At 37.6% G+C, this 144179-nt stretch overlaps 1 protein-coding gene across 5 annotated transcripts; it reads left to right on the top strand.

Moving 5' to 3' along the window:
- The first annotated feature begins 31163 nt into the window (after window positions 1–31163).
- PHKA1 (phosphorylase kinase regulatory subunit alpha 1) lies at window positions 31164–142033 on the top strand. Of its 5 annotated transcripts, XM_070605872.1 has the most exons (33): window positions 31214–31387; window positions 31504–31710; window positions 32586–32744; window positions 39492–39539; window positions 41342–41510; window positions 44777–44859; window positions 49753–49833; window positions 57262–57360; window positions 58292–58438; window positions 59447–59500; window positions 60781–60903; window positions 63311–63406; window positions 64577–64684; window positions 66400–66478; window positions 69283–69417; window positions 94092–94201; window positions 95853–95997; window positions 104293–104371; window positions 106095–106261; window positions 108806–108982; window positions 110587–110678; window positions 111249–111388; window positions 116490–116646; window positions 117110–117189; window positions 118363–118441; window positions 118582–118711; window positions 121149–121250; window positions 122157–122272; window positions 122400–122438; window positions 133703–133873; window positions 136238–136291; window positions 138481–138681; window positions 139875–142033. In XM_070605872.1, the coding sequence occupies exons 2-33, from the start codon at window positions 31633–31635 to the stop codon at window positions 140046–140048; spliced, it is 3672 nt and encodes a 1223-aa protein (XP_070461973.1). In that variant the 5' UTR covers window positions 31214–31387; window positions 31504–31632; the 3' UTR covers window positions 140049–142033. The 5 variants fall into 5 exon arrangements, with proteins under 5 accessions (XP_070461975.1, XP_070461976.1, XP_070461973.1 ...); XM_070605876.1 differs by lacking the exon at window positions 108806–108982 and having other exon boundaries at window positions 31221–31387; XM_070605874.1 differs by lacking the exon at window positions 122400–122438 and having other exon boundaries at window positions 31164–31710.
- Window positions 142034–144179: the final 2146 nt, after the last annotated feature.

The raw sequence follows: 144179 nt of genomic DNA, 5'->3' as shown, positions 1-144179 counted from the left end.
TATAAAGTGGAGGAAGATGGGCACAGATGTTAGCTCAGGAACAGTCTGCCTCAGCAAAAAGAGGACTGGCAGTAGTTAGCTCAGGGCTAATCTTCCTCAAAAAAAAGAAAAGTACCTCCTTACCTCCTATATTCCACCATCCTCCAGACTATGAGCTTCTTTAGGACAGTGCCTGTAGGTTCCTTATCTTTTTTCCCCCAGTGCCAGTGCTGGATGTATGTATGATGAATGGCTAAATGGTTGGAAGGATGAATGGATGGATAAGTGTAAAAGAGAGAGAAAAGAAGGAGAAAAGGAAAGGAAGGGGAAAAGAAAGAGGGAGAAAGGGAGAGAGAGAAGGAGAAGCAAATCAGATTTTCCTGCTCTATTCCTTGGCCCAAGCATATACTCGCTTATCTTTACACACTGTCTCATTTCCTACAGGATCCATAGTCACTAGATGTTTGCTAAGGTGATGTTTTATTTTGAAGGTAATCTTGACTTCTATTACTCCAATTTATTACCCTCACTCGTTTTTCTTTCTACTCTTCCCTCCTTGTTTGTCTTATTCACACTCATGGCTTCTCTAATTGCTTTTCAGCAGAAGTCTTCCAATTCCCTTCCTCCAATTCAGCCTCATCCCCAAACTGCAATCCTGCATTTATAGTTGTACCACTTGATACACTCAAGAAGAGGGAACCTTGGGCACTCTTTTTCTATTAAAGTTCTGGTTGGTCTAGTCACATTCTCACTTTTGTCTTCTGCATCTTACTACAGGTCCTTGGTTATGGCCCATTCAGGCTCTTGGTAGCTGTCATGAGTCATGGACCTCAGAGAAGGAGAGGCTTTTGTAAGAGGGTGGAGGAGTCACAATTTGAAAGTAACAATGATAATCATAATACTTGTGGAAGGTGCCTGTCTGGAAGGATCAGTGTTAGGCATTTTATATATCTCACATAAGCTTGATTCTCAATTTTAGAATTAACAATCTTAGGAGAACAGTTTTATGATCCTTATTTATAAATAAGGAAATAGGCTTAAAGAGGTGAATTCACTTGCCCAAGGTCACACTGCTAGTAAGTGGAAACACAAGGATTTAAATGCAAATCTATTACCATAGAGCTGGAGTTCTTAACTACTGTGCTATACCATTTGGGGGAAACTAAGGGAATGATGTCTCTGCCCCCAGATTTATATAGTATGTGAGGTATGACAACAACAGAATTCTCTAATGGAAAATACTGCAGGGCAATGGTGTCTTTAGTTGAACTAGGCAAAAATAGGAAATGATACCTAGTCATCTTTGCCATAGCATTCTGTTGTTACAATTAAGACAAGGAGCTGGAGTTAACATTGAAAAAAAAGTAGAGGATAAGGGAGTCTTTTTTAACCATAAAGCAAAAAAGCCTGGGCGCATTCAAAGAAGAATTAGGCAGAGTCAGATACGGAGAAGAAAAGAGAAAAAAATGACCAGAAATTCCTGCACTTGGAGCAGTGTCTGAAAATGACAGAGGCAATGAGGCTTGATGGCATCTGCTGGCTTCAAGTTACCAAGTAGAGGAAACTCTGGTTAAAATTGGTCTGTGCTGGTGCAGCAATGTTCTGGAAGATGTTGGCAGCCTGATAAATGAAGGTGGATGGCAACAGCAGAGGCCATTGCTCCGGGTTCAAAAGTAAGCTTCAGTGAAAAGTTGTGATAGTGCCGTCTGTCAAAGGGGCAGCCGGGTCATAGGGTAATATTTCACAGAAGTAAGAGCACGAAGTCTAGCTTGTATTCCCATTTTTCTTGATGTACTGTTCCTGATATGACTTAGGAAGTTACCATATACCTAGAGCATTCCTATTTGGGATAGCCCTGGGGAAAAAAAAACAGAGAATTTATCAGAACACTCCATTTAAAATGTTTGCAAGAGCCAATCTGTTATTCTAGCAAGGGAAGAGGGAGGATATAACCTCACAGGGATTATAAAGATTATTTTACATGGTTGGGGAGAGGGTATAGAATACTTATGAGAGAACAAATCAAACCAGATGACTGACTTCTGAGGGGACATGGTTGGCTGGATGTGAGAAGGGAGAGCAGAATGTGAGCATATTTTCTGGGACATATAATTTCTGAGAAGAGGAGCTTCCTTCCATTGCAGTAATTGGAAGCAGAGATGGAAAAGAAAGCACTCTCTCATTCAATGAGGCACTTGGAAACAAAAAAAATAGCGCCCCCAGACAAAGCTGTTTATGTCCCTTAGAGGTCTTTGATTCTTGCACAAGAAATTTCTGGGGAGAAAAGGCCTTGGTGGTGCTAGTACTGGCAGGGCAATGGCTTTGGCACTAGGTTCTCATATTTATTCAGAACAATTGGATACCACCTGAAAAACATGGGAGACCATGAGACTGCAAGGGGCAGAAAGGATAATGGCAATTGGTGAGAACACAAGAATTCTCCACAGCTTCTTCTTCCTTCCTTCCATCTGCCATTCCTACTTCCTTGCCCTTAGACTGGAAGGAGCGTGTGTTAGAGGCTAATTGGCTAATGAAGCTGAAATACACAACTGAAGGCTTATCATCAGCTTGCATCTTGATCGTATTTCCAAGTATTCGAACACATGATGATTTACATTTTGAATTTAATCTCTGGAGTCAAGCTGCCTGGGTTCAAATTTCAGTTCTACTATTTACTATCTGTGTGTGTCCTTGAGCAAGTTACTTAACCTCTACTTACCTCAGTTTCTTCATCTGAAAAATGAGAAAAATAGTAATAGCGCTCTCTTCATGGGGTTATTATATTAAATAAATTAGCAAGCTTACATAGCCCTGGCATACAGAAAGTCCTCAATAAAAGTTAGCTAATACAGTGAGGATGACGATGATAATGATGGTCTAGAGAAATAAACACCTGACACATTGCTATTCAAAGCCCACCATAGTACTGATTAGCACGTGCATATAAGGAAACTACCCCAGATGGGAAAGAACTGCTCAAAAGGATTAGAGGGAACAGTACCTGGTGCTCACACATGGCCAAGAATAGTACCTATTCTCACCAGCCGGACTGGAAAATCTCATAATTCTCTGGACTGAGTATAAAGTACTGAAAAGAGTCTTGCCTAACTAGTGAAAAATAATAAGCCCTAGACTAAACACAGCTTTGTTCTCTCCCAATAAATCTTAAAAGCAAGACCCAAAAGGATCAAACTGTTTGCAAATAACTTAACTGCATCCCAGAACAAAGCTCAAGAAAAATTATGAGACTATAAAAATATCCAACATCCAACAAACTAAACTTCAAATGTCTGGCATCCAATCAAAACTTAGCAGACATAAAAAGAAGCAGGAAAACAACACATAATGAAAAGAAAAATAAATCAATTGAAAGAGACCTGGAACTGACACAGATGTTTGAATTAGAAGAGAACATTAAAAGTTATTATAACTATATTCCAAATGTTCAAAAGTTAAGTCAACACATGAAAGATACATAAAAGATACAAATCAAACTTCTGGAGATGAGCACTACTATGTCTAAGATGGAAAATACACTGGATAGGATTAACAGTAGATTACATATTGCAGAAGAAAATATTAGTAAACTTGAAGATATAGCAATATAAGCTATCCAATGTGAAACACAGAGAGAAAAAAGAAATTAAGAAAAATGAACAACAGGGAAAAATAGGACAAAGTCACACAGCCAAATACATGTGTAATTTGTGCCCATGAAGGAGAGAAAATAAATGGGGGGGGGGGGCGGGGAGTGGACAGAAGAAAATATTTGAAGAAAAGAAATAGTAGCTAAAAACTTTCCGTAGTTAATAAAATTTTTAAGTCCACAGATCCAAGAAGCTCAAAAAACACCAACCATGAGAAACATGAAGAAAGCTACATGAAGGCACACTATAATCAAATTTCACAAAGTCCATCAAAAAGAGAAAATCTTAAAAGAAATCAGGGGAGAGGGAGGGATCTCATGTTACATCCAGAGGAACTAAGGTAAAGATGACAGCAGATTTCTCATCAGAAAAAAAACAAAAGTGATAAGAGAGTGTAACAACAATTTTAAAATACTAAAAGAGAGCCAGCCCTGATGACCTAGTGGTTAAAGTTCCGCACTCACTGCTTCGGCAGCCCAGGTTTGCTTCCCGGTCACAGAACTACACCATCTGCCTTTCAGTTGCCATGCTGTGGTGGTGGCTCACATAGAAGAACTAGAATGACTTACAACTAGGATATACAACTATGTACTGGGGCTTTGGGGAGGAAAAAAAAGAAAGAGCATTTGCCAATGGAGACAGTAAACCCCTAAACCTGTTACAAAAAAAATACTAAAAGAAAAATATTTCCAACCTAGAATGCTATACTCAGTGAAAATATCTTTTAAAAATGAAGGTCAAAACAAGGGAAAAGGGAAGAAAGAAGAAAGAAACCTTCTAGAAGTCAAAGATACCAGAATGTATGTAAAGATTATGATAATTCAAACACCAGTAATAAATGCACAAAAAATGCACAACTGCATGGTCTAATTCTGAGCAAAGGTGCAGAAATCATTTTTGCTGATAATCTTTAAATATTAGAAAAGTCAGTGATGGTCAATAAGACTGCAATATTCCAGATTAATTATTCTGAGATATGTCAATAGATGTCAAAAATTTCTTGTGCCTTTTTGAATTATTCATTTGTAAATAAAATAAAAAACAAAAAGCACAATGATAAACTGAAACCTAACTATGTCAATAATCACATTACATATAAATAGTATAAGTACACCAATGAAGAGGCAAAAACTATCAGACTGGATAAAAAAGCAATACCCAACTACATGTTGCCTGTGAGAAACCCACTTTAAATATAGAGACACAAGTAGGTTAAATGTGTAGAAATGGAGAATAGGATATAGGTTAATACTAATCAAAATAAAGATGGAGTTGTTATTGATATCAGACAAAGTAGATTTCAGAGCAAAGAATATTACCATTGATAAGGTTATATCATTGATTTCATAATGACAATGGAGTCAATTTACTAACAGGATATAACAATCCTAAATGTTTCTGCACCTAAGAACAGAGCTTCAAAATACATGAAGTAAATACTAATAAAACTAAAGGAGAAATAGACACATCAACAATTATCGGCAAATATTTCAATACCCTTCTCTATATAATCAACAGAATGAATAGACAGAAAATTAATTACAATATAGAAGACTTGAGTAACACTATTTGATGCACACTATAACAGAAGAATATTTGTTTTTTTAAGTGCACATGAAACATTTACCAAGATAGACCATACTCTGTGCCATAAAACAAGTTTCAACAAATTTTAAAGGATCTTAATGATACAAAGTTTGTTCTCTGGCTACAATAAAATTAAATTAGGAATTAATAACAAACAGACATTCAGAAAATCTCCAAATATTTGGAAACTAAATAATACACTTCCAATTAACTCATGACTTAAAGAAGAAACCACAAAGGAAATTAGAAAGTATTTTAAGCTGTCTGAAAATAAAAACACAACATATTAAAACTTGTGAGACGCCAATAAAGAAGTACTTACGGGAAATTTTATAGTATTAAGCACCTCTGTGAAAAAAAAGAAAGTTCTCAAATCACTGACCTCAGCAATCAAATGAGAAATGATAAAAAGAAAAGCAAATTACACACAAAGTAAACAGAAAAAGGGAATGGTAAATATCAGAACAGAAATCAGAATAATGGAGAGCCAAAAAAGAGTAAAGAAAATCAATGAAGCCAAAATCTGGCTCTTTCTGAAGAGCAAAAATAAATTGATAAACCTCTATCCAGACTGATCAAGAAAAGAGAAGACACAAATTACTAATGCAAGGAAAAAGAAAGATGATATTCCTACAGATTCTGTGGCTATTAAAAGGGAAAAATTGGGCTGGCCCTGTGGCTTAGTGGTTAAGTTTAGTGCGCTCCACTTCAGCAGCCCAGGTTCAGTTCCCAGGTGTGGACCTACACCACTCATCAGCAGTCATGCTGTGGCAGCAACCTGTGTACAAAATAGAGGGAGATTGGCACAGATGTTAGCTCAGGGACAATCTTCCTCGGCAAAAATAAATGAATAAATAATAAAAGAGAAAAATTTGAACAACTTTATACCAATAAATTCAACAAGTTAAATGGACTAATTGCTTTAAAGTCACGAACTACCAGGGCTCACCCAAGAAGAAAATGGCAACATGAATTAGGATAATTACAAATGAATAGTTCAGAAAATCACCAAGAAATTCTTGACATCTGTTGGCATATCTCAGAATAATTAATTTGGAATATTGCAGTCTTATTGACCATCAGTGATTTTTCTAATGCTCAAAGATTATCAGCAAAAATGATCTCTGCATCTTTGCTCAGAATTAGATCATGCAGTTGTGCATTTTTTGTGCATTTATTACTGGTGTTTGAATTATCATAATCTTTATATACATTATAGTATCTTTGACTTCTAGAAAGTTTCTCCTTAACCTATTCAGCTGGCAAATTCTTATCAGGAAGTGACTTAAGAACACAAAATTTATCATAAACACCATCATGTGACAAAGCAGGAAGAGAAGCTTCAAAAAAGACTTCAGGGTTCCAGTTCAAGATGGCAACACAGGAGGATCCTGAACTCACCTCCTCCGCATGAATGCATTGAATTTACAACTACACATATGGAGTAATTCCCTCTGAAAGAACCCCCAAAACTAGCTGAGTGACTCCTACATGTCAGGCGAATAAAAAAAATCCCACACTGAAATGGGTAGGAGAGGCTGAGACAATCTCGCTATAAACCACGCCCAGCAAGGCAACCGACAATTGAGAGGGAGCTCACAACCCTGAGCTTCTCCCTGAGGAGAGAAGGGTTTGAAACCCACATCTGGCACCCCAACTTTTAAGACCTGCACCTAAGAGACAAACCCCCAAAACTTCTAGCTTTGAAAGACAACAGAGCTTGCCTCTATAAGACACACAAGGCTATAGCGATCTGAGAAATAATTCTTAAAGGGCTGTGCAGACTCAACCATCCCAGGGCCTAGTGCAGAGGAAGCCAACTGAACAACACGGAGGCTTTCAGTAAAAGAGGCCCATTTGCTTAACTTAAAGCTTTGGCCTGAGCGGCAAGCATCTAATTTAACACACATCTAGGGGCCTACCAAAATACCCTCCAAAGACAGAAGATGGAGGGTGCCATCTTTGCGCTCTTCCTCTGTCTCTCTCCAGGTCACCGGTATCTCCCAGAAAGGAGATTGTGAACACTCTGGTGCCCTGGTTTTTGCAGCTGCCACCCAAAGAACACCCTTTGATCACCTGGCTCTGGTGGCCAGTGGTGCTTACATTCATGGGTTCCACAGGATTGTAACGAACTGAGAAACAGTTCTTAACCACTACCCCCATCCACAGCACAGTGCAGAGACAGCAGACTGCAACACACTCTCAGTCTTTCTGTGAAAGATGCCTATTAGCTTATCTTCATAGCTGTGGCCTGAGAGGCAGGTTTCTAATTAAACACACATCTAGGAGCAAACTACAGTTCTCTCCAGAGATCCAGGAGGCTGGGGGGGCACCATCTTCATACTCTCCCTCTGCCCTGTCCCAGGTCGCTGGCGTCTCCAAGAAAAGAGCTTATGTACATGTCTGGTTCCCCAGTGTTTATGCCTGTCACCCAGAAGCCACATCCGTTGATAGCCTGGCTCTGGTGATGAGTGAGTCTTATGTTCATGGTTTCAGTGGATCGGGGAGCAAACAAAGAAAACAGTTCTTAACTGGCTATCACTCCAGGGCTCAGTACAGTGGGAGCAGACAGAAATGCCCATCTCCCTGACTTTCCCTGAAAGAGGTATATTTGCATACTTTAAAAGCTGCTACGTATTATAGGGAGTCCTAGCCAGAGGAATTAGGCAAAAAAAGAAATAAATGGCATCCAAATTGGAAAGAGAGAGGTAAAACTGTCACTATTTGCAGATAACAAGATATTATATACCAAAAACTCTAAAGACTACACCAAAAGAAAAAGTTAGAATTAATAAATGAATTCAGTAAAGTCGCAGGATTCAAAATCAATCTATAAAAAAATGTTGCATTTCTATACACTAATAACAAACTATCAGAAAGAGAAATTAAGAAAACAATCCTGTTTACAATTGCATCAAAAAGAATAAAATGTCTAGGAATAAATTTAACCAAGGAGGTGAAAGATCTGTACACCAAAAACAATAAGGCATTGATGAAAGAAACTGAAGACACAAATAATGAAAAGATATTCATTCTATGCTCATGGATTGAAAGAATTAATATTGTTAAAATGTCCATACTATCCAAAACAATCTACAGATTTGATGCAGTCCGTATCAAAATTCCAATGGTATTTTTCATGGAAATAGAATGAACAATCTTAAAATTTGTATGGAACTGCAAAAGACCAAAGCAATAGCCAAAGCAATGTCAAGAAAGAACAAAGCTGGAGGCATCATGCTTCCTGATTTCAACTATATCCAAAGCTATAGTCAAAACAGTATGGTGTTGGCATACAAACAGACATAAATCAATAAAACAGAACAGACAGCCCAGAAGTAAACCTATGCATTTATGTCATTTAATTTATGACACAGGAGTGTCGATGCAAAATAATCGATAATCATTCTATAGATAAAAGAAATAAGGTGAGTTTTACCCGAGCCAGAGTGAGGATTAAAACCCAGGAAGGCCCTAGAAAGTGTTCCAGAGAAGCATAGTTTTCAGTACAGTCTTGTATCTTTTTAGAACAAAGAACATACATTAAATACACCCAGGATACATTTTCATCAAAATTTCAAAGAGGTATTCAGTCGCAAATTAGCAGGTCAAAATGACCATGATGTCAGGAAAGGGACTAATCTGGGTGTTATCAGTAGGGTACAGGAGGGGAAGCATGCATTCTTATCTTAAGAGAGTGCATTCTTTACTTTAATGGTTAAGCAGATGTACAATGTATGTTTGATAGTCTATAAGTCAGGCTTTTTAATTCAAGCTGAATCAGTTTTGAACCTGAATAGTTACCCCATATACCTCAATATGTGAAAATCTCTTGTCAGGAGCCAAGAATATACAATAGGGAAAGGACAGTCTCTTCAATAAGTGGTGTTGGGAAAACTGAACAGCTACATGCAAAAGAATGAAACTGGACCACTATCTTACACCATATACAAAAATTAACTCAAAATGGATCAAAGCTTTGAATTTAAGACCTGAAACCGTAAAACTCTTAGAAGAAAACATAGTCAGTAAGCTCCTTGACATCGGTCTTGGCAATGATTTTTTGGATTTAACAACAAAAGCAAAGGCAACAAAAGCAAAAACAGACAAGTGGGACTTCATTAAACTAAAAAGCCTCTGCACAGCAAAGAAAATCATCAACAAAATAAAAAGATAACCTACAAAACAGTAGGAAATAGGGGCTGGCCCCGTGGCCGAGTGGTTAAGTTCGCGCGCTCCGCTGCAGGCGGCCCAGTGTTTCGTCGGTTCGAATCCTGGGCGCGGACATGGCACTGCTCATCAGACCACGCTGAGGCAGCGTCCCACATGCCACAACTAGAAGAACCCACAACGAAGAATACACAACTATGTACCGGGGGGCTTTGGGGAGAAAAAGGAAATAATAAAATCTTTAAAAGAAAAAAAAAAAAAAGTTAGCTACTGCTACGAATCGTAATAAAAATGATAATATTTTAAAAAAAAAAAAACAGTAGGAAATATTTGTAACTCATATATCTAATAAGGGGTTAATATTAATAATATATAAAAAACTCATACAACTCAGTAGCAAAAGACAAACAATCCAACTAAAAAATGGGCAGAGGATCTGAATAGACATTTTTACACAGAAGATATATAGATGGCCAACAGGTACATGAAAAGGTGCTCAACATCATTAATCATCAGGGAAATGCAAATCAAAACCACAATGAGATATCACCTCACACCTGTTAGAATGCCTATAATCAAAAAGACAAGAGATAACAAGTGTTGGCCAGGATGTGGAGAAAAGGGAACCCTTGTGCACTGTTGGTGGGAATGTACATTGGTACAGCCATTAGGGAAAACAGTATGAAAGTTCTTCAAAAAAATTAAAAATATAACTGCCATAAGAACCAGCAATTCCTCTTCTGGGCATTTATCCAAAGAAAACGAACACACTAATTTGAAAAAACATATGCAACCCCAAGTTCATTGCAGTATTATTTATAATAGCCAGGATATGGCTATTATCAGTCTATCGATGGATGAATGTATAAAGAAAATGTGGTATATGTATACAATCGAATATTATTCAGCCATTAAAAAGAAAGAAATCCTACCATCTGCAACAACATGGATGGACCTTGAGGCCATTATGCTAAGTGAAATAAGTCAGACAGAGAAAGACAAATACTGTATGATCTCTTATATGTGGAACCTAAAAAAACCAAAAACCAAGCTTGTAGACATAGAAAATAGATTGGTGATTGCCAGAGGCAGGGGGTGTTATAATGTTATAATGTGCTATAATGTTATATGTCAATTATATCTCAATAAAAAAGATATTAAGAAAGAGTAATTCCATTTACAATAGCATCTAAAAGAATAAAATACCTAGGAATAAATTTAATCAAGGAGGTGAAAGACTTGCACACTGAAAACTACAAAACATTGCTGAAAGAAATTAAAGAAAGCCTAAGTAAATGGAAAGATAGTCTTTGTTCATGGATTAGGAAACTTAATATTGTTAAGATGTTGCTACTATGCCAAGCAATCTACAGATTCAACATGATCGCTATCAAAATTCCAACAGCCTTTCTTGCAGAAACGGAAAAACCAATCCTCAAATTCACTGGAATTTCAAGGGGCTTCAAATAGCCAAAATGGTCTTGAAAAAGAACAAAGTCAGAGGATCCACACTTCCCAACTTTAAAACTTACTACTAAGCTACAGTACTCAAAATAGTATGGTACTAGCAAAAGACAGAAATGTAAACCAATGAAATAAAACTGAGTGTCCAAAAATAAACCCATGCATCTATGACAAGTTGATTTTTGACAAGTGTGCCAAGTCCATTCAATAGGGAAAGGATAGTCTCTTCAACAAAATTTATTGGGACAACTGATTTCCACATGCAAAAAAATGAGTTTGAGCCCACTTCACACATGTACAAAAATTACCTCGAAATGGATCAATGACCTAAACATAAGAGCCAATATCTGAAAACTTTCTGAAGAAAACATAGGGATAAATTTTAATAACCTTGGATTTGGCAGTGGATTCTTAAATATGACACAAAAAGCATGAGCAACAAAAGAAAAACTAGATAAATGGGACTTCGTCAAAATTAAAACACTTTTCTGCATAAAGGACAGTATCAAAAAGTGAAAGGACAACCTACAGAATGGTAGAAAATATTTGCAAATCACATATCTGATAAAGTTTAATATCTAGAATACATAAAGAACTTCTGCAACTCAACAAGAAGAAGAACAACCCAACTAATTATAAAAATGGGCAAAGGACTTGAAGAAACATTTCTCCAAAGAAGATATACAAATGCCAATAAGCTCAACGTCATTAGTCATTAGGGAAATGAAAATGAAAGCCACAATTAGATACCAGTCATACCACTTCACATCTACAATTTTTTAAAAAAGAAAAACAAGCGTCGGCAAGGATGTGGAGAAATTGGAACCCTTATACCTTGCTGGTAAGAATGTAAAATGGTGCAGCCACTGTGAAAAACAGTTTGGAGTTCCTCAAAAAGTTAAACATAGAATTACCACATGACCTAGCAATTTATCTCCTACGTATATAGCTGAAACAATTGAAAATAGAATCTGAAACAGGTGTTTTTATGCCAAGGTTCATTACAGCAGTATTCACAATAGAAAAAAGGTAAAAACAACCCATGTCTGTCAATAGATGAATGAATAAACAAAAAGTGATGTGTATACATATGCAATGGAATTTTATTCAGCTGTAGAAAAGAAAGAAGTTCTGACACATGCTACAGTATGGATGAACCTTGAAAACATTATGCTAAGTGAAATCAGCCAGACACAAAAGGACAAATATTGTATGATTCCACTTACTGAAATATCCTGGATAGGCAAATTCATAGAGACATAAAGTAGGTTAGAGTTTACCAGGGGCTGTGGGAGAGGGGAAATGGGGAGTTACTGCCTAATGAGTAGAGAGTTTCTGTCTGGGGTGGTGAAAAAGTTTTGGAAATAGATAGTGGTAATTGTTATAAAACAATGTGAACATAATTAATGCCACTGAATTATACACTTAAAAATGGCTAAAATGGCAAATTCTGTTACATATATTTTGCCACTATAAAAAAATTCTCAGTGGCTGGCCCCGTGGCCGAGTGGTTAAGTTTGCACGCTCCGCTGCAGGCAGCCCAGTGTTTCATTGGTTTGAATCCTGGGCACGGACATGGCACTGCTCATCAAACCACGCTGAGGCAGCATCCTGCATGCCACAACTAGAAGGACCCACAATGAAGAATATACAACTATGTAACGGGGGGCTTTGGGGAGAAAAAGGAGAAAATAAAATCTAAAAATAAAAAAAAAATTCTCAAAAATAAAAAGAAAGAAATCCAGGACTACAGGAGGCACAGCCTGTGCACCACACCCCCTTTACCCCCATCTTTAAGAACATTCCAACTAAACACAGGAGAGTACTGGGAAACCCTAATCCACAATTCATAAACAACACTTGGCAGCAAACTTCTTTCAGTACCATCATAACAGCTGCCTCTGAGGCAACTGCTACCTTTCCTCTCTCCCTCCTCTACTTTTTTGGTTACAACTTCACCCTAGCAACTCTTTCACACTCTGCCAGCATAACTGGATGTTTCTAACCAATAACTTCCTTCCAGTCCACATGCCCCTGTGAAAATCCTCTGCCTATATCTACGCTCCTATCTTACTGATCAATCTACGGTCTAGAATAGGACTCTTAATATTGTCCTACTTTAGGTCATACCTCCCGCCTGACAAGACTGTTTGAATAGTCAGTCTGGAATATGGTAATTGACTCAGGCAAAGATACTTAATATTGAGCCTATATTTTGCCTTTATCCTGCTTCACGTGTGATCATAAGCAAGATACTACTCTGAGCTAAACATTCTCATCTGTAAGACAAGATAGCAGCATCTTCCTCCTAGAGCTTTTTTTTAGGATTAAATAAGATTAACATGTCAGGGGCCGGCCCGGTGGCACAGCGGTTAAGTGCGCACGTTTCGCTTCTCGAGGCCCGGGGTTCGCCAGTTCGCATCCTGGGTGCGGACATGGCACCACTTGGCAAGTCATGCTGTGGTAGGCGTCCCACATATAAAGTAGAGAAAGATGGGCATGGAGGTTAGCTCAGGGCCAGGCTCCCTCAGCAAAAAGAGGAGGACTGGCAGTAGTTAGCTCAGGGCTAATCTTCCTCAAAAAAAAAAAAAAAAGATTAACATGTGGAATGTATCTAGAACATAGTAGAATCTAAGTAAACTTTAGTTACCTTCCCCTTCTCCATAACATGCTATTGAGAAACTTGGATGCTTGGGTGGGTGGCCTGTACTTCTAATGTTGTAAGAATGACATCAGTGGTATAACCTTACCTTCAGACACACTAATATTCATGCCTCTGCCAAGTACCAATCCTGAGCTGAGGAGAGAATGTTTGCCTTATTATGGCAAAACTTCTGTTCTTCTACATGCAAGGCACTTGCTGTTTAGAAAAATTCTCTTGAGCATAATTTTGTAAATTAACTACTTTTAAAGCAAACTGTTGCATCTTTTGAATAAAGCTGAATTTTCACATATTTTATATATTGAGCTTGCTAAGAGTAAGACACAGCTCTATAATAGAGGACTACAGTATCGAGAAAGTGGAATTACCCTTCTTCCAGGCATACATACATGTATCCATTCTACGTATATTACGTGCCTGCCATGAGTCATCCTCTGGGGATAGAGAAATGAATAAACCGTGGTTCCTATCCTCAAGGAGCTCACCGTGTCATGAGGGAGACAGACAAGTAATTAGACAATTACAATACAGTGTACTAAGTGCTATGATTGAGGGAATTGTAACAACAGGTACTTAACCTAGGCTGATAGGAGGTGACACCTAAGTTGTCCTGAAGTTCATGTATGAAATATAAAAACATTCACTATTGCTATTATTAGTAGTAGTATTTCTCTGGGTCTGTATATATATATACATAAATTCATAGGAAAACTTCTGGAAAGATCACACCAAACTAAAAATTTTTCTTCAACAATTATTTACTGAATGCTTACCATGTGCCAGATGCTGTTCGAGGCACTTGAGATAAATCACTGAACGTGACAGACCAAGATCCCTGTGTTAGTAGGGGCTTAGATTTTGTCAAGGGGAGACAAACAATAAAAAATAAACAGGTAAAATGTATATTGTATGTTATAAGGCAATAAGTGCTATGGAAGAAAAAAGAAAAAGTCTGGTAGAGATGGGGAATGCATGGGGAAAGGCAGTTGGGTTGCTGTATTAAATAGTGTGATCATGGTTGACCTCACTGAGGAGGTGCAAGGTGAGTAAAAACTAGAAGAAGAAGCCAAGGAAATTAGCCAAGTGAGTATCCAGGGAAATAGTGTTCCAAGCAGAGGGAAGAATTAGAGAAAGTCTCTAAAGTGGAAATGTGGTTGGCACATTGGAGAAACAGCAAGGTCACGACTGCTGGAGCCCATGAATGAAGGTAGAAGAGGAGGAGGGAGGCTAGAGAGGTGACAGGAGAGGGAAGTCAATTAGGTGGTATCTTGTAAAAAGTTATGATAACTTTGGGTTTTACTCATGACATGGAATGGGGGGTCATGGCAGGATTTTGAGAAGAGAAATGATGTGGTTTTTTTGTATTAATATGATATGATTTAATGTTTTATCACTCTGACTGCTGTGGGGAAAGAGGCTTGGGGAAAGAGGCAAAGGTGGAAGCAGGAACACCAGTTAAGAGGTTTTCGCAGTAATCCAAGTGAGAGATGATGTTGGTTCAAACCAAGGTGATATCAGTTGAGGTGGTGAAAAGTGGTAGGCTTCTGTATATATCTTGAAGGTAGAACCAATTGGATTTCCTAAAACTTTGGGCATAGGTGGGAGGGAAAGAGAGGTACTAAGAATGACTCCAAGGATTTTAGCTTGAGTAACTGGAAGAATGAAGTTGTCATTAACTGAGATGGGAAAACTGTGGATAGAGCAGGTTTGGGATCAGGAATTCAAGTTTGAACATATTAAATTTGAGATTTCTATTTAACATTCAAGTGGAGAACACAAATAGGCAGTTGGATATATGAATCTGGAGTTCAAGAGACACTTCTAGGCTGGAGTTATAAATGTGGAAATCATTGGCATATAGACGGTCTCTAAAGCCTGAAACTGGATGAGAGCACCAAGCAAATGATTGTTTTAGTTAGAGAAGAAAAAAATGATTCAAGTTGTGAGCCCTGGGGCATTTCCATATTAAGAGGTTGGGGAGAAGAGAAGAAAGCAGCAAAGGAAAATAAGAAAGAACAACTGCTGTGTAATAGGAGAAAAGTCGGGAGTGTATGCTATTCTGAAAACTGGGTGAAGAAAATAAATCAAAGAGGGAGTGATTAAGTGTGTCAAATGCTGCTGATAGATCAAGTAAGAGGAGGACTAAGAACTGACCACAAGATTTAGCAAATTTTAAAAAGTGGGTGAAAGGAAGTCTTCCAGACAGAGAGAGTAGCATAATTGTAAGAGAATGCACAGTGATTTCAGGCAACTGCAAATAATTCAAGATAGTTACAGCCTAGGGATATAGCAGACTGAAGAGAAATGCAGCTGGATGGAGACACATCCTAGATCACAATGTCATGCTAAATATTTTGGGTTTATACTAAAGGCTATGAGAATCCATGGGAGAATTTTCAGTTGGGGAGTAATGAAGACAAATTTGCATTTAAAAGATCGATTCGAAAGCAGTATGAAAAATGGGCAACAAATCTGAAGGCAAGGAGACCAATTAAAAGGCTGTTACTATAGTCCAGGGAGAAACTAAGGTAGTGACAGTGGGGGGTCAAGATGAGAGGATGGATCAGACATTTAGGAAGTAGAATCTATAGGACTTGGTGACAATTTCGAAATGCAGGAAGGAGGTATTAGAGAGGAAGGAGTCAAGGATGACTCGGGCTCTATTTTGGGCAAGTGGGTAGGGAGCGGTGCTATTCACAGAGAGAACACTGGAGAAAGAGTAAGTTTGGCAGGAAAAAAATCGTACACTTACAAAGAAGTGCACAAAGCAGCCCAGTATCTCAGACTTATACAATGTATCACATATACTTTCTCATTTAATCCTGTTAGGGAGATGAAAAATAAGCCCATAGAGATTAAGTAATTTACCCAAGGTTGCACAGCCAGGAAGTGAGAATCCAGACTAGAACCCAAGGCCACTGTCTGTTCCACTTCTTCAATACTACTGTGCCAAAAACTTTGAGGCAAGGAGGAAGAGCACTTAAAAAATGAGCGAAGATGGGGGCTGGCCCCGTGGCCGAGTGGTTAAGTTCGCGCGCTCCGCTGCAGGCGGCCCAGTGTTTCGTTAGTTTGAATCCTGGGCGCAGACATGGCACTGCTCACCAGACCACGCTGAGGCAGCGTCCCACATGCCACAACTAGAAGAACCCACAACGAAAAATACACAACTATGTACCGGGGGGCTTTGGGGAGAAAAAGGAAAAAATAAAATCTTTAAAAAAAAAAATGAGTGAAGATGAGAAGGTGGAGAAAAAAGGGGGCTCTCAGCTTTTTAGGGCAGGTTTCCCAAATATCTTTGTCTTTAAATTTGCCTGGATGGAAGACAGAGAGAATAAAAATGTTTACTAGCAACACATTTGGTTTATTAAATTGAATGGTGCGCTATGTAAAGTAGGGAAAACAACAACTTGGTACTTTTTCCAGAACCTCTCACTCTGTCTTCCTGGCTTAATCATCCTATGGTTGTCCCCAATATCTATTGATGAGCACAGGAATAGTGCTGAATGGTCCATGTTCTGGCAGTTCTCATCGTCTAGTGAGGGAGATAAACATATAATTATAATACAGGGTAACCATAAATTCTAGGAGCATAGATTTTTTAAAAATTATTTTGTAATAATTTCAGACTCACAGAAGAGTTGCAAAGGTAGTGCAGAGAACTATCATATTCCCCTCACCCAGTTTCAGTTTCTCCTTATGTTATCATTTTACATCATGGTAGTACATTTATCAAAACTAAGAAACCAACATTGTTACATTATTATTAACTAAATCCCAGACTTTATTTGGATATCACCAGTTTTTCCATTAATGTCCTTTTGTGTTCTGGGATCCAACCCAGTCTTCCCCATTACATTTAGTTGTCACGGCCCATTAGCCTCCTCTGATTTGTAGCAGTTTCTCAGTCTTTCTTAGTTTTTTCTGGAAACATAGAATTTTTAAAATATTACATATAAAATATACAGCATGTTACATATATGTATACGTTACAGATTGAACCCTCTTGATTACCTTCGCCAGGATATGCTAAAGGCACAAATTTATTCAGCGAAAATCAGAGACACGAAACATCTCAGGCAATCCATCAAAGATGCATTGTGTAAGGATTGCTGGATATGCTGCATTAATGCACTGTGTTCATAGCAATTTTGCACAGTTAATTGAACTATGCATTGCCAATGAGGAATAAACATTAAACATATGATGCATTATAATGTAATTATTATGTGTAGTTGCCTATCTTTCTGAATTTTATTGCTACCCTGTATAAAGTAGTAATTTGTAAATTTAATATTATCCTAATAAAAATATCAACAGAGTATATTTTTTAAAATTAGACAAGCTGATTATGAGTTCATATAGAAAAATAAATAAGCAAATATAACCAGGAAATCCTAGAAAAGAAGAATAGTGGTGGGTAGCCCTCTCAAATATTAAAATATTTTAAAGCTTCAATAATTAAAAACCAAGGTTACTAGCACATAAATAGACATACAGACCAATTAAACGGAATAGGAAGTTCATAAGTAGAAACAAATAAATATTGAAATTTACAAAATGATAAAGATGTAATCTTAAATTGGTGGAGGAAAGATGGACTATTCAATAAATAGTTGGGACAACCAAGTAGCCATCTGAAAAAATAAAATACATCCATACCTCACACTGTACACCAGGATAAACTGCAAATGAATCAGTGATTAGAATGTGAAAAACGAAGTAATGAAAGAGCACTAGAAGAAAACATGGGAGAATTCCTTCATAACCTTGGAGTTTCAGGGAAAGCCTTTCTAACTATGATTCAAGATCCAGATGCTATAGAAGATGCCCTAGGATTTGATAAAAGGCCAACAACCCAATTTTTAAAATGGGCAAAACTCACGAACAGACAACTAACAGAAAAGAAAATACAAATTGCCCTCAAAGATTCTTGTCCTCCCTCATAACAAGAAAAATGCAAAACATAACTACTAAGACTTGCAACCACCCCCAAAATTGATAACAAACTTTATTGGCAAGGCTGTGGGAAATTAGACACTCTCATACATTCCCAGTGGGAATGAAAACTAATACTACTCAGAAAAAGGGCAATTTGGCAATATCTATTGAAATAAAAAATACATTTTCCATTGAACCAGCAATCCAGCTTCTGGACATTTACTCTACCGATATACCTGAACACGTATGAAATAAAATATGTACAAGGTTATTAATTTCAACTTTTTTATAATAGCAGAAGATTGGAAACAATCCAAGTATCTATCAACAAGGTACTGATTAGATAAATTAAGGATCAGTCATAAAATGGAATACTATGACATAGAATGAGGAAGCTCTGTTTGTACTAATATGGAAAGATCTCCAAGATGTATTGCTAAGTGAAAAAAAATCAAGATGCCAAACAGAGTGCATAGTATGCTATACACATAAGAAGGAGATAAAATCAAAGTACATGTTCATTGTTACATAGAGAAACCCTGGAAAACGTGCATTTATTGGGATTAACTGATTGGGCGGATAAGATGAATGGGAAAGATGGGAGAGGAATAGGAGCAAGAATTTTCACTATATATCTTTTATAGTTGTTTAGGTTTTGAACCATATTACCTATTTAAGGAAAGGTAAACTAAAATTGAAGATAAATCTAAGAGTCCAGGCAATAATAACAAGATGAGGAAAGAGGGGCTGTTCCAAGAGTCAGTAAAACACGCTACAAACCTTGCTGTGTTTGAAAGAATAGAAATACTAAATTATGTTAGATATGTTGAAACATTTTATACTTGTGTATATATTAAAAATTAAGGGCAACTAGTAAAAGAATAGAAAGGCAAACTATAGTTTTAAGCCAGCATGGGAAACAAAAGGGAATATAGAAAGCTTTATCAGTCCAAGAGAAGGAAAAAAAGGTCAAAAAACGTGGGAAAAAGAAAATACAACACAAAGTGGTGGAATCAACTCTCCAAATATGACAATCATAATACATTTAAACAGATGGAATTCATCAATTAAAAGGCAGATTTTCAGAATGAATAGGAGACATGCACAGGCTATTTGTTGCAGCATTATTTATAATAGCAGAAGACTAGAAAAACAACCCAAATGTCCCATCAGCAGAGGTCTAGTACATCTACAAAATGAGGTGCTCTGCAGCTTTTAAAAGGAATGAAGAATATCTATATATGCTCTGATGGAGTGATCTCCAGGATAAACTGCTCATTAAAAAAAAAGCAAGGTGGAGAAAAGTGTGCATAATATGATACACGTACATAAGAAGGGAAGCTATAGACATGCATATATACATATTTGTTTACATAAAAGGGAAAGGTAAACCATAAAATAAAGAAAAAATTGTTACCTATAGGGAGTAGGAAGGAATAGCATAAAGAGGAAGGGATAGAAAGTAGACTTCTTTGAGTATACTTTGTTCTGTAGATTTGAGTATGAAACCACGTAAATATAATACACAATTGTGAAATCTTTTTTTTTTTTTTAAAGCAATCCTTAAAAATCTAAAGCAAGGGCTGGCCCCATGGCATAGTCGTTAAATTCATGTGCTCTGCTTCGGCGGCTTCAGATCCCGGGGTGGACCTACACATCACTCATCAAGCCACGCTGTGGTGGCATTCCACATACAAAATAGAGGAAGACTGGCACAGACGTTAGCTCAGCGACAATCCTCCTCAAGCAAAAAGAGGAAGATTGGCAACAGATGTTAGCTCAGGGCCAATCTTCCTCACTAAAAAAAAAAAAGCAAAAGCAAAGTGAAACTAATGAATCTGTGTATCCAGATGGCGACATAATAACATAGAAAGTGACTTTAAAACAAAGCAACATTAAGGGCTGGCCTGGTGGTGCAGCAGATAAGTGTGCACCTTCTGCTTCAGTGGCCCGGGGTTCACCAGTTTGGATCCTGGGTGCAGACATGGCACCAATTGGCAAGCCATGCTGTGGTAGGCGTCCCACATATAAAGTAGAGGAAGATGGGCACAGATGTTAGCTCAGGGCCAGTCTTCCTCAGCAAAAAGAGGAGGATTGGTAGCAGATGTTAGCTCAGGGCTGATCTTCTTCAAAAAAACAAAAAATAAACAAACAAAAAAACCAGCAACATTAATGTATATCCTTAACAGGATACATTTTAAGGTAAGGACAAAAATATCTGCAAAAGAATCTTAGACTCTTTGTAGTAATCATGTTTTTGGTGGTATGGTACTGGCATTGTTATTCTGAAATTGTTGTCTGTATATTGTGGGATAAAGCAAATGAGTGATTACGTTCTTGTTTTGAGAATCAGGATTTTTGTCATGGGAGAAAGGAGATATAGATTGTCGAGGTTAAGTAAAACTCAGACTATAGGTCCTGAATTTTAATTGGAAGGATCATGACGCCCAGGATCCAGATTTTGATTTCCAAATACCATTTCACGCTAAAAGGAACCAGGACTCCTGGGAGAAGTGGCTGATTTCTAGCCTGGGGCAGGAAATGTACAAGTAGAGCCTCCAATATCTTGCATTCTCAGAAAGCAAGGAGGCCATCACAGACTACTAGGGTTGTGTCAAAAGGACACAGGGGCCAGTGTGTAGAGGCCAAAGATGGGACAATTTGAGCATCAGTAAGGAGAATAACTGTAATGTACCGAAATATATCAAATGTTTAAATCCATATGTTTATGATAATACTAAAAAAAGGGTCACATTTGAAAGATGATAGGGAACCAACTTATTATTTTGAAAACCAGTAAATACAGGGAAAGAATCAAGCATTTATCCTGCCATTCCTATGCAAACTGCACCACTAGATACCAAATAGTAGATGAGGGGAAGCTTTTCTTTATAAAAGAATTTCAGCTAATAAATGAATATGGAATCATAGAATATCACTATTTTGCAACTCTTAATGAATTAACGAATCTAGCCATTGAAGGACAACCAGACATTACATATGTGCCTCCTGATGGGAGAACTCCATTTGAGCAATCTAGCCAAGAAAATTGAACTGAATCTAACAAAACCTTTCAAGTGAAGCACCAATTTGTAGGAAATACAGAAGACAGAGAATATGTTAAACAATACCAGGGAACAGAATCAGCAAAGTCCAACTGGGGAAAGCCCACAGGACAAACAACTGTTTTTATTGAAAAAATTGCAAGGAAAAAAGGGACGATAAGAGGGGAAATCTATGGCTTAAAAGAGACTTAAAATACTTACGAGACATATCAATCAAACGCAATGCATGGACTATATTTGCATCCTGATTCTCCCTCTCTCTCTCTCTCTCTCTGTCTCACACACAAACACACACATGCACACACACACACAAGCATTTATGAAACAGTTGGGAAATTTGAACAAAGACAGGCTATTTGATGATATTAAGGAATTGTATTTTTAGGTGTAATAATGGTAAGGTGATTATATTTAATAAAACTTTCTTATCTTTTATAGGTATACAATATTTATTGATGAAAGGATATGAAGTCTGAGATTTGCTTCAAAATAATATATAGGGAAGAGAAGATGAGAGTATAAATGACAGAAACAAGATTAGCTACTAGTTGATAATTGTTGAAGGTAGGTGATAGGGTTCATTGTATTATACATTCTATTTTTGTAACAAAATATTTTTAAAATGTATTAGGACACAAAGGAATACAAAAATAAAGATATAATCAATCAATAAAGCTAAGAGCTGGCTCTGGGAAAAGATTAATAAAGCAGACAAACTTCTAGGCATGTTCATCATATAAAAACAAGAGAAGGTACAAATAAAGTAGGTCAGGAATACAAAGGGGGACATGATTCAGATTCAGAGGAGACTTAAAAGTTATAAGCAAAGTTTTGCATAACTTTATACTAATAAATTTTTCTCCCCAAAGGATATTTGGAAGATCTAGAGATTGGTTGTCACAACCTAGGGGGTGGGGGTGCCACTGACATCTAGTTGGTCGAGACCAGGAATGCTGCTAAACATCCTACAATGCACAGGACAGCCCCTGCAACCAAGAATCATCCAGCACAAAATGTCAATAGTGCCAAGATTGAGAAACTCTGACCTGGATTAAATTAGCAAGCTTCCAGGAAAATATTAATTATCAACATTGACCCTAGAAGAAATTGAAAATCTGTATCATGCAATAACCAGAAAAGAAATTGAAATAGTTTTCACAAATCTACCTATTTCCAAAAGACACCAGGTGAGTGAGTTCTACCAGGCGAGTTCTACCAAGACTTCAAGGAAAACATCATTTTCATTTCATATAAACAGTTTTATAGAATAGAAAAAGATGGGAAACTACCAAACTCATTTCACAAGCAAGCATAACCTTGATATTGAAACCAAACAAGGACACCATAAAAATAGAAAATTATAGGCCAATATAATTTAAAAACAAACATGCAAAAATCCTAAATATTAGTAAATTGAATCTAGTGCATATTAAAAGAATAGCTCATCATGACCAAGTGTGGTTTATCTTAGGAATAAATATATGGTTCACCATAAGGAAACCTATCAATGTAATTCACAAATTAACCAAGTAAAGGAATAAACTATATGATTTTTTCACTACATGTAGGAAAAGTATCCATAAAACTCAACATTCATTCATAATAATATTAATGGTAAAGTTTTAGGAAACCAAGGAGAGAAAGAAATTATTTTAAAGTGATAAATGGTATCTTCTGGAAACCTACTGCAGACATATTTAATGGTGAAACATTAGAATCAATCCATTAAAGTCAGAAACAAGAAAGGCTAACCACTATCCCCACTGTAAGAGTTATAAAGATCTGAAAGGTAAGCACTCAGCTGTTACTATTTGCAAATGATATGACTGTCTATCTAGAAAATCCAAAAACATCACCTCTAAACCATTACATCTAGTGAGCTAACATAGAGAGTGGATATAAGATAAATATACAAATTTTTTTTCCTCTGCACAACAATAACCAATTAAAACATAAGAGAAAAAAATGATATTTTTAATAGCAACAAAAACTATAAGGTACCAAGAAATAAACCTAACAAAAAAAATGCAAGTCTTTCATGGAGAAAACTACAAAGTTTACTGAAAGAAATAAAAGAAGGCCTGAATAAATACATATACATTGTATACAACAAAGTTAAATATTGTCAATATGTCCATTCTCCTTGTGGATAGATTTTTGGGACCCCTCTCCCTGGTGTAACAGTCAAATCTAGCTACCAATCTGCATGGGCTTTAAGTCAGTGCAGTAAAAATCCATGCTGTACTGTGATGCAGCCGTGCAGGCCATCTTCAGCTTATGTCAAAATGACCTTGCAACCCCACACCTCATGACTGAAGATGCCAGCTGGACAGATCCACAACAGGAAAAGATAAAGGGAAACCTTGCTCTCACATTCCCCAGCTGCATTTCTTAGAGATTGAGGGAATAATTAATGACCCTGGTCCTTGCCCTCCTCACACATGGATAATTTTAGCATCTCTGAACTTGTTTGATGTATAATGAAGGAATTCTTGTTTACATTACCTTCCATCTATAATCTAGAGAAAAGCCCAGATGTACTCTATCCCCCTTTTTTTGACATATATGAAATCTAGTTGTAAGTTCTTTTTCTTTTCCTCTTCCCTGCACATACACTGTTTCGTGAAAGAGATATACACTGCACTTAAACTCACACACCTCGGAGCAGTTCCATCAGAGCAGTCCATTGAACTGTTTTCCCTGGGTTGGAACTCCTCACACTGATTATTGAATAAACTCCTTCACTAATATCACCTAGACTTTATTTCAGCTGACATCCCCAAATAAATCTATAAATTTAGTGCAATCACAATAAAAATCAAGATTCTCCTTAGAACCTGACCAGATAATTCTACAGTTTGTATGGAAGATTAAAGTTCAAGAATAGCCAAGGCAGGGGCTGGCAGAGTGGTTAAGTTCATGCACTCCGCTTCGGTGGCCCAGGGTTCCCGTGTTCAGATCCCCAGCGCAGACCTAGCATCTCTTGTCAAGCCACACTGTGGCAGCATCCCACATAAAATAGAGGAAGATTGGCACAGATGTTAGCTCAGCAACAATCTTCCTCACACAAAAAAAGGATAACCACGGCAGTGCGATATTGATGCAGGAATAGAAAAGTAGATTAATGGAACAGACTAGTGATCCAGAAACAGACCCATGGGTACAATCAAAGTAGCATTTCAAATCAATGGGAAAAGAATAACTCATTAAGTGGTGTTAGTGCAATTGGCTAACCACTTAAGAAAATATTAAGTTAAATTTCTATTTAAACCCATTTATGAAAATAAATTATAGAGGAATTAAAAGAGCTATGGATAAAAAGCAAAACAATAAAAGTATTATGAAAAATAATATGTTGATGATCTTGCGGGTAGGGAGGCTTTATTAGTTTCTTAGGGCTGCCATAACAAATTACCACAAACTGGGTGGTTTAAAACAATAGACATTTATTCTCTCACAGTCTGGAAGCCAGAAGTCTGACATCAAGGTTTCAGTAGGGTTGGTTCCTTCCAGAGGCTCTGAGGGACAATCTGTCTCATGCTTCTTCCCTAGCTTCCTGTGGCTGCTGGCAAACCTTGGCATTCTTTGGCTTGTTAAATGCATCACTTCCATCTCTGCCTCAGTCTTTACATCACCTTCTCCTCCCTATGTGTCTTCTCCTTTTCTTATAAGGACACTTGTCATTGGATTTAGGGCCAGGTAGGAAAATCCAGCATGATCTCATCTCCAGATCCTTTACTTAATTACATCTGCAAAGGTCCTTTTTCCAAATAAGGTCACATTCACAAGTTCCAGGTGGACATATGTTTTTGGGGGGCCACCATTCAACCTACTATAAAGACTTTCTAAAATAAGATAAAAAGGAAAAGACTCATAAATTTGTCTCCATTAAAAATAAAAGCTATATGGAAAAAACACACCATAAATAATGTTAATAGATAAAGCACTTATAAGAAAACATGTGCAATATCTCTTTTAGATTTCTTTTTGAAAAAAGTTAAAATCCAGATTATGTAATTTTTAAAAATCCCTATAAATCAATAAGAAAAACAGCCCAATAGAGAAATGATTAAGTATATAAAGAGTTATTACTTCCTAACACATTCTATGAAGCCAACATCACCCTGATCCCAAAACCAGACAAGAACAACACAAAGAATGAAAACTACAGGCCAATACCATTGATGAACATAGATGTAAAAATCCTCAACAAAATTCTGGCAAACCGAATATACCAATACATTAAAAAGATCATATACCATGATCAAGTGGGATTTATACCAGGGACACAGGGATGGTTCAACATCCACAAGTCAATCAACGTGACACACTACATTAACAAAATGAGAAACAAAAACCACATGATCATCGCAATAGATGCAGAGAATGCATTCAACAAGATCCAACATCCATTTATGATAAAAACTCTCAATAAAATGGGTATATAAGGAAAGTACCTCAACATAATAAAGGCCATACATGACAAACCCACAGCCAACACCATACTCAATGGGCAAAAACTGAAAGCCATCCCTCTGAGAACAGTAACAAGACAAGGGTGCCCACTCTCACCACTCTTATTCAACATAGTACTGGATGTTTTGGCCAGAGCAATTAGGCAGGAAAAAGAAATAAAAGGGATCCAAATAGGCAAAGAAGAAGTGAAACTCTTGCTGTTTGCAGACAATATGATCTTATACATAGAAAACCCCAAAGAATCCATAGGAAAACTATTAGAAATAATCAACAACTACAGCAAAGCTGCAGGGTATAAAATCAACATACATAAATCCGTAGCATTTCTATGGTCTAGCAATGAACTAACAGAAAAAGAACTCAAGAACACAATCCCATTCACAATCGCAACAAAAAGAATAAAATACCTCAGGGTGAATTTAACCAAGGAAGTGAAAGACCTATACAACGAAAATTACAAGACTTTCCTGAAAGAAATTGATGACGACATAAAGAGATGGAAAGACATTCCATTCACATGGATTGGAAGAATAAACATAGTTAAAATGTCCATACTACCTAAAGCAATCTACAGATTCAACGCTATCCCAATCAGAATCCCAATGACATTCTTTACAGAAATTCAACAAAGAATCCTAAAATTCATATGGGGCAACAAAAGACCCCGAATTTCTAAAGCAATCCTGAGAAAAAAGAACAAAGCTGGAGGCATCACAATCCCTGAGTTCAAAACATACTACAAAGCTACAGTAATCAAAACAGCATGGTACTGGTACAAAAACAGGTGCACAGATCAATGGAACAGAATTGAAAGCCCAGAAATAAAACCACACATCTATGGACAGCTAATCTTCGACAAAGGAGCTGAGGGCATACAATGGAGAAAAGAAAGTCTTTTCAACAAATGGTGCTGGGAAAACTGGATAGCCACATGTAAAAAAATGAAAATTGAGCATTCTTTTTCACCATTCACAAAAATAAACTCAAAATGGATCAAAGACCTGAAGGAAAGACATGAAACCATAAGGCTTCTAGAAGAAAATATAGGCAGTACACTCTTTGACATCAGTATCAAAAGGATCTTTTCGGACACCATGTCTTCTCAGACAAGGGAAACAATAGAAAGAATAAACAAATGGGACCTCATCAGACTAAAGAGCTTCTTCAAGGCAAGGGAAAACAGGATTGAAACAAAAAAACAACCCACCAAATGGGAAAAAAATATTTGCAAGTCATATATCCAACGAAGGGTTAATCTCCATACTATATAAAGAACACGCACAACTCAACAACAAAAAATTGAAGAACCTGATCAAAAAATGGGAAGGGGACATGAACAGACATTTCTCCAAAGAAGATATACAGATGGCCAGTAGGCACATGAAAAGACGCTCATCATCACTGATCATCAGGAAAATGCAAATCAAAACTACACTAAGATATCACCTTACACCTGTTAGAATGGCAAAAATAACTAAAACAAAAAGTAACAAATGTTGGAGATGTTGTAGGGAAAAAGGAACCCTCATACACTGCTAGTGGGACTGCAAACTGGTGCAGCCACTATGGAAAACAGTATGGAGATTTATCAAAAAATTAAAAATAGAAATACCATATGACCCAGCCATCCCACTACTGGGTATCTATCCAAAGAACTTGAAATCAGCAATTCCAAAAGTCCCATGCACCGCTATGTTCATTGCAGCATTATTTACAATAGCCAAGATGCGGAAGCAACCTAAGCACCCATCAACTGATGAGTGGATAAAGAAGATGCGCTATATATATATAATGGAATACTACTCAGCCATAAAAAAGGATAAAATCATCCCATTCACAACAACATGGATGGACCTTGAGGGAATTATGTTAAGTGAAATAAAGAGTTATTAACCAGAAGAAATAAAATTAAATAAATAAACATAATATAAAGAAATATAAATTAAAATAAACATAAAAAGATGCTCAATGACATTAGTATTCAGGTAAATGAAACAAAGTAAGATACCATCTTGCACCCATCAGATCACTCAAAAATTAAAGTTTACTATTATCAAGTATTGGTAAGGATGGGGGAAATGGAGACTTTCATACACGACTTGTTGGTGCAGATAATTTAGATGGCTTTTTGGTTACACGAAACTTTTAAATGCCTATTTCCAAAACACCTGTACACATTCATAAGAAGACATATACGTATGTTTGCTGAAGTACTGTTTCAAGAGTTCTAAACTGAAAACAAACTAAATGCTCATCAATAGAGGAATGTCTACACAAACCGTAGTGTATGAGGTAGATCTCTATGGAATAACATGACTAGATCTCTATGACATAAGTTTGGATGAATAAGGCAATCCGCACAACAATAGGTAGAGTATAATACTGTTTATATTAAAAGAATACACAGAAAACAATAGTATTTTATATGTATTTCTAGATATATATGTAAATCCACAGGAAAAAATCTGGAAGTATACAAACCAATCCTATAACAGTGGTTGCCTTTGGGAAGGGAGACAAAGGGGACTGTGATAGTGGGTGATAGACATAGAGAACTTTAACCTTGTCTGTAATATTTTAATTTTTTTCATGAAAAATGTGTCCATATATTACTTATACAATTTAAAACAATTTTTAAAGCAAGTGAATGGGAAATAATGCAAAGGAGATAGTGTATGGACTATTTTTTCAAGAAATTTAATAAGAGATTTATTATTAATTAATAATGAGAATAGCTAAGCAAACTTTAGGACATCTACTAGAGGGAAGATTAATGCAGACATTAACATAAAATGTAAAACCATGAAAAATATTTATAAAATGTGAAGCTTTAAAACTTTTGGATTTTTGAAAATTAGTATGATTAAAACTTCCAGGTAATATAAGGGAGCAACAATAAAATATGCCCAGGAACTTGGAAATGAAATTTTATTCCAGAGTTAAACTGTAAAATTAATATACAAAGAATGAAATGAAAAACTAGCCTTCAAAAAACATAATAGCTTCCAGATTGGCAAGACTTGACTATAACTTGATTGATAATTTTGACATATTTAAAGAAAGAATGTGTCAGCGAGCCATGGAAGCATAGATAAGGAGAGTCAGTGAGGCCAACAAGGACAAAGCAGACTTGTAGTTATTTAATCTTTGTATGCCTTAGTTTCTCCATCTCTAAAATGGGGTTAATAGTATTTACTTCATAGGGTTATTGTATAAAACAAAATAGCACTTTGTAAGGAATGAGGCTTACACATTTTTAAAGGGAGGGAATGTGGTGGTCAGGCTGATATAAACTGTCACAGTTCTATTTCTCATTATCAACAAGCATTCTGGTTTTCATACATCAGTCTCTCAGGAGGTAATAAGCATGAGTCAGCTTCCTGAGTCTGACCAGTTCTGGGACACTGAGGAGATCAAGTTTCTGAGACTGCAGGACCCAAGGCCCAGCCTGGACTGAGGTTGAAAGCACCAAGGTAATGCCATGCAGCAAGGCCTCTTTGGTAGCCAGCCAGTTACCTTTCTTGGTGACACTCTACCTTTAGCATTCCTAATGTATTCATACTTCTAAATAAGTTGGGGGGGCCTGTGCAGAAGGAATAAAAAGACGGGAAAAACTAAACTAAAATATTAACGGGTGGTTGTGTATGTGAAGGAATTATGGGTAATTTGCTTTACTTTTCTATACTTTCCAAGTTTTCTTTAGCAAGCACATATTACTTTAATTGTTTTAAACATCTTTAAATGATGGTGAGGCGAAGAAAAAGAGAAGGCAGTAGCTTGAAGGGGAGTAGCTTGAAGGGTAGAGAAAGGACTTTTGAGGCGGTAGGCTGAGGGAAAGTTGTTAGGGAGTTAGAGGCAAAGCAGGGACGGTCAGGCGCTCCTTCCTCCAAAATGAAGTCGCTTTCCCTGGAAAGACTTTTTCGCCGACCCCCTCCCCCCCACCACCGCGTGGGCCTTACAGTGTCTTATTTGCTTGTCATGGCATTTGCGTAGCTAGTGACTGCAATGGAAACTATTAGCTGGAGAATTCTAAGTGTATCACTGTATCTAACCGTATCACTGACTGGTTGTTGAACCTGAATGTCTCAGATCTGAGTTTCTGAGCACTCCCTCCTTCTTAATCGTCAATATTACCAAATATTTGCTAGTCACCTCCTACGTGCCTGGCTTTATGCTAATTTGCGCGGGGGTGAGGGTGGGGGTTGGAACGGAGGGAGCTTACGAGGAGAGACTAAATTTAGAAAAATAAAAAGATAAACCAAAATGCAAAATCACTGTGGCCTGGGTGGGGTAGCTAGGGAAGACTTAGAATGCAGATTCTCGGAGTTGGACTTGAAAGGTCAATCGGTCTAATTCTCTTACCCCGCGATTCAGAGAGTAGGTGGTACTTAAGTCAAGTCTTGAAAGACGGGTCGGGTTTGGATAAGCAGAGATCAAGAGGTGGGGGTTGGGAGCAGTAAAGGGAGGGAGCAAAGGCCCTGGGGCCAGGACACCCGCCGGAGTGCGGATCGATTTCCCGGCGGCCAGTGGTCAGCGTTATCTATAGGCTTCTTTTCTAGCCTCCCTTTCTCCCTTTTATTTTCAGCTGAGTCTTTGTTGCCTCAGCCTTGTAACCCAAGTGCGTACGAGGGAGCTTTCCAGGGCAGTTATACAATCTCCTCCAGCGCCTCCGAGGCCAAGGCCGTCCTGAGGCACTGCTCCCTGCCAGCCCTTCCCTTCCTGGGCCACTCGCTTCCTCAAAGCGCACCACAGGCCCCTCCTTCCTAAGCCCGCCGATTCGCCAGTTTCTAAGCAATAAAGTACCTTAGGAAGTTCTTTCTTGTTTGGTTTCGTTCGGAGTGAGGAGTTTAATCAGAGCTTTTAGTCAAACGTATAAAATACAGTAAAGACCCGGAAATTCCAATGCTTTAGACCTTGAACGTAAACGTGCGTCTTTCCTTTTAGGATTGAAGTTACGGTAAGTTCCTAAAACTAGTCCAGCAAAAGAAACAACCTCCTCAACATCCTGTGTGCACAGCAAGTGTGGAAAACTGAAATAGTCATTTGAGGTGTTTCCAAAATAAACGCCTGAAAGCACATTGCCTACGGTGACACATTCTCGGCTGCGGGGGGCGGGGCGGGGCGCGCTGGTGGGCGGGGCGCGGGGGGCTCAGGGAGCGGGGGGGCGGGGCGCGCGGGGGGGCGGGGCGCGCGCCGGGATCCCCAGAGCTCCGCACGCTGCTGCCAGGACCCGTGCCCGCCCCGCCTCCAGCTCTCGTCTCTGTCGAGGTGGAGGCGGCCGGTGACCTGCTGCCGGCTGCCGCCCAGGAGGCTGTGGGCCGCGGCGGTCTTCGAGATTTGAGCGGAGGATGCAAGAGCGTCCCGCGGAGGCCGGACGGGCGTAAGGGTGGCAGAGAGCGGCGCCGGGGGCGCTCCGGCGGGGCCCAGACCGCGGGACGCTCGGGCGCGCCGGCCTGTGGCGGGCTCCAGAGGCCGCCGTTGCCGGGACCGCCGGCCCCAGCCCGAGCCGGTAGAGGGCTCTGCCGGGGCCTGGCGCTCGGGTTGCCGCAGCGTGCGTGGAGCTGTGTTGGAGCCTCCTTCCCTGGAGGAGCGAGGCCCCTGCGGCGCCGGGCCGTTTCTCTGAGGGCGTTGGAAGCGCGCCGCGATGAGGAGCCGGAGTAACTCCGGCGTCCGGCTGGACGGCTACGCTAGGCTGGTGCAGCAGACCATCCTGTGCCATCAGGTACGTGAAGGGGTGTCGCCTGTAATCCCCGAGGAGGTGCAGTGTCTCCTGGACGGAGACCCTGGGTGAACCCCCGTGCGTGTGTGTGTAGCGGGGTCTGCCGCGCCCCGGCTGAGGAGGCCCTACAGGACCCTGACGCCAAGAGGTGTTGGGCCGGGAACAGAAGCGGAGGCAGGCGCCGCTGAGCCCTGAGTCATGGCTTCTGAGTCCCCCGCCCCGCAGGCGACAGCTGGCTTCCAGGGAGGCAGAGCTGACAGATGTGTTGAAGCTTGTTTATTCGCACACACACACAGACACGCACACCCCGCCCGAGGTTAGGGAGTCACCTGCTTCCCCTCCTGTCATGGTAAAGAGCCAGGGGAACATTTAGCCATCTTAAGACTAGATGGTTGTGAAGACCTGAGGTGCTTTGTATGTACTGTTAATTCTATTTCTTTACTCTTTTAATGCAGGTTTTTCGTTGGTTATCATTCTAACAGGAAAGTTAAAACACTACTTTTTTCTTCTTCTTCTCCCCAAATCCCCCCAGTACAGAGTTGTATATCTTAGTTGTGGCATGTGGGACGCCGCCTCCGCGTGGCCTGATGTGCGGTGCCGTGTCCCAGCCCAGGATCCGAACCCGTGGAGCGCGCAACTTAACCGTTCGCCGCCCCCCCCCCGCCTTTCTTTTAACAGTACCCACATTTCAGACTTGTAAGGCTCCCCTTATTCAAGATAGCATTTACTTGCACTTGGTCAGAAGAAGAAGAGGTTATAAAACTCAGGAGTGGGGAATTAGAAGACCAAAGTTGCTAAGTAATGCATTTGATAGATTCTGTCTCCCCATATTAACACCTTAGGGTTACCTGCCTGTCCTCTTTTTCTTGACCCTGCAGAATCCTGTGACTGGCTTGCTTCCAGCCAGCTATGATCAGAAAGATGCCTGGGTCCGGGACAATGTGTACAGCATCTTGGCTGTGTGGGGTTTGGGCCTGGCCTATCGGAAGAACGCAGACCGAGATGAGGATAAGGCAAAGGCCTATGAACTGGAGCAGGTACTCAGAATAAAAATACAACGAGATCTGGGGCTGTGGGGAGTGGGGGCAGGAGAGGAGGGATTGAAGGAAATGTAGCCCACAGGAGCTAAGAGAACTGTATTTTGCCTTGCTCTCTCTTTCTTCACCTTCCCGAAATTATATTCCAAAAACCTTTCCTGTGTTGTAGTAAACTTGTTTTGCGGTGGAAACTTGAAACTTGTTGATTCACAGGGAGAGGGCACAGTCTGTTCTGTTACAGTGGAAAATCCTATCCTGGGATCTTTGCTAAAATGTTTAATCCTCTTTCAAAGTAAACGTGTTTTGCAGTCTCCAGCATATTTATTCTCATTGAGGAGAATGTTTGGGGGCAGGTGTCTACCATATTATTTTGTTTTTGAAAATGGTAGGTGGTGTTTGTATGAGGGTAACTGACACAAATTAGCAGACTTTCCCAACTAGACACAAGTAAAGACTGTTTATTGATTTTTATACCTATGGCTGCTGTTTCAGAGTCTGGTTTTTTTTCCTCTCCGTGAGCGAAATAAGGTCAGAGTCAGCAGATGCCTTTTCGCCAACTATTGAGACCCTTCCCCTCAGTAAAGAAGCATCCTTTATAGAACTGTGTAGACACAGGGTGCTGCATCCTCTTGAATGACCAAGAATACAGTATCCTGGGCCACGGGGGACTATTAATGTTGAGATACTCTGCTGTCAGTTGTAAGGTGTATGTGAATTCTTTTCCATTAGTGAAAAAGATTCTACAACAGACATTTTCTCAAATGGTCTCTCTCAAACTTAATCGATCTGAGCTCCAGTCGTCGTATGTAAATCAGAATATTGAAATTTGGTTGTTTTTAAGGGCACCAACTTATTGCAGGGTTGCAGTCTTTGGCAATAGGGAAGTTTCACTGTGTTGTCTTCTGTAACAGCAGACATTTGTTATTCCTTCAAGCCATTATTGAGAGGTACTTAGATCCACCAGAAAAAATTGTTGGAGTTTTTGTTCTGACCCAGGAAGTACAGATCAATATTTTTATGACTAAGAAATAATAGATAACCATTTAAAGAATTTGGAAAATATAGAGGAGTGTTAAAAAATCACCTGTAATCCTAACCCCCCCCCCCCCAAATCCTCTATCCTACTCTAATGTTTTGTTATTTTGGTCTCAGTTTTTTGTTTGTTTTGCTAGAAATTAATATCAGTGGAACAGTACCCAAGATTCTATCCCTGATACAATTTGACCAATTTTTTTTCAATACTATTAGAAGAAATCTGTTGTCTCCTTGTTGAGCAATCATTCTGCAAAGTTGACATTTTTTCTTATGTGGCCCAGACAGAAAGCATTTAACAGAAGAAGGGGGAAAAAATAGGGAAACATTGAATTGTTCACCGGAAAATTTTAATGTTCCGTTAAGTAATTTTTCACATAGCCCCAAAATATTTTTTCATATCACCTCAATAACAACTTTGGAATGTCTCAACAACATTATGGCAGGAGGAAACATCTTCAAAAAAGGAACATTTCTCTAGGAATTCTAAAATTTCTATGAACTTTCATTATGAATTAAAACAAATTTTATTATTAGGTCTCATTAATTTCTTTCTCAAACCTTACTCAGTTAATTCAGACCAGGGATCAGAAAACTGTCTGCAAAGGTCCAGATAGTAAATATTTTCGGCATTGTGGGTCATGTGTGGTCTCTGCCCAACTACTCAGCTCTTCCATTGTTGCACAAAAGCAGACAGAGACGATACATAAGCGAATGAGCATGGTTATATTTCAGTAAGCTTTATTTACAAAGACAGGTGGTGAGTTGGATTTGTCCCTGATCTACAGGAGTGGTTCTAAACTCTGGCTATACACTGGAATCACTAGGGAAGCTTAAGAAATACCCTCACTGGACCCCACCCTAGAACAATTTAGATAAATCTCTGGAAGTGGAGCCCTGGGGGCATCAATATTTTTAAAAACTACCTAGATGATTCTCAAGTGCAGCCAGGGATACTAACCACTGATCTAAAGCCAATAAAAGAACATAGATTAAATCCAATAAGTCCATAGATTAAATTCCCACCTACTGTCAACTTTCTATAAACTGTGTGGATTTTCCCAACCTTGGATTGTTAATCATTTCCACTCTTCCTTCCAAATCTCACCTTGGTTTCTCTCTGAGAAATAATGTCAGAGGGCTAAAGAGAATTCTGGATGGAAAGGGGACAAGAGTTGAGGTGACTATTCTATCCTTGATTGAGAATAGAATTATGCACAAATGTTCTTTTCTCTTACTCACATAGATATAGGCTCACACCCATGAAAAGAAATAGGCACACAAATAGAGATAGCTCTTTGGCTGCCTTCAGTTCTGTGTCTTCTTCAGTTTTGTTCTCTTTGTGTAGTCTCTCATCTTTTCTCATGAGTTTAACAATTACCTTTATGAGAGTGACTTCCAAAGCTTCATCTTTGACTCTGACCTCACTTCAATTTCAAACCCTGATTTTTATTTGTCTTCTAATATGCACCTGCATATCCTTTTGCTTCTCAAACTCAATATGTCTGAAACTCCACCTTCTCTACTAAAAACAAGCAAAATAGATGACCAAACAGTAGCAACTCACTAAACATCCCTTTTTCTCTTATTGGTGCCCTCATTCGACCAGTCACTTGAGCAACATTACTTCCGGCATTTCCCATAGTGTGTTCCATGGAACACTAGGTCAACTAAGTTTCAGGCTGTGTTAAACAGTGAGTTTCTTTACTCCATAATTTCTCAGAGCCTTTGTGTAATGTGCATTTTGAATCTAAGATGGGAGTGAATTTTACAGCTTTTCCAGAATTTCCTGGGCTAGCATTCTATGAAACTGTTTGAAAAGTGCTGCCCTTAGGGTGATTTTGGACTTGTCCTTTTGCCTTTTGATACATACAGACCAAAGTCTGTTGATTCTTATAATTTTTCTTGAATCCAGCCCCTCCTTTCTATTCCCTCTGACTCAACCCTAGTCTAAACCCTGATCAGTTAACACTGTTGTGAAAAGCCACATTAAATTATATAATTTCCATTCTCAACAATCTTTCCATGGCTCTCATTTCCCTATGAATAAAATCTAAATGTTTTGGATTGAGAGGCAGGGGTCTCTAGGGTTTGGTCCTAGCCTGATTTTTCAATATTATATCATGCTGATGCCTTGCATTATACCCCCAGTTCCAACCAGGTTGCTGTCTTCATTACTCCTCTAACAATCCCTTAATAAAAATACCTGACATTCATGTAAATACTTTTCATTGTACTGCATACTTTGCCATAATTACTAGTATTTTATTCTCATAACATCTTGTGAATTAAATATTATTTTCCCCAATTTACAAGTGAAGGGATTGAAGCAGGAAGATGAAGCTGGGAGTTGGTGGTGCCATGAATACAACTTGGGTCTTATGACTTCAGATTCAGTCTTTTTGAATTTTTCCTCCGTGGAAGCCATGGACATTACCACCTCCAAATCTTTTTATGAGCTGTTTCTTCCGCCTATGATACCTGTTCCTTTCCAAGCTGATCTAATACCCTCCTTTCGAAGCCCTTCACCAGTCCCACTTTTCCTATGATTCCTGTCCTCATTGACTGCTCAATTGTACATTGATCACTTTTCTTCAGTTTTTCATTTATCAGATTTTGCATAATTATCGTGTGCCAGGCCCTGTAAAAGATATAAAAAAGAAAATGGACAAAATGTTTATATTTAACTCTCTACTTTTTATTTTTGAAAATTTTGAATTTACGGACAAGTTATAAGAATAGTAAAATGGGCGGCCGGCTGGGTAGCATAGTGGTTGAGTTCATGGGCTTCGCTTTGGCGGCCCAGGGTTTGTGGGTTTGGATCCCGGGAGTGGACCTACACACCACTCATTAAGCCATGCTGTGGTGGCATCCCACATGCAAAATAGAGGAAGGTTGGCACAGATGTTAGCTCAAGGACAATCTTCCTCAAGCAAAAAGAGAAAGATTGGCAACATGTTAGCTCAGGGCCAATTTTCCTCACCAAAAAAATTAAAATAATAATAAAAACTACCAAACTATTTCCAAAGTGGCTGCACTAATTTTAAAAAGAAAAGAGTAGTAAAATGAACATATTTGCATGTACTCTTTATCTACATTCACTAGTTGTTAACATTTTGTCATATTTGCATACTCCCTCTCTCTAAATGCACATGCACACACGTGATTTTTTTGATAAGCCATTTGAGAGTTATTTGCAGGCATGGAATACATATTTTTTTAAATATAATCTGCTTAGTCCATTGACTTAAAGGTTCATAGTCTGATGGGGGAGACAGATATATAAATAAATAATTACAATACACTAGGACAGATACTGTAGAAACTATATATATATATAGGAAATAAGTACAAAGTTCTGTGAGAACACACAGAGGCAAGAATTTCTAATTTTCCTTGAACAAAGCAAGGAAGGATTCACAGAGGAGTTGGGTTTTAAAGGGTAACTAGAAATTTTTAGGTAGACATGTTTGTAGTTTAGTTTGGTTTTTTTTTTTTTTTTTTGACATATCTGTCCTGTCTCCCCTGTATGTTCCACAAAGCCTGGTAGAGTGCTTTGTATATTTTAGATGCTCAATAAATATCCATTTGTACATATACCTGGAGAGAGAGAGATTAATACTTACATAGATATGATTGTATATAGTTATATATTTTTATATAGTCAATACACAAATACATAGATGCATATCCTCAGAAAGAGTAGGTGAGAGGAGGGTGTTACTTGCTGTGGCTAGAAGCCTGGTGTATGAATAAATATGTATAGTTAATGCCAACTAGTGCATCTGAATCAGAAAACAGCCAGTTTGGGGGAACACAAAGTACAGCTACCTCCCCTCATTCCTACCTCCCCATGCTTCCTATTAAATTTGTCCTGACTTGGAAGTTGGAACTTGAGTACGAAAATGGCTGACAGAGGCCATTCCAGGAGGACAAAAGTGAATGGCAATCAGGAATCCTCCATTGGGTCCATGATCCCCCAGGTTTGCTGTTTAAGTTACAGAAAATGTAGATGAGAGTAGCAGAGCTGGATGGTAAAGAGAGTTGAAAGGTTGTGATAGAAACCTGTATGTGGTGACACATAGAAGATAATTCAGAATTTAATTGTCTCCCCACAGAGTGAGGAGGCTGTGTTAAGTGCTTTCTGTAATAGGGTATATTAAGGATGATCTCTTTCATTACGGTCAGAGTAATGATAGAGATTTGCTTGTAGAGGTTGTGGTCGGTTTCATTACTTTACAATAAATGCTTCATGCTTTAAAAGGTGATAAGATCATGTGCTGCCTGTTCTCTCTCTCTCTCTCTTTTTTAATTACTTTCCTTGATCTGTAAGGAGAGGGGACCATTTATAGACAGAAATTACTTAAGAAAGGGAGCTCTCTCAAGGAAACACTTTTTATTTTTCCTTCAGTAAAAGGTGTTATAACGAGTTGGGGCATAATTTAATAGATGCCTATCCTTATCATGCCTATTTCTTGCAATCCCACTTGAGTGTTTTGAAGGAATAACAGAATGATGTGGCACCCAAGTAGATTAGTTTTCAGAGGTGTCCTGAAGCCACCTCTGAGCCAGCATTCCTTGGAGTAACCTGGTTGTATTTCTTCTGGAGTGTGAAACAGAAAGCCTAGAGAAATGGAGAAGCTGTTTGGTGCTATATTCTTCCAAAACATATTGCCCACCCATGCCAATATTGATGAGCCCTTCTAGTGTCATGTAGTATAACTAGTATAGTACAGTATTACTATACTATATTATAATTAAATATAATTATTATTGCTATATAACATTATACCAACTAGTATAGTATATAGTGAGTAATCAGAATTTTGGAGTATTATGATTGGAAAACTACTTTAGAAATTGCCAAGCCCTAGTAAGAGAAACAGTGATGACTTGAGACTTAAGAAGTTTGTAGCTTTTTTTCCTCACAAAAAAGGGATTAAGTTGCATTAACAGTTCCCCTTTACACTTATTCTGAATTGAAGTTCATTTATTATTTTTTTAAAGATTAGCACCTGAGCTAACATCTGTTGCCAATCTTCTTTTTTTTTCTTCTTCTTCTTCTTCTCCCCACAGCCCCCTAGTATGTAACTGTATATTCTAGTTGTAGGTCCTTCTGGCTCTGCTATGTGGGATGTTGCCTCAGCATGGCTCGATGAGCAGTGCCAGGTCTGTGCCCAGGATCTGATCTGGTGAAACCCTGGGCCACCAAAGCAGAGCACACAAACTTAACCACTCAGCATGTGGCCGGCCCCCAAGTTGATTTATTCTTTAAGGAAAATGTCCAGATAAATATTTCTGTGGACTCTTGAAAATAAGTCTTGGCTAGTTTAGAAAAAATAAAAGTGATGACGTTGGCTTTTCTAGGCCATAAGATGTATTTTTGAATATCTTCATAGCTTTATGATTTTTGAGCTGACTTGCCCCTTTTCTCCAGGTGGAATGTTTTCTAATAGGATGATTGGCTTTGTTTTACATAAACCTGATGTAGCTTGGATTTTTTTTTAACTTGAAGCAGTCACCAACTGCAGCTTTTGATTCCACTTTTAGCTGCAGTCTGCTCTTCTGTGTGCCTATAAAGTAAATGCCATGTAAATAGGAACCCAGGATAGGGTTACTTGTTCTCAAAAGGTCATGTACCAATTGCAGTTGCTGAGTAAGTGTTCCTGCATCTAGGGATGTTTATAACAGTCTTGTTTCCATTTATTTTTGCAGAGTGTAGTGAAGCTGATGAGGGGACTGCTGCACTGCATGATAAGACAGGTATGGTGTTGGTAACAGCTCCCTCTCTAATAAAAGCACATTGTAATAGAATCTCTACCCCTTAGGGAATGTTTGTATTTTTTTCAATTTCACAAATAGTGCACACTAATTTTAGAAAATTTGTAGAACAGAGGGGGAAAATGTCACCCATGATCTCACCACCCAATTACCACTGGAACTTCTAGTCTTTTATCCCCCTCCTCTACAAATGATTTTTTAATATACTTCACTACAGTACATGGAATTATGTATATTGAGTAGAAGATGATACAGGTCTGGAAGCCCTCATCTGAAACCTTTGGGACCAGATAAATTTTAGAATTCGGAATTTTTCAGATTTTAAAAGGTAGTACAGTGTGTGTACCATATATTATGTTATGCTCTCAGTAGGTCCAGAATAGCACTCTACCAGAAACAGTCTCTCTGCAGGGAAACATGCATTTTCACACTAAGTGGAATAAATAAAAACTACAAATAGCCCCATGTCAATTTGAATCAAATGTTGCCACCAAATGAATTTTGGTGTTACACTCAGGGGAAAAAACATTTTGGAAGTGTTTTAGACTTTATGATTGGAGATAAGGGGCCACAGACTTATCTCCTTGCATTAATTTGTATTTTTGTGATCTTCAGTGAAGTTGAGCATCCTTTCATGTGTAGATTAAAAATTTGCATTTCCTCTTCTGTTAATTGCCTTTTGGATCCTTTGCCTATTTTTTTTGGGGCTGTCTCTTTCTTGCCTATTTGAGGAATTCCTGTACATTATGGATTTTAATCCCTTGTCACATATACTGCAAATATTTTTGGCAGTCTGTGGTTTATCTTTTGAGTTTCTTTATGATATTTTTTCCATTCAAAAGTGTTTTACTAAGAAAAAAAGTGTTTTACTTTTATCCTAAGAGATCTTTACACGTTTCACACATTGAATCTTAACTGATTTTCTTGAGACCAAGATTACATTTTATTAGAAGAAGCAATTGAGGCCCAGATTAATAAAGTGACCATCAACAGGCACACAAGTCTAAAGTAAAAAGAAATCAGCCCTAGACTTCTGAACTTCTTTATCAGTGCTCTCTCTTCTGGGCTATCTCACGGCCATTATTTCTTTTTTTTCCTTCTTTGCTACTTTTTTTGGTGTATTTTAGATATTTTCATTTTCTACCCTCCCAAATAGGTTTACAGTCACTAATTTCATGAATCATATTTAAAGGTATAAGAGTTACTGTCTTATATCAGATGCACACATACTCAGATCTAAATTTCAGGAACTAAGTCTTTCAGTTGTCCTTTGCACAATGTTTCCTTTCTGACCTCTGGTTTCAGCTTTCTTTCTATCTTCTCTGTCACTGCATGTCTCTCTCCCCAGGTCGTTTCATTACTCCTTCAAAATATATCCTCATTCTAATTTCCCTCAAAATTCCCATCTCTGTTTCAGGAACAAATGTATCTTTTCTATAACTCAGTTATCTCTTGCTAAGCTATTTTCACTCAACCTCTCTGCATCTCAGTTTATATCTACAATGTGGCAAAACACCCATCTCAAGAGTGAAAGAGAGGTAATGAATAGGAAATCGCTAGTTTTGACTGATATTATTTTCTAATTAAATTTCTTAAATTAAAACACAGCAACAGTAGACTTTCCTAGTTGTATTGGTGTAGGGGAAAAAGATAACAATGCATTTTAAATAATCACAATTGCCTGAAGACCGAATGCAGCGATGTATGTTAAGAGTACTATGGAAGTATGGCGTTTGGGTTGATTTTTCTGCATAGCCTTCTTTTACTGTTTTTGTTTTCTTCAGGTGGATAAGGTAGAATCTTTCAAGTATAGTCAGAGTACCAAGGATAGCCTCCATGCCAAGTATAACACCAGAACCTGTGCCACTGTAGTGGGTGATGATCAGTGGGGACACCTGCAGTTGGATGCTACCTCTGTGTACCTGCTCTTCCTAGCACAAATGACTGCCTCAGGTCAGTACAAGGACAGAAGAACTGGGGGCCACTGCAGTGTGGAGCTTTTGCTCTGGCACGTGTGACTTCACCAAAGGTGTTGGCTAGAAAACAACATAGCTGTTTACATTGCTCAAAGATGCACATTGGAAACAGTATTTTGCAAATTTTATATAGAGTAACAACTCTTTGAGGTTTAGTTAGTATTCTTTTACATTGAGAAACAAATCTGGGGTACTAATTAGTTTTTTTTAATTGAGAACCAGGAAATCTGGGATAGATTTTCTTTAGATGGTATTTTTATCTTTTATTAATCCTCATATACCATGAGATGAGAAAGAAGGGCTAGGGTTCATTGTTTGTTCTCATACTATGCACCGACAAGCCTATAGTTAGTATTAACATAAATTGAATCACCTACTTTATACTGCTCTTTATGAATGTATTATAAACAAGTCATCTGTCTATAGGCATCTAAATTATATTAAGGGAATTGACTTAGGAATCACAATTCGAATGTGTATTTCTTATTATTGAATAATACACCCTTTTCATATAGGTTTGTTATTAGCTTTATATGCTTTAACTGAAAAAGAAAAGTGTAAGGACCAACATAATTCCCTTTTATTTCTCCTAATTAGAGAGGACAAGGAATTTGATTACCTTCAGTTTGTAAATTAAACAGGAACCTTTGTTAGATCTTCCTGAGTAAGTAAATGTACTTCTCAAAATACCGTATTTTTGCCATTTCAATTTATCTTCCTCTTTGGTTACAGGGCTACTTGGCACTAAGGGCATTCAGGTTGAGAATTACCCCATAATACTCTTCTCCTTTTCTTGCATAAATAAATATTTGGTGATAAAGCCTTCCTTTTTTTTACCTTTAGAACACAAGCCCAGAAGCTGAATAACCTATTCTTAAAATTATAATATGACTACCCACATACTCCCTTCTTTTGGAGGGGAGGTTCCTCCCTGAATAAATATATTTTTAGATTTTATTTATTTAAACAGAATGGCAGCTATAACTCCATTTCTAATATTCTTTTAATACCAATTCTGGAATGTTTTTCTACAAAGTAAACAGTATCTAAATATCCCTTGTGGTTTTTCATATTGAGCCAAGAAAGGAAGCAGAAATATACTAAAGAGGCTTATAAGAGACATAGTCATTCATTCACCAAATGTTTGTTGATTTCTGACTTAACATTCAGTTCAATGAGCTAACTTTGATAGGTGCTTGGAATAAGGTGGACATTATTTGATCAGGCCTTTGAGGAATAAGTAGGAATAAGTAGAAATTCACAAATCAGAGAAGGGAAGGGAATAGCATGACTACAGCACATAAATTTGAAAAGTACTGGCCACTAAGGTAAATCTAGGTATCTTCTATGGTTAGAGTGTAAGATGGATCTGAAAAACTGGCAAAAGATGAAGCTAGAAAGTTGGAGCTAGCTGTTTAAGGGCCTGTATACCTTGCTAGGTAAGTTTGGAGTTGAGTCTGTAGTCAATAGAGAGCCACTCAAGGTAAATAATCAAGAAAATTTCAGGTGATTCAGATTCAGGAGGATAGATTGCATAGGGGAGAGAATTAAGATGGAAGACTAGTTAGGAGGTTAGTGAAATACTTTAGGCAAGAAATGATGCAGAACTTATGTAAGGCAGTTGCCTTGAGGATGAAAAAGATAGATGTGAGACATAGTAGGTAGAGTATGAAAGATCTTCATGGAAAATTTAGCAGTTTTCTACATATTTTTGAATTCTTAAAAATCTCAACCTTGGTTAAAGAGAGACTTAGAGAGAAGCTGACTGCAACTTACAGGATGGTGGCATGAGGAGCTCCACAGACTTCTTCCCAGCAAAATAACCATAAATAGTGAAAATTAATTTTAAAAACCAACCATTTAAAGTCACTGGAAATTGTCCTAAGGGCATACAGCAAGTAGAGAAATAAGAGAGTGTGGCATTTGGGCCACAACCTACTTCCTCCTCTGCCCCAAGCTCACCATGACAGAAGTCAAGAATACAAGGCTCCCTCTTCTCCCAGCTCACAGTCTCTCCCTGAGAGAGGTAGATTACCAGCATTTCTCATCCTCCCCAGCTCTGCATTGCAGAAACTCTAGTCTAGCCAATAACTAAGAAGTCCGTAACTCCCTTCCTACCTGCCCCTCCCCATCCCACTCATGGAGTGGAAGCTTAATCCCAGACAGAGCAGACAGAGAATACTAGGCCTGACCCACCTTGCTAGCAGCATGGAGCGAGAGGCAGGCCATAAAAACAGAAAGCTCCATAGCTCTTCCCAAGAGAACTGACTTTATTTGAAACAGAGTCAAGGCTAAGGGCACTCTCAAAAACAATGGAGATTTTGGTTCTAAGAAATTAAGTTCCAAGAAATTAGGTACCAAGAAATGAAGAGGAGGCTGATAGCTCAATAAGAGCAACAAGTTAACCCATAGTTTCTGGTTTCTTCCAGAGAGGAGATTAGGCAGGGTGGGAATGATGTGATTCCCAGTGGGAGGAAGACTTTCAGTGTATACCTGTTGGTATTTCTCTCCACAGAAAGGTGCAGGGAGGGGAGAGGGGAAAGGAGTTAGTTTTTAAACAAAAATGGATCATATTGTGTATATTGGGAAGCAGTATAGTATCTTGGTTAGGAACTCAGTCTCCGAAGTAAAACAGAAGTTGATGGTCAATTGAGTCCTAGTTCCACTATTTATTAGTTACATAACCTAAGGCAAATATTTAACCTAAGCCTCATGGGAAAGATAGAGGTACTCACCTCTTAGGGTTGTTGTAAAAATTAAATGTATAATTCATGTGAAACACTCCATTTGTAAGCTATAACTATCTTTGTATAACTTACATTTAGAATAATTATCATTTTTACTGTAAAAATATGATTGTAAGTTCTCCTTAAAATCCTAATTGTATCTACTTATTCCTTAGTATTTAGACTTCCTCCAACTCTTTTTTGAAATATTTGTCTGTACACTTAAGCACATTGTAAATTAGTTGCTTATAGAATTAGGAGTCTGAGGCTTTCTATTAAAACCTACAAATAACAGTTAAAATTCTTCCATATTAAAATATGCTGATATCTCAGTTGAAAATTAGCCCGGGACTCATCTGTGGTCTTGTTTTTATGGTTTGAGAATCAAAGTTCCTCCCATTATTCCTAAGCAGGAATAGGATTACTTTGGAGTAGTGGGGTCACTTAGTCACTGTGGCTACCTATAAAGCCTATAGTGATAATTGAACAACTCTATATCTTTATTCTTTTTCCTCAGGACTTCATATCATCCACAGCCTAGATGAAGTCAATTTCATACAGAACCTTGTATTTTACATTGAATCTGCATATAAAACTGCTGTAAGTACTCATTTTGGACCAGATTTTAAACATGCTTTTAAAAAAATTTTTTATTGAAGTGTAATTGACATATCCTGTTAGTTTCAGCTGTACATCATAGTGATTTGATGCCTATATACATTACAAAATGATCACCATGGTAAGTCCAGTTACAATCTGTCACCATGCAAAGTTATTACAATATTATTGTACAGCATAATATTGACAGTATTATGCTGTACATTACATCTCTATGAATCATTCACTTTGTAGCTGGAATTTTGTAACTCTTAATCCCCTTCACCTATTTCACTTGCTCCTCCCCCCAAATCCCTCCCTCCCGTGGTAACCACCAAGTTGTTTCCTGTATCTCTGAGTCTGTTTCTGTTTTGTTTTGTTTGTTTATTTCTTCTGCTTTTTAGATTCCACATATAAGCAAAATTATATGGTATTTAGCTTTCCCTTTCTGACTTTTTCACTTAGCATAATAACCTCTGTATCCATCCATGTTGTTGCAAATGGCAAGATTGCATTCTTTTTTATGGCCGAGTAATACTCCATTGTATATATGTGCCACATCTTCTTTATCCATTCATCTATCACTGGACACTTAGGTTGCTTCCATATCTTGGCTATTGTAAATAATGCTGTAGCGAACCTATGGGTGCATATATCTCTTCAAATTAGTGTTTTCGTTTTCTTTGGATAAATACCCAGAAGTTGAATTGCTAGATCATATGGTAGTTGTATTATTAATTTTTTGAGGAACCTCCATACTATTTTCCATAGTGGCTGCACCAATTTACATTCCCACCAACAGTATACAAGGGTTCCCTTCTCTCCACATCCTCACCAACACTTGTTATTTTTTCTCTTTTTAATAATAGCCATTCTGACAGGTATGGAGTAGTATCTCGTTGTGGTTTGATTTGCATTTCCCTGATGGTTTGTGATGTTGAGCATGTTTTCATGTGCCTTTTGGCCACCTGTATATCTTCTTTGGAAAAATGTCTATTCAAGTCTTCTGCCCATTTTTTAATCAGGTTTGTTTTTTTTGATATTAAGTTGTGTAACTTCTTGATATATTTTTAATATTAACCCTTTATTGGATGTATGATTTGCAAATATCTTCTCCCATTCAGTAGGTTGTCTTTTTGTTTTGTTGATGGTTTTCTTTGCTGTGCAAAAGCTTTTTAGTTTGATATAACCCCATTTTTTAAATTTTTGCTTTTGTTGGCCTTGGCTGAGGCGACTGTTCCACAAAAGTATTGCTAAGACTGATGTCAAAGACCCGATTGCCTATGTTTTCTTCTAAGTGTCTTATGGTTTCAGGTCTCACATTCAAGTCTTTAATTCATTTTGAATTTATTTTTGTGTATGGTATAAAATAGTGGTTCAGTTTTATTCTTTTGCATTTAGCTCTCCAGTTTTCCCAGCACCAGTTGTACGTTCTTACCTCCTTTGTCATAGATTAATTGATCATATATACATGAGTTTACTTCTGGGCGCTCTATTCTATTCCATTGATCTATGTGTCTGTTTTCATGCTGGTACCATACTGTTTTGATTACTATGTCTTTGTAGTATAGTTTGAAATCAGGGAGCATGATATCTCCAACTTTGTTCTTTCTCAAGATTGCTTTGGCTATTTGGGGTCTTTTGTAGTCCCATGTAAGTTTTAAGATTCTTTTTTCTAGTTCTGTATAAAATCCCATTAGCATTTTGATGGGGATTTTCATTGAATCTGTAGATTGCTTTGAGTAGTATGGATATTTTAATAATATTAATTATTCCAATCCATGAGCATGGTATATCTTTCCTTCTATTTGTGTCATCTTCAGTTTCTTCCATCAGTCTCTTATAGTTTTCAGAGTACAGGTCTTTCACCTCTTTGGTTACATTTATTCCTACATATTTTATTCTTTTTGATGCAATTGTAAATGTGTTGTTTTCTTAATTTCTCTTTTTGATAGCTTGTTATTAGTGTATAGAAATGCAACCAATTTCTGTATATTAATTTTGTACCCTGCAACTTTACTAAATTCATTTATTAGTTTTAATTGTTTTTGTAGTGGAGTCTTTAGGGTTTTCTATGCATAGCATCATGTCATCTACAATATGGTGTTTTTAAAATACTGGACAACCCATTCCTTCTCTTAATGCTGCACCTCATAATGAACCAATCTATAAGGCTTCTGGCAAAAATTGCCTTCAGCCTCTTTCTTTACTAAGTCCTGTCATCCTCTGTTTGCCTTCTCCCCAAGGGAGTTACAGAGGCCAGAAGGTCAAGATTCTATGCCTTCATTCTTTTCAAACTCTATAGTATCTCATGGTATGTATTTGGCAGTCTAGGGATAAATTGTGGTCTTATTTTAATGGTTTATGGTGTTAAACAGGAGTAAGATGGCTAGGGAGTATTATGGGTCAGTTAGCTACTTAGAAAGTATATTAAACACATGGTTAAATTTTATCTGCAGACATCAATTCAGTGCTTACTATACAAATATAGTTACTTGTTCTTACAACTACCATATGAGGTAGGTTTATGTTAACTCCTAATGTATTTAACATCTTCTCAGGGACTGCTGTTCTTCATTGCATGATGTTCATTGTATTGGAAATGGCTGTATCATAAGTAGTCCAATTTCTTTAGTTGTTTGTTTAGTTTTTAGTTGTTTTAGGTAGGAGGGTAAATCTGGAACCTGTCACTCTGCATTTGCCAGGAGGATAAGTCAAACATAGACATATTTGATGCAAACAGACATTGTTTGTTGAGTGATTGCTTCGCCTTCTGATACCGTAGGCCTGCTGTAGTCTAGGGTGCAAATCAGGGTTCTCTGGCCTCTCCATTGCAGTCAAGGGTTGTAGCAGTAGAATTAATGATATTTATGCCTTCTCATACTCTGATCTTTGCTGAACAAACTAGGATAGAGCTGGGTTAGGGGCCAGGCAAGGCTAGCCATGGGATATAAATGTGGATTGCCTTCCTGAAGTGTCACTTTAGCTCAAAAATTTTATACGAAAAGTAATTTAAGGTAGATACAGAAATAAATATAGGTGGTTTGTGTGTGTGTGTGTGTGTGCGCACGTGTGTATGTGTGTACACACACACGTATGCACAGGGGTATTTCCAAGTTTTTTTCTATGAGAGGGCCTAAAAGCAATGACACCACAGTGACAATGAGCACCAGTCCACAGGTATTGGATTATAACTATCGTTCTCTAATAAAAGAAACCAGGATTCCTTGTAAAACTGGTGGATTCCAAGGCTGGAAAAAGGAACATACAAGATGAGACTGGAACATCTTGTAGTGACAGACTGAGGAAGTGTTTAAAAAAGAATAGAGTATGTCAAAAGGGGACAGGAACCAATCTGGAAGAATTCCCAATGGCCAAAGCTGGAACAATTTGAGCAACAAAATAAATAATGATAACGTTTTATTATAACACAGAGAATAACCTGAATATCCATAAGTTCACACTGATATAAGTAAATAGTTGAATAAATAAATGAGGAGAAAGGACAGCTCTTCCTTAGAGAAGAATTGCAATTAATGACTGTAGAGGTAATGAAGGAACTAGAAAATCACTGTTGAACCACTGTAATAATTCTTGCAGACAAGATTCACCGATGGATGCTAAATTAGTAAGTAGATGTTTGAGGAGAAACAGGATATTTGCACAGTTGTATCTTTCTCAAGCTATTTGTTAATTATGAAGGGGAAAATAGTAACAATAAAATGGAGATACCCTATAGTATCTCCTTTACCCAAGTGGAGAAGGTTAACATCACCAGTAATAGGACATATCAGCATCGTGTACCCCGTTAGAATGCACTGAGGACACAGCATAATGTTTGTAGTATTCTTGCCAAAAGTGCATAGCCTCAATCTAAGCAAGAGAAGACATCAGACAAACCTAAACTGAGGGAAATCTATAAAATATCTGACCACTAATCTTCAGAAAGTATCAAGGTCACACAAGACAAGATTTGAGAAACTATAACTGATTGGAAGAGATTAAGGAGGCATGACAAATAAAATATGGTATTCTGGATTAGATCCTGGAATATAAAAAGGCTATTAGTGGAAAAACTAGTGAAATCCTAATAAAGCCCATAATTTGGTTACTAGTATTTTACTGATGTTAATTTCTTAGCTTTGACAATTATGCCGTGGTTATGTTAGGTGTTAACATTAGGGGAAACAGTGAAAGGTATATGGGAACTCACTGTACTGTTTTTGCAACTTCTCTGTAAGTCTGAGGTTATTTCAAAATATAAAGTTTTTAAAAAGTAATTTTAAATATTATCTTTATAATATCAAGGGACTGTATAGAGCTATGATTGAGAATGTAGGCTTTGGAGTGATAATACTTGGACTCTAATCCTAGCTCTGACACTTGATAGCTATGTGACCTTGGGAGAGCCACTTAACCTCTCTTTGTACCTCGGTTTCATCATCTAAAATGTAAGGACTAAGGAAGATAATAGTATAAAGTGCATAGGTTAGTGCATGGTACATTGTCAATACCAAAAGAGAGTGTAATCAGAATGGATGTTTAAGATAAAATACTGGGGTGCTGTTTAAGCTCCATCTCCTAGACCCCCTGGGTATCTGCTTGGATGAAAAGTTTTGAGAAGCACCTCTTTAGATGCACTGAGTTATAATTCTTAGTCCTGATGTCAGCTGTCAAGGAGTCTTCCAACTTCTTGGAGACCCCAGTAGAATTTAAAGCTACTGGAAAATAGCTACAGGGGCAACCCAACTCATTTGCGTCTTCTTAATCAGCATTGTGGGTATACATATGTATGGTAGATTAGCTACTATGTGTGCCTCTTATTCAAGGGTTGTACATCTAGTAAGCATTAAGCAGTGATGACTTACTAATGGTATGTTGATTATTTTATGCCAGGACTTTGGGATATGGGAACGTGGAGACAAGACCAACCAAGGGATCTCAGAATTGAATGCCAGTTCAGTTGGAATGGCAAAGGTAATTTTCTTTTCTTTGTTTTTACCAAGTGTGGGGTAAGGAAGTCTGGTACACCTTTGCCATAGATAAAGGCTTAACTTGCATGTGGACCATCATCAAATTAATTGTTCTTCTAAACCACAGACAAAATTCAGATTCTCCCATAGAACTATGGACGTGTAGGTGAAGACTTCCTTCATAAGCTCCAGATTTGTATATCCAACTGCTTTTGTAGCATATCTCTTCTTACATATCCCACAAGGACCTCAGAGAACCTATCTTAAACTAAACTCATCATCTCTGCCATTACAAAAATAAACAAAAGGAGGCTTTTGCTCCTTCCATACACTGGTTGACAAAGCTTGGTATCATGGAACCATCTCTCAGTCTTCCACCTCCCTCACTCTCCTGCATCCCCCATATCGTTATCATCACCATCATTATTACCTTTCTACTTTTCTCCATCTTTTTCTTTCTACTGCTACTGCTTTAATTCCAGCTCTTATCTTCGGAAACAGCAAGAAGTCATAAAATAGGACAGCAGGAATAGGATCAAATGTATCCATTATAATAATAAATATGCATGACAATTTAAGTTTCCCCTAACACAAGGCAAAGACACAGATTGATTTTTAAAAAGAAAATCCAGTTTATACCACCTATAAGAGTTCTAATATAATAAATTGATACGGAAAGATTAAAAATGGAAGGATGGAGCCAGCCCTGATGGCCTAGCAGTTAAAGTTCGGTGGTGTGCTCTGCTTCAGCTCCCAGATTCAGTTCCTGGGCACAGAACCACACTGCTTGTCTGTCAGTAGCCATGCTGTGGCAGCAGCTCAGATGGAAGAACTAGAAGAACTTACAACTGTATACGACTGTGTACTGGGGCTCAGGGGGTGGGGGGAGGAAGGAAAAAGGAGGATTGGCAACAGATGTTAGCTTAGGGCAAATCTTCCCCTACAAAAAGAAAAACAACAACAAAAAAACCCAGAAGGATGTGCAAAGTCTGGCCAATGTAAACAAAAAAGAGCGCGATGACTATGTGAATGTCAAATGAAGTAGAATTCAAAAGAAAAAGTATTACCTGGAACAAAGAGGACAAAGAGGGTCAAGATAGAATTTTGAAATGCACAACCTGTAACGAGAAATTCTGTCCTGGAATATAGTTTCAATTAATACACAGCAAAATATATAGAAATACAAGGCAAAATAGAAACAGTTATAAGGGAATAATTTAACAAAAATCATTACCAGGCTAAGACAGAAGAAATAAGCCAAAAATAAGATCACAGAAAATTTAAACTATATAATTAATGTGGTTGAATTAGTAAATATACATGGAACTTTGTACCTACAAACTATCGCCTAGGTAAACTTTTTCTTTTTAATGCATTTTTCAATTACCAAAGTGGCACAGATATTGAGTGTATTTCAGAAAACAAATCCTACTATTCTTACTTCTGTATAACCTGATGTTTTTAATTTAACAATCTCATATTTCGCTGAACAACATAACCAAACATCCTTCCCTATCATTTTGTACAGATAATCTAGTTCATTCTTTTCAGTTGCTGTACAGTATTTAATAATTCTTCTATTGATGGAATTGCCTCCATTTTTTAGTATTTCAGATAATACTTTAGTGAGGATCCTTGTATGTATCTCCTAGTTAACTTGCACAAATATTTTTGTAGGATAGATTTGTAAAAGTGTAACCATTGGGTTAAAGGATATACACTTGAAAATTGCCTTCCAAAATAATTTCCACCAGTTTACACTTTCCCTATCCGTACATGATGGATATATGCCATTATGTGCCATTTTCCTCAAACCCTCGCTATCTCTGCAAATTATCAATACTTTTGAATAATTTGACAAAAAAATTTTTAACTACTGAAACTTCTTTTTATTTTTTATTTTGAAATCATTTTAGACTTAGAGGAAAATTGCAAGAATTGTGCAAAGAATTCCTGTATACACTTCATCCAAGTCCCCCACTTGTTAACATTTGCTTTATCTTTCTATTTACACACATACATAAGCACATGTTACTTTTTCTAAGCCAGTTGAGAGTAAATTTCAGACATCATGCCCCATTTCTCCTAAATACTTCAGTGTCAATTTCCTTAAGACTCTTCCATAACCACAGTACAGTCATCAAAATCAGGAAATGAGCACTGGCATTATACTATCACCTAATCCACAGACCCCATTCAAATTTCTTTAATTGTCCCAGTAATGTGATTTATGGGAGAAAAAAACCCTGTGATCCAGGATCCAATCCAAGATAACATGTTACCTTTAATTGTAATGTCTCTTTAGGCTCCTTTAATCTAGAATAACACTTGAGATGTTACTTGGCTTTTATGACCTTGGTGTTTTTTAAGACTACAGGCCAGTTATTTTATAGAATGTCCCTCAAACTTATTTTGTGTGATATTGCCTCATGATTTGATTCAAGTTGTGCATTTATGGCAAGAATTCCACAGAGATGATGCTGTGCCCTTAGTACATCATCAGGAAGTACAAGATGTGGCTTTGTCCCATTACTGTTGATGTTAAGTTTAGTGACTTCATTAAGGTACTATCTGCCGCATTTCTCTGCTGTAAATTTGCTGGTTTTCCCCTTGTAATTAATAAGCATTTTGTGCCTGGCTGATTTCTGTTTATTCTTTAGGTCTCAGTTTAGACCTCATTTCTGCAGGGAAACTTTCAGGAACTGCCCACTATCCCAAAGACTAAGTCAGTTCTGCCTCATAATTGAGGAACTACAAATAACTAATAAATACCTGAAAGAATATTCAACCTTGTTAGCAAATTAATACAACAGACACTATTTTCTTCTATCAAATTAGGAAGCAAATTTTAAAAGAGTACTTTGCATTAAAGAAAGTACTGTCATATACTGCTAGAGATAGTTGTATTGGTACAATTTACATGAAAAGCAATTTCGGATTATGTTTTAAAAATTGTTCATACCCTTTGATCCAGTGATTCTCCTTCAGGGAATTAATGCTTAGAAAATAACTCAAAATGGAAAGAAAGAATTATTCTGTTAGTCAACAACATTTAAGAGCCTACTATGTGCCATGCTGTGTACTAGGCATTGGTGAAAACACAGTCCCTGACCTCGAGGAATTTATAATTTTAGCAAGAGATGTTATCAAAGCTCTATTTCTAATAGCACACAGTTAAAGGCAACCTAAATTTCCAACACTTAGTACATGGTTAAATAAACTTTATTACAGCAATATGAGAGAATATTATGTTGAAATAAAGAGTTTTCGTAACATGGAAAAATGCTTATGCTATAGTTATCCTAACCAAATTTCATATCAAATGTGATATCAACTATAGACAAATATGCATAGAAAAAAACTAATAGGAAACATATCAAAAATGTTAACAGTGATTATTTAGGTGATATTTTTGCCCTCTTTATACTTTTCTATGTTTTCAGAATATTCTGTATGGAGTATGTTATACTTTTATAATCAGAAAAGCAAGAAATTAGTAAGTAAATTCTATTTTTTAAAAAACATGGAAACTCATCTTTTGCCTTGGTGACTAATAATTTTCATCTTTAAGTCACAGTATCTTTCCAGGGCATTCACTTCTCTATGGAAACTCAGCTATGTGGTAATACCTAATGGTTGCTGCATTTTAATTTCTTAGATCTGCACAACTTCCAGCGTCTCTTATGTGGTGGTGTCATACTTGCAGCCCCCTGCCAAAAGAATGGTGTACTATAAATTCATCTCTGGCATGTTCAAATTATTTTTTTTCCAAACATAGGCACCTGAGCTAACATCTGTTACCAATTTTTTTTTCTTCTTCTCCCCAAATCCCCCCAGTACATAGTTATATATTCTAGTTGTGAGCCCTTCTGATTGTGCTATGTGGGATGCCACCTCAGCATGGCTTGATGAGCGGTTCTAGGTCCACGCCCAGGATTCAAACTGGCGAAACCCTGAGCTGGTGAAACCCTGGGCCAGCGAAGTGGAGTGTGTGAACTTAACCACTTGGTCATGAGGCCAGCCCTTCAAATTAGTTTTAAAGTGTGATGCTTGACTTGATAATGCTATAACTTCCCTGTTTTTTTAAAATTTATTCTTATTGAGATGTAATTGACATATAACATTGTGTAAGTTTGAGGTGTGTAACGTGTTGATTTGGTACATTTATTCATTGCAATATGATTACCACTGAAGCATTGGCTAACACCTCTATCACATCATATAATTATCATTTCTTTTTTGTGGTGGGAGCAATTAATATTTAGTCTATTAGCAACTTAGAAGTTTATAATATAGTATTGTTGTCTGTAATCGCTGTGTTGTGCATTAGATCTCCAGGATTTAATTACCTACTGGTTGCAAGTTTGTACCCGTAAACAACATCTCCCCAATTCCCCCACCCTCCAGTCCCCAGCCCCTGGTAACTGCCATTCTACTCTGTTTTCACAAGTTCAGCTTTTTTAAGTTTCACATATGAGTGATATAATACAATATTTGTCTTTCTCTGTCTGACTTATGTTACTTAGCATAATGCCCACAAAGTCTATCCATGTTGTTGCAAATGACAAGATTTCCTTCTTTCTCATGGCTGAATAATATTCCGTTGTATATATTACCATGTCTTCTTTATCCATTCATCTGTTGTTAGAAACTTAGATTGTTTCCATATCTTGGCTGTTGTGAATAATGCTACAATAAACATGGGAGTCCATATATCTCTGATATCCTGTTTTCCTTTCCTTTGGATATATACCCAAGACTGAAATTGCTGGCTCATATGGTAGTTCTATTTTTAATTTTTTAAGGAACCTCTGTACTGTTTTCTGTAGTGGCTGCACCACTTTGCATTACCACCAAGTGTGCAGGGGCTCCCCTTTCTCCACATCCTTGCCAGCACTTGTTAATTACTTGTCTTTTGGATGATAGCCATTCTGACAGGTGTGAGGTGATATCTCCTTGTGATTTTGATTTGCATTTCCCTGTTGATTAGTGACATTGAGCATCTTTTCATGTACCTGTTGGCCATTTGTATATCTTCTTGTCAAAGTCTATTGAAGTTCTCTGCCCATTTTTTAATCAAATTATTTGTTTTTTGTTGCTGAGTCATATGAGTTCTTCATATGTTCTGAATATTAACCTCCTATCAGATATGTGGTTTGCAAATATTTTCTCCCATTCCATAGGTTGCCTTTTCATTTTTTTTAAACTTCTCATATATATGTTTTTTTTTTAAGATTGGCACCTGAGGTAACAACTGTTGCCAATCTTCTTTTTATTTTTCCTGCTTTTTCTCCCCAAATACCCCCAGTACATAGTTGTATATTTTAGTTGTGGGTCCTCTAGTTGTGGCATGTGGGATGCCACCCCAGCATGGCCTGATGAGTGGTGCCATGTCCGTGCCCAGAATCCGAACCAGTGAAACCCTGGGCCACCGAAGCAGAGCGCACGAACTTAACCACTCGGCCACGGGGCCAGCCCCAGGCCTTTTCATTTTTTTGACTTTTTTTGTTTGTTTGTTTTGCTATGTGGAGGCTTTTTAGTTTGATGTAGTCCCACTTGTTGATTTTTGCTTTTGTTGCTTGTGCTTTTGGTGCCAAGAACAAAGAAGCTTCTTCCCTATGTTTTCTTTTAGGAGTTTTACAATATCAGGTCTTATGTTTAATCCATTTCAAGTTAATTTTCATGAGTGGTGTAAGATAGGGGTCCAATTTCATCCTTCTGCATGTGGTTTTCCAGTTTTCCCGGCACCATTTGTTGGAGAGACTATCTTTTCCCCATTGAGTGTTCCTGGCTCCCTTGTTAAATATTAATTGACCGTAAATACAGGGGTTTATTTCTGGGCTCTCTATTCTGTTCCTTTGGTCTGTGTGTCTATTTTTATGCCTGTACCATACTATTTTAATTACTGAAGCTTCGTAGTATAGTTTGAAATCAGGAAATATGATTCCTCCAGCTTTGTTCTTTCTTATGATTGCTCTGGCTATTTGGGGTCTTTTGTGCTTCCATACAAATTTTAGGATTATTTTTTCTATTTCTGTTAAAAATGCCATTGGAATTTTGGTAGGGATTGTGCTGGATCTATAGATGGCTTCAGGCAGTATGGACACTTTAACAATGTTAATTCTTCTGATCCATGAATATGGATATCTTTCCATTTGTGTCTTCTTCAGTTTGTTTCATCAGAGTCTTGTACTTTTCAGTGTGCAGATCTTTCACCTCATTGTTTAAATTTATTCTTAGGTGTTATATTACTTTTAATGTTATTGTGAATGGGATAGTTTTATTTCTTAATCAGATATTTTGTTGCTAGTGCACAAGAATGCCACTGATTTCCGTAGTTGATTTTATGTCCTGCTACTTTACTGAATTTGTTGATTAGTTCCAACAGTTTTTTTTTTTTTTTTGAGAAAGATTAGCCCTGAGCTAACTACGGCCAATCCTCCTCTTTTTGCTGAGGAAGACTGGCCCTGAGCTAACATCCATGCCCATCTTCCTCTACTTTATACGTGGGACGCCTACCACAGCATGGCTTGCCAAGCGGTGCCATGTCTGCACCGGGGATCCGAACCGGGGAACCCCGGGCTGCGGAGAAGCAGAACGTGCGAACTTAACCGCTGCGCCACCGGGCCGGCCCCCCAACAGGTTTTTGATTGAGTCTTTAGTGTTTTCCGTATATAAGATCACATCATCTGCAAATAATGACAATTTTACTACTTCCTTTACAATTTGAATGCCTCTTTTTTCTTTTTTTTTTGGCCTAAGTGATCTGTCTAGGACTTTCAGTACTATGTTGAGTAAGAGGGATGAGAGTGGGCACCCTTGTTTTGCTCCTGATCCTGGAGGAAAAGCTTTCAATTTTTCACCATTGAATATAATATTAGCTGTGGGTTTGTCGTATATAGTCTTTATCATGTTAAGGTATATTCCTTCTATACTGAATTTGTTGAGAGTTTTTATCACGAAAGGATGGCTACAACCTCCTCTTAACTGTCTCTGGGCCAATATGAGGGGCAGAGAAAAAAACTCAGAGGTCCCTGGGAATAAAGAATGTTTTTTGAGGCCGGCCTGGTGGCGCAGCAGTTAAGTGCGCACGTTCCGCTTCAGCGGCCCGGGGTTCGCCAGTTTGGATCCCGGGTGTGGACATGGCACCGCTTGGCACGCCATGCTGTGGTAGGTGTCCCACATATAAAGTAGAGGAAGATGGGCACGATGTTAGCTCAGGGCCAGTCTTCCTCAGCAAAAAAGAGGAGGATTGGTAGCAGTTAGCTCAGGGCTAATCTTCCAAAAAAAAAAAGAATGTTTTTGTATTTTCTGTTCTGCTTAACATATTCAAAATGACATCATGTGCATTGATATGACACTGGAGTACAGGGAAAAGAAGCATACATCTTTCTAATGCTGAAGTTGTCCTTTCCTTCTTTGCTCCTCACAGGCAGCCCTGGAAGCATTAGATGAACTGGACCTGTTTGGTGTGAAAGGTGGGCCCCAATCAGTTATCCATGTCCTAGCTGATGAAGTACAACACTGCCAGGTAAGAGAATAATGGACCATGTTATAGAAAATTTATTCTTACTCGGACTCAGACTTACTGTGGGCTTTAAAATAAGACCTAAATGAAAGTACATAATCTGATTTGTTACCATGTGTCAAAAATGTCTTATCAAGCATCCTATACTGAGATAAGCCTGATAGAGCATGAGCTATAACATAGATTGTAGTCCTGTTCTCTCACCCAGGGTTATAAAGGGATCCCACCATAGTATATGGAATTCTCCACTGTCTTCATATCAAGGTCTGTGGGCTCTGCTCCTGAGTATCTCCTTTTCTAAATATAACAAGAGAACAAGAGGTGATCAATTTTGAGTGTTCTTCTTGATAGTGGTTCTGAAACATTCTCTTGTCCCCAGTTGGCTCTAAGGTTAGATGTTTGGAGATGACTAAGTGTTAAATGTGTATCTTCTGTTTTGTTTAGGATTACTTTCTGTACTGAAAGATTAAGATTCTTCTCATTGTCCGGATGACTTTTCTCCTCTTCTTCAAACCACGATTAAACACCTATAGTGTTCTATTGAATATAAACTCACCTTTCCATGGGAAAGATAAATGTCAGGGGTATAGGAGCTGAGCCTATGACATCCTGCTTCTCAGCAGCTTCATTTTCTCTTCTCTTTATGCTTAAATAGGTGCTAATGGAGCAACAGGATTGCGGGTGGGACAATGATGTTAGTATTCTTTATCCATGAGTAACTGCTTAAGAATCAGGATTGGGAAGTATTGAGAGCAGGATTAAGACAAGTGATGACTTACAGAAATGCCTATTTTTCTAAGCTGTCGCTATTGAATAATGTTTAGATTTTCTTCTGAATGATCCTCTTCCACATAAATCTTTTAAAACTAAAGCTGTTAGTTTTATAATCTTGAGTGATTTACTAATGTCCCACATTTGACTTCCTTTCTCTCAGTCTATCCTTAATTCAATACTCCCCCGGGCTTCAACATCCAAAGAGGTTGATGCTAGTCTACTTTCAGTTGTTTCCTTCCCAGCCTTTGCAGTAGAGGATAACCAGTTGGTGGAGCTCACAAAACAGGAAATCATCACCAAGCTTCAGGTATGTCCATATGTGCCTTTCTTTTCTTTAGGGCTCTGACTTTAAGGGGAAAGTAGTATATTTTAGGGCCTTGAGTATGACCTGTGTCAGTGATTTAACCAAGTGGTCAAGGTTAACATCACCATTAATAAGACATATTGACATCTTGTACCTCCTGATACAGTGCACTGCGAAGTGCACAGCACCTCTGTGGTATCCTTCTTAATAATGCATAACATAAGTCTAATCATGAGAAAATATCGGACAAAGCCAAATTGAGGGACATTCTACAAAATAACTGACGAACACTCTTTAAAGGTGTCAAGGTAAAAAAAAAAGGTGTCAAAGTGCTGAAAAACATGGAAAGACTAAGAAACTGTCACAGATTGGAAGACACTAAGGAGACACGACAACTAAATGCAGTGGGATCCTGAATTGGATACTGGAACAGAAAAAAAACCATTAGTGGAAAAGCTAGTGAAATCCAAATAAGCTCTGTACTTTGGTTAATAGTGTTGTACCTAGGTTAATTTAGTTTTGATGAATGTTCTGTGGTTATGTAAGATGTTAATGTAAGGGGTCAGTGATTGAAGGGTATGTATGTGGGGCCTCGCTGTACTGTTTTTGCAACTCTTCTGTAAGTCTCAAATTATCTAAATTTTAAAAATGTTTTCTTCTTTTTAAAACAAAAAGCCTATGGTCTCTTATGAGCTATGTGAGCAGGACCGTATAGATTAGTAATTGGGCTGTCACAGGCTTACCCTGTGGTGGAAGGCCGTGGAGAGGATAGTGTTAGGAGCTCTGCTTTAGGGAAGAGCCTGTAACTTAGCCCTCAGTTGAAATCACATTGCTGAAATCAGTTTCTGCTGTTGGGCTGTTATCAGGGTTTTTTTAATTATTATTTTTTAAGTATCATGTCAGTATTGGTGATAAGTTGGCACATGTAGCTGTTGCAAATGATGCATTTCTGATTAATAATATGGCTGTACCAATGTACATGCTTCTGACCTTTTTTCTCCGAATTTCCAGGGTCGTTATGGTTGCTGTCGCTTTCTACGAGATGGATATAAAACTCCTAAAGAGGTAGGTTTCTTTTCTCCAAAATGAATCCAAGGTAGAATGGTCACTACTACCTGCAGCCTCATTCAGAGAAAATACTTACCTCACTGATGGTACTTAAAATAGTCACTAAATAGGATAATCATAACTGACATTTGCTACCTTTGTTGGGCTTGGTTGCCAAATTCTGTTTGTGAGCCTTTCTGGATTAAATGAAATACAGGAAAGTGTAGTCCTCCCACTTCTTGTAGTTGGTTAGTTTCAGGAAAGAGCTACTGATGGATTCTTAAATCATTGAATGAAATTTTAAGTGGAAATAGAATATAACATCAAAGAGGAAAAAAATCTTTCCATCAGTAGATCTTTCTGGCCCTCTTCCACCTTTTGCATTTGGTTAGTTCTAAACAGTACTTGACTTTGAAAAGTTCCTTTTGTTCCACTTGTCAAAAATTTTCCTTGGAAATATCAATGCAGAAAATTAAGTATTATTAAAGGGAATGAACGGTCAATAAGAAGCACTTTCATTGGCAATGCAAACATCATTTAAGGCTTAGGTTTGCTGGTCAAGAGCAGTTATAATTTCTTTTTAATCATTGAGCTCAAACTCTTCTGATCTACTTCCTCTCTTCCACTTTATTCCTTAGCCCTGCTGACTTCTTCCCCTACCAATCTATTAAAATTATGCTCTGAAACATCATAATCATCTAAGTGACTGATCCAATAGCCTTTTCTCAATCCTTAGTCTCCTTGACTTTTCTGTAGTATGTCACTGTTACCTACTCCTACGTTTTCTTGAAGTTCTTTTCCTATTTTAATTTCCACAACACTACACCATCCTAATTCTTCTCTTTCTGTCTTTCCCTCACCAAACTATGCAGATTTACCGAGATTCTGTTCTTGGGCCATTTGTTCATTATATATAGGTACTACATTTATACCTTGTGCTTCATGTGTCACCTCTATGAGAATACGACCCAAACCCTCATCTCTTGCTTTCCTTGTAAACATTCCTATTTGTATGTTCTGCTGCTACCTCAAACTTAACAAGTATAAAACCAAACTCAAGTTTGTTACAAATTAATCTCATTTCTTCATACACTTATCCATAGTGTCATTATTATCCCAGTTCCACTAGTTAGAAGTCATATCACAAAGTACTTGCTAGGGGAAGAGAGTATATACATGCTCCGCCTTCTCTGAAACAAACTATCAGTAGTGAAAGGCTATGTTGTAATACCTCTGAACTAAAGATGTACGTCTGACCTTGGAATGATAAGAGACTTTGTTCATTGTGTTTTTACCAGGATCCCAATCGTCTGTACTATGAACCAGCTGAGCTGAAGTTATTTGAAAACATTGAGTGTGAGTGGCCATTGTTCTGGACGTACTTTATCCTTGATGGAGTCTTCAGTGGCAATGTAGAACAGGTAATGCAGAACAGGCAATGCAGAACAGGGAAAAGAGCTTTTCAGCAGAATGTTCTTACTATGTCTTTCTCTCTCAGTTAATGGCTGTGCCAACCTGTATCCAAATGGAAGTCTTCCCTAATAGGGAGGAGACAGAGCTATCTTCTAGAGAGAGGGCACTAGGTTAAGAGTTGGAAGACCTAGGTATTACCATCACTCAGACTTGGCTTTTAACAGATACAGAAAGCAAAATAGCAAGCCCTGTTTACTTGCCTCAGTCATCAGAGATACTTGAATTTACCTCCTGACTTTGCATGTCTTTTTTTTAAAATAAATCTTGGAAATGATGTTCTGAATTTAGCAAAAAACAAAACCACCCAAAACGACAACAACAACCCGTTCATACCCTCTACTCACCCCAAAAACACGGTTATCATTGTTTTTGAGCCATATGAGTAATGTAGTTTAGAAATTTTGGAAAACAGTGAGACTGGGAAATTTAATCAAGTAAGTTTATTGTCAGGCATTTTACAAATTGGCTATGGTCTAACTTAGACATAAATCCAATGCATTTGGAAGTCTCTTATACTTGGCTTCATAAAATACAATTTTGTGTAATTTGAATGCTTTGGCCAATATTAATCTGTAACTGCCAATATGAATTTAGAGAATTGGGTTACACACAGAGTTTCAAGGGCCACAAAGTGCTATTTTAATCTAAATTTTAATAAATTATGGAGTATCCTTTGAGCAAGCAAATAAGATAAACAATAGTAGAAATAACCTGCCTTATTTTGACCACCCTATTTTGATTCTACCATTTTTCTCAGTCGAATTTCATAACATTGTTTTTCAAAAACTTTGCTTGCTCAAAGAAAGATTTATTTATCAAATGTACCTACTAGGTACAGAGCACATTCAGGTTTTTTGAACTCTGGGCCGGGGAGGAAGAGTTGGAAGACCTAGATTCTTTTTATTCTTTTTTTTTCTGGTTTCACTACGGACCATTGAGTAGCCCAAGTATTGTCATTGACTTCTTTGGTTTCTCTGTACATACAATGAGAATAGTTTTTGTCTCTTTATTGAGGAAGATATCCCTAAAGTTCTTTGAATTTCACAGATACAGACATGTCATAAGTGCAGCGTACAGTCACTTTGGCTCTAATGAGACATATATGTTCCTAAAACATCACCATGTTTTGCATATTCGAGAAGTAAAAACTATAGGGCTTATAGGAAAATGGGGTTGGGGGCACAACACTTAAAAAGTTTGTCAGAATTATGCACTAAATGATAAGAACCTAATAAAAACAGTATCACAGCTTTATGCATATTAAATGGTTAAGGAACACATGGATACCACAATAGCTGTGACACTTGTACCTTGAAAAAGACCAGAAGTTTGCTTATGGATGTGTGCACCCATATTCCTGCCAGCTCACCCACTGGGCACCTGTGCTCGCCACCCTGTGTGCCAGAGAAAGAGAACAAAGGAGGGATAGCAAAAGGTGAGAGAAAAGAGAGAAAGAATATAAAACAGAAAGGAAGAATAAAAGATACAACTGTGAAGAAAGGGGGGGAAATTAAAGAGAAGGGAAGGCATAGAGCCATGCAGTCAGGGTGGCCATGAGAAGGGAGCAGCTTGGGAGTTATAATGAAGAGGTGGAAGGAGGATTACCTGAAATTGGACAGAAAGTTGTAACACCACATATGGATGGATGTGGTTCATTGTCCTCCTAAGGTATATGCATGTGTGTATTTTTTGTATTCTTGCACGGCTCAGTCAGATGAGTGCATTCTCAGGGTGAAATTGTACATAAGCAAATGTGAAATTCATGCTATGCTCAAATTGTTTCCTAATACAGCAAATGCATTGGAACAAATTTTCAAAACAACTGTTATAGCTGAACTGACCATATTTTTTCCACCGTAAATTATAGTGTTTTTTAAGTTTTTATCTATTACTAATCTACAGCAAATTGTTAAACAAAACTTAATTTGGCAGGTAAAATGCAATTTTAAAAGCCAATACACGTAAAGTCAAGAAGCTATACCTAAGGTAGTACACAGTGGATAAAAACAGGCCGGTGGAGGCAGGCCGACTTGGGCTCAAATCTGGGCTCAGCCTTGTACTTGCTCTGTGATCCTTCACAAGTTCATAACCTCTTTGAATCTTAATTTCCCTGTAAAAAGGCTTTACACATACCTTCTAGGATGGTTATTAAAATTAAATGCATTAAAGTATGCAAAACTCCTAGCATATGTCTGGCCTTCAGTAAGCATTTAGTAAATACTACTTCCCTTTCCTCTCCATTTTACTAGGTGAATACGCTCCTTTGCAATAGGACCTTCTTTGGCTACAACCCTCACCTAGATTCCAAAAGGGAACTCTCTCTAAATTTTTTTTCTCCCTTTCTTTTATCTACAGGTTCAAGAATACAGAGAGGCTCTTGAAGCAGTCCTCATCAAGGGCAAAAATGGAGTCCCACTTCTGCCAGAGCTGTATAGTGTTCCTCCTGACAAGGTGAACTGGACAGTGTGATAACATGGAGCTGGGAGAAGAGGAGCAGTACCTTGATAGGACTGCCTTGTTTGAGTCAAATAATTTTTGATCTTCTGATTTTAATGTCCTAAAAGTTCATCTTAGGTATAGGATGATAAAAATATGATTTTATTCTTTTGAAAATAAATTTTTAAAGCAGTCCCAGTTACGGTACTGTTGTATAGTGAGACAAGGCCAAGACCAAACCTTATGGTGGTAATTTCGTGGGTGTATACTTATCCTCAAACTCATCAAGATGCACGCATTAAATATATTTGACCTTTTTGTGTGTAACCAAACTTCGATTTAAAAAAATAAATTGTTCAGAGATTGATTAAAAAAAAAGTCCGGAGCTGGCCCGGTGGCACAGCAGTTAAATTCGCATGTTCTGCTTCAGCGGCCCGGGGTTCACCAGGTTGGATCCGAGGTGCAGACCTATGCACCACTTGTCAAGCCATGCTGTGGCAGGTGTCCCACATAAAACAGAGGAAGATGGGCACAGATGTTAACTCAGGGCCAGTCTTCCTCAGCAAAAAGAGGAAGATTGGCAGCAGATGTTAGCTCAGGGCTAATCTTCCTCAAAGAAAAAAAAAATCCAACCTTAAGGTTGAGAATTATATGGAGATCAGTAGTCAGAACTAGAGTGATGTTCTGTGTGAACTCTCAGGATTTGGTATTCTCTGCTTTGAGGCCAGTAATCTGGGATTCTTTGAGCAGATCAGGCTTGGAAAATGAATTATGTCTCCATTTTCCCAAAATGCCAGTCGAGAGTACCATTGTTCCTCTTCTCCACTGCAAAAGAGCATTAGCCATAGGAGAGAGAGTCTTCCATTCTGGTGGGGAAGGGTGGAATAAGTTCCTAGCAATGTCAACAGCATTACCTGAGAGCTTGTTAGAAATGCATATTTCAGGCCTTCCCCCATACCTACTCAGTCAGAATCTGCTTTTGGACAAGATCCTCAGGTGATTTGTGTCCACATACAATTAGAGGAGCGCTGCCCTAGACTGTAGTCATAGTGCTTGACTTTTCAGTGTATTGCATATATGACTGTTTTATAGGGTGTGAATCACAGTCCAGACTCCGCCTTTTTGTTGGCTAGTATCTTAAATCTTCCATTACCCTTTGTGTGACCTCTTTATCTTTTCTTTTAGGTTGATGAAGAATATCAGAATCCTCACACTGTGGACCGAATCCCCATGGGCAAGTTGCCTCATATGTGGGGTCAGTCTCTATACATCTTAGGAAGCTTGATGGCAGAGGTAAGGGGAAATTTCAATGTTCTTTCGCTTTTTTTTCTGCTTTAGCCACCATAATCAGATTTGTGAGTAGCTTATTAAATCTGAAGGATATGTCTTCTGCCTTTCGTGTTCTGCCTTAATTATAGATTTTCTTCCAGGTGCTTAGAGTGGGAGTATGGCCAATCCTTGACAAAAATCTTTCCCCCAGCAACCATGTCCCCTATGCTGCCCAGGGCTTCCTACCTTGGCACTATACTTGGAGCTGCTCTGGGATCAGGCACTAGATCTTTCCCTTTCAGAACGCCCCCTAGTGCCTTGCCTGGTGACTCATGAATGCAACTGTGCTTAGATAGTAATGACTGTTAATGGATTTAAGTGCTAACTTTTCCAAGCAACATCTTATTCTTTTTTTTTTGAGGAAGATTAGCCCTGAGCTAACTGCTGCCAATCCTCCTCTTTTTCCTGAGGAAGACTGGCCCTGAGCTAACATCCGTGTCCATCTTCCTCTAGTTTTTTATATATGGGACGCCTACCACGGCATGGCATGCCAAGCGGTGCCATGTCCGCACCCGGGATCCAAACCGGCGAACCCTGGGCCGCTGAAGCGAAACATGCACACTTAACCGCTGCGCCACCGGGCTGGCCCCAACATTTTATTCTTTAATTGAATAAACTGATAAGATAATTTTAGGCACCATGACAAGTGGTTGGGAACATCATAGTTTTTTGTTTGTTTTTTCATAAGGAGCTCTTTAAATGTTCCTTATATTAAATTCTGTTGAGACAGTTCTTAACGAGGCATTTGCGAATTTCTTACTTTATGTGCAGCTTATTTGTGACATTTTGACCCTGTGAAAAGGGTTCCCTTTTTCAAAGTTTTTCAGATTTACCAACAAATCTATTTCCCCATTGTAGATTATTATGGTAAGCTATAACACAGGGTCCTTGAGGATCTAGGATGGGACTTAGTTATCCTTTCTGAGCTAGACTCTGACCTGTTTATGTATGACTATTTACTTTCTGCAGCTGTTTTTGTTTGTTCTGTTTTGGGATTTTTCCCCCCAAGTTTTATTGAGATATAATTGACATCTATCACTATGAGTTTCAGGCATATAGCATAAAGGTTTGATTATCTTTAATTGACATTATTATGAATGTAGCAGTAATGGACAGGATGCTTTGTTTAAAATAATCCATGCCAGTGACTTTCTCATTCAATTAGAACAAATTAAGTGCTATGAAAAAAGAAGGAGATGAATGTTATTCTTAAGGGGAAAATGGATGAGTTTCATCCATTTCCATTTCATCAAGGACAGAAACTCAAGTCAGGTCAAAAGATATCTGCTGAGCAGAAAGCATAGCAGACATGTGAATAAATGAGAAAGCAACAGAACTAATAACTTAAATTATTGATAATAAGCATTGTGGTCTGATTGGCTAATCATGTACATCCAGAGAAGGTGGGGGTGTAACTAGAAAACTTTCTAGTTATCATTTATATCCCATCTATTTCCAAAAAGGATTTGTGACAGCCACTAGAAATTAACTCCAGATAAAATTAATTTGGATGTGAATTCAGGAGTTCAAACGTTTTCATACAGTGAGGGTATTTGTTTCCTTTCCATACCTGCCTCTCACATGTTATGGTGCAGGGTTATGGTACTGGCGTGTTGTTTTTCCTCCAACATTAGATTTTTTTTTGAGATATAATCTGTCTTTTTATGGTTTTTCTTTAGGGATTTTTAGCTCCTGGAGAAATTGATCCCCTGAATCGTAGGTTTTCTACTGTACCAAAGCCAGATGTTGTGGTTCAAGGTATGTATTCTTATTCCCAGCAGCAGAAACTTTAAAGATCTGGTTTGGGCCAGTAAATGATCACTTTATTCTTTATCATGCATTTTGTTAGGCTTCAAAAAGTAGGCGCCGGCCCGTGCCTGAGTGGTTAAGTTCTCGTGCTCTGCTTCGGCAGCCCAGGGTTTCGCTGGTTCAGATCCTGGGCGCGGACATGGCACCGCTCATCAGGCCACGTTGAGGCGGCGTCCCACATGCCACAACTAGAAGGACCCACAACTAAAATATACAACTATGCACTGGGGGGATTCGGGGAGATAAAGCAGAAAAAAAAAAAGACGCAACAGTTGTTAGCTCAGGTGCCAATCTTTAAAAAAAAAAAAGTATAGAATGAACTTGGTTCTGTTTGGTTTCAAAATTGCTATTAATCTTAATCATGAACAAATGCTTAATAAATGTTATTTGGTACCCTTAACCACTCCTTACTTCTGGAAACTGTTTTCTTTTCATCATCGTGGTATTGTAGCCTCCTGATTATCTCTGCTTTCTTTCTGAGCATTTTTTCTGTGCTGTTTCCGCTAGTACTCCTGTTTTCTCATATCCTCCTAATGGTTGAGTACTTGATCTTTTTATACTCTTGTCTTTCTGAATTTACACCCTGTATTAGTTTGCCAGGGTTGCCTCCTTCAAAATAAATTTGCTTCCATGGCTCCAACTATTACCTCTTTGGAGAGTACTACAAACCTTTATTCTTTGTTCCTAATGATCAACTTAAATTTTGAGGTGTCTACTCTGTGCAAAACACGGGCTAAGCTCTACAAACATTAAGAATTCTAGTCCCAATACCTATAAAACACTTATACTTCAAATGCAAAACTGACCTCTTTTGTCTCCATCCCATCCTTTTACCTCTCCCAAGAAAAACAGATCTTTCCACCTTCTTTGTCTCTCTCAGTGACATCACTATTATCCTAGTCTTCTAGGGTAGAAAGCTCGAGGTGATTTTTGACTCTCCAACAACACTGTTCAATATGGTACTAAGTCCTGCTGTGACGCTCCTCTGAATTGTCTCCAGTCACTTGGCTTGGGGATTGGTTCTATATGGAAAATAATCCTATGTGTTTTCTAAACCTACTTATAGTTGGCATCCTGTGTGGTTATACAGGCAGTCTTTGCTTATCAATGTATATAGCAAACATTATATAAATAATTCTGAAGTCCATCTTGTTCTCTCTAGTACCAATGTCATGATCCTAATCTGGGTAGTCAGCATCTCTTCCTTGCATTACTGCAATAACTTTTTTTTTCTTCAATAACTTTTTAAGTGGTCCCCCTGTCTTCAGTCTAGGCCCACTATAGTCTGTTTACTCTTTAATCATCAACATGAATATATTCTTTTTAAGATGCAGATATGGATGTTAGTCCCCTGATTCAGGAGGCCTTTTCTAAAACCACTCTCTACCAACCCCAAACTAGATAGACGTCACTCTTTGATGATCTCATAATGCTTTGTGTATATCTCTATTTACCTAGCAGGTTATTTTATAATTAGTTTGTGTGTGTCACTTCCATTACACTGTGAAATCCTTGAGAGAGAGACTAACTTATTCATCTCTATATCCTTAGTCCCTAACATAGTACCTTATCTATTTAGATGCTTAGTAAATGTTTATTAATGAATGAATGGATGACCACATGTGTTTCCCTGGACTTTTCTCAGCCTGCTATCATTCTTCCTCTGTATGTTTTCCCTGAAGAATCTTTGTCATTTTCATGTTTTCAGTTTGAAGTAATCAAGATAGTGTTATGCCCAGGGGACTCTCTAATCACCATATCCTGCATATCCTTCCCAGACCACAGCAACACAACACTATGAGGTTCCCAAGATAGAAGAGTACACAAAAGATAATGGCAGAGGAAAGCGAAGTAGCACTTTGTTAACTATACTTTTGCCCCAAAAACTCAACATAGAGACTGCTGGTAAGCTGGAATGAACCAAGTGGTACCTTCATTTTCCCATAAACCCAATTCAACACATCTACCAGCACCAGAGGAACAAGAATAGGGCATGTTTTCCCCTGATGCTTAGTGTCAAGCCAGCTGAGGCCACACTCAGATTATTGGCCCCCAGCCAGGTATCTGTCCCACAGAGGTCGAGTAAATGCAAGAGTTGGGGAACTGGCTTGGCCTCCTCCCTTGTGAGTTTGATTACCGCTTCAGAGACATGAGTGTAAGAGGAAGAAAAGAGAGCTGTCCAGGCTTGGCGGGCTCTGAATCTAGAGAACTATTATCCCCATCCTCCCACCCCCCAAAACAACCACACATGATTTCGGCTATGGAACCTCAATTCTTTATCCCCAATTTACCTTGCCTTCTACCATTCTTTAGCTATAGAGCAATTCTTATTATTAGGGTGTTCTTCGTTGCCCTCATAATCCTGGCCCTGGTCTTATGGGTAGAGAAATAAAAGAGCCTTGGGGAATCAACTTTTACAAAAGCTGTAACACACCTCATGTTGGATTTTTTTTCCCCTGTTTAAACATGGAACCCCAGATATAAAGAGAGTTTGACATAGATCTCTAGGAACACATAGGTACTTAGCCAGAAAGCAGAATCTAATACTCTAGTCATGAGATCTTTTTTCTTTTCCATTTAGATATCATTATGTACCTAGCATGATACTTGTTTCATCAGTGTTCCTCAATAACTGTTAATTTCCTCCCCTTTCCTTTCTCTTTCCTTCGAAAGAAGTTATGTGGCTTGAGAGATTTCCAGGTTCCTATTAAAGTAAAATTTTCTGTTGGCCTCATCTTCTTTCTTTCCTATAGTTTCCATTCTAGCTGAGACAGAAGAAATCAAGGCCATTTTGAAGAACAAGGGAATTGACGTGGAGACCATTGCTGAGGTGTATCCCATCAGAGTACAACCAGCTCGTATTCTCAGCCATATTTATTCCAGCCTAGGTAAGGAGATCAGCCAGCCTGCTAGAATGAAAGCATTATTCGATACAGGCTGGTTTCTTTCCTTTTTATTTTTTGTTAGTCTTGTATTGCTTCATTAAACTGGATCTGAGAAGGAATTTAGAGTCTCTGGAATCTAAATCTATAACCCTATATATCCTGAACGGGCTTGATAATTTTAGGTGTGTTTTATGAACTCTTTGGTACATAGGGCATGGCTGTTAACAGGTAATAATGTATCTTCATTCCAAGCGTATACTTAACTAAAATGTTCTCCCCTTGGGACCTATATTTCCATTTTGAGTACATGCTAATTTTATGTAGAATAATAGCCAAGGAACTTGTTTTTAGGTCTTTTATGCTTTGCCATGTAATGAATTGGTTGACAATGTTTAAAAATTCCACTTCTGGGCCGGCCCGGTGGCGCAGCGGTTAAGTGTGCACATTCCGCTGCTCGGCAGCCTGGGGTTTGCCAGTTCAGATCCTGGGTGCGGACATGGCACCGCTTGGCAAAAGCCATGCCGTGGTAGGTGTCCCACGTATAAAGTAGAGGAAGATGGGCATGGGTGTTAGCTCAGGGCCAGTCTTCCTCAGCAAAAAGAGGAGGATCGGCAGTAGTTAGCTCAGGGCTAATCTTCCTCAAAAAAAAAAAAATCCGCTTCTTAGTCTAATACTTACTTTTAATTAGGACTTATTTTTATTCAATTTATATATTAAGCTTAGTGATAGACACATTAAAAAATTACTAGAATTTACAAATTTACACAAGTTATTACAAATTTCACATTAAACAAATTACTACACTGTTAACTAAAAAAAAAAAAAGGATAAACACAGTTTCTAAAATGCCCTGTGTAAGGCTGAATAACGACCCCTAAAGATATCCAGGTCCTAATTCTTGGAACCTGTGAGCATTACCTTATATGGCAAAAGAGACATTGCATGTATGATTAAATTAAGGAGTTTGACATGAGGATGATTATCCTGGATTATCCAGGTGGACCCTAAATTGTAATCACAAGTGTCCTAATAAAAGGAAGGCAGAGGGAGATCAGACTGTAGAACTGGGAGATGTCATGACACACAACGAGAGATTGGAGTGATGCAGCTATGAGCCAAAGATTTCCAAGGAGTGCCCATAGCCTCTAGAGATTGGAATTGGCAAGGAACAGGTTTTCCCCTGGAGCTTCCAGAAGCAACCAGCCTTGCTGACACCTTGATTTTGTTTTTATTCCTATAAGACTCATTCTGGACTTCTGACCTCCAGAGCTGTAAGAGAATAAACATGTGTTGTTTTAAGCCACTAAGTTTGTGGTAATTTGTTACAGAACAAATAGGAAAGTAATACAGATTTTGATACTTGGAAGTAGGGTGATGCTATCACAAATATCTAAAAATGTGGAAGTGGCTTTGGAATTGGATAATAGAGGGTGGAAGAATTTTGAGTCACATAATAGAAAAAGTCTAGATTGCCTTATACGAACTGTTGGTGGAAATATGGATGCTAAAGGCATTGCTGGTGAGGGCTCAGAAGGAAATGAGGAACATGTTATTGGAAACTTGAGCAGAAGGATCCTTCTTATATAGTGACAGAAAGCTTAGCTGAATTGTTTCCTATAGTTATGTGAAAAACAGAACTATAAATGATGAACTTGGATATTTAGCTGAGGAGCTTTTCAAGCAGAGTATTGAAATCATGGCCTGGTTTCAGTAAGTAAACCAGGCTTATAGTAAAATGCGAGAGGAAAGAGATAAATGGAGGGAAGAACGGTTAAGCAAAAAGGAACCAGGACTTGATGAAATTCTCAGCCTATCCAGATTGGAAAAGATGATAAAGTTAGGAGATTTGCTGTCAGGAAAGCATGTTCTGGCAAAAAAAAGGTCAAGGATGTGGCTAGACAGCCTTTTGCTAGTGCTTCGGAAAGATCAAAAGATCAGAGTACTCATTCACACAGGGGTCTTTGAAGAGATCAGGCATGTGACTCATGGATCCACTCAACCATCTCGGCATAATTTAGGAATAGAGTTGGGATTAGCCAGGAAAGATCTTGGGGAGGACCCTCTTCTCTAATCATGTGAACCCCCATGACATACATGCAAGACCCACAAAGCTTTTGAGAATGTTATATCAGCAGAAACACTGCCAACTTGGACTGAAAGGAGCAGAAAGAGGACAAGATGAAAGAAGGGTGTTGGACTTCCAAAATTCTACACTCAAGACCATTAAACTACTCAGCTGCAAACAAGTGCTACCCTTCCAGGAAAAAGAAGGAGACTTCAAGGGAGGCGCCTTGGGCTCAGAGGGCATAGCCTCAAGCCATGCCTTGAAACCTAATGGAGTTTGCCCAGTTGGATTTCAAAATTGCTTGGGGTCACTGACTCCTTTCTTCCTTCATTGTCTCCCTTTTAGAATGAGAATGTCTATAACTTGTATTCTATGTCTGTATTTTGAGAGCAGTTAACTTGTTTTCTAGTTTCAAAGGTCCACAGATGGAAAGGAATTTTGCCTTAGGACGGATCAGATTCTCACCCGTATCTGATTTAGGTGATGGGACTTTTGGGCTAATGATATTTAGAAGAGATTTTGGACTTGAGTTAATGCTGTAATGTGTTGGGAGTTTAAAGGATGTTGGGATGGGGTAAATGCACTTTGCATATGGGAGGAATGTGAATCCTTAGGGGCCAGAGGGTGGACTGTGGAAGGCTGAATAATAGCCCCAAAGATATCCAGGCCCTAATCCCTGGGACCTGTGAACATAGAGCAAAAGGGACTTTGCAGATATGATTAATTAAGGAGATTGAGATGGGGAGAATTTTTCTGGATTATCCAGATGGGCTCTAAATATAACCACAGGTGTCATTATTAGAGGGAGCCAGAGGGAGATCCACCTATAAAAGTAGATGTGATGATGAAAGCAAGAGATTGAAGTAATAAGGCTACTAGCCTTATCCTCTTGAAGTTGGAGGAAGTAAGGAATGGATTCTCCCCCTGGAACCTCCAGAGCAGACCAGCCCTGCTGACAGCTTGATTTTGATTTTACCTCTTAATAGCCATAAGGCTCATTTTGGACTTCTGACCTCTGGAACAGTAAGAGTATGAATACGTGTTGTTTTAAGCACTAAGTTTGTGGTAATTTGTTATAGCACCAATGGGAAATTAATAGTCTTAAATCAAGCCACAAAGGGGTAAATTTATAAATAAAGAATGTATCTTAGATAGCGGATTGCCACGTACAAACCCAAAGCCTAGTTTGTGTGTGTGTGTACTTTTTTCCTTTACCAGGAATGGTCTGTGAGTAACTACAGCCAAGCCAAATCTTGTCCAGCTCAAAAGCAACCTTCCTTCCTTTTTACTAACACCAAGTCCAGACACTCAATTTCTATGGCAGTTATGTAGACCTAAATCGAGAGGGAATCAACCAAAGAGGAAAGGACCAACAGTCAGAGCTGACTTTTCTCTATTTCTCCTAGGCACCCATATTTTATGCCAGCAAGGCCTGAACTCCCAGAGCGATTAACATTGCATCTGGCTTTAGGAATATACAGATCTCCCCCTCCTTCCATCCTAGCTATAATGTAGAAGATCTCTTTTCTTCTTAATTCAAGTGTAAGATTGGAATTTTCTAAAGAAACTTTACTGAAAAAATGGAAAAGTAAAATATAAATACATAGAAATTAGCAAGTTTATTGAATATAGGTCTCAGATCCTAATTAATTTCTAAAATATAGCCACAAATTAGCTTGACTATTACAAAATACTGAGCCCCTGGCTCCCTCCCCTTACTCAGCCCTATCTGAGGTAAATGCCAAGTCCAGACTCTCAAACTTCTGAGATTGATTTGGGTTGATGCTTTACTAGGTGGGATGGGTACCTCAATCCTTCCCAGAACCTGCTTCCTGTTTTTTATCTCCTTGGCCATTCCCTCTAGCCTCAGATTGTAATGTGCTCCTAGTTTCCAGATACCAGTCCACTAGCATTAAATCCCTTGCCCAAAGGAAGGTATTTCTCTATCTAGCCCAAATCTTACTCCCTGAGTATTAGTTGATCTTGTAGTTACCTTCTTTGCCCCTCTTAGAAGTCTCTATGGTTTGGGCTTCATGCACGTCCTATTGGTGCCTTTGACCTGATTCTTTCTGGCTCTCACTCAGAAGTTGATAGGTTAATTTTACACTTTACTTCTTCACATCCGTTGTTCTAAACTTAGCATAATCATACTAAGATTTAGGTAACTTCCAAGCTCTGGGCCATCGTTCCTGGAATCCACCTGCATCACATCAGGTCTCTTCAACAAACAGGGGCAAATTCCTTACTGATTACTTTTTCAAAGCCTATACTCTGTTTTGGGCTTCCTGCTAAGTTATTATTTCCTATCCAAAGGAAATAAGGACTGATGGGTCTTTGGTTTAGTGAGTGATCAAACGTTTTGGGGACTCAAGTAGCAAGCTACATTTATTTTCAAATATGCTCCTACATTCGCTTCTTTCATTCATTCTTTCATAAGGATCTATTGCTCACTTATATACTAGGCCCTGGACTAGATGCTGTGGGAGACATAGACATATAGCCAAATAATTATAGTATAATCTTATAAATGCTATAACAGTGGTGTTCTGTATGAACTATAGGAGAAAGAGGATAGATTTGCCCGGGAAAAAGTCAAGAAAGACACTATTTGATGACTTACCAAATGAGTGACTCTTCAAAATTCTATTATTGCAACAATTTCACAATACAAAATTGCTTTTAATCATTCTTCAAATGATAGCTGTGATTCCACCAAGGAAAGGGGGATGTTTCTTCACCAGGTGTATTTGTTTATATATGTTAACTAAGTGGGATTCTCTGCCTCACCTCAAACACTCAGTATTTCATGTATTTCAGTTCCATAGTATCTTTTAAAATTTTTTTAAATTATGAGGTTAATAAACTTTGAGAACATAAGAACTTTATAAATATTAAACTCAAATCTTTATATAGGGGCTGGCACCATGGGCGAGTGGTTAAGTTCACATGCTCCGCTTCAGCATCCCAGGGTTTTTTTTTTTAAGATTTTATTATTTCCTTTTTCTCCCCAAAGCCCCCCGGTACATAGCTGTATATTCTTCGTTGTGGGCTCTTCCAGCTGTGGCATGTGGGACGCCGCCTCAGCGCGGTCTGATGAGCAGTGCCATGTCCGCGCCCAGGATTCGAACCAACGAAACACTGGGCCGCCTGCAGCGGAGCGCGCGAACTTAACCACTCGACCACAGGGCCAGCCCCCCAGCATCCCAGGGTTTTGCTGTTTTGGATCCTGGGCGCGGACATGGCACCGCTCATCAGGCCATACTGAGAAGGTGTCCCACATGCCACAACTAGAAGGACCCACAACTAAAAAAATACACAACTGTATACTGGGGGGATTTGGGGAGAACAAGCAGAAAAAAAAGAAGATTGGCAACAGTTGTTAGCTCAGGTGCCAATCTTTAAAAAAAAACAAATCTTTATATAATGATAATTCCTTTATAATCTGTTAGTGCACATAGATACATTTTCATAGTTATACTTAGTTTGTACATATTAACTTGTGTTCTGGTTTTTTCACTTATTCTTTCACGTAAGTATTTCCACATATTGGAAGAGCTGCATATTGTTCCATCAAATTAAAGTAATGGTTCCCTTACTGTTGAGTACTTGAATTGTTTTCAAAATTTTTATCCTTCTATGAATGCCTTTATATAGGCATTCATACATATATTCCTGTTGGAATATATTCTCAGAAAAGGGATTCTGGATAAAAGAGCATAAACAACTTTGGAGCTATTGTTACATGTTGCCAGATTATTCTTTAGAAAGACCAACCAATTTTTAGTGACATCAATAAATTGAAAATATATCTTTTTGATTTTTGCTACCCCAGCAGCATTCGGTTTTTATCATTTGTTTTGTTAGATTAATAGTTTTAATATACATAAGTTATTTTAATTTCCTTTCTTTAATTCCCAGTGAGGGTATGCATTTTTTCATTGTTGCTTTACATTTTTTTGAAATTGTGTTTCCTATTGTTTGCATAGCTAGCAGGATCTGTACATTTTCATATGTATTTATCAATTCTTTAAGTATATTTTATGGTAATCTTTTATCAGTGAGGTTTGTAATGTATATATTTCCTATTCTGTAATTTTCTTTTAGATAATTATTTTCTTGCGTTTGTGCAAATTTTTAAACATCAAATACATCCATTTTATCAGATATAGCTTTCATCTCTTCAGGAATTATGAATTTATCTCCTAGTTTCATTTGAATAGATATGCTATTCTCATTCTCTCTAATTTTCATAAGTGTGTGTTATCTGATTACAAATTGATATGTACATGTTGACTGCGGGGAACTGGAAAATAAAGACAAGCACAAAAGAAAAAGATAAAAATCTCGTATAATTCTACCACTCACAGGAAGCCACTGTTTTTGTTTTGGAGTATTTGCTTCCAATTATTTTTTATAAAATACATACACACTTGTTTTTAGAAAAATAGTGTCAGAAATAACAGTCTTTGCAATCTGTTTTTTTGCAACATAATAGTATATGGAGAACCTTATTATATTTTCTTAAATAACCTCCTACAACACTACTTTAATATGTGTTAGCATAATTTCTTCAATTTTTTTGGACATATGGATGATAAACTTGTTTTCATAAATTGAATAGCCTTTTTTTCTATTTATTTTGCAAATTATCTAATTATATTCTTTTACCATTTTTCTACTGGAAAATTGGCAGTTTCTTTTTGGTTTATACAAGATTTTTTCTCTATTAGGGATGTTAACGCTTTGTCTTCCATATGTTATTGCAATATTTGGCATTTGATTTTGATATATAGAAATTTTACATTTTTACATAGTAAAATTTTCTCCTTTTTGGTTTCTTTCTTTGCTGTTATGCTTAGAAAGAGAGACCCAGCCCTAGGTCAGACACATTTAAACTGCATTTCCTCTTAGTTCTTTATGGTTACAATTTTTACGTTTAACTCTTAGTCTAGAATTTTAATTTTAGTTTATCTTATGAGCTAAGAATTGTAACTTGTTTGCCAAATAATTAGCCAGCCTTTCCAGCACTACTGATTGACTAATTCATATAAACACTGTTTTGAAATGCTGTCTTTGTCACTTACTCTACGTACGTAGACTTACATATGTATGTGTGTATATATTTCTGGTCTCACTTTTTGGTGCTGTTGATCACAGTTTCTCCTTTCCTAGTACTACACTTTTTAAGTTATAACTTCAGCCTCACCAGTGACTGGGGAAATGTAAGATAAAACACAATGAAATAGAAATTTTTGCCTATTGATTTTACAAAAGCTAAGATTGATAATATCCAGTGCTAGTGAATATGAGGAGAAATGGATGCTCTCTGCACTCCTGGTAGTAGTGTAAATCAGGCAATTAGGCATTATCTATTAAAAATTTTAATGTACATACCTTTGACCCGCAACCTTACTTCTAGGAATCTAACCTATATAACACTTGTACAAGTACACAAGGATATGTGTACAAACAGGTTCATTACAACATAATGGTTTTTTTGGTGTGGAAGATTGGCCCTGAGCTAACATCTGTTGCCAATCTTCTCTTTTTGCTTGAGGAAGAGTGTCCCTGAGCTAACATCTGTGCCAATCTTCCTCTACTTTATATGTGAGACACTGCCACAGCATGGCTTGATGAGCAATGTGTAGGTCCATGCCTGGGATCCAAATTCATGAACCCCAGGCCACTGAAGCAGAGCATGTGAACTTAACCACTACACCACTGGTCCAGCCCCACAACATAATTTTTAGTGGCAAAGCAACAATTAGAAGCAACCTAATGTGTATGAACATGAATGGTTGAACTATGATATATTGTGCCAAGGTTAAAAAGAATAAGAAGGGGCTGGCCTGTTGGTGTAGGGGTTGGGTTCACATACTCCACTTCAGCGGCCCTGGGTTCACAGGTTTAGATCCCAGATATAGACCTACACACCACTCATCAAGCCATGCTGTGGCAACATCACACATCCAAAATAGAGGAAGATGGCACAGATGTTAGCTCAGGGCCAATCTTCCTCAAGCAAAAAAAAAGAATAATAAGGTAGACTTTCAGCTTCCAGCTATGATGAAATAGATTGTATCAGACTAAACTTCATACTAAGAACAACTACAATGGCTAGATTTTAAAAATAAAGGTGAGGGGCCGGGCCAATGGCATAGTGGTTAAGTTCACACACTCTGCTTTGGCGGTCTGGGGTTCACAGCTTCAGATCCCGGGCACAGACCTACACACCACTCATCAAGCCATGCTGTAGTGGCATCCCTCATACAAAATAAAGGAAGATTGGCACAAAATGTTAGCTCAGCGACAATCTTCCTCAAGCAAAAAGAGGAAGATTGGCAATGGATGTTAGCTCAGGGCCAATCTTCTTCACCAAACAAATGAATAAAGGTGAATGAAGGCATCAAAAAGTAATTTTGAGGGCTAGGACTTGAGAAGCCAAAATCCTGAAGAGAGTAGACCTCAGGGAAGTAAGTTCACCATTCTCTGTGCAGTTTCCCTTTGAGGAATTTGCTAATTCTTAAGCTGTAGTTGCATGGGGTGAGGGGGTCAACAAATCAAATATAAAGTCTCACTACTAGGAAGACAAAAATTCAATTTCAGCACCTTTATATGTGGAAGGGGCTGTGATAAACACCTGAGGCTTTCAGTTGAATCCCTGAAGGATGGGCTATACCCTAAAAGTAAAGGCAAATCAGAAATAGACCAGTTCTTGGAAAGCCTGAAACACAAAGCCTGAAACAATCTTCTTAATTCCTGATTGGACTAAGGTGATCTGCTTATAGTGTATCTGCCTGCCAAAATAAACTAAATCCCCTCTGGAAGAAAATAATATCATGCAGAACCCCTGCAATTCTTTATACAATGTGTTCAGCACTAAAAATATATAATAAGACATGCTCGGAAATCGAATAAACAGAAGCCAAAAGAAAAAATACAATCAAAACAGACACACAGATTTCTATTCCACATAGTATTAGAAGTTCTAGCCAGAGCATTTGGTCAAGAAAAAGAAATAAAAGACATCCAAATCATAAAGGAAGAAGTAAAATTGTTTGCAGATGACATGATTTTACATGTAGAAAACCTTAGGATTTAGAGATTCAACTAAAAAAACAGAACTAATAAACAAATTCAGCAAAGTTGTGGGATAGAAAATCAACATGCAAAAATCAGTTGTATTTCTATACACTAACAATAAACTAAAAGAAATTAAGAAAACAATTCCATTTACAGTTGCATCAAAATGAATAAACTACTTTGGAATAAACTTAACAAAGGAAGTGAAATATATGTACACTGAAAATGACAAAATGTTGATGTAAGAAATTAAAGAAGACTCAAATAAATGGAAAGACATCCATGTTCATGGATTGAAAGATTTAATATTCTTAAGATGTCAATGCTATCCAAAATGATTGATAGATTCAATATAATCCCTATTAAAAACCCAATGACATTTTTAGCAAAAATAGAAAAATTCATCCTTAAATTCATATGGAATCTCAAGGGACCCCAAAATAATCTTGAGAAAGAAAAATAAGGCTGGAAAACTCACATGTCCTGATTTCATAACTTACTACAAAGCTACAGTAATCAAAAGAGTGTGATATTAGCATAAAGACAAATATGTAGAAAAATGGAATAAAAGTCCTAGAAATAAACCCTTGCAGATATGGTCAAATGATTTTTGACAAAGGTGCCAAGTCCATTCAATGGGGAAAGGACAGTCTTCTCAAGACATGGTGCTGGGAAAACTGGTTATCCACATGCAGAGGAATGAAGTTAGACCCTTACTTCACACCATATAAAAAAATTAACTCAAAATAAATCACAGACCTAAGCCTAAAAGCTAAAATTATAAAAATCTTAGAAGAGAATAGAGGGGGAAAGCTTCATAGCATTGGATTTGTCAATGATTTCTTGGATGTAACACCAAAAACACAGGCAACAAAAGAAAATTTAGATAGATTGAACTTCATCAAAATTAAAAGCTTCTGTGCATCAAAGGACACCCTCCAACAGAATGAAAAGGCATCCCACAGAATGAGAGAAAATATTTGCAAATCGTGTATTTGATAAAGGATTAATATCCAGAATATATAGATAACTCCTACAACTCAACAACAACAAAAAGAACAACCCCCCCCAAAGCCATCTATAGATTCAATGCACTCTCTATCAAAATTCCAATCGCATTTTTCACAGAAATAGAAAAAAACTAAAATTCATAATGGAACCATGAAAGACCCCAGATAGCCAAAGCAATCCTGAGAAAGATGAACAAAGCTGGAGGCATCCCACTTCCTGGTTCCAAACTATATTACAAAGCTATAGTAAACAAAACAGTGTGGTACTGACATAGAAATAGACAAATGGAACAGAATCAAGAGCCCAGAAATAAACCCACACGTATATGGTCAACTAATATGTGACAAGGGAGCCAAGAATACTCAATGAGAAAAGGATAGTCTCTGACAAATGGTGCTGGGAAAACTAGATATCCAGATGCAAAAGAATGAAATTGGACCCCTATCTTACACAATTCACAAAAATTAACTCAAAATGGATAAGGACTTAAATGAGAGACCTGAAACTATAAAACTCCTAGAAGAAAACATAAGGTAAAAGCTCCTTGACATCAGTCTTGGTAATGATTTTTTGGATATGACACCAAAAATACAAGAAACAAAAGCAAAAATAAGTGGGACCAAATCAAACTAAAAACGTCTGCACAGAAAAAGAAACAATCAAAAAACGGAAAAGGCGATCTATGGAATGGGAAAAAATATTTTCAAACCATTTATCTGATAAAGAGTTAATATCCAAAATATATAAGGAACTCATACAAGTCAATAGTAGAAAAGCAAACAGTCTGGTTAAAAAAATGGGCAAAGGACTTGAATAGACATTTCTCTAAGGAAGATATCCAAATGGCCAAGAAGTACATGAAAAGGTGCTCAGCATCACTAATCATCAGGGAAATGCAAATCAAAACCACAGTGTGATATCACCTCACACCTGTTAGAGTGGCTATTATAAAAAAAAAAACGAGATAACAAATGCAAGGATATGCAGAAAAGGGAACTCTTGTACACTGTTGGTGGGAATGTAAATTAGTATAGCCACTATGGAAAACAGTATGGATGTCCCTCAAAAAATTCAAAATAGAGCTACTGTTATGATTCAGCAATCCCACATCTGGGTATATATCAGAAGGAAATGCAATCACTATCTCAAAGAGATATTTGCACTCTGATGTTTATTGCAGCATTATTCACGATAGCCAAGATATGGAAGCAACTTAAGTGTCCATTAACAGATGAATGGATAAAGAATATGTACATGACAATGGGATATTATTCAGCCATGAGAAAGAAAGAAATCCTGCCAGTTTTCACTAGTATGCATACCCCTGAGGACATTTTGCTGAGTGAAATAAGTCAGACAGAGAAAGACAAATACTATGTGATCTCACTTATATGTGGAACATCAAACTCATAGAAACAGAGTAGAATGGTGGTTGCCTGGGGCTGAGGGGTGAAGGAAATGGGAAAATGTTGGTCAAAGGGTACTAACTTTCAATTATAAGGTGAATAAGTTCCAGGAATCTAATGTACAGCATAGTGACTGTAGTTAACAATACCATATTGTATACTTGAAAGTTGCTATGAGAGTAGAGCTTAATGTTCTTACCATAACAACAACAAAGTGGCAGTTGTGTGAGGTGAAGAATGTGTTAACTAAACTTATTGTGGTAAACATTTCAAAGTATATATGTGTATCAAATCACTACGTTGTACACATTAAACGTACACAATGTTATATGTCAATTATATCTCAATAAAACTAGGGGAAAAAATTTTAATTAAAAAAACCCCAAACCCAATTATAAAGGGCAAAGGACTTGAGTAGACATTTCCCCAAAGAAGATATACAAATGGTTAATAAGCACATGGAAAAAGCCTCAACAACACTAATCATTAGGGAAATGCAAATCAAAACCCATGATATATCACTTCACATGGATTAATATGGCTATTATAAAATAAATAAACGAGAAAATAACAAGTGTTGGTGAGGATGTGGAGAAACTGGAACTCTTATGCTCTGTTGGTGGGAATATGAAATGGTGTAGTCACTGTGGAAAACAGTATGGTGGTTCCTCATAAAAATTAAATATAGAATTGATCCAGCAATTCCACTTCTGTGTATATACCCGAAGGAAGGGAAAGAAGTAACTCAAACAGATATTTGTTCACCAGTTTTCAAAGTAGCATTAGTCACAATAGCCAAGAGGTGGAAATAACCCAAATGTCCATTGACAGATGAATGGATAAGCAAAATTTCATATATATATATATATATATATATATATATAATGGAATGTTATTCAGCTTTAAAAAGGATGGAAGTTCTGACACATACTACAACATGAATGAACCTTAAAGACATATGCTAAGTGAAACAAACCAGATACAAAAGGATAAATATGGGATGGTTCCACCTATATGAGATACTTAGAGTAGTCAAACTTACCGAGACAGAATATAAAATGCTAGTTGCCATTAAAGGATTAAAGAGTGGTTTCCAGAGAGAGAGGGTAATGAGGAGTTATTTAATAGGTATGATGTTTCTGTTTGGGATGATGAAAATGTTCTGGAGATGGATGGTGGTGATGGTTGCAGAACAATGTAAATGTACTTAATGCCACTGAACTGTGTGTTTAAAATGGTAAATTTTATGTTATACATACTTTAGCCCAATAAAAAATCTATTTAAAAATTTTAATATGTCTTTTAAAAAACAGATGGTTCATATTTTTGGAGTAATCAGACAGGACTTTTATGAACTATATTAATATGTTCAAAACTAGATTTAGAAGATGAATTACACTGGAAAACTGTAATGTATAAAAAGGAATCAAATAGAATTTCAAAACTAAAAAATACAATAACTGAAATTAGGAATGCAATAGATGTGAATTACACCATATGAGACACAGCAGAAGAGAGGATTAAAGAACTGAAAAGTAAGTTAGTAGAAAATATCGTGATTAAAGTACAGAAATAAAAGGACGGAAAATTGAAAGAGCATTAGGAGACAGATATATTGAAAAGGTCTAGAGTCCAAGAACAAGGGGAAAGAATGTAACAGAAACTGTATTTGAAGAGATAATGACCAAAATTTTTTCAGAACTGACTAAAGATATCAAGTCACACATTCAAAAAGGCTAAAAATCTATGAGCAAAATACACAGAAAACCAAACCTAAGCATTTAATAATCAAACTTCAAATCAAGACAAAGAAAAATCTTAAAAATAGAGTTAAGAAAAGGTGCATTGCTTTCAAAGAAACAACAATCACACTTACAGCTCACTTTTCAACAAAACCACTGAACTCCATGGGACAACTGAATGACACCTATAATTACTGGGAGAAAATAACTGCCAGACTAGAATTCTATATCCAGTTAAAATATCATTCAAAAATAAAGATGATAGAAAGGGATGCTCAGATTATTAAAAACTGAGAGTGTATCACTAGCAGACTCACACTAAAAGAAATATCAAAGGGAGTTGTTTAGGCAGAGGAAAAATGATCCAAGACGGAAATGTAGGAATGTAGGAAGGAATAAAGAGAAATGGAAAGTGTAAATATAAAAGACCATTGACTGTTTAAAGCAGCACCAATAACAATGCCTTGTGGACAAAAGAACAAAAGTGGAAGTGAAATTAATGACAAAAATTGCAATAAAGGCAGGCAGAAATGTATGAGGGTTCCCTTTTCTCCACATCCTCCCCAACACTTGTTGTTTCTTGTCTTTTTAATAATAGCCATTCTGACGAGAGTAAGGTGATATCTCATTGTAAATGTTTTGATTAGCATTTCCCTAATAATTAGTGATGTTGAACATCTTTTCATGTGCCTGTTGGCCATCTGTATATTTTCTGGTGGACATGTAAATCAGTGAAGCCACTATGGAAAACAGTATGGAGATTTGTCAAAAAGTTAAGAATAGACCTACTATATGATCTAGCTATTCCACTTCTGAGTACTTATCCAAAGAACATGAAAACAGTAATTCAAAAAGATGTATGCACCCCTATGTTCATTGCGGCATTATTCAAAATAACCAAAACTTGGAAGCAACCCAAGTGCTCATCAGTGGATGAATGGATAAAGAAGATGCAGTATATAAATACAATGGAATAGTACTCAGCCATAAAAAAGATGAAATCGTACCATGTGCAACAGCCTTGATGGACCCTGAGCATATTATGCTAAGCAAAATAAGTGAGACAGAGAAAGACAATTACCATGTGATTTCACTCATATGTGGAAAATAAACAAACACACGGATACAGAGAACAGATTGGTGGTTACCAAAGGGAAAAGGGGGTGGGGGAAGACCAAAAGGGATAAAGGGGCACATGTGTTTGATGACAGATGGTAACTAGGCTTTTGGTGGCGAACACAAGGTAGTCTATAAAGAAGTCTAAATATAATGATGTATACCTGAAATTTATATAATGTTGTAAATCAATGTTACCTCAATTAAAAATTATTCAGTTTTGTAGCATATTTTTACAGTTTTGTTATTTAAATCCATTTCATTCTTTAGTTTTGCATTAAAGAATTAATGTAACTATAAAAAAGGCAGGCAAGGGGCCGGCCCAGTGGTGCAGCAGTTAAGTTCACATGTTCTGCTTCAGCGGCCCAGAGTTCGCCGGTTCAGATCCTGGGTGCGGACATGGCACCACTTGGCAAGCCATGCTGTAGTAAGCATCCCACATATAAAGTAGAGGAAGATGGGCATGGAGGTTAGCTCAGGGCCAGCCTTCCTCAGCAAAAAGAAGAGGATTGGCAGCAGTTAGCTCAGGGCTAATCTTCCTCAAAAAAAGAAAAACAAAAACAAAACAAAAAAGGCAGGCAAGATGTGAATGAAGTTAAAGTGTTGCAAAGTTCTTGCATTATTCAGAAAGTGATAAAAGTACCAATTTAAGATAGACTCTAATCAGTCAAGGATGCATGTTTTAATCTTTGGGGCAACTTCTCTCGAGCAGGGTTTCATGATACAATTAAGCCCAACAGAAAATGGGGTTTTTCAGTTCTCCCAAGAGTGGCACACACTAGTTTCATTTTAAATACAAAGAAGATAAGTTAATATATACAATGGATATCTAGAAAATTAGGGCATAATTCTCTGGTGAAATCCAGTTGAGAAGAGCTGTTCTGGAGTAACCATGAAAAGAATAATAAAAAAATATGCTGATGGAGGGGAAATGATATAATAAAATTCTTGATTAATCTAAAAGAAGGCAAGAAAGGAGAAAAAAAGGAATAAACAGGACAAATGGAAATCAAGTAGTAATATGTGAGATCTAAACCCAAACGTTCAGTAATTATATTAAATGTATATTGACTAAATACTTCAATTAAAAGAGAGGTGGTCAGATTGGATAATAAAGCAAAACTCAACCCAGGAGATTCACCTAAATATAAGGGCACAGCTTGAAAATAAAAGGATGGAAAACAATATGCCATGCAAATGGTAAATAAATTGAAGCTGATGAAACTATGCTAATATCAAAGTACACTAAAGGCAAGAAATATTCATAGAAATAATAAACAACATTTTATGGTGGTAAGGTGTCAATTTAACAGACAGCTATAACAATCTTTAGTTTTTATTTACCTAATAACATAGCATCAAAATATACATAGCCAAAAAAAGAGCAAAACTAAAAGGAAAACAGACAAATCTAAATCATAGTGAGAGATTTTAACACATCCCTGTCAGTAACTGATAGAAGTAGACAAAAACATCAATAAAATTAACAGACCTCACCTGATTGATAGATTTTGAACACTATACCCAACAATGCACAATACACATTTTTTTCAAGGGCAAATTGAATATTTTCCAAAATAGACCATATGCTGTGCCACAATGCAAGTTTCTACAAATTTCAAAGGATTTAAATCATATAGTGTATGTCTCTGACCACATTGGAATTAAGCTAGAAATAAATAGCAAAAAGATAACTAGAGTATGATGTAATGTATACAGAATTTGAAATATGATGTACATCCGAAAAAAATAAAAATTAAAAAAAAAAGATAACTAGAAAATCCCCAGTGGTTTGGAAATAAAACTGTGTACTTCTAAATAACCCATGGGTCAAAGAAGAAATCAGAAGAATGGAATTTAGAGAACATTTTCAACTAAGTGGATGGGTGGTTTAACATTTGGAAATCAATCAATATATCCCACCACAAGGAGAATAACAGAGAAAAACCATATGAGCATTTCAACAGTTACAAAAAAATTTGGTAAATTTTAATACCCATTCATATAAAAACTTTAGTAGGAGTTACAGGAAACTTCCTCAAATATGATAAAGGATATCTTCTTAAAAACCTAACATCATACTTAGTGGTAAAATATTAAAAGTCTCCCCACCTCACTCCTCTCAGATCAGGGATGAGATGTCTGAGATGCCTACTACCACCTCCTTTTAGCATTGTACTGGTGCTTGTAGCCAGTGCAGCAAGGCTTGACAAAGAAATAAAAGATATTAGGATTGGAAAGGAAGGAGCAAAACTGTCATTACAGATGACATAATTATATAAGTAGAAAACCCAAAGTAAGATACAGATAAGCTATTAGAATTTATAAATGATTAATAAGTTTGCTAGATGTGAGATCATTCACAAAAAGTTAATTATATTTCTATATATTAGCAGCATTCAATGAGAAAATGATTTTTAATGATATCATTTACAATAACAGCTACAAACATCAAATATCTAGGAATAAATCTCTATAGAAAATGTGTGATACCTCTACATTGAAAACTAAAACGTTCCGAGGAAAGTAAACCTAAATAAATGGAGAGATATACCTTTTTCATGGATTAGAACAAGAGTTGGCAAACTAGGGCCCATGGGCCAATTCTGGCTTATGGTGTATTTTTATATAGCTTATGAGCTAAGAATGATTTTTACACTTTTAAAGCATTCTAAAAACAAAATAAAATATGCAATAATGATAGCATGCGGGCCACAAAGCCTAAAATATTTACTATCTGTCCCTTTACAGAAAAAGTTTTCCAACTCCTGGATTGGAAAAATCAATCTTTTAAAGATGTCAGCTTTTATATTGCAATAATCCCATTTAAATTCCCAGCAAGCTGTGTGTGTGCGCTTGTAAGGTAACAGGTCATTTTCAAAGGTATAGGGAAATTCAAAGGCCTGAAAAGAACTGATAAAATTTTAAAGAACAAGAACCAAGTTGCAGGACTTACACGACATGTTTTCATGATTTATTATAGTGCTACAATTAATGTGGCACAAATGTAGACAATTAGATCAGTGGAACAGAATAGAGTCCAAAACTAGACTCACCTGATTTATGGCATGCTGCCATATCAGTGCAGTGGGGAACAGAACACCTTTTCGATAAGTGACACTGGATCCATTGTATATCCACCCATGGAGAAAATAAGGGGACTGTGACGCTCCCTCATACCATATGGATTATAGGCCCAAATGTCAAAGGTAAAACAGCAAAGCTTATAGACGATAGAGTAGGAAAACATTTTGGTGACCTTTGGGATAAGCAAGGGTTTCTTAATCAGCATATGGGAGGCACTAAAAGCAAAATATTGACAAAATTAAGAACTTCTGTTTATCAAAAGAAACTACCAAGAGTAAAAAGGCAAGCCACAGAATAGGAGAACGTATTTGCAATCCATATATCAGACAGAAGACTCAAATCTAGAGTTTATAAAGAATTCCTACAAATCAGTAACAAAAGGGAAGATAACACAATAGGAAAATGAAAAGCTATTTCACAAAAGAAGATGGCCACTAAACCTTATGAAGAGGTGCTCAACCTCATTATTTCATCAGGAAAGTACAAGTAAAAGGCACAATGAAATACCACTACAGACCTCCTAGAGTGGCTAAAATTAAAGACTGATCATACTAAGTATTAGCAAAGATGTGGAACAAATGGAAATTGTATACACTGCTGGTGGGAATATAAATTGGCACAACTACTTTGGAAAACAATTTGGCAGTATCTGCTAAAACTGGATGTACACAAACCCTGTGACCTATCATTCCCACTACTGGGTGTATACTCAACAGAAATGCATACATACACACTCTAAAAGACATGGACCATGTGCAGAAAAAAGTTCATAGGATAGGCCTAAGAATGCTATCTTTAGAAAGGCCTGCTTGCAAGGTTGGCCCTTGGCTTGGAACTGAAGACTTGGATTTGGGGAGGGTTTCCACTATCTTCTAACTGCCAAGGATAGTTTCCTGTGTCTAAACTGTGCAAACAATATGGCTTGTGCTGAGCACCTGCTTTCCTTCTAAGAGTCTGGAGTTTTGGTACATGCCAGGCAGAGGGTGCCTATGTGACTGGCCCCTAATGAAAACATTAGGTACTGAGTCTCTACTGAGCTGGTAGGTAGCACTTCACACGTGTTGTCACAATTTGATGTTGGAGGAATTAAACATGTGCTGTGTGACTCCACTGGGAGAGGACTCTTGGAAGCTTGTGCCTAGTTTCCTCTAGATTTCGCCCCATGCACCTTTTTCCTTTGCTGATTTTGCTTTACATTGTTTTGCTGTAATAAATCTTAGCCAGAAGTATGACTATGTGCTGAGTCCTATGAGTCCTCCTTAGCACATCACCAAGCCTGGGGTGGTCTTCAGGACTCCCAACATAGTGGAAACAGTGGTGGGATTTTCTGGAGTGACCCTAACTCATTTAAATATGGCAAAAGCATTGTTTGAGAAAAGGAAGGTAGAGGATGACAACCTTTGTGGTACCTGGCTATGGAGTTACCCCTGGTATGAAACAGCAGGTGAGCAGCTGTCTGTTGTGAGAGGTAACAGTTACCTGTGGAATTTCAAAAAGGTAGATCTAACTCCAGGAGAGTTGGCTTGATGGATCCTCTGGTTTTTCTTTTCTCCTCCAAGCTGGAGGAGAAAGGGCCCAAAGGTGAGCTTTGGATGGGCCAGAATGTTTAAAGAGTTTGTGTTTCTTTCATCCAAGTGGGAGGAAAAAAAGGTTAAATCACTTCCCAGGGCTGGAGCAAAGTTTTATAAATCAAAGGGCAAAACACTCTAGCCACTGCTGCAGCAACCCCCTACTCCTGCCTGCACATTACAGCTGGGGTCTCCCTACTATAACATTAAGCCTGTAAATGCTGAATTTTCTGCTAGAGGTTTGAGTAAACTTTCAGTGAGGGCCAAAAGGGAGAATTTTTTATGATGGCTTTATATTTTGTGACTATTGCACTGGGATGTGTGATAAAAATTGATGCAAAGTGTTGTATTCTTGTAATCTCATAAAGCTAGAGGGATCATCCTGATGAGGGAAAGTTGGAAAAAAAAAGGGTGTTGGTGGGACACAACTACCTTTTCAGCCAGTGGGCAGATTGGAATTCAAACTCTTTAAGTATTGGAAATAGAACTAATCTCCGTAACTAATGATTTATGCTATTATTTTTTTATCTGTTGGAGCCTCTGGGAAAGGAAGACAGCATAAAAAGAGGGGCAATCTCTAGATGAAAATGCTTTTAAACTTTTTTAAACTTTTTGAGTTTAAAAAGCAGTTTTGTAAAAAAGCCTTTGTGAAACCAAATGTCCAACTCTTAGAGGCTGATGATTTTTCATCCTGTTGTGCATATTTTTGAGTGGGTTGATTTGAACCGTAGACAATAAAAAGAGCTCAGGAAAGTCTTGCTTGTCACTTGGACTTGGACTTAGACCACGGCTGACTGGCCCTGCAGCATCTTGGCTTTTTTGGCATCCTAAATTCACAGATTCTAATTTCTTGGGTCTGACTCTCAGCTGAAACCTGATATGGTCTGCTGTAGGCTGTTCCCACCTCAGTACCAGATGTGCCGAACTGAAAGCAAGCACAGGCTAAATGAACTCTAAGTGAACTACATGAACTTTAAATGAACTCAGACTCAGATCTTTGTAGATTTGGGTCACCCCTCTTGTGGGGCTCTAAACTATGAAACCATCCTGGGTGCTGACTCGACCATTTGGGTCAGTTGCAGATGCCCACAAGAAAAGGCTTGTTCTCTCATGGGACTATCTGAAACTGATCTGCTGATTGTCTCGATATTTCTGATATAGAAACTGATCGTGTTCCTAACTTGTGATTTCTGCAAAAGCTGCGAATTGGGGGACAGCACACTGCAGGGGCTGTGATCCCTTTCCCACTCCTGACAGATCAAATTCTTGACCCCTTCTTGGGGCTGTGTCACTGCTGTTGATGGTTGTGTTTGACTTTCCAGATTAGTTGCAATTTACAACAATGGACTGATAGCCTGACTCTCCTTCCCTTACCTTTGTCCTGATGCACGAAACTTAGTAAAATAATTTGCTTATTAAATGCAGCTGTCCCTAGAAAGAGAGCGATCTTTTCTAGGTTACTCACTGGATAAATGATCAGGATGAAAGGGGTGGGAGGTATGAAAACCCATTTTTAAAATATTTGAAAATTTAGGATTTTATCTTGACCAATAACTGGCCGTGATATGTCTTTCTGGTTAAGTTATATAAAAAGGTTTGCCTATGAAAATGATTTTAAACTTCTTGCATATGAGTCTTCTAGACAAAAGGTCCGGATGAAAGGAGGGGATGATTGTACTACGATTGCTAAGTGGGACACAGATTTTGTAACAGTGGAGAAAAAACAAAATGCTGACACCTGGGGAGGCATGGGTGAAGGGAGAGGGCATTAATGATCTTTGATTTTTAGAACTGCTCCTGGAAGCTTTCCCTTCCTCCCTAATAAAAGCACATATTGTCATCCCTGGTGCTGAGGGTGCTTTGAATTCAAACTGACTACTGAGCCTAAGGTCAGATTCCAAAGAGCTGATTGTGAGACAGCAGGGGGTGGCCCTGGCTCCTGCACCTTCCACTCAGAGCACCTCCAGATGTCACCCACATTTGCAAAGCACATGAACTGGTGTCGTGAACAGACAAACCTGTTTGGATCCAGCTGCCTTCAGGAGACAATCCCATTGAACCAAGGACTGAACCGAATTTTTTTGGACTGGACTGGAAACCCTAGGACAGGAATCCCCACGGCAGAGGCCACATTAGGGGCCCTGTTAACCTGAACTGCCTGATTAATGTATGTCCTGCTTGAGATGCTCTAACAATGGTAAACTCTTTTTGTCCAAGGGTACTATGTGTGACTTCTGGAATTGTACTTGTCTATGAGCCCTGACTATCCTGGCACTACCTCAGCCCTGAAAGGCATTCAGGTCAGCTTCAATTTACTGGCCAGGCTTGTGCTGCACCTGGATTGATGCCTCCAGCCAGGTAAAAAAAAGGTTAATACAGAAACTTAAGGAGGAAGCCACCTGGCTTTTGAAGATACATGTTTATGGTAATGGATTTTTTTTATCTGGCTACATATATGACCCCTGAGGGTATAACTGAGGACAATACTACAGGTTGGTTTCACTCTGCTGCATGTGGTCCTACTGACAAAGATATCTTGGCCAAGAGCCAGGGGGATGGACTGTGCAGAAAAGAGTTCACATGGCAGACCTGAGAATGCTGTTCTTAGAAAGACCTACTTGCAAGGTTGGCCCTTGGCTGACATCTGGGGACTTGGATTTTGGGAGGGTTCCACCATCTTCTTGATGATAAGGGTGGTTTCCTGTGTCTAAACTGTGCAAACAGTATGGCTTATGCTGAACACCTGCTTTCCTTCTGAGAGTTTGGAGTTTAGGTACATGCTAGGCAGAGGTTGCCTATGTGACCAGTCCATAATCAAAACGTTTGTCACTGAGTCTCTAATGAGCTTCCTTGGTAGACAACATTTCACATGTGTTGTCACAATTTGATATTGGAAGAATTAAGCATATGCTGTGTTACTCTACTGGGAGAGGCCTCTTGGAAACTTGTGCTTGGTTTCCTCTGGACTTGCCACCATGCACCATTTTTTTTTTTTGGCTGATTTTGCTTTGTATCCTTTTGCTGTAATAAACCTTAGCCATTAGTACGGCTATATGCCGAGTCCTGTGAATCCTGCTGAATCACCAAACCTGAAGGTGATCTTTGGGACCTCCAATGCAACAAGAATGTTTATAGGAGCTTTATTTAGAAAAACCAAAAACTGAGGGAAAAAACTCAAATGTTCATCAACACGTGAATGAATAAATAATGATACATTCATATGCTCAAATATTATACAGCAGTGAAGATGAATGAACTAATTCGATGTACAATATGGATGAACCTCATAAACATAATAATGTTGAGTGAAAGAAACCAGATATAAAAAAGTACATATTATATGACTCCTAATATAAAGCTCAAAAATGGACAACTACTTATTTATGGTGATTGAAGTTTGAATGGTGGTTAACTTTGGGAGCTGGGGGACATTAATAACTGGGAAGGGGCATGAGGGAGGCTTCTGTAGTGCTGGTAATGTTCCATATCTTGATTTGGGTTGTGTGTTTACTATGTAAAAATTCATCAGTTTTTACATTTAAAATTCATGTACATGACTTCATGTATGTTATACTATAAGAAATTACTACAAAAAGACCCTACTGACCATTGATGGATGAAAAAGATAAACAAAATGTGGTGTATACATACAATGGAGTATTTATTCAGCCTTAAAAAAGGAATAAAATTTTGACACACACTACAAAAGGGATGAGCCTTGATGACATTATGCTAAGTGGAATCAGGTAGTCACATATGGACAAATGCTGTATGGTTCCACATATATGAGGTACCTAGAGTAAGCAGATTCATAGAGACAGAAAGAATGGTGATTTCCAGGGACTAGGGGGAGGGGAGCATGGGGAGTTACGTTTAATGGGTACAGTTTCAGTTTGGGAAGATGAAAAAGTTCTGGAGATGGGTGGTCGTGGTAAAGGAATAACATTGTGAGTGTGCTTGATGCGACTGAACAATTAAAAATGGTTAAAATGGTAAGTTTTGTGTTATGTATATTTTACCATAATAAGAAAAAGAAACAAAATGGAAGGAGCAGTGGATAAACCTGTGATATTGTGATATTGATCTCAGGTAAAATGTGTGCTTTACAGAGTGGACCCTGGAATATGATCAAGGCATTGACAGTTCTCTGGTTCTGTCCATAAGAGTGAAGCAACAATAAAAGTGTGCCATACTTGGGGCCAGCCCAGTGGTTCAGTGGTTAAGTTTTCATGTTCTGCTTCGGCGGCCCAGAGTTTGCCAGTTCAGATCCCAGGTGCGGACCTACGCACTGCTTGTCAAGCCATGCTGTGGCAGGCATCCCACACATAAAGTGGAGGAAGATGGGCATGGGTGTTAGCTCAGGGCCAGTCTTCCTCAGCAAAAAAGAGGAGGATTGGTGGCAAATGTTAGCTCAGGGCTAATCTTCCTCAAAAAAAAAAAGTGTGCCATACTTGATAAGTGACACACTTAGATAAAGCAGGGGCAAAAATAAAATCCCCAAGAAGATTGTGTTCCAGCCAAAATAAAAACATTAGTACTAGTTCTGTCACTACTGGCATGAGAGGATATTCAAAATATATATTTTGGGGAAGAAAGAGTTTAAGAACAATGTGTATAGTGTTATCCTATGTTATACAAGGAAAAAAAGTGTGTGAATAAATGAACTGTTTCCTTATTGTAAGAGGTATTGATGTAATAATTACCTTTTGAAAGACAAAAAAAAATTCAATTACATTTAACATAGACATCAATTATCAGATCGATTCTAATTTCAGAATGCTAAACTATAAAAAGAAGACATCCTATACTTAAGGAAATAAGGTGGATGTGTGTGTGAATGTGCACACATGTGTGTATACATACATACATATAGACACACGTGATATTTAGACACATGATTTATATATTCTATTTACATTTTCATTAAAATTATGCCTTACTTTTGTAGCTGTGTGATAGTTCATCTTCCCTCTTTCTCAAGTTTTCAGAAATGTTCCTTTGCCAAGTGAATTTTACTCTGTGTATAAAGTTCCACAAAATTTTCTATCAGACACAAGAATATTAAAGTATTTTTACTTATTTGGATAAAATGTGGTGTCCCGTTGAATAAAATGTGTCAGTGTTATGCTATTGAAGGAGATCAAGGTACACTTTTATTTCAGTTTTTCAGTTTAGTATGCCGTCTTTAAGCTGACGAGGTTTTTGTTCAGCTTCGTTGAGGCATAGTTTACATTAGGCTTGATAATCAATATAGCTTTTGCACTTCTATTAAACTTTAAGGAAATTCAGTGTATGAATATTGGTAATAAAATTCTATCATTCATAGAACTACTAATTTTTATGTACATTCTTGTCTCTCATATGTAGATAATGTGGCTTCTTTATAAGAGCATAAAGTTTCTTTAAGAACAGATAATTGCCTAGTATTTCTCTTGGAGAGCCCCATAATGCTTAGCATGGCCCTGTACATGATGTGGACACTAACTTTGAGACACAAAACTTAGTTTGTTTATTCAGGAAGTGTAAACTAATACAAAAAATGTTGCTGATTGGACCTGTGCACTAAAAATATCTTGACCATCTCTTAATTCTATCTCAGGATGCAACAGTAGAATGAAACTCAGTGGACGACCCTACAGACACATGGGAGTCCTTGGAACTTCAAAACTCTATGACATTCGGAAAACTATCTTTACCTTCACTCCACAGGTGGGTGGAATGAGCTTTAACATGCATTGAGATAAATGGAAATAAAAGAGAAACACTATAGAAATAAAGCCTTTACTGGAGTTAGGACAAGCATCAGAGTTCCAGGAGGCCTTGCACATATTAAGTTGCTCAGTAAATATTTGTTAAGTTGAACTGAATTGAACTTGTAGCACAGGGCTGTGCCAAGTGATTGTGGCTACCAAGAGTGGTCCTGGGTGTTGCAGAAACAGTAATAGGGATTTTACAAATGTTGAAGCACTTAAAAAAGTACTCTTTACTTTTTTTTTTATTGAGTTAATGATAGGTTACAATCTTGTGAGATTTCAGTTGTACATTAATGTTTGTCATTCGTGTTGTAGGTGCACCACTTCACCCTTTGTGCCCACCCCCCACCCCACCTTTCCCCTGGTATCCACTAAACTGTTCTTAGTCCATAATTTTAAATTCCTCATATGAGTGGAGTCATACACAGATTATCCTTCTCTCGCTGGCTTATTTCACTTAACATAATTCCCTCAAGGTCCATCCATGTTATTGCAAATGGAATGATTTTGTTCTATTTTACAGCTGAGTAGTATTCCATTGTATATATGTACCACATCTTCTTTATCCATTCGTCTGTTGCTGGGCACTTAGGTTGCTTCCATGTCTTGGCTATTGTAAATAATGCTGCAATGAACATTGGGGTGCATAGGACTTTTGGGATTGCTGACTTCAAGCTCTTTGGATAAATACCCAGTAGTGGGATGGCTGGATCGTATGGTAGTTCTATTTTTAATTTTTTGAGGAATCTCCATACTGTTTTCCATAGTGTCTGCACCAGTTTGCATTCCCACCAACAGTGTATGAGGGTTCCTTTTTCTCCACAACCTCTCCAACATTTATTACTATTAGTTTTAGATATTTTTGTCATTCTAATGGGTGTAAGGTGATATCTTAGTAGTACTCTTTACTTTTAAAAGTTAAAAATAAAGACTATATTTGTCCTTTATAAACAAAATATAGTCTTTTTTATTCATCTACTGAATTATGTGTTCTCTTTGTTTTGGGGAGGGGCCCTTTTTACATGCCTGGAGATCTTTGATACCCTCTTCTAAACAAAAATGTCAGTACTGTTTTAGCCATTATTATATACATTGTTAGCCTGTTTGTTAGCTACAGTGCAATAGCAAGCCCAATTATATGTATGTATGGGAGGAGAAACTATTTTATGGAAAGAAAGCTTAAGCTTCCCATTTGTCATCTTACATCTGAAATCATGCAGCTAAGGTATAGACGAAAGAGTATTGGACCGTAGATTCTATTTCTTTCTTTGCCATTTGCTAGCCATATGACTTTGCTAATCTATTTAATGTCTCTTGGCCTTATTTTTCATCTGTTAAAAAAAGAAAAGCATCACTAGGTTGTTATAGAATTAAATAAAATTATGTACTTGAAAATACTTTGTAAACTATAACACACTGTAAAAATGTCAAAACTTATATGTACCAATCGACCACCAGATACTTTGGGAAGAATTAGGCATTAAATTTGGGGGTATTATTTCCTCTATGACATCTTATGTACCTTTGTGAATATGTGAGTGCTTTAAAATATTATTTGATAGTTGTGAGAGTAAATTATTCTGAGCTGTTATTTTTCTTTTTCTCAGTTTATAGACCAGCAACAGTTCTACTTGGCTCTGGACAACAAGATGATAGTGGAAATGCTTAGAACAGACCTCTCCTACCTCTGTAGCCGCTGGAGGATGACAGGCCAGCCCACTATCACCTTCCCCATCTCACACACCATGCTTGGTAAGGTTGTATGAAGCAAGAAATAAATGTATTTTTGGAATAAGTCATGTGGTTAGCCCTTCAAAATCTTAGAGTCACTGGAGAGCTGCTTCTGACAATTTATTCTTTCAGCAGTTATTATTAGCTTCTATTTTGTGCCAGGCACTTTAATAAGCACTGGGGATACATAGAATGAGTAAGGCAGATGAGATTTCTACTCTTATGGAGCTTATGTTTTAGAATAAATATGTAGCAAATAAACCAATACACAGGAATATTTCAGGTGGCTTGAGAGCTATAATTCAAAAAATATAATGGAATAACTTGGTGGGGTCCTACTTCAGATAATTGGTTTCTAGGTCAATTTGCAGAAACTTTATTAACACAATTCATTTAAAGACAGTAATACTACATTGTGCATCTGTCTTACTCCAGTGGAGCATCAAGATTTTATAGATTAGTTCCCAGACTTCTCCTTTCAAGGCTTGTCTAACTGAAGCAGGAAAATTCAACAGGGAAAAGTGAAAAGGCTTTCAGTTTATCTTTCCTTTATTGGCTGGACTTCCTGACGTAGCTTACTTGAAACTGAGTGAAAGGCTTTATTGTTCTGTCAGTTCCTGGAGGACTAGAGCCAATACTGAAGCACTGCTTCCTTTCTGTGTCTCAGCTGTTGCTTCCAAAAGCCTGTTTGTACTGCCAAAGTACATAGAATTCCTTTCCATTAGAGAAGAACCCTTTGTCATAAATTATTCAAAGTCCAGACAGATGGTTAGGGATTTTTGTCACATCTCTAAAGTGCTTCAAAAGCACAGGAGTTGAGGAAGTAGGGTAGTTTTTCTTCTTTTTGTCTTTCTTCTTCATTTAAGACAATTAACAAGTACCCATTTAATAACTGCTGTGTTCCTGGAATTGTCTTCAGAGAGTCTGAAGTCTAATTGGAGAGGCCAAGCTAATACACAAAAATAATAGAAAAGAATTCAAGGCAGTATATAAAGAAATACTAAACCATTAGATTGGTATTTTACAGTGAAGGTGATCAAGTCATCAAAGAAAATTTTCTTGACTGAGGTAGGACTTATTCAGGCTTTTTGGGATGGGTGGTATTCATATGGGAGGAGGGAAGAAGGAAAAGTACTTTAGGTGAGGAAAAAATTACCATGAGTGAGGCCTGGAGGCAAGGATGAGCTTGACTTGTGAGTGGACAGTGAAGAGGCCAACCTGAATAGAGTGAGCCTTGCATGTTGGAGTATAATTATTAACAAAATTGGATAAGTAAGGTGGAGTCAGATTATGAAGACCTTGAAAATAAGTAGTGATATTTAAAACATTTTCTCGCAAGTCTGAAACTATCAGAAGTTTTTGAGCAAGGAGGGACATGATGAAAGTGATATTTAGGGAATATTGATTTGATGACAGTATACATTATAGTGAGGAGAATGTGAGATCAAGGAAACTAATTCAGGCATGAGGTGATGAGAATATATGCTGGATTAGTAGTAGTAAAAATAGAATGGGAAAGGATACAAGAGTCATTTTAAACAATGCTTGCAAGACAGGTGTTGGCTAACTAGATATGAGATATGAATCAAGATAATGCCAAAATTTAGAGACTAGGTAAATAATGCTGCCATTGATAGAAGCAGTGAAATTCCATAGGAAGATGCCAGTTGGAAAGAGACATGTTGAGTTTGTGGTGACAAAGAGATTTCAGAATTGAAATACCTCATATTTGGGATGAGATACACAGCTATATCTTGGAAAGAAGAATAAAACTAAAGATCTAGATTTAAATTACAAAGTTTTGATATTTATTACTTGGTCACACAACAAAAACAGCAGGAAAGCAGGAACAATAGCAATAATAACTGCAGTGTTTATTGAACACTTTCTCTGAGCCAGGCACTGAGCTAAGTGCTTTCAATGCATTATCTTGAAATCTCTACAACAACCCTATGCAGGTGGGTACTATTAATAGCCCCATTTTATAGATGAGGAAGGTAACTCATTGTCCAGGGTCACAAAGCTAGTAAGTGACAGTGTTAGGCCTCAAACGAAGCCTGTCAGTCTCCAAAGCCTACATTACCAAGAGCTGTGTGTTTTGTGAGAGAAAATTTTGTGCTGGTGAAATGAAAATGAACATATTAGTAATTGCATTAAAATGTGAATTTCTGGGGCTGGCCCTGTGACCGAGTGGTTAAGTTCATGCACTCCTCTGTGGCGACCCACAGTTTCACCAGTTCGAAGCCTAGGCGTGGACGTGGCACCACTTATCAAGCCATACTGAGGCAGCGTCTCACATGCCACAACTAAGAATATACAACTATGTATCAGGGGGCTTTGGGGAGAAAAAGGAAAAAAATAAAATCTTTAAAAAAATAAATAAAATGTGAATTTGTTAAATTCTCACATTAAAGACAAAGATTCCCAGAATATGTAAAAGAGCAAACTCCAGCTAGATGCTGCTTACAAAAGATATCCCTAAAATAAGATTATATGGAAAAGTGAAAAATAAAGGAACATGTAAAGATATATCATGTTGGGGCTGGCCCAGTGGCACAGCAGTTAAGTTCGCACTTTCTGCTTTGGTGGCCCAGGATTTGCCAGTTCGGATCCCAGGTGCGGACATGGCACTGCTTGGCAAGCCATGCTGTGGCAGGCGTCCCACATATAAAGTAGAGGAAGATGGGCACAGATGTTAGCTCAGGGCCAGTCTTCCTCAGCAAAAAGAGAAGGATTGGCAGCAGATGTTAGCTCAGGGCTAATCTTCCTAAAAAAAAAAAAGATATGTAAATACTAACAAAAAGAAACATGGTAGCAATATTAATAACAAAAATAGTAAATAGATTTCGAGGCACAAGTCAGTAAATGGGACAAGAAGGATGTTTTATATTGATGAGAGTTACAGTATACCAAAATGGTGTAACGTTTATAAACTTTTATCTACTGAATAATATCAATGAAATATATAAAGCAGATATTTAGGAAAACTTGACAACGTGATAAAACCATTGTACAGTCATAGTCAGAAATTATAACGTACTTCTATCGGAATGTCACAGATCATTTATACAAAATAATTTAAGATATAGAGAATTGGGGCTGGCCCTGTGGCTGAGTGGTTAAGTTCCCGTGCTCCACTGCAGGCGGCCCAGTGTTTCATTGGTTCGAATCCTGGGTGCGGACATGGCACTTCTCATCAAACCACGCTGAGGCAGCATCCCATATGCCACAACTAGAAGGACCCACAACGAAGAATATACAACTATGTACTGGGGGGCTTTGGGGAGAAAAAGGAAAAAAATAAAATCTTTAAAAAGATATAGAGGATTAACAAACCCGATTTTTGTATTTATGTGTGTATATAAAACTATACCCAAAAAGACAGAATGCACAAAGAATGTTTATTTTTAAAAAGTAGAAATCATACAGGTAGTATTGCCAGACATATGACATAAAACTAATTAATACAAGAATAGTAAGAAACAAATCTGACCGTGAAGGAATTAAAATTTTTTTCCAAATAATTCTTAGATTAAAGAGGAAATCAAATTTGAAATTATATAGGGTTTTAAAATGAAAAATGATACTACTACTTATGAAAACTTAAGAGATTTGGCCAAAGTCATATTTAGAAATTTTCATATTCTTAAATACTTTTACTTTGAAAAAAAGAAAAGAGTTCTGGTTTCCAGATAAAATGGAATAGACTCACTTCTCCCTATTTATCTTGCTAAGTACAGCTAAAAGCTTTGGACATGATCTATAAAGCAAGCATAAGAAGACTGAAAGTTGAAAAAAAGAAGGGAGACTGGCTAGGGACTTTGCACCTGAGAAATGACACAGCAGTGAATTCCTGGGTTTTCCTTCTGCCTCATAGATCCTGGACTGGGTGCTGGAGAAGCTGTTATAGCGCAGAAACACAAACAGGCACAGATAAAAAAAGGCCCAAGAAAAACCTTCTCCCTCTAGCCAAAGGAACAGGAAAGGGGCAGCCTAGCCACATAGAAAACTTTTAGACGATAATTGTTCTACTCTAGCCAAACACCACAGAGAAAAACTGCAGTACCATTCCCAATCCTACCAGCAGAGGCTGAGTGGGGACCCTAGATTTCCACCTTCACATGACAGTGAAGAGGCACTTCTCTCTCTCCTTAGGGGTAGTGTCTGAAAAGCATTAGTGGGGAGCTTAGACTTTCATCCTTGCCCATCAGTAGAGGAGCCCCTTCCACACCCACCTAGCAGTAACAAAGTAGTGTTCCCTTTCCTGCCACACAGTATCAGAGGAGATCTGCAGTATCAGAAGATTCAGTAAGATCCAGAGTCTCACAAGATAATACCCCAGATTTCCAGAATACAATAGAAAATTACTCATACCAACGTCCAGGAAAATCTCAACTTCAAGAGAAAAGATGATCAATAGACACTAGTACCAAGATGACAGAATGTTGGAATTATGACAAAGATTTTTAAGGAAGTCTTCATAAAAATACTTAAACAAGCAATTATGACCACACATGAAACTTGAAAGTAGGAAGTTGCAGCAAAGAAATAGAAATTCTCAGCAAAGAAGTTGAAGATATAAAGAACTAAATGAAAGTTTTAGAACTGAAGACTACAATAACTGAAATGAAAAACTTACTAGATAAGCTCAATAGCAGAATGGAGATGATAGATTAAACTTGAAGATAGTACTATAGAAATGACCCATTCTGAACAAGAGTAAAAATAGCCCAAAGAAATATTAACAGAGTCTCAGGGACCTGTGGGACTAATAACAAAAGATCTAACATTCATGTTCTAAGAATCCCAGAAGGAGAGGAAAAAGAGTATGGGACTGAAAATGTATTCCAACAAATAATGGCTGAAAAATTGGCCAAAGGCATAAACCTGCAGTTTCAGGAAGCTGAGAAAGCCCAAGACAGGATAAACCCAAAGAAACCCATGCCAAATCACATAATAAACTCTTGAAAATTAAGGAAAAAGAAAAAAATCTCAAAAGCAGTAAGATAGAAATGATGCCTTGCCTATATGGGAAAAGCAATTAGAATGACAGCAGATTTCTCATCAAAAGCCCTGGAGAACAGAGGGAAGTGGCACAATATTTTTCAAGTGCAGAAAGAAAAGAATTATAAACTAAGAATTCTGTATCCAGCAAAAATGTACTTCAAGAATAAAGGGGAGGGGCTGGCCCTGTGGCCAAGTGGTTAGTTCATGCACTCCGCTTCAGTGGCCCAGGGTTTCATGGCTTTGGATCCTGGGCGCAGACCTAGCACCACTCACCGAGCCATGCTGAGGTGGCATCCCACATAGCACAACCAGAAGAACCAACAACTAGAATATACAACTATGTACTGCTGGGCTTTGGGGAGAAGAAGAAGAAGAAAATAAAAGGATTGGCAACAGATGTTAGCTCAGGTGCCAATCGTTAAAAAAAAAAAAAAAAGAATGAAGGGGAAAGAAAGACATTCTCAGCTAAAATAAAACTAAGTGAATTTGTCTGCAGGAGATCTGCCCTAAAAGAATGGCTTAAAGAAAGTTCCTTTAAATGGAAAAGAAATAATCCAAGATGGAATTATTGGATGTTGGAACATCAAGAAAGAAAAAGAACAGTGGAAAGACTAAGAATATGGATAAATACAATAGACTTTCTCCACTTCAGTTTTCTAAATTATGTTTGATGGTTGAAGCAAAAATCATAACACTGTCTGATGTGGTTCTCAAAATATGTAGAGAAAATCTTTAAGGCAATTATATTATAAATGGAGGAAGGTAAGGGACTGAAAGGAGGGTAAGATTTCTACACATTACTTTAACTGACAAAATGTTGACAGTAGTAGACAGTGATGTATATATAATGTGTGTTTGTATGTATAATGTAATACCTAGAGTAACCACTAAGAAATCTATACAAGGAGATATAGTCAAAAAGACTATAGATAAATCAAAATGGAATTCTTGTATGTGTTTTAGAAGGCAGGAAGAAGAAAATAGAAAGATGAAGAACAGAGGAAGAAACAGAAAACAATAAGTAAAATGGCAGGCTTAACTCTAACATATCAATAATTATAATAACTGTAAATAGCCTAAATACACCAATTAAAAGACTGAGATTGGCAGAGTAGATAAAAGAATGACCCACATATATGCTGTCTCCATGAAATTCACTTCATATATTACAGTATAGGTAGACTGAAATGAAAAGAATGGGAAAAGATATACCATGTAAAATTAATTTTTAAAAATTAGAAGTGGCTACATTAATATCTGGTAAAGTAGACTTCAGAGTAAAGAGAAAAAAACAGATAATAAAAGCAACATTAGGAATGAGAAAGGGGACATAGCAACAGAAATGGAGGAGGCTTTAAAAATTATAAAAGAATACCAAGTACAATTTAGATAAAATTGACAAATTTTCTAGAAAAGTAAATAAGAATAAGCTTAATAAGAAAGATGCATATAACCATATGAGAAAAATTATAAAACTAATGAACGTAAAGAAAATTTTTAATTACTAGAGAGATATATCATGTTGCTAGATGAAAATAGTATTGAGAGGCTGTCCATTCTTATTAATCTGTCAATTCAGTGTAATTCCAAATCAAAATGAAAACACAAATTTTAATAAACAAGTTGAATCTAAATTTCATATGAAAGAGAAAAGGTACAAGAATAACCAGATTTTTTTTTTAAAGATTGCCCCTGAGCTAACATCTGTTGCCAAATTTCTTTTGTTTCTTCTTCTTCTCCCCAAAGCCCCCCCAGTACATAGTTGTATATTCTAGTTGTAGGTCCTTCTAGCTCTGCCATGTGGGATGCTGCCTCAGCATTGCCTGATGAGCGGTGCTAGGTCCGTACCCAGGATCCAAACCAGTGAAACCCCGGGCCGCTGCAGTGGAGCACATGAACTTAACCACTCAGCTATGGGGCCAGCCCCCAGATTTTTTAAAAACTAGAAACAGTGAGAGAAGACAGATCCATTGTAATTAAAACAATGATAAACATAGCAATCCAAATAGAGGCAAAAGAATATAAATAAATAGATTTGGGAAAATCATTAATTTAAGCCTGCTACTTTATATTTTATGCAAAATTAAATTCTAAGTAGATTAAAAAGCTAAGCAAAAAAATAATAAACCTATAAAAGTATTAGAAGAAAATACGAGGGAATGTTTTTGTGATCTTGGCCTAAAGAAAGCTGTCCTTTGCAAGACACAAAAAGGAAAATTTGAGAAATTTAAAAACATGAAAATTTAAATAAATCTTTTATACAAAAATGAACTGTGCTTGAGGTTGTAAGACAAATAATAAAATAGGTAAAGTGTTTGTCATTCATATGGTAGAGAAAAGGGTAATATTCACAAAACATAAAGAGCCCTTGAGAGTCAATTGGAAAAAAGATAAACTACTTGATGGAAACATGGGAAAAGGACATTAAAAGGCAATTATATAAGAAATACAAATGGTCAGTATGTACATGAAAACATGCTCAATCTTACTAGTAATAAAATTAAAACAATGTCTTTTTTTTAATGTATCGGATAAACAAAGATTAAGAAGCTTATTAATGCCCATTGTTGTTAAAGGTGTGGAGAAGCAGTCACTTTCTGTACTGATAGTGGAAATATAATTGACATAACTTTTTTAATGGGCAATTTGGGAGTTTCTATAAAATTTTAATGTGTTCCCTTTGTCCTAGCAGTTCTACTTGTCAGAATCTATCTTAAGGAAATAATAGAATAAGTGCATAAAGATGTAGCTACAATGATCTTCATCACAGTGTTGCTTATAAAAAACAGTCTAAATGCTATGGAATTACTTTTAGCTTTTACAAAGGATAAGTTAGAAAGTGTGGGTCATGAAAGAGTATATGTAATATGATCTCCTTCACATAAAGTCGGATAACTTAGCTTTCTAAATATTTTTATGCCTACACACATAAACCAAGGCTCGTTAGATGAGATAATATGTAAAATGATTAGCACAGTGCTTGGCACATAACATTCAACAAATGGTTGCTGTTGTTATTGTTGTCAGCATTTAATAATCACTAAGTCTTCTGCTGTCAGGCACTGTGCTAAGTACTTATGATAAATACAATACTGTCTTTGAGGAACTCTGTTGGTCATGATAGCTTACCATTTGCCCATTCTGCGGTATTGTTGGCTCTCAGATGAATTGTTGAAATACAGGATGTTCAATGGGGAGTGTCTCATTTGTACCATCACCACCAGAATGTTGGTTTGAAATAATTGAAAGATTCCCTTTATTTCAACGTTAAAACCACAAAGATTGTTTTAAAATTCTCTTCATTTCAAGATGAAGATGGAACCAGCTTGAATTCAAGTATCCTGGCAGCACTCCGAAAAATGCAGGATGGTTATTTTGGTGGGGCAAGGTAAGTGACCTCTACACACTGTTTAGTGAAATAAAATGAAATTTGGAAACTGGGTATGGAGTAAATGGTACAATTGTGATAGCTTTCTCTATATGTTTAACAATATAATCCCATTCTATTCAGAGGAGCTCTCCCTCTCCTCCTTCTCTTCCTCTCTTCTTCCCTACCTTCCTCCCTCTCTCACACATGCATATGTGAGCACGTGCACGTGCGCACACACACACACACTTTTTTTTGCTGAACTATGTGTGAGTTAGCCAGAGACATGACTCCAACCCTGAGTACTTCAGTTTCTGCCTTCTAAGAACAAGAGCATTCTCACATGTAACTACAATATAATCATCACACTCAGGAAATTTAATATTGACATAATACTATTATCTAATATAGAATCCATATTCAAAATTAACCAATTTTTCCAATAATGTTTTCCCATAGCTTTTTCCCCCCACTCCAGGTTCCAATCAAAGATCACACATTGGCATTTTAGTTATTATGTCTCTTTGATGTATTTTAATCCAGAACAATTTCCCAGCCTTTTGTTAATCTTTCATGACAGTTTTGAGTACAGTTTTGAAGAAGGAAGGTCAGTTATTTTGCAGAATGCCTCTCAGTTTGTTTAAAGTGGTATCTGTCAGGTTCTCTATATCGTTTCTCCAACAGTCTTTGACCAAATGGTCTTAGCTTCCATTGATGAGTCAGTTATTACAAATGGGATTGTAAAATGATGATCCTCTGTTTCTATCATTCTGTGTATATCTATTAGTTAGAATCCTTCTGTAAAAAAAAAAAAAAGAGCTTTCCCTTACCTCCTTTTATTTTGTAGTTTTAGTGTCAGCATAGATTCATGGATTCTTATTTTATTCAGTATGTCATGCTCCATTCCTGTCATTATTTCAATGTTCACATTATCCAAGATCTGGCCATTGGGAGTCCCTTCAAGCTGGCTTCTTTAGAAAATCAGTACTACTCACTTTCCCTTTGGGTTTTGCAGTCGGCTTTATAAGTAGGAGAGGGTATGGCTTACAATCTATTATGATTCATAAAATTTTCGAATATATCTTTTATTTTCAAAATGGTCTTTCTGAGTATTTTTTAAAATGATGTGATGGATTTGTGATGATTTATCTTCGTTCTGTTCTAGCTTCTCTTATAGCCAATTGAAATTTTTGCTAGATGTTTGACATAGTTGGCAACATAGTACATGGCACTGAAAAGGAGCAAAACTGATCTGCTGGTAGATTGTGAACCTATAATTGTAGTCTTTATTAACACAGTACTCTAACCTACCCTACACTATGCCTAGGAGTACTGTAAAATTTCACTTTTAAAAATTTATACTAGTGTATAAATATTAGTAATCCCCCAATGAAACATTCTAGTTATCCTTTTTTTACTAAATGTTTTAAAAAGGATTTCTGGGGCTGGCTCCATGGCTGAGTGGTTAAGTTCGTGCGCTCCGCTGCGGCGGCCCAGGGTTGGGATCCTGGGGGCAGACATGGCACCGCTTGTCAGGCCACGTTGAGGCAGCATCCCACATCCCACAACTAGAAAGACCTGCAACTAAGATATACAACTATGTACGGGGGGGGTTTGGGAAGATAAAGCAGAAAAAAAAAAAAAGAAGAATATTGGCAACAGCTGTTAGCTCAGGTGCCAATCTTTAAAAAATAAAAAGGATTTCCTCTGATTTTCTGTTTTCTATTAACCCTCTAATTGTCAGGGTTCAAACAGGTAAATTGTCACAGTTTTTGACAACATCTTGCCGCACACATTTGAGCTTCATGGACCCCGGACCTGAGGGTAAGCTGTACAGTGAAGATTACGATGACAACTATAATGAGCTGGAATCTGGCGACTGGATGGATGACTATGGTTCAAGCAGTAATGGTAAGGAGGCTTCATAAAGGCATTGGCCTTGCTGGACAAGAATACAAAGTATTGTTGAGCATCCTCTTTAATATTTCTCACTGCCAGCACTCTCACTTCTATTTAATACACCTGTATTTCTACTTTGTTTGGCTTCACTTTTCATCTTTGTACTTACCTTTGGCTTCTGGTCTAATATCCCTGTGGTGATTGTGGAGTATGGAGTTGAACTATCCCTTACTAAAGGTTAGGGAAGATTTCTCCCCTGGTCGTATAAAATAGCTGGTGATTTCAAAATGGGAGGAAGCAGTGGTGAGTGAGAGATATTTAATCAACTATGTAGTAGGAAAGCTATACATATACAATACTGCTTTTTGACATTAAAAAGCATAAAAATGTGAAATTCAATTAGAGTGCTTTTTATATATGATATTACAGGGGCACATCAGAATCTCTGAGGAGGTCTGTATAGTTTGACAAAGCCTATTTGGTGTGCCTATTGCTTTCATATTACAAACTAGACAAATAAAGCACAAGAAAATCTAATTGGCTAGGAATATGAAGATGATATAGTGAGAAAGAATCATGGGGGCATATATTAAACATGGCTGAGAAACACCCTAAAGAGTTACAATACTGACATAGGCAAGGCAAGCATTACATTGAATACCAAAGAGAAAAGGGCCAATAGGAGCAAGTTATTCTTCTAGCTGTATAAAACATGGTTTGCCTGCTTTCATTGTCTGGTATTTGACTGTTAGCCTATATCTTAAGGCAGTCAATTTTTTTTGTGTGTGTGTGAGGAAGATGAGCCCTGAGCTAACATCTGTACCAATCTTCTTCCATTTTATATGTGGGACACCCCCACAGGATGGCTTGATGAGTGGTGTGTAGGTCTGCGCCTGGGATCCAAACCCACAAACCCTGGGCCGCCAAAGCAGAGTACTCAAACTTAACCACTATGCCACTGGGCCTGCCCCTAATTTCTTTGTCTTAAGAGTGGTGTGTTGCAGAAAATAAAAAAATAAATTAGCTTTCCTCACAGTGAGGTAGCAAGCATAATCTCATATACAATAGAGCAACACATTAGCAATCAGAAGGATTATTTTCTTGTTTGGGCTCAGCATTTACTCACCTAAGTACCATTTAATTCATTGTGTATTTGTTTTTGTAAGATCTAAAATAGTGCTCATTTCTTTGTTGGAAAAGTACATTAAATACAAGGTTATGTCCTGTTATCAATAATAGCAAAGTCATGATATTTATCTTGGCATAAACTGAAATATTTTGAAAACCAGACAAGAATGATCATATATTGAGGTTGTTTGCTATTCCATGGGTAGTTATGATTTTCATCTGTAGCACTCATTCTCTTGGATTACTTGGTTAAATGTATCTTTTTAATGATATGTATTACTAAACTTGATATTATGCATTCTGAGTCACTTTCTCCTCTGGGTTTACTCATGAGTGGTCTCACAATGGACCTGTTTATTGCTTGCTATCGTTTTCATGGGGAGAGCACTTCTCTCTATATTCTTCATAATCCTCCACTCAAGTATCTAGATTGTATTCAAGGTTATAATATTTGTCATTAGGATGTCACTGAGTATGAGTTCCATTCTTACAGCTTTGCTAGTTCCCATTAGTAATATGAGAGCACAGAAAGACATCTATCTGGAGAGATCACCAAAGATGATTAAAAACCAGATGATGCATGACTGACATAGCAGACTTTGGTATTGATCCACACACTGTGCTTTTCCAACTATAAATGCTGTGAATGTTCTGAAATGTTAAATGTTAATGTAAAGTCTGAAATGTTAAGCATACACAGGGTATATGTATATTTTTAATTTCTATTATCCATAGACAGAGATAATGTTATAGAAGGTTTATAGGGGAGGGGGAGCCCAAGAGGATAGGGACCATATCTGTCTTCTTCACCACTGAAACCTCAGCACCTAGAACACCACCTGGTACATAGTAGGCAATAACTATTTGGTGAACAAATGAATGAGGTGACTAAAAAGACCAGTGTGTGGCCAGTAGTCCTTTTGACACCAATGCCACATGGAAATTGTTTTTTCATTAGCAATTGTAGCTGCAATTTGTGGAATCTGTTTTCAGTTAGGCTCAATGGTTAGTAGATTTTTGCCCTTCCCCACAAAAGTCTCCTCTTACCAGTGAGACTTGAAGGGCCCTGTTCTGCTCCTCCTCCACCGCTGCCGCCACCACCACTACCATCACACGCAGATACACAGATTATGAAATGCTTGCTCCACCTGTCCTATAGTAAGCTCATACGGCTTTCAGGGCTCCTAATATTGTCTCAGCCAAGTTGAAGAACAAGTGGGTCCTGGTAAATGGTCATAGTTTCTGAATGGTAAAGCAATGAAATTGTATAATGATCACAAACTTTTGTTTTTCCCATGAATTAAAACAACCTACTTCTGGTGCTATGTTGTGGACACAGGAGCCAGTCATTCTGTTTGATGGGGTAGATTGTGAAGTAACTAAAATGTTGATTTTTTTCTCTTCCTCCTCCCCCCACTAACCTTGCAGCTCGCTGTGGTGATGAAGTTGCTCGTTATTTAGATCACCTTTTGGCGCACACTCCTCCCCATCCTAAACTAGCCCCTACCTCACAGAAGGGAGGGCTAAATCGGTTCCAAGCTGCTGTGCAAACAACCCGCGACTTAATGTCCTTGGTGACCAAGGCCAAGGAGCTGCATGTACAGAGTGAGTAATGCCATGACTCACTAGAGTCAGGCACAGGAGGAGGTGAAACCCAGGATGGGGGCGGGGCATTTATCACAATGTAAGCAGGAACTTTGTTGTGTCCACTGCTTTATCCCCAGCATCTTGGACAGCACCTAGAACATATTAGACACTCAAATATTTATAAAATTAATGAATTTTATATAGTTTTGCTATAGATAGTGCCATGTAGGCGGGTTTGACCAGTTACATAGTGATAGAAGGGAGAACAGAAGACATGGAACATATTCAATTTTAACATCAAAGTATTAAAACGGTGGAAAGGGTTTTTTCCTTTAGAAGTAATTTTATTTAAAGAGAAAGCATTGAAAACTATTATAAGATAACCTTGCAATGAAGAGGGAGATATTCTCCCTTAAGTAAACTACACCTGGTTCCCTTATGCCAGCTATAACTCACAGTCAGTTGTCCCAGCAATGTAGACCTGTGTTGTCAACTACAGTACTCATTCTTCAACAACTTTGTCACTCTCCTCCCCATGATCACCACCCTCCTTCAGCTGTATTTGCAGTGGAGGATGTTTTCTACTACACATTGCCAGGAGTAGTCATGGTTCCTAAGAGTCTTCAATGCCTCTATGGTACTGCATATGAAAGAACAGAAGGGCTCCTTGGCCACACCTAAAGGACCTAAATGTTAACATTTTACAGATGATGAGAATGATTGGTATGCATGTTCTTACTGTCTAAAACTCTATTGACCATTACTAACCAAATATATTAAACATGAACATTGGGGAATCATTTAACATTTAGAATAGGGAAAAGCTTGGTATACCCTTTGAGTATGCCTCCTTGATGAAGGGCCTGTGTGAGGAGATCAACTTTATTAAGTTAAACTTGTAGATTGTGAATCAGGAAACTTGAGCTTAATTATCAGCTCTGCTACTTACTTGCTTGAACAGTTATTTGAGTTCTGTAGTTCTCTTACTGTATCTGTAAAATGGTGAAAATGACAAGAGAATCTCAGAGGTTTTGGTAAGTATTTCAACAATAAACTGTAAGTAAAAATCTTAGGAATATGCCAAAGTTGGTTAGCCACTACATTTTTTTGATTCCCTAGATAGGATCATCCATTTATCTATTCTTAACGAAATTCAACTGCTAGCAGCCAGATATTCTCCTGGGAAAGTCCAGAAAATATAAAATATAACTGGGTTCTTTCTGTTGTATGTGGTATTGTATCAAAGTATCATTGATAGCACCATTGTGGTATTCATTACATTTGTAGAATTTTGTAACTTATATGTCCAGCTGATGCTACAGTTCTAGACATTCCATTCAAAATATGTTTATTCCACAACTAGAAGGACCCACAACGAAGAATATACAATTATATACCGGGGGGCTTTAGGGAGAAAAAGGAAAAAAAAAATATGTTTATTGATTGATCAGTCTTTAAATTATTGATATTTCTTTTCTTTGATATTACCAAGAAAAGATAAGTTTCTCATTCTTGTTCTATAAAGAACTGACCCATACATAACTTCATTGTTGAGGTCAACTGTGCATTTTTATTAGTCTCCTAATCATCTAAGCTTTCCCATAAATGTCAACCTCTTGCAGATGTTCACATGTATCTTCCTACAAAGATATTTCAGGCTTCCCGGCCTTCATTCAACTTACTTGACTCACTTCATCATCCACGAGAGGACCAGGTAAACTTGGACATGAGATATTTCTGTTAGCTTTTTTCAAAACTACCAACCTTATGGAAAATAATATAACTAGCCATTATGGTTTCTGCTAGTAACTGGTGGTAGGCAAAATGGTGAAGATATATGTCCCTTTTAATTCACTTTTAAAATGGGAAAGTTTTTTTGTTTTTTGGGGGGGTTTTTTGCTGAGGAGGATTTATCCTGAGCTAACATCCATGCCAGTCTTCCTCTATTTTGTATGTGGGTCACCGCCACAGCATGGCCACCAACGAGTGGTGTAGGTCCATGCCCGGGAACTGAACCCAGGCCACTGAAGCAGAGCATGACAAATTTAACCATTAGGCAACAAGGCCAGCCCCTAAAATGGGCAAGTTTTTCTAGCCAGGCTTTAAGAAAACTAGATTGATGTATCATAACATCTTGAAGGTTTCTTTGTTTTTGCTTTACTTTTCGTCAAAACTTAGAGAATTCTTATGGAAAAGTTTAGAGGTGAAAAGATCAACACTCTAAGGCATTATTTAAGTTGAGCACTTGTGGACTTAATTTTTTTCATCCTTTCTCAAACTAAAGGTTCCCTCTGTTCGTGTAGAAATACATCTTCCTAGAGACCGGTCCGGGGAGGTGGATTTCAAAGCATTGGTTTCACAGTTGAGGGAGACCTCCAGCTTACAGGAGCAAGCTGATATCCTCTACATGCTGTATACTATGAAGTAAGCAATCGACTTTAATGTTCACATAGAACGGAAGTATAACATAGTAAATATAGCGCAGCTTTGGAGTCTCACTAATCTGGATTTGAATACCGTTTTGCAGCCTACCGACTGTGTAAGTTCAAAGCCTCAATTGTTCTCATTTATAAAATTTGGATTATGCCTACCTCATAGAATTCTTGTAAAGATTAAACAAGATATATTATCTGCAAAGTCTCTAATACAATGCTTGGTACATAGTAGGTGCCCAATAACTGATAACTATTATTATCATTATTATGGTCATTTTAAGCCTCCATTATTTGGTAAAATCTACAGTTAAATAAATTATTAACTCAAAAGAAGTAGGAATATAGAGGCTTACAAGAAAAAGAAACTAGCATTTTTTAGTGTTTGCTGTATGTCAGGCACCCTGCTAGGTACAGTATTTCCAAGTACCTCAAACTCAGTATGCCTGAATTGAACTCCTCTCTCCTGTCCCCCATATACCCCTACAAAAAGAACCCATTCTTCCTCATTTATTCATGTTGTCATCACACTGAAGAGGCAAGATGGACCCCCTCTTCCCTAAATTTAATTTGGGCGTTGAGACTGATGATGCCACACATATGAAAAGGTGTGAGATGTTTATTACTCACATAATAAGACTTTATGGAGAGAGAGGAACAGGCTCCTAAGTTGGTCCAAAAAAGGCTGAGTGAGCAGGGGAAGGAGGCTAGATTTGGTATTTTATTATGATTAAGAGGTGAGGCTGAAGTCAGGATTCTCACTGGCACCAAAGAAAGGAACACAGACTTTCTTATCACCTTGCCCAGATGTAGGCTGGAAGGGAAAGAGCAGTGATAGGACTTGAAAGTGGTCAGCAGCCAAACGTCAAAAATGAAGTCAGACTCCATGAAATTCTCCATCTCCATTTCTGGAACCAACACCTAGTTCTCCCCATATCCCGTTAATCACCAAATGTGTGCAGTTTTACCTCTCAGTATTTTATCTTCTGCATCTCTAGTATTGCTACCTTCGTTCAGGCCTTTGTCTCTCACCAGGACTGTTGCTACAGCTTCCTAACAAATCTTCCTATTTCCATCTTGTTCTCAAGTCCATCCTCCACAGAGGAGGAAGGGTAACTTCTTTTTTTACTTTTTATGATAGAAATGTTCAAACTTATACAAAAGTAGAGAGAATAGTATAATGAACACTTTTGGACCCGTCACCCAGCCTGAACAATTATAAACACATGGTTAATCTTGTCACATCTACATTCTCACTCTCTCTTCCCCCTGGATTATTTTGAAGAAGATACCAGGAGTTTTATCATTTTATTCCTAAATATTTCAGTATTATTTCTAAAAGACAAGGACTCTCTAAACATAGTCACAGTGGGACTTCTGGTTCCAGACAAGATAGAGTAGATGCATTTCTCTCTGTTCCTCTTGCTAAGAACAGGAGGACGTTATTTATAAAACAAGCATAACAAGATGTTGAAAGATAGAGAGAAGACAACAGACTGGCTAAGGACCTCAGGATCCAAGGAATGGACAAGGTGATGAGATCCCCAGGTTTTCTCTGTTGACTGCATTGGGATCTGGAGAAGCCAGCAACCTGAAATTGCCAATGGGCACAGACAACAAAAGCCCTAAGGAAAACCTGTTCTCTCTAGACAAAGGACTAGGAAAAGGGCAGCCTAGCAAGACAGACAACTTTTAGACAGTAACACTCCACCATAGAAAAATCTGCGGCCCCACCCCTATCAACAAAGGCTGAGCAGGAAGCCCAGATTTCCACTCTTACCCACTTGTAACTAGGCAGGCACTGTTCCAGTTTCCCCACTGCCAGGGTAGTGTCAAAGAAGGCCAAGTAGGGGTCTGGGACTTTCATCCCCTCTAGGTGGTAATGAAGTCCCCTTGGTCTGTCTGACTCCAAAGCCCGTGCCATTTATATCAGATTGTGGTTTTTAATGAATAAGTGAAAAAGACAGCTGAAAAGCCTGCCAGCACCAAAGTCAAATTTTTACATGTCCAATTATATTAAAAATAGTCCAAACATATTTTTAGCCATTTAGGGCTTGCCTGCTTTGCATCTTCCTCAAAACCCACTCTGCATCTACTAACAGGAGATAAGCCCTGGGCCATTAGTACCCCAAACCACTGCTGCCATTCAGAGCTCTCTAACCTAGAGACTCCCCACAGTGCTACTGAGGGACATCACCTAGACGTGTAACCCTCTCCTCCCCACTCCCCTGGGAGTCCCTTTGCCCTCCTCCCCTTCTAGGTGGTAGAACCTGTGCCTTATATAAACCGGTTTATATAAGGTCTCATGCTGTGAGAGACTTCCCCTCTTGTACAACCCTGTCCAAGTGCCATCCAATAAAGCTTGTTATGTGCTACTGTCAAAAAAAAGACATGAGTCTTATTATTTTGATATTTTTGTTTCTTTTTTCCTTTGGGATAGGGCGCTTTACTCAACAAGTATTGTTAAGTACTTATGTGCCAGGTGCAATGCTAAATACACAGTAATGAAAAGAGAACAGGTGAAAAGAGATAAGGGATAAGGACAGAATGACTGTAGTTTGAATGAAACTGAAGATTCAGCAGGGTAGTTGAGATGGGCAAACAAAGGAAGTTATACATGAAAAGCTCATACTTTCCCACCAATTCAGATGACCCATGGTTGACCGGCAGCTCTTCTGCTCCTAAGACATGTGTTTTCTTCATCTAATCCTATATGTACTAACTTCACCATAACATCTGATTGAACCCTGCAATCTCCCTACAACCAGTACTCCAGGTAGTATCAAACCACTTGAGTAGATTATGTGTGATGTGCTGCATGGGTTTTTATATACTCAGAATTATGCCCAATATCCTTCACGGATTTAAGAGTAGAAGTTGGGAGGTGGGGTTTCCTTTGTCTGTTGACAAAGTATTCCTTCTGTAAATTGTCTGTTTATAACCTTTGTTCTCTATTGAGTTATTTATATTTTTCTTATTGATATTAGATATTGCTGTTTTGTTTGTTATATTTGTTGCAGATGTTTTGTCCAAAGAACTTACTTTTTAACTTTGTTTATATGGCTTTCTCTATGCAAAAGTTTAGGTTTTATATAGTCAAATCTATCAACATTTTCCCTTTTGGCTTCTGTTTTTCTTGTCATGCATGGAAGAACCTTCTCCCTCCCAGAATTTAAAAATATTTTAAATACCTTTAGTAATTTTTTTTTGAAAAATGTAGGTCTTTAATCTATTTGGAATTTATTTTTATACATGTCTTCTTACTCAACATGTCTAAAATCAAATTCACTGTCTTTACCAAAAACCTACTACTTCCTGACCCTGCTCATGGTATCATTTTTTTCAGTCACTCAGACTTGAAGTTGTGTCATCATCTTCATCTCCTCAGCCCCTGCCTTTCCCTATAACATCTCCACTACCATTGGGAATCAGTGGCCAAGTCTATATCCTCTATGATCTGACTTTTAACCTTTATCTACCTTTGCTTCCCCCTCACAATGTGAATACTCACACCAAAACAGCCTGCCATTTATCACATCCAAAGCACAGCCTATACGTGACTACTTTCATACCTTGGCTCATGTTTTTTCCTCTGCCTGGTCTACTACTCTCCTTTACCACACTGCGTCTCTCCTCATTGGAATTCTAGTTGGTCATCAAGGCCTAGTTCATGTGTCACCTCCATGAAGTTGTCTGTGATCTCTAGGAATAAAAAGCCTTTTCCCTGGGTGTGAGATCTCATACCACTTCTTTTCACATTATGTATTTATTTTTATTTTGACTATTTCAAACTTACAGAAAAGTTGTAAGGATAGTACAAAAAAAATTTCTGGATATCCTTCATCCAAGTCCCTTAGATGTTTACACTGAGCTTTAATCTCTCTCTTTCTCTCTCTCCCCCTCTCTCACCTCATCATCATCATCACCATCACACACATATATTTTTCCGAACTATTTGAGAGTAAGTAACAAACATGATCCCCTTCTATCCCTAAATACTTCAGTGTGTATTTCCCAAAGTCTAGAAATTCTTTTAGATAAGCACAGTACAATTGCCAAAATCATAAAATTAATGTTAAGGCAATACTATTATCTAATCTACAGACCTTATTGAGATTTGTCAGTTGTCCCAATAACGTCTTTATAGCAAAAGAAAATCTAAATTATGCATTTTATTCAGTTCTCGTGTGTCACTAGTCTCCTTTAATCTAGAACAGTCCCTGAGTCTTTATTTTTCATGTTATTGATGTTTTCAAAGAATATAGACCAGTTATTTTGCAGAATGTCCCTAAATTTTGGTTTATCTGATGTTTTCTCATAATTAAATTCAGGTTATGCATTTGGGGCAGGAATACTGCTTGAAGTGATGCTAAGTTCTTCTCAGTGTCATATCAGGAGGCACATAGTGTTGAGGAGTCCTATTGCTGATAACTTTGATCACTTTCTTTCTCATAGTTAAAAAGTCCTCTTGCCTCCAAAGTTATAAAATAGTTCTCCCTTATTTTTCCTAGTACTTTTACATTTAAATCTTTGATACAATGGGAATTCTGGTGTACAGAGTGAGGCATGGATCCAAGTATTTTTTCAGATGGCTACTTGATTGTCCTAACATCATTTAATAAATAATCTACCTTTATCATATATTAAATTTCCAATTTCATAGTACTTTATATATCTTTTATGGTACTTCACAGTTGACGTAGTAATTTTTACAGCAATAGTGTATATGTGTCCCTTTAAAAATAAGCACATATCCTTCTTATTTCTTCGTTAGTTCCCTAAGTGTAGCATACGTTCAGAACTTTCAATAGTTACATTAAATCTTGGACTTTGTTTTCAGCAATATTGAAGCCTGTGAAGAGGGTAAAAGAATGCATTTTGTCAAAACATAGATGAAACTAAGACTTATCTAGGTGTTTGGCTTTCTGGGCTGACTATTAATCATAATTTTACAAGGATTCTTAGTAAATAACATTCGTTTCCTAATGAGAGAGACCTGTCAAAAACAGGCATATCCATTATAACACTGAAACAAAAGATTGTTGTCAGCAGCTTTACTGATAATTAATGTAGACCTGTCTTTAACATTCCAGAGGACCTGACTGGGACACTGGATTGTATGATGAAGGGAGTGCAACAGTCAGAGAGCTGCTCACTGAACTATATGGCAAAGTTGGAGAAATTCGTCACTGGGGCCTGATTCGATACATCTCTGGAATCTTAAGGAAGAAGGTGGAAGCACTCGATGAGGTACTGTAAATTCTTCTTGAATTTATACCAAATCTAAATGGAGATGCTTTTTAAAAATTGGTTTCTGTAATTATTTTTTGAGGCAACCACAGCATCTAATTATTTGAGATGTTATCTTTCCCACATAAAGCTTATATTCAGTTAGCTTTTTGTTTGTGAATGTCAGATATACAGTACTGAAGCATATAAACTGTAGACTTATAGAGGTGTTATGAACTATAAGAATTCTAGATCTTAAGAATGAATTTACACTAGGCTAAAAAGTCCTGCCTCTTAGGAAATAAAAATACCTCATCGTTTCTTCCTATAAATCCCTCTTTTCTGATCTTCATGATATTTCCTGAGAAAGAAAGTTTATCATTAAGTTAAGGAAGAGGAAAGGTTTCTAGGCTGAGAAGAGTAATTTTTGTGGAAGTCTCACGTGTTATGGGAAGGATTATGCTGTTATGCTATCTCTTCTTAGGCCTGCACAGACCTTCTCTCCCACCAGAAACATTTGACAGTAGGGCTCCCTCCAGAACCTCGAGAGAAGACCATCTCTGCGTGAGTATGGTTTTTGGTTGGATTTGATCAAGTTTCTCTTAGCCTTTAAGGAGCTGTATGGACTGACCACAATTTTCTTGCCCTAATCTGTCAATGAATGATAACGACCTCTATGTGTGAGCTTCTGTGAGAGTTACTCAGTGTGAGAATGTTGATAATGACAAGGCATGAGTAAATGAAAGAGAAAACTCATGGGCAGTAGTACTCAAATGCATTTTGCTTTTTTTGGTTATTTTTTTAAATTATTGGCTTTCCCAAACCTCCCATTCAAACAAAACAAAACAAACAGGGCAACTGGAAATAGTACCCACAAAAAATCAGCTGTATTCTGGACTTTATTCCAGGCCTTTCTCCTCATCTTGTAGATAGCTGTTTTCTCCCTATGTCTCTTCACATTTCTTCCCTCTATGTATGTCTCCGTGTCCAAATTTCCCATTTATGTAAGGGCACCAGTCATATTGGATTAGGGCCCACCCGATGACCTCACTTTAAATTAATTACCTCTGTAAAAACCCCATCTTCAAAAGTACTAGGGGTTAAGATTTCAACATGTGAACTTTGAGGGGACACGGTTCAACCCATAACACCTTGCTCCTGCCAAAAAGAACCTTTTATCACAAATTAGATCCGTTTTGTGACTACTGTGGGCAGTCCAAAAGAAAGCAATGGCATGGTCCATGCCCCATGCCTCCACAGTGCTTAGTATCAACAGGAGAGTCAGAAGTGTGTGTGTGTGTGTGTAAACTGATGAAACTATGGAAAAGCAATATAACTCTGTAAGGTGTGATTGTAAAGTAATAAAATGGCTTCCAAAAGGCATAGCTTAAATTCAGTTTATTACTTTCTGGCCATAATAGTTGCTTGTCAAATGTTAAGAATTAACCATGAAAGACTAGTCTGGAAGAACATCATGGAGTGAGTTTAAAATAAAGTTTTAAAGGAGAAGGGCAATCCAGGTTTAGAGAGGAGAGAGCAGAGCTCTCCTGAGTTGATATGAACCAGAGTGATTTGGGGAGGCTGAAACTTTGAAAACTGAAAGAACCAGAATGCTGCCAGTAATGATGAGATGCTGAGGCAGTAACTTGGGCTCGGGAGGACCTTTTTTATTTTCTCAAGATATTTAGGTTTAAGTAGTTGCAGAATTTTGTCTTTCTTCACTGTCTTCTTCCTCAGACCTCTGCCCTATGAAGTACTTACTCGGCTGATAGATGAAGCCAGTGAGGGGGACATGAACATTTCAATCCTTACACAGGTGAGCAGAATTATAGAGCCTAATCTGGTGATTGATATGTTAAAGTTTGTTTTCAGTTGATCTGGCAATTTCCAAAGACCACAAGATAGGCCTTGTGAGACCTAGGCCATAATTTTTTTCTGTATCCATTCCATGCACAGGAAATAATGGTATATCTAGCCATGTATATGCGAACTCAACCTGGCCTCTTTGCTGAAATGTTTCGACTTCGAATTGGACTGATCATACAAGTTATGGCAACAGAACTGGCCCACTCCCTTCGATGTTCAGGTATTCGACTTAGTAACTATTTTAAGCAGAATTCACTTTTTTGTTTTTTAAAGATTTTATTTTTTTTTTCCTTTTTCTCCCCAAAGCCCCCCGGTACGTAGTTGTGTATTCTTCGTTGTGGGTTCTTCTAGTTGTGGCATGTGGGACGCTGCCTCAGCGTGGTCTGATGAGCAGTGCCATGTCCGCACCCAGGATTCGAACTAACGAAACACTGGGCCGCCAAGCAGAATTCACTTTTAATGTAGGTCTTTTGAGTTTTGGATTAGGAGGGAAAGAAAGCTAAAACATTTTTGTAAGTAGCTTAGAAGCTGCATATAGCAATCTTGTTCCTGTGTTAGTCAATCTCTATTTATACAAGTCAGGGACTGATATTATGACAAATTTATATATTAGTTCTGCAGATTCAAAATTCCACCTCTTGGGGGCTCTGTACTCCAAATTACATTCCCTCTGACTCCTAGAGTGATCCAGAGCAGGCAGTGAACTTGAGTGTGACAGACTGGGTTCAATTCTGATTCAGGCAGTGAAGCTTCTGGATACCAGATTGAGTCATCATTATCAGTTTGATCATAGTGTCAGTATTCTGTCTAGTCAACATCAGGATCAAATAAAGGAAAATTATATTTCTATTAATATTTATCTGACAGGACTCTTTGAAATTAACTATAGGTATATTTGGCAAGATAACAGTTTTAGTTAGAAGAATAGCTGGAGCCTGTGGAAGCTGTAGCATAGAATTGTGTTGCAGGGGAAGGAACCCCCATGCCATGACTATTTTTTCCGTTGGTGTTGTTTGATTTCAACAAGAATGGCGGAATAATAGAGATAGGAATTGCATACAAAAATAAAATCAGGGCCAACCCTGGTGGCCTAGTGGTTAAGTTTGGCACGTTCCACTTCAGCGGCCTGGGTTCAGTTCCCGGGAGCAGACCGTACCACTCTCTTAGTGACCATGTTGTGCTGGTGGCCCACATACTAAAAAATAGAGGAGGATTGGCATGGATGTTAGCTCAGGGCAAATATTCCTCAGCAAAAACATTAAATAAATAAAATCACAGTTGCAAAACTCAATTTTAGCCATTGTTTCAGTTAAATTTCCCCAAAAGACTTTAAATTGAGCTGTTAACAAGTAGCTAAATTTATTGGTTTAAGTCTAACCTAAATTACATGAAGTAATTTATATCTAAATAACCCTTAAAGGGAGAGAGCTAATGATTATTTTATACCTACCATATGCCAGACACTGTGCTTTTTGCTTTATATTTACATACATTATCTCATTTAATCCTTACAACAACTCTCCGGAGAAGGTATTTTTGTCCCACTTTTACCGATAAGGAAACTGAAACTTAGAGGGGTTTTATAACTTGTCCAAAGTTACATAGCTAATAAATAGTAGAATTTGAGTCCAAGTCTGCCTGATTCCAAATGATTTCCAGTTCAGCACAATGTTATAGATTATAGAATATATATATACATATATTTTCTCTAGCTATGATATCAAGGGATGTTTTATGAGGGTCTGATTATTCAACAATAAACCTCAAAGAGGAATAAACCCCCAAACATTCTTCACTTTTCCTTAATTGCCTATTATGGATTTTCTTCATATGGATTCATCAAAACCATGGCTCTTTATTTCTTATAGGATAAAGTCAAGATCCCTGGGTCTGATATTCAAGACCCTCAACAGTCTGGCCTCTACTTCCTATTTCAACAGTACTTTCCACTAATTTTATCAATACCCATCCTTGAAGTTTAATGTCTCCTCTGATTTCTAAAGCATTTATTGTCTGTACCTCTCATTTAGCACTTAGTATAGCCATGTTTTATCGTTATCTTGTTTACATGTCCAATCTCTCCCAAATAGTTGGTCAGCCTCTCAAAATCAAGTGCCATGTCATACCTGTTTGTACTAACATTGCTTAAAATCATGACCTACATGTAGTAGACTCTTAAGTGTCTGATGCTGATGAAGAAGTTCAAGTTATCTTCTTCATATTCTTCATAATTTTTTGAATTCATATCTATTCTCTTTTAAGTCTCTGTGTTTCCCAGCTGAGAAGTTTTGATCATTTTAGTTCATCTGCATATATACATTCATTGCCTTTCTCTGACTGTCTTCCAGTTCCATTGTTCTCCTTTCATTTTCCCACCTTCAAATAAAGATTCTGAGTACCCTAATGGTGTGGAAGTGGGATAAAGAAGAAATCAAGGACCTGGTTAATCAATAAACTGGATAGTCAGTCCTTATATTATTAAGAATCTATTGCAGTATGAATACCTAGGCAGTATGGTGCTAGAAATTTATTTTGTAATTTTATTCTTCCAATCAAATGACTCAGAAATTCTAAGCAAGAAAGGAAATAGAGAAAAAATAGGGCAAGTATGGCAGGCCATTTAGAAATCCCTCTGTCGTAACATTTCTGCTGACTAGCTGAGGAAGCCACGGATGGCCTGATGAATCTCAGTCCTTCAGCCATGAAGAACCTCCTGCATCACATTCTCAGTGGCAAGGAGTTTGGAGTGGAACGAAGTGGTAAGGTTGAGTAACTGCATTTCCATTTCAGAGTGTTTGTTTTAAGTGTCTCATTGATTTTAAAATGTCTTTCTTTTATCAGAGGAATCTTTTCCCCCAAATAAATAAAACCCCAATATGTGAAACAGTTAAAAGTAAAACTGTCTTCTGGAATAAGATTTAGAAATCACTGTATGTCTCATTTTTTCCCTTAAATGATATATCAACTAAATGGATTACTATCATGTTTTATTTTGAACTGTTTTATCTATTCCTTTACATTATTGTAAGTCTCTAGTACAACAACCCATATCATCTGAAACTTTCTTGTATTCCATCCAATTGGCAATAATTCAATAGCCCTTACAGTGGTGTGTACGTGTGTAGCTGCTATAGTACATCTGATGTATCCTTTCACCTTTAAATTCAAATACGTTTAGGAGTCTGTCACAAATTAATCTTCCACCTGCACTTGATGGCTTAGCAGTGGCATTTGGTATCGAGTTCCTAAAACATCAGAGCAACTGAAAAGGATTATCTCTCATGCTCAACTTTTAAGCTAGGATAAATATATAGTGTCAGATAGATGGATAGCAGACCTTAGAGTGGTAAAAGCAAGCTATAAAGCAGTGCTCCTCAAGCCTTGCTGTGCATAATAATCACCTGGGGATCTTGCTAAAATGCAGGCTCTGATTCAGTAGGTCTGGAGTAGGGCCTAAGGTTCTGCTAACAAGCTCCTAGGTGATGCTAACGTTGCTGGTCCATGGACCACACTTTGAATAGCAAGGCTATAGTTGGTTTTTGTTTTTTGTTTTTTGTTTTTTAACATAAAAGAAGGACATAATCTAAGTCTTCTAAATGTGGTGGAGAAAAGAATTTGAACCTGATTATCTTCTCTCTTTCTCTTTAATCTGTCATGCTATATAGTTCGTCCCACTGATTCAAATGTCAGCCCTGCTATTTCTATCCATGAGATTGGTGCTGTTGGAGCAACCAAAACGGAACGAACTGGGATCATGCAGTTGAAAAGTGAGATAAAGCAGGTGAGATACTACTTGGGAGATTAGCTGGGATAGTGTCATGTAAGAGCATTCTTTTGGAATCAGACTTTACTGGGATCGTGTATTTTTTTTCATGTCCTGAGTTTAATTTGAGCCATTTATTTTTCAGGTGGAATTTCGTAGACTGTCTATCTCAACTGAGAGTCAGGTGAAACAACTAGGGATCCTTTAACATAGTTTAACCTGCCTTTAGTTCTGTATAACATGCATGAGCTCATGGCCTTTTTACAAATAAGATAAGCCACAGAGCAGCTTGTTTGATTCTCCTTTATAGAAATCATTTTGTAGATATCTTTCCTTTTTCTGGACCGACCTATTTTGCTGATTTTAGGAGGAAAGTAATTTGTTTCTGATAGTAAGAAATTGAAACCCTGGGTTCCTCTTGTTAGGATTAACATGTAATTTTGGAATTAATTTTCATTATGAAACTAGACTTAGGTTTCTTACTTTTAAGAACAGCTACTAGAGAGAACACCAGATTAGATGAGGGCCTTTTTTTAAAAATCTATTTTCAGGTGTTGTCTCGAAATTAGGTTTTTATCATTGTCGTGATAGAGGTATATGGAAGATATTGTGGACTCATAGAAGAAAAACATCCAAATCAGTCTGAGAGTTCGTGAGAGTCACCAAACATCATATTGTAGCCTCTTACTCATTTTCCCCGGCAGATGAGAATAGATGAATTATTATGTTATACAAAGAAATAGTTAACACAAACTTCCATAGCTTCTTTCAAAACTCTGGGAAATCATGTGATTTCACAGTCTCCAAGTTGAGAAGGTATTGATTCGGTCTCTCCTAATAGCACTTTTTATGAAAAATTTATTAAAACTACTACTCCTACTTTCAAAATAGATTTATGCTAGCTTATAGAGTATTAAAGCACATCCAGAAAAGGGGAAGTGAAATGGAAATTTTGTTTTTGTTTTGTTTTGTTTTGTTTTTTAAGAGTTAGAAACCATTTAGGAAAAAATGAGCCAATGCTTGAAGATTAATTTGAAGTACACTTAATTTAAGTATACTTATCAGATACCCTTGAAAGGACAAGAACAGAATGGAATAAGAAAGAGCCTTGTGATAGACAAATGTTCACTTTACAGATTTTTTCCCAGATAATTTGGGTAATCTGAACATTTTCCTATCTGAAAAGTGAAAGAACTACATTTAATACTGAAGAGTTAAACTGATGTTGTTGGTAAACAGTCCTTGTTTTGTTTGAGAGTGATTGACTAAACATTTTATAGTTGTTTATAGTCACGCAGTATTACTTACAAGCTCATTATATATTTAGAACTTGAAGTCCATGTTCCCAGCTAGATTAATATGAGATTAAAGACTTGATCTACCCAGCTATATCACTTAGTTCTTTTTTTACATATCTACTTACCTATAGGACTTCAAGAAAGCCAAAATCATTAGGACTGTAATTTAGAAGATTGAGAGCCCTACATTTTCATTACTTTCTTATTTCTAAATATTGATTTCCATTCTCACCTGCCTGTCGGGTATTTTTTTTTCTTCTAAGCCCTTTTCTCTACCACTCACCAATGCCCTCTTTTCTGATTATGGGAAAAATATTTTTGAAGATAGGTTTATTTATTTTACCCTTTACCATGACTTCTAGAGTAAGGCTATTTCATCAGCTTTTTAAATGACAACATGCTGGCTAGTTACTTGAATAGTCTGTAATTTTACTGTACTGATAACTTTTAAAAACACAAATAATGGTTGCCTTGTCTCATCCCTTTTAAGATTTTATTTTCTCAAAATTTTTTCATAGTCCAAATGGTGGTCATCCCCTGGCTGTAGATTTGATGTCACTGTCTTTTCTGGTAACTGCTGTTATCTTGTATTACATACCATTCACAAGTGCTTTGAATAGGCTGTTATTTAAATCATGACATAGACTGATTGAAAAGAAAGACGCAATGAATCAGGAACTAAAATAAGTATAAATCAGTTTCATGTGTGAGAGTGAAATCTTCCATTTCTTTCCCAAAAAGGCAGGGAAGGGGGATTCAACTCCAACCTCTTTTTCCATTTCAGAAAACAAAATTCTATTTAATAAGTATTTGTTAAGTATCTGCTTATTCATTTATTCTTTCAACTAATATAATTAATTGCATGCCTACTATGTGCCAGGGACTCTACTGGACAGCATCAGCATCCCTGGGAACTTCTTAGAAATGTAAAATCGTGGTCCCTACCCTAGGCCTACTGAATCAGAAAGGCTGGGATGAGACCCAGCAATCTGTGTTTTTAATAAGCTTTCTAGGTGATTCTGATGCACTTTTAAGTTTGAAAACCACTGGATTAGCTATTCTTCTGATTATTAATTCATTTAGTAAATATTAATTGAGTGCCAATTTTATGCCAGGCACTGGAAATACAGTAGTGAATAAAATAGATGTGGTCCTTGGCCTCATGAAGCTTACAGTTTAGGAAGACTGATCTCTGATTAAATTTCCTTGGTTTAAATCAATGATTCATAACAGCCTATGATTTCAGATCTCTTAGGCTGAAGAGAGTAAGGCAAGATGACAACCAAAAAGTGGAAAACTATTGGAAACAATATTAATATTTCTGTTGACCTTAGCCAAATATCCTGTAAGGAATTTGTGTAGCAAAACTTGGCCAACTCTGTCATATCCACATTAATAAAGGAAGACAGAGGCATAGAGAAAACTCAAAACTACTGATATTTGGTTTTGCAAAATAGTCTGAATGCCCTTTGTGGTTTGACCCCAGTATCAGCAGGCTAGGATCTTGATGGTAGAGACAGAGACAATGAAGATAAATGAAATGGCAGTTCATCTACTTGGCACATCAGTGTGACAGTCACTGGTCAATAAAAATGTCTCGGGATACTTTTCTCTTTTACATAGCAATGCTTGGTGATACCAGCATTTGGCCCAAATTAAAATGTGAGAAGTTCTTTTCTCAGATACTTCTATTATCTTCTTTCTATTTTATATTTATTTCTTAATCTAAACTGTCAAAGAACCACTTTCCCCAACGTATTTCATCCTTCACTCAGTATAAGTTTTCCAAGTTCATTATATTGTAGCATGGATCAGTACTTCATTCCTTTGTATTGCTGAATAATATTGTATTGATACACACCACATTTTATTTATCCATTCATCAGTTGATGGACATCTAGATTGTTTCTGGTTTTTGGCTATTATGAATAATGCTACTATGAACCTTCAGGTACAAGTTTTTATGTGGACGTATGTTTTCATTTCTCTTGGATATATATCTAGGAGTGGAAGTGCTGGGTCATTTGGTAACTAGGTGTAGCATTCTGAGGAACTGCCAAACTGTTTTCCAAAGGGGCTGCACCATTTTACATTCCTACTAGCAATGTATGAGGGTCTCAATTTCTTCATATCATCATCAACCCTTGCTATTGTCCCTCCTTTTGATTCTAGCCATTTTAATGGGTGTGAAATGGTATCTCACTGTGATTTTGATTTGCATTTCCCTAATGGCTTATATTGAGCATCTTTTCATGTGTCTATTGGCTATTTGTTTATCTTCTTTGGAGAAATGTCCATTCAGATCCTTTGCCCATTTGTTAATTGGGTTATTTGTCTTTTTGTTGAGTTGTAAAGGCTCTTTATATATTCTGGATACAAGTCTCTCATCAGGTATGTGATTGGCAAATATTTGCTCCCATACAATGGGTTGTCTTTTCACTTTCTTTCTTTTTCCCTCCAGAGAACATCAACCACAAAATTTACTTTCTTAATAGTGTCATTTGAAGAACAAAAGTGTTTAATTTTGATGAAGTCCAATTTATCTATTTTTTCTTTTAGTGTCACACCTAAGAAGGCTTTGCCTAACTCAAGATCACAAAGATTTATCCCTGTTTTTTGATTTTCACGTTCCATGGTTTTAGCTCTTATAATTAGGTCTATGATTATGTTTGGATGTCCCCAATACCACCCCCAAGTTTGATGACTCACTAGGAGGACTCACAGCTATAATTTATTAGAGCAAAATAATACAAAGCAAAATGAGCAAAGGGAAAAGGTGAAGTGGACAAAGTCCAGGGAAAACTGGCACCAGCTTCCAGAGTACTCTTCCAGTGGAGTCACACAGGATGCACTTAATTCCCCCTGCAATGAGTTGTGACAACATGTATGAAATATTGCCAACCAGGGAAGCTCATTAAAAACTCCACACCCAGGGTTTTTATTGTGGGCTGGTCACGTAAACAGCCTCTGTCTGGCGTGCACCAAAACTCCAGACTCCTAGAGGGAAAGCAAGTGTTCAACATAAACCATAGTGTTTTCACAAACAGTGTAGGCACAGTAAGCCACTGTTATCAGTTCTGGGAATGGTGGGAACCCTCCCAAAATCCAGGTTTCCAAATGCCAGCCAAGGGCCAATCTTGTAAGCAGGCCTTTCCAAGAATATTACTCCTGGCCTACTGTGTTAACTCTTTTCTGCACAATAACCCACGTGGACTTAATTTTTTGTATGGTGTGAGGTGGGGGGTGAGGGGGCTCCAACTTCATTCTTTTGCATGTGAATATCCAGTTGTCTCAGCACCATTTCTTGAAAAGACCATCTTTCCTCCCTTTGGTTTTCTTGGCACCACTGTTGAAAATTGACAAAATGTAATGGTTTATTTCTGAACTCTCAATTCTATTTTATTTATCTAAATGCCCAGCCTATGCCTGTATGACACAGTCAATTGTTATAGCTTTGCAATAAGTTTTGAAATTGGGAATCGTGAATCCTCCAACTTTGGTCTTCTTTTTTAAGATTGCATTAGCTATCATGGGTCCCTTGAATTTCCAAATGAATGTTAGGATAAGCTTGTCAATTTCTGCAGAGAATCCAGGTGGAATTTTGATAAAGATTGTGTTCAATCTGTAGATCAGTTTTGAGAGTATTCCCATCTTAACAATGTTAAGCCTTCTGATCCATGAACATAGCATTTCTTTCAATTTATTTAGGTCTTTAATTTCTTTCAACATGTTCTGTAGTTTTCAAAGTATATGTTTTACACTTCTTTTGTTAAATTTATTAAGTATTTTACTCTTTTTGATGCTATTTTTGTATTGAGATAACATTGGTTTATAACATTATATAAATATCAGGTGTACATCGTTATATTTTGACTTCTGTATAGACTGCATCATGTTCACCACCAAAAGTCTGGTTGCCATCCATTACCAAACAAATGTGCTCCTTTACCCTTTTGGCCCTCCCCCCACCCCCCTTGCCCTCTGGTAACCACCATTCTGTTCTCTGTATCTATGTGTTTGTTTGTTTGATGCTTTAAATGGAATTGTTTTCTTAATTTCATTTTCAGATCATTGATTGCTACCATTTAGAAATACAGTTGATTTTTTTTCCCTGAGGAAGATTCACCCTGAGCTAACATCTGTGCCAGTCTTCCTCTACTTTGTATGTGGGTTGCCACCACAGCATGGCCACCACCGAGTGATGTAGGTCAGCACCCAGGAACTGAACTCAGGCCGCCAAAGCAATGTGCACTGAACTTAACCCCTAGGCCATGGGGCTGGCTCCAAAAATACAATTGATTTTTGTATATTGATCTTATATCATGCAGCTTTACTGAACTCATTTCTTCTAATTGTTTTTTGGTGAATTCCTTATATGCAAGATTATGTCATCTGCAAATAGAGATAGTTTTATTTCTTCCTTTCCACTCTGGATGACTTTGTTTCTTGCTTAATAGCCCTGGGTAGAACCTCCAGTACAATGCTGAATAGAAGTAGCAAGAGTGAACATCTTTGTCTTTTTCTGCTCTTAGGAGGCAAAACTTTCAGTCTTTAACCATTCATTGTGATGTCAGCTGTAGGTTTTTTGTAAATGCCCTGTATAAGATCGAGGAAGCTCCCCTCTGTTCTTAGTTTGTTAAGTGTTTTTATTGTGAAAGGATGTTAGATTTTATTAAATGTTTTTTCTGCATCTATTAGGATGATGAGGTTTTTATCCTTTATTCTATTGATAATGGTTTATTACATTAATTGATGTCCAAATACTAAAACAACCTTGAATTCCTGGAATGAATCCTACTTCATCATGGTGCACAATCCTTTTTATATGGTGCTAAATTTGGTTTGCTAGTATTTTGTTGAGGATTTTTGCACCTGTGTTCATAAGGGATATTGGTCTGTAGTTTTCTTGTGACGTCTTTGTCTGATTTTGGTATAAGAGTAACACTGGCCTCATAGACTGAGTTGGTAAGTTCCTTCCTCTTTTCTTTTTTGGAGGAATTTGTGAAGAACTGATTCTAATTCTTTAAATGTTTGGTAGAATTAACCAGTAAAGCCAACTGTGCCTGGCCTTTTCTTATTGGGAAGTTTTGTAATTGCTAATTTGAGCTCTTTGTTATAGGTTTATTCAGATTTTGTGTTGCTTCTTGAGTCAGTTTGAATAATTTGTGTCTTTCTAGGAATTTGTCCATTTCATCTAAGTTATGTCATTTGTTGACATATGGCCACTGATGGTATGACCTTAGAATTCTTTTTATTTCTTTAAGGTCAGAAGTGATGTCTCCTCTCTCTATCCTGATTTTAATATACTAAATCTTTCCTCCTTTTTTTGTTTTTTTTCCCTTGGTCCGTCTAGCTAAAGATTTCTCAGTTTTGTTGATCTTTATTTTCAGAGACACAAATTTTAGTTTGATTCGTTTTCTCTATTGTTTTTCTATTCTCTATTTTATTTCTGTCTCCTCTAATCTTTATTATTTTTTTCCTTCTCCTTCCTTTCAGTTTAGTTTGCTCCTTTTTTCATTGTCTTAAGGTGGAAGGTTTAGTTACTGATTTGAGATCTTTTGTAATACAAGCGTTAAATTTGTCTTTAAGCTCTGTTTCAGCTGCATCCCATAAGTTTTGGTATGTTGTGTTTTCATTTTCATTTATCTGAGTGTTTTCTAATTTTCCTTGTGATTTCTTTCTTAACCCACTGGTTATTTAGGGGTATGTTGTCTAATTTCCACGTTTGTAAATTTCACAAATTTCCTTCTGTTACTGATTTCTAATTTAATTTCATTGTAGTCAGAGAACATACTTTGTCTGATTTCAATTCTTTTCAATTGATTAAGAGAGCGACAAACTAAGCTGTAGAGAGCTAGACATTTAACAGAGATAACCAGGGAAAGAGATAGCAAAGAACCTCCCAGGTCATCAGTATTTTTATGGCTCTTCTTATGTATCACTATTGCTTTCTAAAAGGATTTTACCAGTTTACATTGCTGCTAGCTACTCATGAGTCTACTAACTTCATTGTAACCACTTTATCTTGGGTGTTACATTTAATATGTGGTTTATAATTCTGCAGAGTATGTTTATTATTCATTGTGCTATAAAATACTTTACAGAGGAACAGAAATAAATTTGGGGAGGGGTTAAACAACAGAAATTTATTTCTTGTTGTTCTGGAGGCTGGGAACTCAAAGATCAAGGTCTGAAGTTTTGGTTTCTGGTGAAGTTGCTTTTCTTGAATTGCAGACAGCTGCCTTCTCTCTGTAACCTCACACAGTGGAGAAAGAGAAAGAGTGTGTACATGTATGAGCAAGCAAACTCTGGTCTCTCTTCCTCTTTTTTTATTGGGGTAACATTGCTTTATAACATTATATAAATTTCAGGTGTACATCATTATATTTCAACTTCTGTATACACTACATCACGTTCACCCTCCCCACTGGTAGTCACCAGTCTGTTCTCTGTGTCTGTGTTTGTTGTTGTTTGTTCATTTGTTTTTATCTTCTACATCTGAGTGGAATCATATGATATTTGTCTTTCTCCGTCTGACTTATTTTGCTTAGCCTAATACCCTCAAAGTCCATCCATGTTGTTGCATATGGCAAGATTTCATCTTTTTTATGGCTCAGTAGTATTCTGTTGTGTATTATATATACCACATCTCCTTTATCCATTCATCTATCCATGGGCAGTTAGATTATTTTCAAGTCTTGACTATTGTAAATAATGCTGCAGTGGACATGGAAGTACATATATCTTTTCCAATTAGTGTTTTTATGTTCTCTGGATAAATAGCTGGATCATATGGTAGTTCTATTTTTAATTTTTGGAGGCATCTTCATACTGTTTTCCATAGTGGCTGCACCAATTTCCATTCCCACCAGTAGTGTACAAGGGTTCCCTTTTTTCCACATCCTTTCCAACACTTGTTATTTCTTTTCTTATTAATTATAGCCATTCTGATGGGTGTGGGGTGATATCTTGTTGTAGTTTTGATTTGCATTTCCCTAATTAGTAATGTTAAACAACTTTTCATGTGCCTGTTGAGCATCTGTATATCTTCTTTGGAAAAATGTCTGTTCAGATCCTTCACCCATTTTTTAATTGGGTTGTTTGTTTTACTGTTGAGTTGTATGAGTTCTTTATATATTTTGGATATTAACCCCTTATTGGATATATGATTTGCAAATATCTTCTCCCAGTTGGTAGGTTGTCTTTTCACTTTGTTGATGGTTTTCTTTGCTGTGCAGAAGCTTTTTAGTTTGATTTAGTCCCATTTGTTTATTTTTGCTTTTGTTTCCTTGCCTGAGTAGACATATCCAAAAAGGTACTGCTAAGACTGATGTCAAAGAGCATACTGCCTATGTTTTCTAGGAGTTTTATTGTATTGCTGGTAAATTTCTCCCTTTAGGTCTGTTAACAGTTGCTTTATATATTTTGGTGCTCCTATGTTAGGTGCATATATATTAATAAATGTTATGTCTTCTTGATTGATTGTCCCCTTTATCATTATATCTTTGTTTCTTGTTAACTTTTTTGGCTTGAAGTCTTTTTTGTCTGTTATAACTGTAGCTACACCCACTTTCTTCTGGTTGCCGTTTGCTTGGAGTATCATGTTCCATCCCTTCACTTTGATCCTATGTTTTGTCTTCAGAGCTGAGATGGGTCTCCTGGAGGCAGAATATTGTTGGGTCTGTTTTTTAATCCATCCATCCACTCTGTGTCTTTTGATTGTTGAATTCAACCCATTAACATTTAATTTCTGATAGGAGGGCTTAATACTGCCATTTTATCTTTTGTTTTCTGGTTGCTCTATACTTCCATTGTTTCTTTTTTCTTGTGTTTCTGTGAATTCCATTTGCTGGTTTTCTGTGATGTTTTTCTGAGTTTCCTCTTTTTTATGTTTTGTGACTCTGCTCTGAATTTTTATTTTGTGGTTACCATGAGGTCTGTATAAAAGGTCTTGTAGATAAGATAGTCCTTTTTCTGCTGATAGCATCTAATCTTTGTTTGCCTATGCAGGTTCTGTCCTTTCCTCTTCCTTTTCTATATTTTTGCTGTCACAAATTATCCCTTTTTGTATTGTGAGTTTGTTACCAAATCAAAGTGGTTATAGTTATTTTTAATGCTTTCTTTCTCTTTAACTTTAATGTTATAATTATGTGTTTACTAACCTATTCTGATATATAGAGTTGCAGTTTTCGGATTATGTCTATTTATCTCCTTGCTCAAAGCTTTGTATACCTTTTCCTTTTTGTTTCAGGTAGGAGGGCTCCTTTCAACATTTCTTATAGGGCAGGTCTAGTGGTGATGAACTCCTTCAGCTTTTGTTTGTCTGGGAAAGCCTTTATTTCTCCTTCATATCTGAAAGATAACTTTGTGTTATAGAGTATTCTTGGCTGACAGTTTTTTTCTTTCAATATTTTGAATATATCTTTTCACTCTCTCCTGGCCTGTAGAGTTTCTGCTGAGAAATCTGATGATAGATTAATGGGGTTCCCTTCTAAGTTATTTTTTTTTTCCTAGCTGCCTTTGATATTTTTTCCTTGTCATTGACTTTTGATAGTTTTATTATGATGTGTTTTGAGGATCTTTTTATGTTGAGATAATTGGGTATTCTGTTAGTTTCATGGACTTGCATATCCAGTTCCTTCCCCCAGTTTGGGAGGTTCTCAGCTATTGTTTCTTTAAATAAACTCTCCGTTCCCTTCTCTGTTTCTTCTCCTTCTGGGATACCCATTATCCTTATCTTGCCCTTTCTAATGGAGTTGGATAATTCTTGTAGAATTCCTACATTTTTTAAAAATCTTAGTTCTCTCTCCTCTTCTACCTTCATGATTTTTAGGTTTCTAGCTTCAAGCTTGCTAATTTTCTCTTCTATATGATCTGCTCTGTTTCCAGTGCTTTCTAATGTATTCTTCATCTCATTTATTGAGTTCTTCAGCTCCAGAATTTCTGTTTGGTTCTTTTTTAGAGTTTCAATCTCTTGGATAAAGTATTCCTTCTGTTCATTGATTTTATTCCTGAGCTCATTGAACTGCCTTTCTGAGTTTTCTTGTAGCTCATTGAGTTTCTTCATGACCGCTATTTTGAATTCTTTGTCAGTTAGATCACAATCTTCCATGAGTTCATGGTTGGTTTCTGAAGAGCTGTTATTTTCTTTTTGTGATACTGTGTTACCAGGGCTTTTTATGGTTTTTGCTGAGTTATTCTTCTGCTGACTCATTTGTTGTAGCAAACACTTTTCTTCTTAAGTATAGCTTGCTTTGTTTTGATTCAGACTTTTCAACCAATTGAAGATTAGAGGCCTTTCTGTTGTTTTTCAGTAGGTGGTGCTATAGCACTCACTAGTTTTTGGTTTCTCTTACCTGAGCTGCCTCTGGCTATATTTGAGGATCTGCAAAGTCCACCCTCCACCTCCTCTATTTGGAGTATCACAGTACTCTCATCTTTGCCACCTGTGCCTCTGGAGGTCACTGATGCCTTGCTGTTGCTGGTTCATTGCAGTCACCGGCTTCATTGCCAGGGGCACAGGGATGGCTGACACCTCTGCTGCATCTGAAATCACCTAGGTTGGAAGCTCTGCTGCTGTGGTGGGAGGAATAGGAGAGTAAGGAGGGAGCCGGGTTTGTGGGGCACCATCTCTGCTGTTGCCTGTCACCTTGTGGCCCAGGCACTGCTGCAGTTGGGGTATCAGAGTCATGTGCATGCCTCTGCTGCTGCTACTAGGCTCTAAGCTGTGGCCAGGGGCCTGGGATCATGGGGCTCTGCCTCTGTTGCTGCTGTGCTCCTCATGACTGCGGGTGCCACCACAGCCGACTGGCCAGAGTCAATGTGTGCCTCTGCTGCTGCTCACTTGGTTCTCTGGGTCTGGGGGTGGCTGGCTCAACTGTCACAGCCAGGGGTCCAGAGTCTTAGGCCCCACCTCTGCCGTTCTCCTATTTCACCTCCTCTCTGTGCTCCATTCTACCCACCTTCGTATGTGCTGATATGTGGATCTCTCTGATGTCCTGGTATTTTGGGCAATGTAGCCTTTGTTAGGTTATGGGTGTTTTATGCACTGTATATTGAAGGGGAGAGACAAAGGGATCTTCTCATGCCACCATAATGATGACTCAAGATGACTTTTGATGTATGTCTTTTCTTCTGCTTTTCTCCCAAGTCACCTGGAACTTCTTTGACTCCAAAGAATGGGTCCTTTACTAGTACATATGGTCAACATCCATCTAAAGATAGTCGTCAGGGTCAATGGCAACGCCGAAGAAGGCTGGATGGAGCACTGAACAGAGTCCCAGTTGGGTTTTATCAAAAAGTATGGAAAGTTTTGCAGAAGGTGAGTATAACACATTGTAGATTTCTGTTTTCCCCCCTGAAATCTTCAGTCTTCTTGGCTGAGACATGACATGTCTGTGACATCACTGCAATTATATCAAAGTCATATGCCCATATGGACAAAACCTAGAAGGAAACATAAAAATGTAACAGTTGATTTATTTTGACATTATTGATAATTTTGTCTCTTTCCATTATTGTTGCTATGGTTTTGTTTATAAATTAGATTTCAAAAATCATCACTTCTCTGCTTTTGGCCATAGTTGGACATTGTGGGACATTGTGATACATTTTCTGCTAATCAAATGAATTTGGTGATAAAAGGCTTGCTTTCTTTGTAGCTATTGTAGAGTAGAAATGTTATTTGTAACGATGTGATCTTAATAACAAAATATCACTGTGGTAAAACAACTGTGGCATCTGGGGAGTTGGTGTAAGAAGCTGTTACCTATGTTCTTCTTGGCTAAAAACTACTAAATAAATACAGGCATAATGATGCTCATAGTCCAAACACTCCATTAGTGTGACTAATTTTCGTTTTTTCTTCAAAGGCCTAGTTTGCCAAAGACAGTTAAGGGGACATCACACCATTATGATTGTAACAGATTTAGAGGGCCAAGAAGACCATTGTACTCATTCATAGGTCTCATTCAGAATCTCTTAAGTGCCGCTTTTGCTTTATTGCCCTTGGCAAGGACCTGAAGAATGCTTCATCCAGGACCTCAAAACCTCTAGTTATGTTTCTCCCTTTAGCACACTGATATTCTTCCAGGGACAGAATCAGGTGGTCTTTTGGAAAAGTGAAAGTTGATTCCTCAGACTGTAAGCTCTGGTGATCTTTCTTCCAAAGAATACTAAAAACTTGCTTTCCTTCTATCTAACTTCAAATGCATAATGGTGACGGTTATGTATTTTATCTCTCCAGTTACACCTGGATTGTGGCACTTCAATTTCACAGACATGTAGTAGGTGATGTTCTACCCCAGATACCATGGAAAATATCTTTTCCTGTCATCAGGGAGTTTAATCTATAGTTATCTCCTTAAATAGCAGCTATAATGCAAGGCCAAAACGTATTGTGATAAAGGTGAAAAACCACAAGGCTCTGAGAATATAAGAGAAGGAACATTTAAATCTGACTGGGAAGATTGGGTATTTTGTGGCAAAATCAAAACCTGGACTTGGAATCCTAATGTAGGAGGAAAAGCAAATGCCGTCTGTTTTTTATTCCATTCCTTTCAGAGTATGAATGTAACATAACCACTTTACACATATGTTTGAAGGCTAGTGATTCTCTGTACAAAGACTGTTATTTGGTATATGGAACGTGGGCTAGAAGTGTCTGGTAGAGTCAATAAACCTGTTGGATTGGAATCTTTATCTGTGGTTTAATATATAATGTTTTGATTTATTTACAATCTAAAATGGTAAGTCATTAATTTGCATTGTATTTTAATAACTGAGTGGATGGTGAGAAGGAAGATACAATATCATTCATTCATTTGGTATTTCTTGAGCATCTGCTGTGCGCTAGGCAATGTCCTAAGTGTTCACAGTGATACAGCAAAGAACAAAACAGACAACAATCTCTGTCCTTATGGAACTTAAACATTCTACTAGAGAGAGACAAACAATAAATAATAAACATAATAAGTAAGTAAATTGTATATAATGTTAAAAGATGACAAGTACTATAGAAAAAGTAGAGTGGGGTGAGGGGATCAGGAGTGCTGATAGGGGATGCTTAACTAGAAAATGTAGTAACCATGCATGTTTGATAAATGCATATCTTGAGTTTTTTCTTCAGCCTAAAAACCTTTCCGAAAGCCTGTAGTCATGCATCACTTAATGACGGGGATAGGTTCTGAGAACTGTGTCACTAAGCAATTTCATCACTGTGTGAACATCATAGAGTGTACTTACACGAACCTAGATAGTATAACCTACTACACACCTAGGCTCTATGGTTCTAATCTTATGGGACCACTGTCGTATATGCGGTCCGTTGTTGACCAAAACATCATTATGCGGTGTATGACTTGTATTTGTGGTGGTGCTATGACTTAGCGTGGTATGATCCTAGGTAGTCTCTGAATCTTTGGGGCTATCCCAGAAGGTAGACCTTCTCTATCCCTTCCACTGCCCTAAGTAGAGAATGAACCTTGGGCCTCCTGTAGTCCCACCCTCCTTCTTGCCACATAGTAATCACAACCCCTTGGCAAGGACACCTGGGCTGCAGGGCCTTTCACTGGCCTGTGATTACTCAGCATCTACCCTGTGAAGCACACTTAGAAAAACTAAATGTCTCCTTACACCTTCCGAGTTGTCAGCATATCCTTAGTGACATGTTTTTTCTGTTTTGCAGTGTCATGGACTTTCTGTGGAAGGTTTTGTGCTTCCTTCTTCAACTACTAGAGAGGTAAGATTCTGTGTTTTTCATAGTTATGCGATTGATAGCTTGTCTGGCTAAAGTATTTCAGTGATCACTTTTCAAAATAACAAATCTGTACTTTCACAAATCAACTGAACATGAAATGCACTTGAAGAAAGGAGAGACTGTTTTTTTAAAAAATAGAATGGAAATATTAGACAGTAATTATGTATCACCTTAATTATATAGGGACAGCTTCTTTTAATGGTTGATTAAGTTAGGCTGGTTTATGTGAGTGTTGTCAGAGTTGGACAGGGCAGACAAGATAGAAATCTAAGAATGAATGACTTCTCCTGTCCCTATCCTTCTCATCCCCACCTTTCGTTTTTTTGGTTTTTTTGGGTTTTTTTGAGGAAGATTAGTCCTCAGCTAACTACTGCCAGTCCTCCTCTTTTTGTTGAGGAAGCCTGGCCCTGAGCTAACATCCGTGCCCATCTTCCTCTACTTTATATGTGGGATGCCTACCACAGCATGGTGTGCCAAGCGGTGCCATGTCCGCACCCGGGATCCGGACCAGCGAACCCCGGGCCGCCGAGAAGGGGAACGTGCGAACTTAACCGCTGCGCCACCGGGCCGCCCCCCCACCTTTCTTTAGTAGGACGCTTGTAGACTATTAGATCATAAACCAGTTGTCCTTAGCTCTAACTATATGTCAGAGTAACCTGAGCTCCCATGTGCAATTTAGTGGATTAGAACCTCCAGAGATGGGGCCTGAGCATCTGTACTTTAAACAAAAAATCCTTAGAATGATTCTGATTTATAACCATGATTGAAAAACATTGTCATGAATGACAGATATAGATTATCAAGCACTTTTGTATTTCGCCTTTTACCCAATCACACAGAAATTATAAAGAAATATCTTTTTTACAAAATCAGCAAAGGAGCTAGAATTAGCAAGCTAGGAATAGTAAGCTTGGACAGAAAATTCTCAAAAATGCTGGAGTTGTCGCAGATAATGGTGGCTGGAGGGGCAGATTCGGAAAGCTAATCCCATGCTTCAGGCCTTCACTCTTGCCTACAGGCCTTTTCTCTAACAAAGAACATTGTGTCCTCTATTTGTCTTTTCTCTGCCTTTAAGCAAGATTGAAATTCTAGTAGAATTAATAGTAATATATATCTGAATGCTACATTTAAGAGTCCTTAAGGCACCTTCACACATTCTTTAATTTGGTCTTCAACACAACTATGTGAAATAGCTAAGGAATGGATTGTAGTTCCTGATTTAACAGATAAGGAAACATATTTAGAGAGGTGAATTGTCCAAGGTCATAGAACTAGTAACTGACAAAGACAGTACTTGAACCCAGCTCTTCAGACTCCAAATCTACATTGCTGCCCTAAAGTATATACTCAATACAATTTTACCAAAAATTATTCCTCAATCCCCTTTACCCTAAAATAATTTTATATTTTTTCATGCCCATTTTAATCTAAACAGTATATAAATGTTTTAAATAATTCTAATCATCATGTATATACAATTTTTTTTTTTAAAGATTTTATTTTTTCCTTTTTCTCCCCAAAGCCCCCCGGTGCATAGTTGTGTATTCTTCGTTGTGGGTTCTTCTAGTTGTGGCATGTGGGACGCTGCCTCATCGTGGTCTGATGAGCAGTGCCATGTCCGCGCCCAGGATTCAAACTAACAAAACACTGGGCCGCCTGCTGCAGAGCGCGTGAACTTAACCACTCGGCCACGGGGCCAGCCCCCCATGTATATACAATTTTAAGTTCTACTTACATCTTTCCTTTATCCACAGTCATCATATTTATTCTTTTAAGTGACTCTATAAAAACTCATGAAGTTGCTGTACCATGATATGCCATTAATTTACACAACCATTCCCATGTCTAAGTTATTTCTAGTTTTACACTTGCGACTAATACTACTATAAACATTCTTGCACATAAGGCTTTTTTCCTGTCTTGAATTATTTCTTTAGGATGAACTTCCAGAAATAGGATTAAGGTTAGAAGGCATTGACACTTTTATGACTCTTGTTATACATTGCCAGATTGCCTTTGAAAAAGACTGAACCAATTTGCTCACTGAATTACTTTAAAGGAGACCATAGAAACACTCTTGGCTACCGCATTTTTCTGCCTTTCAGAATAGGTGATTGATGTCTCTTGGATGATGGGCTCTTAGGATGTGATTTTCTTTTTCTCTATCACAGATGACTCCAGGCGAGATTAAATTCTCTGTTCATGTGGAGTCGGTTCTGAATCGTGTACCTCAGCCAGAGTACCGCCAGCTTCTGGTTGAAGCCATCCTTGTACTCACCATGATGGCAGATATTGAAATTCATAGTATCGGAAGCATCATTGCTGTGGAAAAAATAGTGCACATTGCCAATGACTTGTTCGTTCAAGAACAGGTAGGCAAACCTGTTGTTTTCTCACAGGGGATCTGACACTAACCTGACTGCATTCAGAGCTCTTCATGAAGCCGAGATCACTTTCTTCTGCCTTCTTCCTCATAGCTCTTTTCTGGGCTCCCTTTGTAGTAGCTGTGAGCTGTGTTTGCAAAAGAAGTAGGCTGCGGATGAACTCTGTCCTTCAGTATGTATATTGTCGTTGTGTTAGATGAAAAAGTTGCCTAGAACTCAGGGGGCTTTTATGCTTTTCATCATATTTCAAACTTCTTATCACACTACTTTTTGTAGCAATAAAGACTTAATGAAAGACTATTGGGTAACATATCCTTTCTGGACTATTAGGGGAAAGAGAAGTTTTGGTTTGTTTTGTTTTGCTTTTGCTTTTGTTACTTAGCTATAGGAAAATATTAAAGTGAAACTTTTAATTCCACATTTTTAAATTTTCTTAATAAATCATCTTCCAGGAAATTAACCACATTTAAAAAATACAAACTATTTATTGAAAGCTTTCCAAATGTTTACTAGATTAAGGGTAGGGACACATAAGATGAAGGACATGCACCGTTGTCAAGCAGAAAGTCTCTAAAACATGTAATAGGTGTTTCATTCCATTAGGCACTGAGGGGGACTGCAAAAGAAATTAAAAGCATCCTGGATTTTCTAAGACAGTCCTAATTCCTAATTTTAAATTTTCAGGATTGCTGTTAGTCCTTGTATCAGAAAATGTGATCCCTTTCAGGCATAGACTCTAACTTGGAAAGCTAATGGTCCACTTGAATTAAGTCAACTTAGAAAGAAATAACGATCAAATACAAAATAAAATAATACACGCTGAAATCAGTAGCACTAGAAAGATTCAGACCAAAGTCGCTCTAGGTTGATTTGTAAGTATTAACATTTGACTCTTAACAGGCACGACTCATTTAATTATTATATTTGACTTTCAAATACTCTAAATGATTAAACTTTAAAAATAATTTAATATGATTTGGGGATCTAGTGAAAAATGCATGTATAGAAACTCATATTCACTGTTTTGTGTATAGCTCCGATCCCTTCCTAGCTAAATAGCCTAAGATCCAACTAGTTGGTGATGGGGAGAAGGCTCTGAGTTATCCTAATCAGGACTTCAATTAGTAGGATTAGTAATTTTTCCTTTCCCCTGTGTTCCCCCACCCTTGAATACCAAACAGAAAACCCTCGGTGCAGATGATATCATGTTGGCAAAGGATCCTGCGTCTGGCATCTGTACTCTCCTGTATGACAGTGCACCCAGTGGCAGATTTGGCACCATGACCTACCTCTCCAAGGCAGCCGCCACCTACGTTCAGGAGTTCCTGCCCCACAGCATCTGTGCCATGCAATGAGGCCTTTGGGCCCTGGCTGCTGGGAGCTTTTTGACAGCCTGTTCCTGCCTTGGTTGATTGTGCATGTAACTGAAATGCAATGACCTGATCACTCCCACCCTGCCCCTTTCCATCCCATCTCTCTCAAGAAGAGCGAACTTTTCTGATAAACTAACTGCTTTGGAAGAAATGAACCCTTGCCTGGAGGCATATGCTCACCCAGGCACTTCATCGTGGGCCTTAATTCTCTCATGGCTCATAAAAGTTTGCATGTGTTTTTATTCTCTAGATCTGTTACCAACTTAGTTTTCTAACTCCTGTTTGGGGAGCAGGTATTAATAATAACTTATTCCTAAAGTTTGGTTTTTCTGATGTGTGGTTTCATTGTGTGACTGAGTGGTGGGTGCTTTGGGACATTATTTTAAGTGAGTAAACCCTAAATTGTTGGATTTTATGCTGCTATAAATTGGAAATATTTTATTCTAAGTGCCTTTTCTTAGAAGAGAGTACTGGATCCTGGTTCCCTTCTTTACTCACATGTTGCCTCACACTGAGTGATGAACTCCTTTCTGTGTAAAATTATTGTCTCTGCTTTTGCCTTCTCTGTATCTGCACACGTAATTCCTACTCTCCCTTTGGTGAAATATCGAAAAATGCAAGTGCAGTGTGTATATTTAAGTATTTAACACTTGAAATCACATTTTATGAAGATGGCTACTGCTCAGAGATGTGTTTGTAGCAGAAAATGCAGAATAATCCAGAGAAATGGAGCCAGGAGCCCAATTCCAGAGAAGGGGGAAGAAGAGAAGATGCCTAGGTAGTGTCTTACAGCGAGGAAGCAGAGGGGGAGTCAGGTGGGTTAGCGCCCTGAAGAGCACTTTGCGCACCCACTCCTTGCCTCTGAAGAGCAGGCCAACACACAATACAGGGAATAATTGAAGCCTCCGTCTTTGTCAGACAGGAACCCAGCAGTCTGCTCTATAGCTACTTTACTGAGCACTCCTTCCTTGTGCTCACCTGGTCTCTGTCTCACTCACCTATTCACTTTCTACAGCATCCAACCACCCCCCGCCAGCTCCCTGCCCTCCCATCTATTCTTAAACTCTCTCACTTACATTTTCACTTCCCGATTCTAGTGTTCATATCTATGTATATCTTGGTATCTGTGGGCATATATCTGTTTCTTGTAAACACCTGCATTTGTGTGTGTATCTAAGCATACATGGGATTTTTCTGAATGTAAGTACTTTGATATGTTTGTATATCTAGCTGTATCTATATTTGACAGACTGAGTAGGTAAATATGAGTGTTGTGGGGTGGGGGGTGGCAGGGAGGTGAGTGTGGCACAAACATTCAGTCCATAGCACTTTTCTTCTCCTGATTTGTGTGTAAAGACTCTATTAATTTCCCTGTTTGCACTTAGATAACTTCCTACTTCAATCACCTCCTTTCCCTCAAATTTTTCTCCAAGAATGGGGATCGGGCTGGTGGACTCCCTAGACAACTCTTACAGGGCCAGTGACAGTCTTATGAGGTCATGTGAGTAAGTGAGCATAGTAGAGTGATAGGAAACAGACACTGGAAATGAAGAGAGGATGGTCAGCCTTTTCAATATCTCTCTTAGAGCAAATGAAAACACACAGTAAGTAGCTTTCTGATTTTCTGGTCACTTATAAAGATAATTTACAACCTGTCCTGAAACTGTTTGTCTTTTCACTGGCTGCAAGTTTACCCCAACCACAGGGAGTGCCACAGGGGAAAGCCACCACTCCCTTCCATGCAAATTTGCATAAAATGACACTGATGGCTGCATTTCTCTGGGTTTACTAAGTTGTCAATCACTATGCTTCCCATACAATGCTATTTCACTTTTAAAGCAACTTTTTAGAAAACTTAATTCATATTTTGTTCATTTTAAGCATGTGATACTAAAAGACATGTTGGACTTTTTTTAAAAGCACTTATGTTTTGAAAATAGAATAAAAAATTAGAATTTCCAATTAAATCATGTCTGGTGCCACTGAGTAAAACTTTGTGTTTTTGTGATTGGAGTTTATTTCATGGCTGTTTTACATACTCCAGTTATACAGTACAGTCGAAGCTCATTAATTGGGTCAAAGTAGAACAATATTAATATATAAATCATATATTATACATTATATAATGTTATATAATATATGTAAAGAAATGCAGTTTTCTCATTCAAATACATACCTGCTCAAACTAGGTTCACTAAATTCAAACAGGCTTGTTGACATCTTTAGGGAAGCTGTTCTAATGAATGAGTAAGACTGAGTTTTACTCAGCATTACAGTTGTGTGCAAATGGTGCTTCTGCACTACTGGAGGATACTTAACAACAGTTTGTTCTCCAAAGTATTATAAATATTTGGCAGGATCCTGCTTATACTACTCATTAGCCTTTTGTGTAACAAGAGTTTATCCAGCAAGGATGAACAGTCTCTACAGCCCCATCCTGGTTAATTAGGTTTTACTGCATTCTGGGAATTTTATGCAGCTGGTGAGGCAAAAGATGTTTTTCTCAGCCACAGCTCAAAAAACCTCTACCATCCCTTTTTGCACTTACCAAATACCTAGTACCTGTACTAATGCAGTGGAGATAGACACAGTGTTTTTCACATTTAGTCTTCATTTCCTAGTGAACTTGAGTGGCCTTTGGTCTTGGTTTGCCCAGGACAGTCCCCATTTTTGCCTGTTGTCCTGGCATAATTATTAATACCACTCTCTATCATTCTCCAAAGTGTCCCAGTTTGGGTGATATAGTTGCCCTATATTTAGCAGAAATCTGATTTCTTTTAAGGCTAGGCCTGAAAGCCAAGGACCTGTTCTCAAACCACTAGCTGCACTCTTGCAATAGTGATGTGGGAGTGAGGATAACAGTGGGGGGAGATTTTCCCCCAAATTAAGGAATATTTGGCATAATAGCTCTTAAAACAAATAATCACTATTTGAGTGCTTACTAAATGCCAGACATTGTTGTACAGGCACTTGGCATAGACCATCTTATTCTATCTTCACAATCATCAAGTGATATAGATACTGTTGTCATCCCCATCTTACAGATGAGGGAACTGAGGCACTGAGTGTTTAAGCAAATTGTTCAAGACCACAGCTAGTAAGTGGTAGAGTTGGAATTTGAGCCCAAGCAGTCTATCTGGAGTTCCCATTCTCGACAATGACATTCTCCAAGGAAAAGACATTAGGCAGTGGTGTGAAGATAAGGACCAGTCTGTTCAGTACAGGTGAGGCTCTGACTTCAAGTCCTCTGACTGCAAATCTAGTGCTTTGGGAAGGGCTTTCTTCCCAACTTCAGTGGGGATTAAGCATGTGGAAAATTGAGGTTAGGGATCTGTAGCATAGTTTGTCACATGTAACATGTCCTGTTAATCATGAACAAGGATCCAGCCTCCCTGGGGGATTTGCTTCAGGAATATGCTGGCAATTTCAGAGCCTCTTGCAACAATTTATCTTTCTCCACAGTTGAATCATCTTGCCACATTGCGTGCCAAATTAGGCTACTGTTTCCAGTTTAGAAGCAATGCTCATGTGTTGAAGTGTTCAGCTACCTGTTGCTAGATCTAAGAGAACACATAGAACAATCCATTTTCACATCATCTAATTTGGAGTCCAGATTTTAGGGTGTCAGTGGCCAGTTTTATCCTGCTCTCTTCCTTCCACTGCCTATCCATGAAAGCCCAGGACAAGTCCCTTTACCTCCTTATGTTGCCAACCCGTCACAATCTTACCTTCCGGTCAATTCCTACAGGCCCATAGACTCTTTCTCCTCTGTCTATAAACTTGTGCATTTCTCTCTTATCCTAAAAAACATTCCTGGGCTCTCACATCCCCCCAGGCTGATATACTAGCTCCTTCCTTTCACAATCAAATTACTTCAAAAAGGAAGCTACACCTGACAGTGATGGCTTCACTCTTTAACCCCGTGCAATCTGGCTTCCTCCTCTACCTTTTATTTTTTCATAGAACACCAGGAAGCTCCTAATGGCAAAAAGGGGTCTTTGACCCTTTTGCAAAACATGACATTGTTACTACCTCTCCCTTCTTGTAACCTTCTTATCCCTCCATTTCTGTGAAACTGTACTATACTTGTTCTCACTCAACTATTCCTTTTTT

This window comes from Equus przewalskii, chromosome X (assembly GCF_037783145.1).
Source record: "Equus przewalskii isolate Varuska chromosome X, EquPr2, whole genome shotgun sequence".
NCBI lineage: Eukaryota > Metazoa > Chordata > Mammalia > Perissodactyla > Equidae > Equus > Equus przewalskii.
This window is presented reverse-complemented; position numbering and strand designations above follow the sequence as displayed.

Bases quoted from the DNA above. Each gene is read 5' to 3' on its own strand.
- PHKA1 (XM_070605872.1), top strand. From the start codon at position 31,633: ATGAGGAGCCGGAGTAACTCCGGCGTCCGGCTGGACGGCTACGCTAGG. The intron at 63,407-64,576 runs GTGAACTGGACA...CTTTTCTTTTAG, and splicing joins ATAGTGTTCCTCCTGACAAG to GTTGATGAAGAATATCAGAA. The intron at 133,874-136,237 runs GTGAGTATAACA...TCTGTTTTGCAG, and splicing joins TATGGAAAGTTTTGCAGAAG to TGTCATGGACTTTCTGTGGA.